The sequence below is a fragment of the Siniperca chuatsi genome, linkage group LG5 (genome assembly GCF_020085105.1).
Source record: "Siniperca chuatsi isolate FFG_IHB_CAS linkage group LG5, ASM2008510v1, whole genome shotgun sequence".
NCBI lineage: Eukaryota > Metazoa > Chordata > Actinopteri > Centrarchiformes > Sinipercidae > Siniperca > Siniperca chuatsi.
Genome location: NC_058046.1, coordinates 13,034,352 through 13,168,674, shown reverse-complemented (window position 1 = coordinate 13,168,674; position 134,323 = coordinate 13,034,352). Strand labels below are relative to the sequence as shown.

General features: G+C 40.5%; 10 protein-coding genes across 16 annotated transcripts; 4 read left to right on the top strand and 6 right to left on the bottom strand.

The window, feature by feature from the left end:
* The first annotated feature begins 33,507 nt into the window (after window positions 1-33,507).
* Window positions 33,508-57,179, top strand: rorb (RAR-related orphan receptor B). The gene is made up of 10 exons (XM_044197195.1): window positions 33,508-33,909; window positions 49,162-49,247; window positions 49,381-49,522; window positions 49,810-50,241; window positions 50,770-50,891; window positions 51,220-51,352; window positions 51,527-51,634; window positions 51,856-51,966; window positions 52,261-52,373; window positions 52,595-57,179. Exons 1-10 carry the CDS (start codon window positions 33,903-33,905, stop codon window positions 52,757-52,759), a joined length of 1,419 nt encoding a protein of 472 aa, XP_044053130.1. The 5' UTR covers window positions 33,508-33,902; the 3' UTR covers window positions 52,760-57,179.
* trpm6 (transient receptor potential cation channel, subfamily M, member 6) lies at window positions 55,585-76,870 on the bottom strand. Of its 7 annotated transcripts, none has more exons than XM_044197190.1 (41): window positions 76,520-76,870; window positions 74,897-74,976; window positions 74,619-74,657; window positions 73,852-74,041; window positions 73,313-73,526; window positions 72,810-72,934; window positions 72,512-72,683; window positions 72,191-72,365; window positions 71,912-72,035; window positions 71,755-71,827; window positions 71,326-71,426; window positions 71,057-71,191; window positions 70,414-70,461; window positions 70,075-70,209; window positions 69,779-69,904; window positions 69,194-69,465; window positions 68,631-68,859; window positions 68,123-68,275; window positions 67,834-67,989; window positions 67,556-67,684; window positions 67,104-67,355; window positions 66,831-67,005; window positions 65,224-65,338; window positions 64,925-65,121; window positions 64,670-64,802; window positions 63,251-63,662; window positions 62,315-62,999; window positions 61,970-62,067; window positions 61,487-61,577; window positions 61,144-61,190; window positions 60,967-61,031; window positions 60,837-60,862; window positions 60,675-60,725; window positions 60,422-60,487; window positions 59,987-60,285; window positions 59,708-59,790; window positions 59,418-59,623; window positions 59,278-59,329; window positions 59,049-59,161; window positions 57,860-57,920; window positions 55,585-57,783 (listed from the first exon to the last, which is right to left on the bottom strand). In XM_044197190.1, exons 1-41 carry the CDS (start codon window positions 76,520-76,522, stop codon window positions 57,534-57,536), a joined length of 6,156 nt encoding a protein of 2,051 aa, XP_044053125.1. In that variant the 5' UTR covers window positions 76,523-76,870; the 3' UTR covers window positions 55,585-57,533. The 7 variants fall into 7 exon arrangements, 6 of the variants coding, with proteins under 6 accessions (XP_044053125.1, XP_044053124.1, XP_044053126.1 ...); XM_044197189.1 differs by lacking the exon at window positions 76,520-76,870 and adding an exon at window positions 75,114-75,272; XM_044197191.1 differs by lacking the exons at window positions 57,860-57,920; window positions 76,520-76,870 and adding an exon at window positions 75,114-75,270.
* Window positions 76,871-77,457: 587 nt separating this feature from the next.
* wu:fa19b12 (uncharacterized protein LOC560551 homolog) lies at window positions 77,458-79,404 on the bottom strand. The gene is made up of 2 exons (XM_044197201.1): window positions 78,518-79,404; window positions 77,458-78,235 (listed from the first exon to the last, which is right to left on the bottom strand). The coding sequence occupies exons 1-2, from the start codon at window positions 78,899-78,901 to the stop codon at window positions 78,068-78,070; spliced, it is 552 nt and encodes a 183-aa protein (XP_044053136.1). The 5' UTR covers window positions 78,902-79,404; the 3' UTR covers window positions 77,458-78,067.
* Window positions 79,405-79,790: 386 nt separating this feature from the next.
* carnmt1 (carnosine N-methyltransferase 1) lies at window positions 79,791-83,973 on the bottom strand. The gene is made up of 8 exons (XM_044197198.1): window positions 83,805-83,973; window positions 83,133-83,328; window positions 82,803-82,969; window positions 82,444-82,584; window positions 81,980-82,158; window positions 81,276-81,389; window positions 80,762-80,865; window positions 79,791-80,662 (listed from the first exon to the last, which is right to left on the bottom strand). The coding sequence occupies exons 1-8, from the start codon at window positions 83,939-83,941 to the stop codon at window positions 80,468-80,470; spliced, it is 1,233 nt and encodes a 410-aa protein (XP_044053133.1). The 5' UTR covers window positions 83,942-83,973; the 3' UTR covers window positions 79,791-80,467.
* Window positions 83,974-85,200: 1,227 nt separating this feature from the next.
* On the bottom strand, window positions 85,201-88,225 carry LOC122876625 (serpin A3-5-like). Its single transcript, XM_044197197.1, has 6 exons — window positions 88,069-88,225; window positions 86,526-87,165; window positions 86,341-86,411; window positions 86,037-86,230; window positions 85,773-85,920; window positions 85,201-85,681 (listed from the first exon to the last, which is right to left on the bottom strand). Exons 2-6 carry the CDS (start codon window positions 87,157-87,159, stop codon window positions 85,487-85,489), a joined length of 1,242 nt encoding a protein of 413 aa, XP_044053132.1. The 5' UTR covers window positions 87,160-87,165; window positions 88,069-88,225; the 3' UTR covers window positions 85,201-85,486.
* Window positions 88,226-88,407: 182 nt separating this feature from the next.
* On the bottom strand, window positions 88,408-90,125 carry LOC122876628 (dual specificity protein phosphatase 26-like). Its single transcript, XM_044197200.1, has 3 exons — window positions 89,627-90,125; window positions 88,954-89,165; window positions 88,408-88,873 (listed from the first exon to the last, which is right to left on the bottom strand). The coding sequence occupies exons 1-3, from the start codon at window positions 89,803-89,805 to the stop codon at window positions 88,680-88,682; spliced, it is 585 nt and encodes a 194-aa protein (XP_044053135.1). The 5' UTR covers window positions 89,806-90,125; the 3' UTR covers window positions 88,408-88,679.
* Window positions 90,126-90,476: 351 nt separating this feature from the next.
* Window positions 90,477-94,741, bottom strand: bag4 (BCL2 associated athanogene 4). Its single transcript, XM_044197199.1, has 5 exons — window positions 94,431-94,741; window positions 93,741-93,860; window positions 93,332-93,562; window positions 92,891-93,160; window positions 90,477-92,393 (listed from the first exon to the last, which is right to left on the bottom strand). Exons 1-5 carry the CDS (start codon window positions 94,521-94,523, stop codon window positions 91,935-91,937), a joined length of 1,173 nt encoding a protein of 390 aa, XP_044053134.1. The 5' UTR covers window positions 94,524-94,741; the 3' UTR covers window positions 90,477-91,934.
* Window positions 94,742-95,204: 463 nt separating this feature from the next.
* On the top strand, window positions 95,205-98,118 carry lsm1 (LSM1, U6 small nuclear RNA associated). Its single transcript, XM_044197202.1, has 4 exons — window positions 95,205-95,389; window positions 95,543-95,611; window positions 95,806-95,921; window positions 97,511-98,118. The coding sequence occupies exons 1-4, from the start codon at window positions 95,344-95,346 to the stop codon at window positions 97,679-97,681; spliced, it is 402 nt and encodes a 133-aa protein (XP_044053137.1). The 5' UTR covers window positions 95,205-95,343; the 3' UTR covers window positions 97,682-98,118.
* Window positions 98,119-100,007: 1,889 nt separating this feature from the next.
* On the top strand, window positions 100,008-126,276 carry grk5l (G protein-coupled receptor kinase 5 like). Its single transcript, XM_044197188.1, has 16 exons — window positions 100,008-100,517; window positions 116,004-116,099; window positions 116,184-116,296; window positions 119,586-119,663; window positions 120,040-120,137; window positions 120,346-120,438; window positions 121,762-121,825; window positions 121,941-122,081; window positions 122,215-122,405; window positions 122,583-122,620; window positions 122,794-122,883; window positions 122,972-123,180; window positions 123,269-123,406; window positions 123,683-123,820; window positions 124,002-124,133; window positions 124,239-126,276. Exons 1-16 carry the CDS (start codon window positions 100,466-100,468, stop codon window positions 124,320-124,322), a joined length of 1,755 nt encoding a protein of 584 aa, XP_044053123.1. The 5' UTR covers window positions 100,008-100,465; the 3' UTR covers window positions 124,323-126,276.
* A 3,578-nt stretch (window positions 126,277-129,854) lies between these two features.
* On the top strand, window positions 129,855-133,083 carry star (steroidogenic acute regulatory protein). Its single transcript, XM_044197186.1, has 7 exons — window positions 129,855-130,077; window positions 130,332-130,439; window positions 130,661-130,791; window positions 131,504-131,662; window positions 131,823-132,007; window positions 132,179-132,272; window positions 132,432-133,083. The coding sequence occupies exons 1-7, from the start codon at window positions 130,014-130,016 to the stop codon at window positions 132,549-132,551; spliced, it is 861 nt and encodes a 286-aa protein (XP_044053121.1). The 5' UTR covers window positions 129,855-130,013; the 3' UTR covers window positions 132,552-133,083.
* The last annotated feature ends 1,240 nt before the right edge of the window (window positions 133,084-134,323 follow it).

Genomic DNA, 134,323 nt, shown 5'->3' with positions numbered 1-134,323 from the left:
TTTTAATATTGTAGCTGGTCTCACTACTGCATATACTGTTAGTTTAAACTCTAACAATGCATATTTTGTGATCTTTGTATCAATATCAGTATCAAAGTATGAATAGCTCAGAATTGTAAAATAAAAATAAATGATTCTTTTTTACTCTTCCTCATCTTTCTGTAACAAATCTAACCATATCTCCCCCTCCTCTGTCATTCTTTCCTTTGTCATTCCTCCCTCCCTCTCCATTCCACCTTCCCTTACTCCATTTCTTCCTCACCGTTCTCCTCCTCATCCTTCCCACATTTTGATTCTCTACATCCCACCCCTCCCTCCTTCCCTCCCTCCCTCTCTCTCTCCCATGCCCTCCCTCAGCTCAGTAGCCGTGGCGAAGACGAGGCGATGCGCTGCAATTACTCTAATTGATTGTGACTTCTTCATTTACATGACAAGTGCACGGCGGTCCTGGGAACCAACGGCCTGCTTTCTGCACCCTGCCGCAGCTCTGGTCAGCCCGGGACCATGGTCTTGTGGGTTTGAGGGGGGGACTATGAGGAGCGATGGAGGAAGACAAAGGGGGTCTGGCATTGGATGGTTCGGGGGTCCCCCATGGGTCTAGGGGTCTGGAGGTCCCAGACCCACGGGAGTGGGTGGCATTAAAGGGAAGTTTGCAGGGTAATTGGGAGGAGGAGTCTCAGGGTTTTGTCAGATGGAGCATTAAGAGAGTATCTGTAAAAAGGTGAGGAGAGTAGGAGTTCACTGTAGTGAAAGAAGAGACAAGACGCAGCTGAAAGTTGTTGGTTCTGGTTCAGATCGTGTCAAGAATTAATAAAAAATAAAACTACAATCTGAGCCACAGAAGTCCTAATGTCCCTGATTGAGGAGGTCTTGGGAGAATTTTACACTGGGAGTGACAACTTTCGGGGGTTAAGGATGGTGGGAGTGTTGGATGGACGCTGCAGAACAATATTGTCTGCTTCTCAACATTCCTCCTGCTCATCGTCACGGCGACGCTGCCACCGCAGCCGCCACCCCTAACAGGGCAGCAAACTCAAACAGCGAAACTTCTCATTAGCGTGGCTGGTGTGCATGTATATGTGTGTGTGCATGTGTGTGTGTGTTCTACACTGTTAGTTTAAGCATTATGAGTGTACTCAGCTGAGCTATTCTTATGGTAATTCAGGAGTTAGGTATTCATTCGGGTGGGCGGCTCTAATGTTTGCTTTGCAGATAAAAAGGGGTTTTTATTACCAGCTGAAGTTCACTTGTCAAGACTAATCTCATTTAAACAGCCATTCTGCAGGGCAGAGACGGTGAGGGGCAGCGGACACATACTCCACATTACTCAACAAGTTAGTTGTATGGAGCATGGGATTATTGGCTTTTACTGTATGAAGAGCCTATGACTATGAAGATGTGTGGGCATATATTTTAAAACATGAAGCTGCTGAAAAATAAAATGTTTATCCAATTTATTATTAATAATTAATTAAATATTATTATTATTTATTCTCTCTGTCACTGATTGATATATATGATACACCCAACCCATCGCATGAAAGCTTTTACATGTTGGGACGAGTTGGGACCACAGCCCGCAGGCAGGATGGATGGATGGATACTTTATTTATCCCCGTAGGGGAATTCTCATGTTACAATTGCAGTACATGAACAAACCACACAAGGATAGTGCAAAAAATAAAAACCCAAGTAATAAGAGTTAAAAGTAAGAGTAAAAAAATATAAAAGTAAGTATGCCCTTTAAACATGTGGATGTATCCAAATTGCTGTAAGGTGTGCAAAATGCAGTGTTGGGCAGTAGCGGGGCTAAAGTGGCTGCGTTACTAGTTTAACAACATTTCTCAGTAGCGTGGTGGTAGCATCGCTGTTTTCTGAATCAAATAGGTGTTCAGTAGCGTAGCTCTTTTATTGATCAAGTAGTGCTTTAGCGTCCACAAAAGCTAACGTCACATCTCCCCAAGCATTTTGAGTAAACTTGAACATTTCTGAAGCTCAAGCAGTGGAGCCTTCTGCTGCGGTCTGAAATAAAACTGCTAAGGATCATTAAGTGACGCCACCGTCGTACATGTATGTGTAGCCGACAGAAGCACTTCCGACGGTGACATCACGTACCAATCATTGGGCTGAGGCCTACGCATCTCTGCTGCAGCAGAATACAGACACGCGAGCTTGAGTTTACACATTCAGGTGATTCCCAAATAAGCTCACACAACCCTTGAATAAGCTAAGTCAACAACTAATCACTAACTAGCTACAATTTTTTTCACTTTTTGTTGGCAGGAAGTGAATAAAATTAAGCTTCATTTAATGTAACTTTATTTAATGTAGAGTAGCTTAGCTCACTACAAATTCATAGCTTGCCCAACACTGGCAAAATGGCTGTAATTATAAGTTAAAAAAAATGTATTGCACTTTGCCAGAAGTTACATAGAAGTCCAGTTAGAGTCCAGTGGGACCTCAGCTGCCTCCCAGTCCAATGATGTCCATACTGTGACACAGGCTGATAGAACGTCTGCAGCATCCTGTTGCAGATGTTGCAGCCTCTGAGCCTCCACAGGAAGTAGGGCCGGCTCTGGCCCTTCTTTTAGAGGGCCTCTGTGTTGCCAGAACACTCTAGCCTGTAATCCAGGTGCACTCTAAGGTATTTATAGGAGTGAACCACCTCAACATCCTCCCCCTGGATGGATAAAGGGGTCAGAGGAGGTTCGGTCCTGTGGAAGTCCACAATCAGCTCCCTCGTCTTGCTCAGCTGCAGGTGGTTCAGTCGGCACCACCCAACAAAGTCATCCACCAGGCCTCTGTATTCCTCCTCCTGTTGCCCACTGATACACCCCCCAATAACAGAGTCATCAGAGAATTTCTGCAGGTGGCATGACTCCATGTTGTAGCTGTAGTCATTTGTAAGTGAAAGTCACAACGACAATCTTACAAGGTCGGACCAAGTAACATTTCCGAAACACTTTCAACATGGCACAAGTCTGAATTGAATGCCGTCAAATGTACATAAAGGCTGCAGCAGCACAAGGTTAAATACTCAGAGAGAAATTAAAATGTATGTCTTGTTCCACTTTCAAAGACCACTGTAATAAACATATCATTCAATAAGTAAAATCGATTTAATGAACCAAGAAACCTTTTTGATATCAGATCATATAAAAAAAAAAGATGTATTTTTCCTCCTGTGCAGGGTAAAAGGGGATACTGTACGGACAGGTCAATAAAACCTTGGACTTTAACACAGGAGACCTCTGTTCGTTTCCTGTTTCCTACCGACAGTCGGTAGTTTGTTTTATCCGGTGGTTCGTTTTATACATTACCACGATTGTTCCCTAAGCTTAACAAAATAGTTATTATTATAACCATGATGACAAAGGTCCCATCAGATCAGAAAGTGCTTCTATGTGTCGTTCTAGAGGGCAATTACAAACGACATATGACATCTAATTTTGAGGATTTGTTGCAAAAGAAAAAACAAAACAATCCCTCATACAACCACAACAGTGATCAGAACAGCACGACCTGTTGGACTTTATAAAGTCAGCAGCAGAATGCTCTATCTAATAATGGTGAAACTGATTAAACAATATTATTAGGCAAGCGTTCCTCTTGCTCATGATGGTCAATAATAAAGGCTACAAAGGCAAATAAGTGAGAGAACAGAAAACACTCTAGATTTTTTAGATCACTTTGAGTGATCAAATACCAAATATTGCATGATCATCTTGGCTCTTTTTCTTGACAGTCCTGTCATGTCTGAATGAAGCCATAACGGACATTTACGTAAAAGACACTTCTGTCTGAATGACAAAAAGACATTACTTTAACAGATAGAAAAAGCCAGTAATGGTGCATATTCATGTCTAAAAGTCCTACATGACATGTGCACTCTGTAATACAGCAATCCAGTTAAGCTCGTGTAGTTCAAATACCTCAGCATGTGTGTAAAACCCCACTTGTGTTCTCCCCTCTGATGATCTCCACAGGGTCTGACCTGACCTAAGGTCAATGATGTCAGTCTTGACCTCTGTTGACCCCTGCGGTGACCCTTGACTGCTGAGAGTTCAAACAATGGAGCACCTCCCTCAGGGGTCAGAAAAGAGAAGTGACAGTGACGAGGAGTAAAACACATCTTAGAGTGGATTCCTTTTCTCTGTGATGGTTGTACACTTTTCAAACCACTGAGGTTTGAGTTGAACATGACAAAATGCTAAATGAATCCAGTGGTTTTTCAAACATCCCCACTCAGATGTCTGTTAAGGTTACTGAGATATAGAAGGAGGTGGGGAGATGTGAAACGAGGAAAGGGAGAAGAGAGAGGTACAGATAGGGTGATGAGTGTGAAAGAATGTCACCTGCATTAAAGAAAGTGCTCTTTAGCATGTGATCACATTGTACCTCCCCATGTGATGAATATCTAATTAGACTTTTTTCAATATACATTTTTGAAATCCAATTAGTCCACACAAAAAAGGAACATTACTCTCCCAAGGTGACAATAGATTAAAATAGATTGGCAATTTCAACTGATCCTTTAAAAGATGCTTCATCTTACTTTTTTCTCATTACTCTATCGCTGTCAAATCAAGAACACTAATCACAGGCAAGACAATCATTGTCACCACCAATACTAGTCCCACTTATCTACTTCCTACTTTGATAACCATTCCTGCTTTTTAGCTAAATTAAATCTAAAATTTGGAAATCTCAGAAAACTCCACAATGCACAAAATTGAACTCTGCCAAAAAATAACAAGCTCTTTGCAGAAATAGACATCTTTTAAATCACTTCAACATATCTGTTTAAAAAAAAAAGTTGTTATTGTTAGCACACCGTTCTATTTCCAACATGTAATATCGTTTTATTATTATTGTCATTGTTTTTATCTTATAAGACTGTTTTATTTTTGTATTATTTTAATTGTCTGATTTTTATTTACCTCACTGCAGTCTTGAAATGTTTTAATCCTGGTTCAACCATGTACAGTAAAGCACTTTGTAACTTTGTTTTGAAAAGTGCTGTATAAATAAAGTTTATTAATATTATTATTATTATTAATTGGATTTAATTTAGCATCTGCAATCAGTAGTGTTGCCAAGAACAACCATTCAAGCAATGCATTACCACATCATTTTGTAATAATCAGTCATTGTCACTTTTATTAGTGGCATTCTTCAACCACTCCAGTTTTTGACTTTGCAATTGAAAATCACAAATGCTTTCAATTTAACTGAGACTTAATCAGCTTGATACTTGATGTTTGGGTCTAAGCTTGTGGGTGACTTGGCAAAACAACTCACTCTTCTCATTTTATTATTTATAAGTAACTTTGGCGTGACGTCAATTCAGTGGCCTTTGGTGCAATCTGCAGATGTACATTGCTCCAAGAGAACCACCTAAGCTGCCGGTATGTGCCAACATAGGACCATCAGTAGAGCAGAGGATGGAGAAGGATAAATTCTTGGCTACAACATGCTGATATGTGAAGGAAGTTTGGTGTGAAAATCTTTGACACCATGGAAATCTTTGATTTTGTGAAGAATTATAAACAGTTCCATTGATAAAAGTTGTTTTCAGTTTTACATTAGCTGCTGGAAAATGGTCAAAATAGGGAAGTCATAACTTTGTCTCAACTGTCATACTTATTTTTATTATTTTGTAAAGTGAAATTGGGTGGAAAGGCTTCCATTTTCTACAAAATGCCTACGATATATGACATATTTCTTTGCTCTTTGTGTAAAACACAATGCGTTATTTTGTATGATAATATAAAAAATTGATCAATCAGTATCAATACATACCAAAATACCTGCTAATAAAATGTTTTAATTTTGGTTCACGTTGTACAAATTGAGCAAGAACATACAGTATGTCATTTCCTGTCATTTTGGAAGTCTTGTCGATTTAAAACTCTTTCTGCTCCAGATGGTCAGTCCACTCCTGTAGTACATGCACAGAAGCACCTTCAAACACTGTGATCAGGAGAGATTTCATGCCACAGATCACCTTTGTTAGTTGCTATCTCCTTGTGACTGTGACCTGCTTACAAGGAGTCTGGAGCAGAGTTGCTTCGAGGTTGCATCACGCAGACCTGCATCTATGTTTGCATGGCTTCCTCACTTCGAGCTAATGCAACCATCAAAGATGCCGCCGGAGAAACATGCTCGTTCTGCAGCTCGCCCGTGAGATCATGTGCGAATTCCATCAAACAATTGAGTGCGCCTTCAATCTTATCTGTCTCTCAGTGTACAGACACCAAACACATGATGGCTTTTACTAGAAAATCAGTTCTTTTTCCCCTTACTTCCTCCTCTCCACTTTGCCTCATGGAAGCTGCTCAGTGCTTTGGCAGCCATAAACGGCAGTATCACTGCAATATAAAAGAGTGATTGTTTTTTTATTCTCTGAGGCTTTGTGTCCTGCAGAGATACTGTGCTAGGTGTGTTCTCATAGAAAGCTGTGTGCCAATGTGTGTGTGTGTGTGTGTGTGTGTGTGTGTGTGTGTGTGAGTGTTTCTCAGTGATGCTTTTGTTGACTGTGTGAAATATACACTTTTTAAAAGTAGCCTTTTGAAGTTGTGGATCCTCAGAGAGAGAAAAGCAGTGAGAGAGAGAGAGCTTGGCAATAGTGACAAAGCAAAAGGTATGAGGTGTGTAGCAGGACAGGACACACAAACACACACACACAGACATGTGATCACTGATACACACACACACACGCACACACACACACACTTGGTCTCTCAGCAGGCTGCCAGATTCCCTGCTGAACAAGCCAAGGATGAAACCCAAAGCTAACGTGTGTGTTCTCTCTCTGACCACAGCTGCTCCGCTCTCACGCTCCCTGAGGTGTGTCCCTCGCTCACAAACACACACACACACACACACACACACACACACACACACACACACACACACACACACACACACACACACACACACACACACACATTCAAACACACACTACAGGGACAAGATAGTGACTGAAGATACAGAAACACACAGAATTTAATAAACACAGGGAGAGGATTTATTTTCCTCTGCCAGCCTCGACACCGCTCTCATCATCGTGTCATTCAGAGCCAGGTCACGACCAGAGAGGCATCAGAGATGAACTCCCGGTGAAGCCACAAAGGAAGAGAGAGAGAAAGAGAGGGAGAGGTCATGACCACAGTGGCACAGAAATGAACCCTTGACTGCCATCAGGAGACTGAGGAAGAAAGAGAGAGAGAGAGAGAGCGAGGTGTAGGATGTTATATTGCTAACAAATTAGTTTTGACTCGTCTTTAGAGATTGGCCATTTTGATTGGCTCCTCAGGTCTCTTTGGCACACAGCAATTAGGAACCACACAACCCCTGCTCTCCACAGAGACAAGAGCTGGAGACGCCACTCCTGCTCTGCCATGCCGACTGAACCCTGGCTGGCTTCTGGCGAGGGGAAATGTAGAGGAAGACAAATAAACACACTTTCTCATGGTTTGTTGCTAAAAACAAATGGGAAGAACGCAAACAGAATGGGAAGGAATATTTTGTATTACATTGGTCCTGTTGGCTAACTTGGATGATAAATGGTGGGAATTACGGCAACAAAATAATTGGTGTATCGACCGTGGTAGACTGTGTCCTCTGTCTTATTTTGCTCTCAATGTTACACACAGTTTTTCAGGTGTGGAAAGACACTGGCTTTAAAAATCACTTCTAACTGCTCCCTTTACCTGATTGTGTGATAATTATTACCTACTGTCCAAAAACCATAACTTTCGGATCCCTATAGTAATCACACAATTACCAAGTATCAAGCATACAGTACAGTAGAAAAGTCTTTTCTGTCCCAACATTATGAAATTTCACCAAAACAGTTTGAGTCCGTCTCAGTTGCAGTAAAAATGGCATTTTAAAAATAAAAAATGATACTTTTGCCAGACGGGTTGGGAAAGCAAGGCAATGACTCGCACATCTGCTGCAGCTGGTAAGCCAGTGTTATTGGATGAGGATAGTGAGTGAGGATTGTTGGTAACTAGCAGTCCTGAAGGATGTTCAGAATAAAACCTCGCATTGTGCTGCCTCGTTCGCATGGCACTCTTGTGTCACACATCTCCACCCACGTTTATGAACGCCACACTCGCCACAGAGGACACAAAATTACCCAATGAACAGGCAAAACTCAGAGAAACAGAGTACAATACTTCAGACTCATACTGCATGCTAAAATGCTAAAGTTTGCATTATGCTCTCACATGGAAAAAAAAGGGGCATAACTTCATATTCCAAAAGTAAATACCAGTACAATCACTTAAGCTTTCCAACACTTCCCCTTGTTTCAATGCTCGAAAGAGGCTTTGTTTTAATGTGGTGATGATGTGTAGATTTTATAAATACATAACGTCAGGTGTGGAATGTGGAGATTTGTAGGTTAGGTATGTGGACTTTATTTTGAAGAAATAATAAAAATTGTACATTTACCGCGGTGAGGATGACCACATTTCTGTGGCAGAAAGAAAAGGAAGCTTATTTGCAAACATGGACTGAAAGAGAAGAGAGAAAGAGGAAGTGTAAGGAGGAGTCCAGAAGGTCGAGAGGAGGGAAGAGTTACTGGCAGAAGCTGACGGGTAAATAAAACACACTTGAGATTTTAGCCACCGTATTTGAATAGCGGCTGGTGTGACCTTTTCTGACTGATATTTTCAGTGTGAAACATATGCTGCACTATGTTGAAGGTGACTATGGCCTACGCATGTGTGTGTGTGTGTGTGTGTGTGTGCGTGCCACAGCTCTTGCTCATTTCCAGTCAGAGCGCCCGGTGGGGCATCACTGTGTGGTCACTGTAGGGTGTCCTCCTGTCCTCTCCTCTCTTCAGCCACACCATCCTAACCCATTCTGACATATTCACTGTCCTGCTCTCATATGTGACTGTGTGTGTGTGTGTGTGTGTGTGTGTGTGTACTGTATGGGTGTGTTTGAGCTATATTTTATTTCTAAAAAATTTTAATCGAGATGCACTGTGGCTTAATCAAATGTAGGTCTGCAATGACTTGATTAAAGACAGCGAACTGTATGTCTCTTACAGAAGTTTGTCTTGTTTGATGGGTGTGAACAAGCTTCTGTAAACAGCTGAAACTTTGAGTTAACCTACAGAAAATTCATCTGCAATCTTTTGATAATCATTAAGTGATTAAGTCATGATCCAAGCGAAAATGTCAAACATTGTGCGGTTCCAGCTTCTCAAATGTGCAGATTTGCTGCTTTTCTTTGTCGTATGTGATAGCAAAATCAATATGTTTGGGTTTTGGTCGGACAAAACAAGTGTGGCCACAGCTGTGTATGTGATGAGATAGTGGCAAAGCTGAAAGTATCTGTTGAGGTAAAAGTTAGCAGCTGCAGTTTAATCAACTTCTGGTAACAGAGCACACAAGACGAACCAGCAGCATCTAAAGCTGAATGTGATTTGACCATCGTGCATCATCTTTTTAATTTTTGTTTATAGCTTTGCAAAGAGACAGAAAGAGATTGTTCTCTTAATATGGTTAATAAATGACCATCTCCACTGTCCTGTTAGGTTTCAAGGTTGCACACTCCTAACACACATGCATGTCCTTAACAATTTCAACTCAATACCATTTGAACATGTAGTTCAAGAGTTGGTTTCAAGGTAAATACAAATAAGCTGAGCACTCTGAATAAGAAAAAACATCTGAATTAACTTGTCAATCTGCCTGAAACGGATACTTTTTCATTATCATATTATTTCCATCTCTTTCCTCCTGATTCTCTTCTTTGCTTCCTCTTGCAGCTCTCTTCCTCTCCACACACAAGGAAAGTTACAGAGGAAGTTCGCACAACTCCTGTGGCTTGGGTGGCTTTTTAAGTGTTCTTTATTCATGTGTTATTTGTTTATGTGGATTAATTATTAAAAATTTGGTGCATTTTACAAAGGTTCAAGGCTGCAGATAATGATTCCTCTCCATTCTCTCCCAATGGGTTGTGTTTGTAATTTTCTTGAATATAAAAGTTGCATAATTCATGTGTATCGGCGGGCCACATCTATTAATTATGTCAGTCTTTTAGGTGCTTGCGTCTTTACCACGTCTTCCTTTCCTTTTATTCTCTCTCCCTCTCTTGCTCTCTTTCTCTCTCTCCATCTTCTTCACTGAATCACAACAGCAATAAAGACATCCTTTGCAGTATTTTCCCCTCTTTTCCTCTCTCTTATTACTCAGTTCATAAGGGTCAAATGGACTGTGTCCAAGTTTCAACTAGAAAAAGATGAAAGGAAACAGTGGAGAAAAGGGAAAAGTTTGCAGTGGTGCTGTGATGTAAATGCCCTTATTTAGTAATTTATAGAAGAGGGAATTGAGCGTAACTCTGTGGAGATTCATAAACTATTGATGTGTCTAATCTTTCAGATCCTGCCAACATGATGATCATGATCTGTGTTAGCGTGAGATGCTTCAGCCCCCTCCCCCCCAAACCCTTGTTTCTGTCACCCCCCACCCCCCACGCCCTCAACCCTCATTCTCTCTTTGCTTCCACTTTCACTCAAAATATTCAACACTTTTTTGCTCATCACGAAATGTCTTCATCAGGTCTGTAATGCCTTATTGCACTACATCACTCCTGCCAAAGCTGATAACATTGGGAATATTTGGCTAGAGTTAATATGAAACGGTCTTATGGTTGCATTTGTCAAAGCTGGCAATATAAACATATGTTTAGCTCTTTTTATTTTAAACCCATAAGATAAACCTCAGTCTGTCACTTTTTTATGATGCACATGCTGTGCTTCATATTTCATTTACCTTGTGTCCTAAGAACGAGGCAAGAAAAGTAAATAGAACTAATAATCTAATCATAAATTTCCTAATAAAAAACATTTTATCATGTGGTTTGTAGTCTTGTCCCTGGCCTCAGCTGACCTCTCCCCTCACAGATCTGTGAAAATGTGACCACTAAACAGTAGACCTCCCTTTTTCTTTGCACAAAATGAAGGGGAAAAAAAGATTAGCGATACTGTAGGTCAATTCTCTCTTTGAAGGAGCTCGCTGACCTCTGACAATCAGTTCCTGCGGCCTTATCTCACCTTCTATTCATCTTAAACCTATTCCACTAATTTACACAAACACAATGATTGCTCTAAGGAACAGATGAATATTTTTAAACATACAACATGACCCTGACACTCACCTGGCATGCAGCATATGTGCCTTGTTCAAGTGTGTGTCAACAAAGTCCAATGTATAATATAAATAAGACAATCCAAATATATAAATGCAATTCTTAAAATTACTTTTGTTTTCTACATGTCTGTGCATCTCAGTCAGCAAACTCTTTCTTCCCTCCGTTAGTTGAAATAATGTGTGGTATAATCAGACACACTTAACAAAAGCAACAGCAGGAATAAGAATAGAAATCTATGCACATCTAAATAATACAACCATCAGTATATGCCAAATCTCCCAGGCTACAATCTCCCCCCTAAGGGTGCATGCCTGGAGCTGATTTGTATACAAAACAAATCTAATGTATGCTTTCAACACATATTTAACATATGCCACTCACTGATAAATGATTCAAGAGAAGGGGCTTAAATTTTTAATTGTCAATGTTTTGGCTTTCCAATAAGTAATGAGGAAATGGGAGGACAATGGGTCCGAAGAGGGAAATGAAAATATTTTGTTGACGTTAATTGAATGTAATAGTGATGTTAACGTAATGTAATGTGCACAGAGCAGTGTATAGATAAAATTCACTGTAATTTTCTTCTGTCTCTATATCTAATGAATCTCGACAGCTTCACTTATTTCTCCACATTTTGACCCCTATTCCGTCTCCCTCACTCAAACGTTGCAGCAACTAATTTTACTCCACAAATGTACATACAGTACATACAATACTGTACTGTACATACAGTACACAGGCTATTGCAAAAGATCTCCCCCTGTATAAAAAACATGCACGTGGGGGTCTGTCCGAGTCAGTAACTCACATCCGCGTGTTGACTAACACATGAACTCACCCAGACGTTGAACCATGAAGGTTAGATGTGTTCAGGAGGTGATTAGTAACACACAGATGATTCATAATGCAGCCATCCAAATTGTTGTTCAACATAATAAGCATTCGGATGCATGGTAAAAAATAAACACAGGCGGGCAGACTTGGAACCAATAGGACACACAGACGCAAGCACCAATGCAAATTCCTATGCATATGTAAATACACAAAGGCAAACACACACACATATGGAAACACACCTGCCCCCTCGCAGGGAGTCACAACGAAAATGTTCTGTCAGTCCATCTTTCTTCCAGATGTTAACTGTGTGTTTTTCTTAAGGCCTTTGTCTTTGCCACAGGCATGTTTACTCACACACACACACACACACACACACACACACACACACACACACTCATGCAATGCAAAGTGCTCAGACACAAACGTGTGCAGAAATGTCGCAGGCGCACTCACGGACGCACACGTGCACTCCCTGTGTGTCTTTGCCCTCAGCATGTTTAAGGAGAAATGGTAAACATGCCTGACATGGTGTCTGTCACAAAAACAAGGAGGATCTCAGATAACAAATGGATTTATCCTGAATAATAAGTGAAATATTAGGTTTGTTTTGTAGAGTCACATGAAAAGATAAACACAGGCTGACATGTCTGAAATTGACGTCTTGACATTAAACTTGACACAAACATCAAATAACAACAAACATCAATAAATTAGTCTGTTTTTTCAAGTACAACTTTCTTGGAATAATTAGCAAAGGCAAAACAGAGTGACAATGTTATAGCACCGCGAAAAAACCTCTTAGGGAGTAGGTCAGGGTGGATTTCAATGGGTGGACATACAAACTGTCTAATTTTGACACCCATTTTCTTCCAATTGTCAATAAAGTGACGGACTTCGATGCTAGAGACTAGGGTTGGGTTTTGATAGCATTTTATCAAATCTAAATTCAGATTCAAATCAGCTTACTGAGTCAGGAGCCTTTAGAATTCATTATTGAATATAAGTAAGTAAGTAACTAAAGTTATACATAACAAAAACTTGAAGATCTGCAATTACACACAACTTATAGCCACAACCTGAAAATGAGCTGAAGAGCATTAGATACAAAATGTTGATTTAATATATCAGACAAAATAACAGGTGTATTCTACTTACTTGCATCTTAGTTTTTCACAATCTACTTTTTCCAAATACTGGAGAGCTGGATGCAGAACTATTCCATTAATCAGCTAATTCAAATATAATGGGTGACAGTTTAACTGGGAGATTCTCCTAAAATTGATGTGACACACTCAACGACATCATTGCTCAAGAGAAGAGTCGGCTTGTTGAGACTCTGTTGGTCTTGTTAACCTACAAAAACACACGGTCCACTCACAGTTGTAGAGTGTTAGAGCATTAAAGTTCATTCTTGACCATGAAAACAGGTGGTCTTATATGTAAGACCAGGGGATGCGGTTGAAAGCTCTGGAGAATGGTAATAAGTGGACTTGCCTAAACGTAACCAAACCTTAATCGTAGTGATTGCAGATCGGAAAAAAAACAAATACAAAGAGACGTGCGTGGAGAGAGGGACAATAAAAGAACTAATAATGACCCTTTTTCCACTCTAACCTTTCCTCCTGCTTTTGTTCCTATTCCCCTCAATCCCTCCATCCCCTCATTTTAATTCACTACTGCTTGTCAGGTCTCTCAGTCCTTCCCTTGCTTTTCTGTCCCTCTCTGTCACTCTGTCTGTCTCTCTCCCTCCTCTCTCTGGGTAAGAATAAGGAGCAGCAGTGCTATTCAGACCGGTAATTACATTTCTGTCCTTTGTTGGAGCCGAGTGTTATTTTCCATTAATGGTTGGACATATTATATAAGAGAGTCTTTATGGGAGTGATAATGGTTGGGGACAGAGGAGATGGTGAGCTGGCAAGTGTATCAGTGATGCTCTTTTTCACAGAAGGGGTACAGCAGAGCTTTCATTAATCCTTGAAGAGTACACACCTAACCCCTCTGACACTGGATACACACGTGTACAGCTGACACACTGACACACACACACACACACACACACACACGTATACAGGACACAGATACGCTCACATGCACACATATAGTTAACCCCCACACATACCTGGTTCACACACACATCAGCCCCACACACCATTCAGAAAACCACAGAAATAGGCCATGGTGATATGCTGATGCAGAGGTTATGCCCACTTTCATGGTATAATTTATTCATCTGTTTTTTGCAAAATCATGTATGAAATATAGATGGTCTGAGTTTGGCTTTAATGTTTCATACGACCATGACTGTGGGAGCAGGCAGGCTATAGGAAACATGGCCTCGGCCACACACTCAGTTAAATCGCACTGGAAGGATGGAAAGAGGAGGCAGAAGATGACAAACCTCCTTGTCATCACTCACATGTTTATTTTAGCATTGTGCACTTATCTGTATATGTTTACTAAATGTGTATCTAGTTGAATATATACACAGTGTTTGTGTAGGTGTGAACAGATGGTTAGCAAAGGGAATTATTAATTAATTTTGTAGAATGTACTATACTTATGGGGACAGGGGCTGGACAAAATAATGGGAACAATACATGAAGTTAAATAGTTATATAATAGGTTAGGATTTTGTCAAGACTGTCTAACATGTCTTGAAAGTTGAAAGAGATATTGGTCGCTGTAATCTTTCCTTCTCTCCATACTAGCCATGAAGCAATCCCCTGCGCCTAAGGGATGGTAGAGCGACTACACTTTAAGAAATGAGGGTCAAAATCCACAAGTTCAGCTAAAGCTTAAAAATGCTTCAGCTGTCGGGTTTAGCCAAACTGAGTGTGTATCTTGTAAAGTTATGGTCTTTTTAGTACAAAGTTTCCTCTTTTTGGTTCCTTGCTGAGTTTGTACTGTTTGGCTGCAAAATAACCTACATGCGACTGCAAAGACAAATATACCTGCTCGATTTGGCTAACTGAGACCTCATGGCAGCTTTAGCTGAACTTCTGAATGCATTTTTGTGTGTGCACTACAGTGTAGTCGCTCTACAAAGGCATCACTTTGTCATCAGAGGAATGATTACAGCAACCAATAACTCCTTCAATACACTCATTACATGTGAGCATTGTATTAAAATAGACTTAAGTTAACAAATTAGCAGTATGTGCCAAGAAATATAAGGTTTTATTAAGTACCATATTCAAACATTGTTTACTCATGATGTCATATTTCTTCACACATTAACACAAGTCATGAACACCAGCATATTAAAAACCACATCTAAATGTTATGAAACCTTTATGGGAAATTCTGGTGTCCATGGGTCAAAGTGAAAGGCCTTATGAAACAGTATGTTACCACCATAATATGATGTATTTCTTGTTGAAACAGGATATCACATAACACATAAAATGACATATAATGATGATAATAATGACATAACACTGTTAGGCATGATTACATCCTTTATTCCAGCAGGCTTACTTTAACCACAACTGAGCTGGTATATTTCAGTAATAGCCACAACCTTAACCTTCAACATTGTCAGTCTCTCTGTTGTCCTGTCCTGGACAGGTGGGATAAAAAACATAACAGGAAGTAAAAGGGAAGGTTTCATTTATACAGAACTTAAAATGAGTCAAATACTCCACTGCACACATTTTTGATGACAGCACTGAATGAAAAGTGAATTTGTATTTGAGTGCATGTTTGCATGTATGTAGTGTGTACTGGAAGGATGAATAGATGGTGGGGGACCAGAGACAGAGGTGAATTTAGCATTTTCAGTTTTCAGTTCAGTTTTCAGTTTCAATATAATGCACAAGTGTAGATGTATAGATGACTAGTTGGGTGGATGGATGAGAGAAAAGTTTGTTATGTTGTTTATGACTTATTTCAATGTTATTCACAGTATATCTACACCACTGTATGGATGAATAGCTGAGATGTACGGTTGGCTTGTAAATTGACCATCATTGATTGTCTGCAGCTGTGGTTTTCTCATGAGGCAGCCAGTACATGAGGGGATCAATGCGCTTTGGTAAATGGCAAAACATAACGCTTCCGCTGCATCCTGTAATGTGGATTACACGCAGATCAGTTCACATGTAACAGCAGTTTTCCTCCTACATGATGCAGATCACTGAAAAAAAACAAGTGGGGGTGGGGGGTTATGTATAGTAAAAATGATAATAATGCACTCTGCCAGAAACACCTTTTCACTTTCACTTCACATTAAAATGCAAAAAAGAATCATATTCATATATATTCACATCATATATTCATATGAACTATGATAATGAGTGATTCTGCAGTGTTGTCCAGGCAGGAAAAATATATATAGCAACGCACCACACAGTCATGTAGCGTCACTTTTACTGCTAAAGTAAAGCATGATGGGAAGTGACAGTGGTGACTGGGGCAACATGGGTGAAAGAGAGGAGACAGAGATAGAAAAGGGGATGGGAAGCAGAGAATGGGGTGAGCTGTACTGTTACATCAGTTTATATAGCGATGCACACACACATAAATCATCCTACAGCAGTAAATGAGGTTAGATGGATAGGGGATTGGCCCGCTGGATCTTCTCTTCTGATATGTTTTGAGTTAGAGATGATGACAGAGTGGTGATAAATATTTAGGAATACCATACAGGTGGTTTTGTAGGTTTTCAGGTCAAACAAACAAGATATAATGTGTTTAGGGAATTTTGTTACCTTCGGACAGAGCCAGGCTAGCTGTTTCCCCCCGTTTCTAGTGTTTGTGCTAAGCTAAGCTAACCAGTTACTGCTTCTAAGAACATATTTACCCAACAGACATAAAAGTACTGTATGAAAACCAACTTGGAGAGACTTGAAACTTGCCTGCGATAGGTAATCCTCCACAGGGAATATGTACTGAGCTATGCTGCACCGCCATGTTTCTATAGTAGCCCAGAACGGACAAACCAAAAACTGGCTCTGGATAACGCTGTTAACCATTTTTCGTGAGTTTCGCGCCACCGTAGTTTCTCCTACATGCTTGAAAGGGGAGGGTGAGGGGAGCGGTATTCAAATGGTTGCAAGCTGCAATTTCACTGCTAGATGCCACTAAATCCTACACACATTGCTCCTTTAAGTAAAAGCACTGCATGTAAAATTCTATTTGAGAAAAAGTAAATAAGTAAGTAAACAAAGATACAAATCTATATTTATGTTTGGACTTTTCTTTAATCTTTGATTTGCCTGTGAAATGCTGGATGTTTTGACCTCTTTGAGCCTCAAACAGTTAATTAAATGAAACCATCTGAGAAGTTTAGTTTTGGTGGAAGCACTGCTAACAAATCATAGATATCTGAAAGGTGACAAAAAACCCCAACTAGACACAGATTTTCATTTTAGGTCACAGGTCAAAATGGTTGGAAGCTGATTGAAGCCGTTTTTTATGTAAAATTTTAATCTGAAAAGTAATTAGTAACTTAATCTGTCACACAAATGTAGTGTGAAAAGTACAATATGTCCCACTGAAAGGTAGTAGAGTAGAAGTATAAAGTAGAATAAAATGGAAATACTCAAGTAATTATACTTAAGTACAGTACAGTATAGTTACTACTGCAACTAACAATTATATTTAATACTCCATTAATCTGTTAATTATTTTTCAATTAACTAATAAATCATGTAGATAATGTCAGATAGAGTGAAAAATGCCCATCACAAGTCTGAGAACCCGAAGTGACATTTTTAAATTGCCTGACTCGTTTGACCAACAAGCCAAAATCCAAAGATATTCAATTTATAATGATAAAAAAACAAAAAAAGCAGAAAATCCTCACATGTGAAAAACTAGAACCAGCAAATATTTCGCATGTATGCTTCATAAACGACTAAAACAATTTATTGATTATCAAAATTGACGACAATTTATTTTATATCAATTAATGTAAAATACTACTTTTTAGTGAGTAGACTTAAACAAACAAGGTCACAGTGAGGAGACAAAGCTGTACAAACAGCACACACAAGTCAGAAATCACCAACCTTACAGCCGTGTCTCTTAATACACACATATTAACACTCCAGCACAAACAACAACAAAAAACGTCCCATATTATCCTCTGAAAGTCAAGTTGTTTGTTCTTGTATCAAGAGGATGCATGTGAATTATTACATTGTGCTGAGAAGGATCTAACATGGTGTCCTTCAGCTCCATCATTATTACATGTGCCTGCAAAGGTTACATTGCCGAGTAATCATAACAACATCTCTGCCTCATAATGCCTTGTAATGAGATTTCCAGCTACACGTCCATTGATTTCAGCCTGTCTGCGCCCTTTCAAACTGAAAGAGGCTGAAATTGGCTCTGGCACCAAGAGGCACTGAAAAAGAGTCAGAGAAAGAGTGAAGAGAGAGAAAGCAAAGATGCTCGACTGTTCTAAAAACATTTTCTCTGATGTCTTTTAGCATCAAGGTGATGGAGGATCATTGTGGGATGATATAATGACGTCTGTGTGAGGTGTGCACTGAGAAAATGTTTGTGTTTGCAAAACCGTGTTTAACATTTGCATATGCATGGAGGGTAAATGCAAAGCCATCCATGCATGTGTGTATGCCTGCGCATGCATGCATGTGTTTACATTATGTGACATAATGTGTGTAAATCCATAGTTGAATGATTGCTGATTCTTTGAGAGGGTGTTAGTCTACGTGATCTAAAGATCTGTAAATAGCTAATACAATAAATCACTATCAAGATGACACTCATGATAGAAACCAGTTTGTTTGTGATCTTGTCGCACATGACCCGTTTTTAGTGTGTTTGTGTGTGTGTGCGTGTGTGTGTGTTTATACCTGTATTTGTCGTGTTAGGCGAGAGTTGAAGTTGCCAGCAGGTTTTCTCATTAGTGAAAATAGAAAGCTCTTTCATGCTTTTAACCCCCAAGACTAAAGATAAAGGGAGAAAGACAGGATGACAGACAAGGGCTGGGAGGGGGGTTATAGAGAAAGAGACTATGATTGATTTACTGAGTGACTTAATATGTTTTTAAATGAGAAAAAAAGAAGACTGGAGTGAAAGCAGAGGGTAAAAATAAGAAACACAACTGGTGAGGTCGAGGCAGAAGGAGGTAGACAGGGCAGACAGCAAGCAACATTATTTATGGGCTGGGAATAAGTTAACATGAAGCTACATCACAGATTGGATTTGTCTTCTAAAAGCCACATAAAGACTCACTTTTCTCCCTCTACATCTCGCACACACTCTGAAACACTCATACATGCTGACAACCCACACACATGCACAGTAGCACACTAACACACCTCTAATCCCATTCATCTATCAATATTTCAGCATGGCAATAGAGGGAACACCACTGTTATCAGGCAGACTAAGAAACAATGATTTACAAATCATAATCATCCTCAACAAATGACATTACATGAAAGATTAAAAAAAGGAGTCAAAAGCATTTTGGTGGTGATTCGTGCAGTCATGATAGATAAATAGATGGACAGATAGATAGCTAATAAATAGCTATATAGATAGATAGTTAAATTTATTATTATTACTTATTACTTAATTTACTTTTATGTCCTTAGGTCACTGTATGTGAGGTGGGGTTTTTGTTGTTTTTGTTTTGAGTGAGCTCGCCAAACCAATTTCCTATTGACTATGTTGATAGTATTCACCTTATTTTCAACAGAAATACGGACACAACCAGTTGAGTTTTTTTTGTGCGAGACATCCGGTCATTGGCTAGCTAAAACAAAAACTCTTTGGACCAGTATGGCTTCGAGGAAAACTGGAATGTTTTGTGCAGTTAAGGATTGCCATAATAACTGGTACAAATAAAAGGTTTACTTTGAGCAGGAGTGTTTTCAACCACCTGATACCAGGCTAGGCTAACTTACTGAAGCCCCAATGAAAACTCCAAGGTAACGTATTGTCAAGAGATTAGCAGCCACAGTTTGAATGGCTATGCTACCTAATGCTAACTCTTGTTAATACCGTAAAACTTAAATTAAAAGCCCCAATTATACACAGAGTCATTTTACTGGTCGTGTGGGCTACACATTTTGTCAAATAACGCAAGTCTCAATTAGACACTGGGTCTGGTTTTTATAGAAGTCCTTTGGATGTATAAAACCTCTTAAAGCCCACCGGGTCGTCTGCTTGAGCTAGTTCAATCACGCATACGAATATAAATATTTAAACTTTTGTCAATATGGACATGCTAACGTTACACATCGTTAGATCAGTTAGATTCTCCACAATTCAATTGTTCAGTTCATTTTACAGAAACGATGAACACCAAAGTTTAATTAATTCAGATTTACCGGCATGGTAAACAAGGGAGATGAAAAAAAGTGGTGACTCCCTAACGTTACCTTTGAAGCAGTCATAAAGTCAGATTATATTTCCATTCCTCAATTATTTATATTCCTTTAGTCTGTAAGCATTCACTGATCAAAATAATCAATTTTCATAAAAAATAATCTAAGTTGTGGATGTTGTCATGTGAAGTCCATTGCTCACTTGTCTGCTAACTTTGTTCATCAAACAAAGACCGCACTTTAACTGACAAACTATATTTTCTATTCTTCCTGTACCTGTTGGGTATGCTTGTTTTTGTTACTGTGCTGGCTACAAAAAAAGTGTCCGCAGCTTCTCTAATTGCAAATAAAGGTTGAAATAACTAAGGTAACCTTAGGCTTTCATCCTTTCTAATGTAGGCTATCGGTTTGATACGGGGTGCTCTCTGTTGCTCTCTCGCTCATATGTTATATGAGGCCATTTCTTCATGTCATCCTCCCTTTGATTTTTTGTTGATTTTTGAAAGTGCTCCCACGACATCGTTAAATAAGCTAGTGAAGCCAACGTTAGTTAGCTCAGGGAAACAATCAAAGGGAAGACCAGAAAGTTCGACCAACTGTTTACTTCTGCATTCAAAAATAAGGTGAATTGAATCTTGAATGTTGATAGATGGTTAGTTAGTAAATAGATAGATAGATAGATAGATAGATAGATAGATAGATAGATAGATAGATAGATAGATAGATAGATAGATAGATAGATAGATAGATAGATAGATAGATAGATAGATAGATAGATAGATAGATAGATAGATAGATAGTGTTGGGGTAACATGGTTTCATGTCTTACACAGAAAACTTTGAGCACTCTGTGAAACACCATGTACACTAAGGTCATTGCTAGTACTGCACTATTTAGAGTCTTGTGATTATTAGAGGCTCTGTGTGCCACATCTAACTAATTTGCACCCACTACATCTTTCCTTCCTGCACTCATCACCTCATTGGTCTGGCTGCAGAGACAGAGGGCTGGCAGGCTGGGTGGAGGGACTGAATCAGTATCCAGGGAGAAAGAAGGGGGATCACATCTGGACCACAGACTGAGTGAGAAGAAGAGCAGGAGGAGGAGGAGGATGAGAGGGGAGGGGTGGAACATAGACGCAGTTGAATGAATCATTGCCCTAATACACACACACACACTGTCACCCCATCTACCCTTCCCCACAGCATGTTGCACCCTGCAGCACCCACTGCCATACAGCTGCCGACCCCCCTTTTAAAACACTCCAACACAGACGTAGTTACAGTGCATTCAACTCACATAGAAGCTCAGACAGCCACACGCATGCTGAATCCAATTTAATTTCCATTTCATTTTTTTGGGTTATAACATCCATCCAACTCAACAAAAGAAACTTTATAGAATGCCACATTAACACCCCTTTCATCAGTACTGAATTTGCATTTATGCACACTTGAAAATTTCAGATCAATTTAAAGGAGGGCCCTGTGGTCATGTTTGCCCTGTTGTAAATATCAACTCCCAACTAATGGCATTTACACTGACATTTCTACTGCTCTGTTTTTCTTCACAGATGGCGTTAATGTTTTTGGTAATGCCTAGCATGCTGCGAAGGCTCCTTATAAGAACTTTGCCCTTCAGCTTTTTGCCTCTTTGTGTGTGTTTGCGTGTGTTTTCCACAGACACGGAGACACACATAGACACAGTCAGGCAGTCAATGGAGCTCCAGTGTGGTGTGGTGATTGTGCTGGTCAATGTGCTCCGCTGTGTGACTGCATGCCCCCAAGACTGAGGCAGAGTCTAGACACGAGTCAGCCAAGCCGCCCTGCTGACCTATATCCTACAGTTACACTAAGTGAGAGACATAGAGAAACAGAGAGAGAGCGGGGGAGAGCAAGGGAATAGAGAGCGGAATGGGGGGAGACACGAGGAGAGGATGCAGAAAGTGAAAGGCTGCCATGAAGTAAGAGAGCAAATTGAGAGAAGGGGGAAGCGACGGGAACAAGAGACAGAGAGCGAGCGCAAATGCAGACAGGAAAGAGGGGGATGGAGAGGGGAAAGTGAGGGAGCGATGCAGCTATGGATAATTCAGAATGAGTTAAAAGGGGGAAGGGATAGGAGGAGAGGAGATATTGGAAGCGGCAGCCACTAAAGCAAAGAGAGAGCGATGGCTAAGTACAGTATGTAAAGCAAAAGAAACAGAGGAGAGACCACAGAAAAAATCCCAGGAGGACGACAGACACATAAGATTATCACTTTAATATCATAGAATAGCACTGAGAAGATGTATCAAAGCTTGCATCAGGATATTATCATCCTAACCTCTTTAATATGATCTATCTATGATATATCTTTTTTTTATGTAAATAACAATTTCGTTTGTAATTTGTAATTACATTTTCAGTTGATTCAGTCGCTAGCAAGAAGGGCAGTCATCAATTAACAAATTTTGAACTTTTAAACTCAGCAGTGTGAGTGTATAACCTATTATTCTATTGTTTGGCAGTCATTAAATTGTGAATAAGTCATCTTAATAATAATTTGTTGTTGATTAGCATTTGGTAAGCTGCAGAACCAGTCATGCCCTGTAACAGGTTGTCTTCGAATCAGACACTATCTGTGTCTAAAGCTGTGCTCCGGTGTTGATATATGACGCATTTAGAGTGATTTTCCTGCCTTGGATTTTGTGAGGAAAACAAAACTGTAACATTAAAGTAAATAAAATATTACAACAACATTGGACATAAAATAAGAAATCTATTACAGTATCTTCATATCATGTATGGTAATGTGACTGTACATTTGCTCAATTTTTGCCTGTTGACATTTTATGCTGTCATTCTTTTCTGCAGTGTGTTATTATGCAAAAAAAACATATGCATTAGTGCTGAAATCAGTGAGGTTTCTGACCACATTTTTTAAGTTTTAGTGGCTCCAGTAACCACCATATTATTATGGATACATTATCAGTGATATTTATACAGTACACAATCGCAATTGGCACAACAGCCATCCTGTTGCTAAGGTTTGCACACATCCAGGCTCTGAAGTAACTTTACCATCTCAACCATAAACCTCAATGGACAAATCATCATCTATGTCTTTCCAATTTTTTCTTTCTCTTTTCCCCATTACTCTTCCTCCCATGTATGGGAGAATGAATAGGCCCAGACAGAAGAGGACAAAGACTTAACATGTTTTTCTCTCTTTTCTTCTGTGTATTGAGAGGATGAGCTGGACTGTACTAATAGTCTTTGTGTGTGTGAATGGGACAGAGGGCTTTTTGTGTGTGTGTTCCAGACAGCGGCGCATAAGGCAGGACTTAAGTAGATGTTCACCAAAGCGTACGTAATGCCAGGGAAATATCAACTAATCCCTACACTCTTCTACCCTATACCCCTCCCTCAACATCCATTCTTCTCCTCCTCCTACTCATCATCACCATCATCATCATTTTACCATGTTGTTACATTAAACCCTTAAAGTAATATTTCTCACTAGATTTCAAAATCTGACATCATTTTAAGGAAAATCAAAATTCAGGCATGCAATCACACATACTGTACTGCATGCTCTCTCTATCTCTCTCTCTCTCTCACACACACACACACACACACACACTCCATGGGGGATTGTTGTTGTTTTTTAATCCTGGTGGATTAACAGACTAACAGACTCATTTTACCTCAGCCCAAACAAAGAGAGATGTCAAATCATCCGCCCAACGCTAAAGGTGATGATCGTATTAACATGATGAAGCTATATGTGTTTGTGTGCAAGTGTGTTTGTAGGGGGTAGGATGTGTTGGTGGGGAGTTATCTGGCACCCACTGCATGAAGAAAAAAAAAGAAAGGAAAACACTGAAATTCACAACACCTGTTGGAAAAGACATGCACAATATCGCTCACACATACACACTCTCTCTTCCACACTTAAATACTCAGCAGAATGTGTTCTTATATTCATATACAGTATATACATCAGACCACAGCATTAAAGCATGCGCCAGCACTCTGATTGCATAGGATGTCATTAGCCAATGTGCTAACTCCAATATTCTCACAGAGCTATGATTGTAACCTGCTTAAAGACGTAATCTTATATGCTCTGCAGTAAACGCAGCGTTCTGTCAAACAGTGGTGCTGCAGTGTCCACTAATCCACATGCTAGACTCCAGATTAACAAGAGGGGTTGGGGATGTGGGCAAGGGAGGGGTTAAAAACATGCCGCCCTAACCCACCCCCACCCCCCACACCATCATCATCATACATACACATTCACACATGATCACTCCCCCTCCCTTCAGATTATGGTGCTTAGTGCTGCCCCTGCGCGACAGACAGTAAGAGGATCTCTGGGTGGCGTCCTCCAGGGCTCCGTCATTGGTCTTCTAGAAAGCCCCCCCCCCCGGACTGGAAACCTACAAATAGGGTGGGGGTCAGAGGTCAAGGGTTGGGGTGTATGAGATGAGATGGTTATAAAATATACATCTGTTTGTTTTGATGAGAGGGATTACTGCAAATCAAGCCATTGATGCCTCAAGAGAATAAGAAAGAATAAAGCTTAAAATTCACTAAAGCGTGACGCTTTAGGAAAATGGAGAGAAAATGTCCATACATTACACTAAACCATGTGCAGTCCAGGGTGTGAGATAAAATGATTTCAAATTATTCTTGAAAGGCTAAGAATCAGACACAGTTTTAGTGGTCTTCTTCAATAAAGACTAATGTCAGGAAGTGTCTCTCTTCAGGCTGACCCTACTTTCACGAACTATCAGTGAATATTAAATGAAGACACTGATTTGCAAAGCTGTTGCCATATCCTCCGTTGGTTTATAACATTACAAACCACTTCAGAAAATCAACATGACTATCAAGTACCCCTGAACATGAAAGCCTCACACAGTCCCAGTTTGCAATTTCCTCCCCATTTCAACGCCAACATTTATTAAGCTCTCCCAAAGAAATCAACGACGACTAAATTATTTTCAGAGAGAGCCTCACTACAGAGGCATATTCGATATGCCTACAAAAAAATCATATATATATATATATATATATATATATATATATATATATATATATATATATATATATATATATTAAGAAGAACAAGGAGAGAGGAGAGAAGGGGAAAATGACTGACTCAAAGTAAAACTAGATTTAATATCTTAATGGCTTTGTGTGAGGAAAAAAACAGATAATAGAGAAATCCAATTAAAATCTGATGATTGGCACTGTGAGGTAGAGACATGAAACTGTTTGTCTGAACCACTGGCTCTATATAAAGCTTTGATTAGATGATGCTAGTAATAGTACCAGCCAGACTAATAGGTTGTATATTTTTAACTCTAATACTGATATACCACAGGCTCTAAGCACTTAACACAGATGTTAACACTGTAGCATCAAAAAGGGCTCTGACAAAGTGGCTGAATACAAATAATGGAGTAACTCATTACAGGAAGACATGAGGATACAATTTTTGATTTGCATGAACACATCAAATTGTACTGAGCCATATTCAGAGGGTGTGTGTGTGTGGTGGGTAAGCGTTTCCCCTAATGCCTCTCAAGGTGACTTGGCCTTCCTCCTTCAGGGCTTTCCTTTCAATTCTTTTTGGGATTGAAATTATGATGAAGTAATTTTTCTACAGAAATTGCCTGTGTCACTTGTGGTATCTCTCGGCAAATTTCTCAAGTGTATTTTCAATCTCTCCCTCTCTCTCTGTCCTCTTCTCTCCATCTCTCATCTCTCCCTCTTTGGCTTTCTTTCTCTTTCTCTGAGCTCTCACTTGACATGTCAATGTGTCAATGTCACATTACACAGAGGCAATATACGTGAAACAATTTGGCGTATGATAGAAAAAGCACCAGCAAAACAGCATGTCTTTGAGGTATACGGTCATGCTCACACACACACACACACACACACACACACATATATACAGTACATCAGAAAAAATACATAAAAAGACACGTGCACAGACACACAAATACACTCACAAAGTCAGACTCACACACATAGAGTTTCACAGTGAAAAATCACCTGCTTGTTTCAGGGGAAAATAAGAGGCAGTGTGGAACATGTCGTCAGATTGGAGAGGGAGATTCCTCAGAGACCTGTGGCCTAATTTCTTATTTTCAAGAGGAAACTTATCTAATTATATATAAGTTAACTTCCTAGTGGTCGATTCAAGGGCAGCACTGACTGGTATGAATGAACAGCCTTAAAAGAAACAAGGCTATCACATCCTGCTCTCTTCAGGCTAGTTGTTGTCTTTCTCTTATCTTTCAACACACAATCAACTCTCTCCACTGGTGTTCACACATAATAGTAGCTTGTCCATAATGTTGTTTTGTTGCTGAGATACTGTGGATGTGTGTGAGGATGCACTGTATTTGAGTTGCACTCACGTTGTGTTTACATTGCATTACATACAAACTCAAACTCAAAGATGAACAAATCCAAATTCTCTTACTTTGCCTGCATGCATCCACTGAAACTCAATCCACATAGATCATGTTTAATTTTAAGAAATAGCAAAAATACTTCTGTCCTGACATTTTTCCTTTTATGATGCAGATTAATTCAGCAAGGCGCTTTAAACTCTAATCAGATCGTCTACTCTATAGGGGGTAAAACACATTTTTGCAACATACTTTCTGGCAACATTAAACATATCGATGAATATGGTTTCCTGTCTGCTCCTCCTCCAAAACAACTCTGTGTAGCAGATAGAGCATTAAAATGATACACTAATGACAGTGAGACATTATGTTTAATGACATTGACAAATATGTTTATTTCTTTCAGTTCTTGTTGAGGTCATAGCCACATGTGATGCCTCCACCATGCCTGCTACACACAGCATAAACTGTAAATACCAGTCTTGGCTACTTGACTTTAGACAGCTGATTTTACATTGTCCGTCTTCAACAAAAACATTTAAAGACTGTCATCTATATTTTTAAGTGTTGCACCCTTGTTTCATTTTCTCCTACAGATGGGACATAATAGTATTGTAAACATGAGAAACTGAGCCACCCTTTATATTTAGTGTTATATTATTATTACACTAATTTATTTTCCTCCCATAATCACAGTGTGAAGCATTGAGAAGAGAGATGCAGAGACCTTGGGAACCAACCTCAGCATGCTGGATGTCCGTGTCTGTTGGTTCGGCTGGGGTGGGCTGCGGTCTTTTCCCTGTCCCTGCGAGGAAGAGCAGCACCGGATTTCCTCATCATCCACTGTGACGGCAACTACATGGGGGAGGTCAGCAGTGTCAAGCTGGTCAACACGATTAGGGAGGACCTGCAGTAGCTTCACCTCACCTCCAGCACCCCTGGCATGAAGATCATGTTTTTGACCCAAAAGGTGCCGGTGGAAGGCTGGTGCCAATCCGGTGAAGCTCGACAAGGCCAGGGAATTTGTCAACAGTGTTACAACTACATTTGTTAGTAGCTTAAATGGTATTATGATTGAGCACCCTCACATTAGACTTGACAGTCCTGGGCTATTTTTAAAAGATGGGAGTTCATTTCACTCCTAGAGGAAATGATATGTTTTTAAGTACAGTAGCTAACTGCCTTAAAGACCAACTCCAAACACAGTGAACTGCTTACAGTTGGCAGTGTCACTGCTTTTGAATTTGGCCTTTAGGACCCAATTTGTTACACCTAAATATATCCCTGACCGTCATGGCTAATGTTGAGTTTATTTTTTATGTTCTTTATAGTTGTTAAAAAAATAACGTATGAAGCCATAACACTGTTACCACCTCTGGTCTTCCTCATTCCTACAATCCCACCCTTTATCCCCATTTCCCCCTTCCACCCCATGGACTCTGCAGCTCTCTGGGCATAGCTGTTACCTCTTGCACAGGCCTAGTCTGTTGATTTTATTTGAATAAATGTGTTTAGTTTTATATTTATAGTTTTAAATAGTGTTCACCTTTTTTGTGTGTTTTGCCCTTTTATTTATAAACAAACATGGTTCACATTTGAATAAATCCCATTTATATTTGCACTCCTTTTGTGTTTATTACTGACTGAAAATGTTAGATTTTAATCTGATTTACCTGCACACTGAGTAGTTATTAATCCCCCTAGGAGGTATCATTTATTTCCTCTTCCTCAGGCAAATACACAGGTATTGTGAGGCTTATATAGTGAGACAAAAAGAAACATAATCAAACATATCATCATCTTATCAAATAGGTGCATTCGACCGTTTTTTCCCCCTTTTGCCTCACTGTACAGTATTGGCCTCACAATACCTGTGCAATACCCACAAGACCTTCTCAGAGATTGCAAATGAATGACACCTCCTAGGGGGCTTTAAAAATGTCAGTGTGCGGACAATTGTTTTCACAAGAATATAGTTTCTCAGTGAATGTTCCACATTTGTCTTAAAGAAATGTCCAAACAAAACCAGCACATAACATTATCTTTTCATTTTTTACTTTCTGCTAAGATCTATGCAAAATGTCAACCTATAAAGAAATAATCTTAATTATTTCTTTAATTAATTATTATTTTGTTAAAAGTTTAGATCACCACTATATGTCCAATCAACATAAGAAACTGATGAATGGCAGCTTTTAAGAATGTGCTTTTACTCTAAAGCATATTTAGTCTGATCCACATTATATAACAAAAACTTACCACTATGCAAGCAACAGTTTAATTACAATAATATCTTGCATTCATGAAAAGATCAATATTAAAGTCTGTGTAAAGCAATAATAAATGTGTGTTCTGAGTTTGTCACACCACAGAAAAATGCATTATTAAAGTACTACATAGTTAACAGTCATTGTAACATGTTTTAAGTAATACATTTCTAACATTTATAATGTATTTAGAAACAAATTTCTGAATTTGCTTTACACAGACTTTAAAGGTTGCAGATTTACAAAATTTGTTTTGTATGACTTAAGTACACTTGAAAAAAGCGAAAAGATGTGTAACAGTAATAATAATAGAACCTATGGATGCCTTCAACCTCTTTACCGTGGAGTACACATCACATTGGCCTAGGCGTTGTAACTTAACTCAAGCATCAAAATGCCAATAAATCCAAGTTATTTATTGTAATAAAGAAAATAAACTGAACTGTAACTTTGGATATGAAGTGTATTAGTCAGTGAAATCAGTAGTGTTCATGTGGATGTGTGTGGAAAGTGTAGGATAAGGTGTTGTGGAGTAAAAGTAAAACAAAATGCTAAGCAAAGCAACAGGGTGCAGGCGCTGACAGGAAAGAGGAAGAGCCACGCCGGAAGTTGGGACTTTTATATCCTGTAGAGCACTGGGCCCAGGTGCTCCAGATCTAGTTGGATACTGCAATCAGCTCTCTGGCACCTCAAAAGACAACATGGGCAGACACAGTTACAAAGCACATACACAAGTATACTAAGCACGGGTTCGCCACATGTCCTAATACTACTAATCTAACCATACCAAACTCAGGAACCTTGCCCTACAGCCCAGCTACCTGTTTGCACCGCCGGCAGCCCTAACCGGCATGCAAACGGCACCCGCCCCAAGCTCCCCTCCCTGACCACAGTAACAGTACCAAACCAAGTCTAGCGTTAACTAAAATGATGTTAACGTTACATTTCCTGTATGGTAAGTTTAACACTAACATTGCATAACGTTATCTAACTAACGAGGTGGACCTTTATTTTCCAACCTCACACAGATGCCATTTGTTCAAAAGAAATATCACCCTAAATTCTAACCCTTCTCGATTACGTTTTGACTAAGGTCAAACTAAGGTTTAATAACTGTGGCTAATATACGCTCCCATTCAGTTAGCATCATTAGCACAGCTGGGCGTCTTGCTTGAAGGCTAATACTACGCTAATTCATTAGCTGGCTAATTAATATTGAAAGTTGGTCAAGAGACATATGGTAGGTGAAGGTTTGGTAAATATAAGTATCAGAACGGACTCGGTATCTGCAAATGCCCAATATTAAAGGACTCAGACTCTTTCACTTCACAGCCTGTGTAGACACTGTGAGTCTACTGCCATGCTAATGGCTCTGTGAGGTTGTACTTTGGCACAGTTGTGGTTTGAGCTAAATTCTACCATCAGCATGTTCATTATGACAGTGCTAACATACTGATGGTTAGCAGGTATAATGTTTACCATGTTCACCATGCTAACATGCTAACATTTGCTAATTTATACTAAACAAAGTATAGCTGAGAATGATGGGAATGTCATTAGTTTTTCAGGTATTCTCTCATAAACCAAAGTATTGGAAAAATTTAAAATTTACCATGAATGTCTGTGCCAAATTTCATGCCAATCCATCCTATAGCTGTTGATATATTTCAGACTGGACCAACTGACAGATCGACATTGCCGTCCCTAGAGGCACTCTGCTAGCATGGATAACACAGGGAGGGAAGAAGGGAAGGAAAGGGAGAGACAAACTGAAATAAACAGAAAAAAACACACAATGGACACACAACAGATTCACAGACAATCAGTTAGTATAAACTTGACAACCTTCAAGGCAGGAGGACTGTCAGTCAGACAGACAGAGATGTAGCAGGCGATCAGGCAGCCAATAGAAACAGACAGTGAAACATAAAGGCAGAAGGACCTAAGATCCCATCTCAGCGCAGAGTGCTGCTTTCTCCTTCTCCAAGTTCAGCCCTTAGGCATGGCCCGGTCTGTTTCTCCTGCTCCCTTCCTCCCTCTTACCACCATATGGACAGAGCAGATCACACTCCAGTATATCTCATCAAACACAACCTCTATGTTCCTTTTTCCACCCATCCTCGCTCAACAGACGATGTACATATTTAAAAGTAATTTCTCTGCTATCTGTGGCTTTGGGAGAACAGTGAATAGTTGGCAATGAGTGTTAATCCTTCTTAATGGAGTCCCCAGCTCTCAGATGGATAGAGGTCCACACAGCACACAGATCACATAAGGACACATTTTATTGCTTTGACAAAAAGGGATGAAACCTTCATTGTATTTTGAAGAGCTAACTCCCCCCCTACCCCCTTTCATTCCAACCCCCTCCCTGTCTGTCTTTCACTGTCTCTTCTTTATCTCTTTCTTCTGTCTGCCTGTCTTCAAGAGCGTTTCATCCTGACCAGTCTGGGATTTTATCACGCTTGCTTTGGTCATTACATCACAATTATGGAGCTGTTGGTACAGGAGAAATAAGCGATAGAGAAAAAAAAAGGAAGAGTGGAAAAAAGCGACAGATGAAATGTAGGTCAGTGGAGATGTGCTCGGGGCAGTTTCTCTCTCTGTTTCTCTCTATTTCTCTCTCTCCCTGGGCCACAACTAAAGAGGCTAAAAGAGACCGGGGGTGAAAGTGCCTCTCACCCACACCTGCCTCTCTGCTACCTCGCACAAGACGGACAGAAGCTCCGGCAGTGTTATCTCTTAGAAAACCACTCTAATGACAGACGCTGAATGCTGGGCGTGACACTAACTGCGTGTGACAGGAGTGGCTCTTTTCAGCACTGAGTGGACAGACACTCACTTCTGCACATTCATGACATGATCAGTTTTTACATTTTGTTAATATTTCACCGAGCATGGCACCAAAGGTCGCCAGGAGTCGGTCCTGGGTCAAAGAAGACCTGACGGAGTTTCCTTTTGGCTCAGTCAGTCAGGGTCTACCCCTATGATGACCAGAATATGCTGTGGTTATAAATCTGCTGGTACACTGTAGTGATAAGACAAGAAAACTGTAAAATAGTCTAAAGGCTCAGTTGTCTCTGTTTAACCTTGAAAAAGTCCATGCTGATGTCTAGCAAGTAATTAAAAATGTTATCTCATATTTTGGTGTACATATTACACCATTTTCTACTGTAACTACCCATCAGAAGGTGAAGCAATGTATTGCACAATGACTGTACAAGTATGTAAAGTGTGTTAAATGTTATGCAGTGAATATACATTGAATGATTTCCATTGGATTGTTAGTGAACACACCGAACCAGTTCATGCGCTGTGCGCCAAACTATACCATACCAAACTAGGAACACTGCCAAGTTTTGAGTTATAATGTACTGAAAAGAAGCCTGTAAAATACATGAAAGAGACAATCATCCATCCTCATAGTATTAATAAGTATAGCAGGGTAGACGTTTGGATCAAGCATACTGCACATACATTTGAATACCCTGCAGCCTACACTGGGTCAGTCATTGTACAGAACAGTGGTCATGATGAACCTACTCTTTCATTTTTCAGGTCAGTATTTCAGTGATTCTCAGAGGAAGGAGATGACCCAACAATGAAAGCCATCCTAGGAACACCTAAGACCTCTATACCTCTATAGGACAAATGTGACATTTTTTGTTATTGTTTAAAATACATATATACTTTTATATAATAATCATAGTGTAGTGCCATTTACAGTATAACTAATTCAAGTTGAACATCAGCATGAGATAATCAGTTGTTGTGGTGATAAAGTATCCTGCTTTGTGCACTAATCCATGCACAGTAAGTATTAAAGCTTCATCAATTAAATAAACAAAAATCTATTTGGTTTATATTCAACAAAAGCTAAAATGCGTGTGTGGTTCCAAGTACAGAGTTTATAGAGAACCAAATGAATGAATCAATTTTTTTTAACTTTACTATTATAGAGAATGTTTCCATATCATTGTTTGTCTGTATCAATCTAAAGTCTATGAGTCTTTCATCAGCATTTTTCACTTATCAGCAGATTTGTCTTAAATCACACTAATAATAGCAATCACCCTTTGCACACAAAACAACTATCTGACTGTTCATTGTAAATTAATTTTAAAACAGTGTTGAGTCAACTGATCGTTTGACCTTTTTTTTAAAACATACTGCCACATGCTTTTATTAAAATATTCAAAAAACAAAACTGGAATGGGACCAAGAGGAGTAGGCTAAATAATCTCTTCCCACGAGGCAGAATGTAGATTTCAGCAGCCTCCTGGATATAAGACCAGGATTAAAGATGGACTTTTTTTTCTGTGCATGCATGAAAATAGCCTAAATTGCATGGAGCTGACTAAATGTGGAAGGTGACATTAAAACTTTGCTGTGTCTGTGTACTGTAGCGACGAGTGCGCTCATGCTGTGTGTGTGTGTGTGTGTGTGTAGGCTCCGGGCTGGAGGCTGAGTAGGAGAGAGTGGGAGGAGCGGAAAGTGCTCCAGTCCAATCCGGGCCGCCGGGTAAAGCCTCTCCTATGCGCTCTTCCCTCCCTCAGCCCGCAGAAAACAGTGAAACCCTCCCATAGAGGTGAGAGCGCAGATGTCATGAGAAAAGCGACCACACGACCAGAGCGCAACGACCGACGCACCGACCGACCTCAGCCCGCCTCCATGCGCCCCAGTCTGGGATGCTTTTAGCGCAGAGACGCCTCCACTCAGGGCAGCCAGTGGACGTCGACGCAGATCATCAACACTCTTTTCGTTGTTGTTGTTATTATTAACCGAGGATCTTTCCCCACGCATCCCCCACCCCCACCCCCACCCCCCATTTTAAAGTGTTTATGTTTGTTTCTTCATGACTGCTGCTTTGGGAAGCGAGCCTCAGCACCAGCTCCAGCAACACCAACACCATGCGAGGTAAGACCATCCCGCTGCTCCAAACACCGCCGCACTTTCCCAGAGCTTCAACCCGCTAAACACACATACACACAAAGCACGGCAGGCTTTATCCCACATTTGGCCTTGAAAGTGTTTTCTGGGTGTTTTTAGCTGCAAAGCTGTTTTTTGTCACTTTTTCACAGCCGGACGGAGGGCGAGTGGTTGGATTTCTCAGCACCTTACACTTTAAATGCATCAAAGTTTATGTGGATCTCTCTGCGTGTGTGTGATTTGAGTGTGTGGAATAGGCCTACAGTTTTGCAAAATCATGCGCAAATCCATTGGAGTAAATTAAAAGTGGCGCATGATGTTTGATTAAAGCTTTAATCATTTCAGCTCCACTCCACACCAACGGAAATTGCGGATAGGCTGGCACCGGATCAGATCAGATGATGCGCGGAAAAATAACTTTATTTCGTTATGTTCGTGGTGATAAACTTTAGTGAATGTTTCAGGGATACTTTTCACGCGCTCCACTAACCCATTTCCGTAACGACTCTGCACCGCGTTGAAATTCAACGTCAATGTCGTCCAGTCGTGTGCGCACACACATACACTCTCTCTCTCTTTCTCTCTCTCACACACACACACACACACGCATACACATTCACACACAGGTTAACACACTCTCACTAAGCCATTCCTCGCATTTGTGTTTAAACTCCCTTTAAATCAGAAAATTCGTTCCTCCTTAATCAGTATTTGCAGTTTATCGATCGATATAAGTCGAACACGAATGCTTTAATATTTAACCTGATTGTTAGCTTAGTGTTTTTGGATTTGTTTTGATTTAGGCCTGCTGTTCGTAATGTTGTTCAATTATCGCTGGCGCAAAGTTGCAACACTCGTTCACCTGGATGATCTTGAACTCTAATTTATAAGACAGTCTGTCTTGAACTGCCTGAAACGCGTCATGTTGCTATTTGACGTTTGGAACAATTAAACTAATTCACAAGGATGTCTGAATGTTCCGACATCAAGTTGGAGAAGGAAATGAGAGACATTGTTAGAGAATTTCGACCCACACTCAGAAAGTCTAAACTTCTCAGTAAAGTTCGGCACTATAATGTGGGGGAAAATAATATGTTGTCAAATTAAAATACAGCTTGCATCTGCTTAAAAAAACACACTTAATGACGTCTCACAGAGGACTATGTCCATATTGAATGTCATCAGATGTAGGCCTATAGTTATTGTTAGTTATAGATAATATCAGAAGATGAATGATTGGCCAGTAAAATTATTTAACAGTTTATTGTCAACATGGTTATTAATTATAATGATAAAAAAGAATAATTTTAACCAACATGTAATGGGTTATGGTAACGTTTTTAAAATCATTTTAATCCAGTTTTTACTTGAAATAAATGTTCAAACATGTAGCATCTATCTGATTCTATCTGTCTATATCCATCTATCTGTTTCATGTTATGTTTTTTGTGTTTGAATGTCATATAAAGCTTTCTGCCCCTTCAGCTTCAGGCCATCAAACCTCTGGCAAGAAAAAACATGAGAAGGCCAAACACCCCCACCTCTCTCTCTCTCTCATCCCATGGCAAACTCCTCTGTCATGCACCTTGTATTTTATCCACATTTTAATGGGCCTCGCGACCACTCTCGTGCATGGGAGGCTTTGGGGGATATACCGAAAGCTCCTGCTTTCACTTTATAGCCGTGGTTGGCAGAAGAGGCCCCTGAAGCGTCTCTCTCACCCCTCTTTCTCCATGTCTCTCTCTCTCTTTCTCCCTCTCTCTCCATCTTCCTCTCTCCCTCTGCACGCCCCAAAGGGTTTTGTCAGATAGAATTAAATCAGTGTGGGCTGTGCGGCCCCCACTCTCAACCTGTGTGTGTGTGTGTGTGTGTGTGCGCGTGTGTGTGCACGCGGAGTCTCGGCTGCCTTTACACAGAAATGTGCTCACAACCACAAGGTTATAAAAAATAGAGGCCCCTCACGAGCTGTGGTAATTATCATTTAACAATAGCCACAACTCCTGAAGCCCTGACCGAAGATGATGTCACCAGAGAAATAACAGACAGAATAATATCATCAGGGCCTTTTCTGTATCTCAGAAAATGGAGCATTGTGGGGGGTTTTCCCCCCCAATATGGCTCAGTGTAGGATGTTGTAAACAGGATAATTATTTTTGTATTTTCAACAGCATGATGATGATGCTGTGCTGAGAATAGTGTTCCTCTAAAACCCAACAAAGAAGCTTTGTAATAAAATGACATCAGTAACAATGGCACTTTTGGTGATAGCAAACATTTATTTTCAAGAAATAGCCCTATATAATAAACAACCCTAAATAACAAAAAACAAAAATTATTTCGTTGGTGTAATCTATTTGATTTGAATTGATAATAATTTTAATCGTTGCATTTAAATGTTAGATAAGTCTAAAAAACGTAATATTTTCAGACAGAAATAAGTTTGGGTTGCAAATCAGAGATGATCATTAACATCCTCCAACCAAATGTTTTATTTAGTTTAATCTATTAGCACAGTCCCTCTACTGAGATTTCTGCTAAAGATGCATATACACACTTATATTGTAGACATGTATTCTGCATTTGCTATTGTGACAGAGATCCTTATATTAGTCCCCATTAGCCTGTGTCTGTGTACGCTTTGTGTTGCTGGCATAAGCCTAAGAGCTTTTACACCACATACTGTAGATGCTCCCAGGTCAGACAGGTCAAAGAGTTCAGCGATGGAGGGAGCAACAGGGGAGGAGGGGTTCATTTGATCTCCTCTGTTAGCGATTCGTGTCAATCACCATCTCCCATGCTCCTTCACCATGGGAAAAGATAAGATGACAGAAAGCAGGAGAGCGTCATTTATATCACCTTGCAAGATGGCATGTGCTCACATACAAACGCAGAAAGCAGTGAAAACACACACACACACACACACACACACACACACAGCTGCAATACTACGCATGACGGCCTCATGCCAATAGAATTAGTCTCATCCTGCTTTGCTTTGGAGGCTTGTGTGAGCATTGATTTGTCCGATTCTAAAGCATCCCGGGATCAATTTTTAGTCAAAGCCAACGGAAGCAGTCTGTTTAGATAAATCTATGGCACATAACTTGGATGGCTTTACTTTACCTTTGATGTTAAAAGTCTGTACCATTTAGAATTAGATCCATAAGAAGGCAGCATTTATTAGTTCATTTATTTTCAGAATGATTTTCTGTTGTAATGTTTGTTCCTATTATTTGTTGTATTAAATTGGTCAATGTATTTATATTGGTTACACTTTACTTTATCCCCCTTATTTAGCATTTATGAGCAAACATTGAATAAATGGTTTATAACACGCTACAATGTAGTTGTAAGAAGATAGAAGTGTTTATTAATGTGTTTGTCAACAACTATAACTCCTCCTGTGGGCACCCATAAGTGGAGGCTGGTTTATAAACAGATAATGAATGACATAGTAAAATACAGTTGTAATAATATGAAATATGTCTTCATAGGAGAAGTTATAATTATTGACAAATACTGTACATTAATAATCACTTACAAATGTCCCTATATCTGCTTACAACGACATTATAGTGTGTTATAAAACATTTATGTAATAATGTTTATATCGTGCTTATAAATGCTAAATAGAGGGACTTAAAGTAAAGTGTTACCAAGATATCAATGAGAAAAACATATAAAGTGTAACAGTGTAAAAGATGATTAAAATTATTAACAGGGAGTCTAAAGCGCATGTATTACCAAAAGTTGGCTAATGGCATCAATAATGAACAATTACACCAAAATATGAACTGACATACTGATTGATGAGGGAGCCTATTTAGAAAACAGTAGCACCATCCTCAGTCAGAAACAGCAGGTTAGTGCACAGGTTTTGTCCCCAAATCACTGTTTCCTATTGTTGGCATGAAATCACTTATTGCGCACAATAGTGGCACCTGTCCTGAGTGCATCTCTGGTCTGCAGTGTTATCAGGCTCTGTGTGGTCTGTTGTCGAGCTCGGTGTTGTTGATTGTGTTGCTTATTGTGTGTTTGTGCTGACTAATGGCCCAGTGTTATGTAAGAAGAGAGGAGAGATTACCCCAAGCCCATGCAGGCCACACTGTTAATCCCTCAACACAGCCCTACTGACTGACTGAGGTACCGCCAGAGTGCTGTTGCAACACACACACACACACAAGCTTACATTCAGGACTCACTTCCCACTGTCTGTGCACCTGTCTTCAGATACCCACAGTCTACTCCTCACCTAGGGTGTCTGCCTGACCTTTTTTTCAGGCCGTCTACTAAAAACATCCCACCAGGCTGTGTGTGTGTGTGTGTGTGTGTGTGGTCTGAATGGCACTTCTGTGGTCCCACTGAGCCACTATCATAGCCTGTGTTTGTTTAGCATGTGCTCAGCGTGCACTCCATGTTGGTTTTATCCCTCTGCGGCTGTCTGGGGGAGTCTAGGCGAACAGTTTTTCTCCTCAGTCAGTTCTCTCTCTCTCTTTTTCTAATCTTCATACACACAAAGCGTGGGCTACACGGCACGCTTCGGTTTGTGTCTCCACTTTATCGTAGCCAGGAGGGATTACAGCCTGAACCACTCCTTAACTCACTAAATCTGCCTTGAAGTCATAGAGTCCTCTGACAGCTCTTTCGGTTTTGTTAGTTTTACTCATCCATGAAGCCAGCATGTCTCAATGGAGGCACAATGACATTCAATATTCACATCTTCCGTCGATTTACACTGAAGTAAAAACTGGGGAAAGAGGGTGACTGTGCTTGTTAAACGCAGACTCCGAGTAATGTATGAAGTCTCGTTTTGTGGAGGGATATAGAGTACAATGTTTGATAGTCCAAAGTCAGAGAGCATGTTCACCTGCACTTCTAAACTCTGCTTTCAAGAGACATGGTCATGTAGAAGATCTACTATTTAATTAATGCAGGAGAAAATAGCATTTCGGCCAGATAATCAGATTGTAGTTTGTAAAAAATAAATAAATAAATAAATAAATCACATTAGAAGCAGGCAAATTGTAATAGGACAAGGCTTTTGTATCTATGAATATTGTTTTCTCTTCCATTTCAGTCACCTATCATTTCTTTTTTGGGACTTTTGTGCATTTACTTTGAAAAGATTGTGAATTATTTGAATAAATGACAAATTTAAGTTAAAGAAGAGTATTAAAATGCAGGAAGTAAAAAGAAAGGAGAGAGGGGAGAATGAGTGAGATAAGAAAAGAGAGAGCAAGTAAGAGAGAGACTAAAGAGTTATATAATAGTGCAATTGTGTGTGTGTGTGTGTGTGCTTGAGCAGGAGTGTGTGTGCCTATGTGCAAAAGTAAGTAAGAACAGAATAGAGGGTGGATAAAACAGTAGATTGAGTTTACTTGCATGCACGTAGGTACACACACACACACACACACAAAGATACAAACTATCCTGTCCTCACATTACACACTGTAGCTGCCCTTAGCAATGAATAACGCCGGCACCCATAATAGTAATGTCCAAAGTCCACACTTGCACACCACCTATTAGAGTTTAGCTAACACTCAAAGCAGATTAGTCTATATACTGAAGGTTTGTGTCAGTTTAACATTCCAACCTCTACTTTATACATGTGCATATAGATTAAATGCTCCATCATGGGTTAAGAAAACCTCTCTTAGGCCAAAGAAACCCCCCCTAAAAACTCTTTGATTTATCTAAAAAAATATTGCATTGTCATGAAGCTTACATTTAAAAAAATACATGGTTTTCATTAAGAAAAAGAGTAGGACCAAAACTGATTACTTTAAAGTACTGTATTGTTACTGTGACTGCTTTTGCATTAAAAAGCAGCATTTGTCTTGCCATATTGAAACAGAAACTGCATATCCACATTAGCTATTTGAAATCTAATCCATGTTGCTAAATACCCATACTCTGTGAAGGTGTTCATTGTTGGCAGGTGCATAGCACACACTAGCAACAATAAGCCTATAATATGACTTAGCCGACTGCAGCATCGTTTCTTAATGACAAAGATTAGCCTGTTTTAGTGCTCGTAATCTCATTGAAGAGACTCTTATTAGGTCTATCTTTATTTCTTTCTCCACATCTATCTCTCTCTTTCTCTCTCACTGTGTCCAAATCCTGAGTTACCTGTTTTAACCCATGTGTGTGTTCATGTGTGTGCATCCTCAGCAGTGACTGTTGACATGAGGTCTCCTGTCATTCACAAAGAGCATGCAATTATGAAACCAAGACTCCTACTGCTTTTGCTCTCTCGACTCATATTTAATGTTCATTACGCATTCTGTTAAATCATCCCACTAGAGCAAGAGAGAGAGAGAGAGAGGGAGAGAGAGAGGGAGAGAGAGAGAGAGAGAGAGAGGGAGAGAGAGCAGGTGAAGAGCAGAGCAGAGCAAGCTGGGCTGAGCCGAGCTGAGCTGTGTGATAGTCTTTGTGATCAATTTGCCTCTGTGAGAGATGCCCCTGGGGCCACTTTGGGGAGAACCTTGTTAGGCTGAGTTAAATTGTTGCCCGAGGCGAGCTATTAGCGGCCATCCCTGGGAGAGGACACACACATGCGTGAACACACACTCGCTTAAACTGACACGCTGAAACACACACATACATTCAAACCTCTCACATAAACTCAAACGGGAACACATTCATATGCTCGCGTTCAAACACACAGCCTGTTTCACTCAAAGGGATACACAGACCCACAACCAGTGGGGCGAGAATCCTTACTTAAGTAGTGGTAATACCACAGTGTAAAAGTACTGCATTAAAAGTTAGAGTCGAGTGTGTCACCATAAGATTTGACAAAGCACTACAAATGCTAAAATACGGTTGTATGCTTTGGGAGATGGCTAGCAGGAACGTAAGGTGTAAGTAGTCATTTGGCTGAAACAAACAAAATTTACCGGTATGGTCCTATAAGTACAGAAGTATAACAAAAAAATGTAAAAGTATCAAAAGTACTCATAATGCAGAATGGCCCTTTCAGAGATATATTATATTGTATATATAATTGGACAATCATTATTGACACATTATGTGTAAACAGTATTTTCATGTTGTAGTTGGTCAAGGCGTAGCAAATCTGCTGCTTTATGTACTGTTAAGTAGTTTAATCTACAACAATACATCATATTTTATTTGTTGATCATATGTTTTGCTGGTTAAATGTTTATCTGCTAAGTAATTAGTGACTACTAGTAACTGTAGCTTTCAGGTAAATGTAGTGGGGTCAAAAGTACAACCTTTCCCTCTAAAATGTAGCAGAGTAGAAGAATAAAGTTGCACAACATGAAAATACTCAAGAAAAGTACTTCTACATTGTACTTAAATACAGTACTTGAGTACTATTCCACCACTGCCCTCAACTGCATTTTTCTTGCATGCGCACACAAGTGTATACATGTATATTCTGTATGTATACAGAATACATACAGATTATATGTGTGTATAGCAATCAAACATCCAATCAGATTTGGAAGGAAACAGTTTTTATAGACTCTGTAAACAAACATTCCCACAGACACGGTTTCCATCCTTCTCTGAGTGATTTCATTCTGCCAGCTATTCACACTAAGTGCTGCTCTCTTAATTAATGCTTTAAAGCCCATTCAACCTCACTCATGTTGATGTTCCTGTTTTAGCTGACTGACCACTGACTATCACTATAAAGGATGCAACAAAACTGCAGGCAAATTTCTCTACACCTTATGTAAGAACTGAAAGCAATTTTCTGTCTGTCTCTCCATGGGTGTCCCTCTCTTCCTATTTCTCTCTCTCTACACTGGGATAGCCACCTTTCCTCTCCCTTCCCCCCTCAAAGAAACACACACACACACACACACACACACACTGTCATCTACAATTAGGCTCAAGAGAAACACCATAGGAGGAGAAGCGTGAGGTTAAGGGAGGAAGAGGACATGGTCTAAGCCAACAAAACGTTATTTTCTCACCTCTCAAGAATGAAACAGGATTTGAGTTAGTGTGAGTAAACATATTCTTCTCTGCTTTGATTCCCCTCATCTGAACAAAACATAAACACCAAAACCCCACACTGTGTTTTAACAGCTCAGTGTGCACACACGCATGTCTGCTGATGTGAGGATGAAGGCGTGAGAGAGGAAATACAATATAGTGTAGAAGGGAGAGCTTAAAGCACTGTGTGTGTGTGTGTGTGTGTGTGTGTGTGTGTGTGTGTGTGTGCATGTTTGCTTCAGCAAGTGCGCCTCAGTGTGTGTGCATTCTCATGGCTGGTTTCAGGATTGTAATGACCAGATGCAGACCTCTCACACTTCCTTCCACTCTGATGCACTCGCTCAGTCCTTAAGGAAAGGTCAAAGGCCATCAGGGTCCTACAGGTCACCCAGGGGGCTGGAGTGTGAGCGTGTGTGTGTGTGTTGTGTGTGTGTGTGTGACTGTGTACAGTGACCATGAGAGGCAGATCTGAGAAGGCAGATGGGCAGACTGTGTGTGTGTGTGTGTGTACATATATATGTTCAGGCAGGGGTTGGGTACCCTGTGGATTTTTTCCCACGCCTCCATCTCCTCTTATCCATCTGAGGACACATGCTGCACTGGGTGGGAGACTGTGTGTGTGTGTGTGTGTGTGTGTGTGTGTATGGGAGAGAGGGGGCAAGCATAGAAATCATACTGTAAAGTCTGCTTTTTCAAAGGCAGTTTGCAGTAATGTATGCATTCAAGCATGTCTGAATGTGCCTCTGTCTGTCTGAACGTGTCTATGTGTGTGTGTGTGTGTGTGTGTGTGTGTGTGTGCCCGTGCATTTGAATCAATGCACTGGATGACAGCCAGTGGCCCCCTTCTGTTCCCTCTCTGTGGCATCCAATCATGCCGCGGCACTATATTCTATGAGCAAACCGCAGCTGATCCCAGACCTGCTATCTGAGCAATTACCCAGAGTGCTTTGAGGCCGCATGGCAAGCTGGACAAGCTCATGCCCTCTGACATACAGCATGGGGGGAGGGCGAGAGAGACTGTTTTTCTGACTGTTTGTATGTGTGTGCGTGTGTGTGCGTTGGCAAAGTGTGGGAGGTGGGTCGATGACGATAGACTGATGGGAAAAACAGAGGTTGGGGGTAGTAACATGTATGCTCACGCAGCGACAGTGTGACTGTCTATATTACAGAGTGGACAAAGACATGCTTAGTGGCGAGGGTTGGACATGGGAGAGGGGAGATGAGCCCGCTGCATGGCAGTATGATTATTACTATAAGACACAGAACAGCAGACTGTACAAACAAAGACAGAACGGGTACAGGACTGTGTCATCTTGTATTAACAAGGATGGGTCATGTTAGTTTGTCAGTGTTATGTTTAACAATCAGATCAGGCCTCAATCTTTAAGTCAGGGATGATAATCGCTGGCATGGAGTTCACTGCTACTAGTTAGAGCTGCAACTCATTTTCATTTTTGATTAATCTACCAATTATTTTCTCAATTAATTAAACGTTTGCTCTATAAAATGTCAGAAAATGTTGTCCAACCAAGAGTCCAAATCTTGGAAAATTAATTTGGAACCAGAGTACATTGAATGAAATTAATTGATCAGGCAACAGTGATGCTATCAACCAAACTGCATGTTTATCATAAGCATTCAACACTGTTAAAATGAGAGAAAATGTTTATTGCATTTATCCTTGAGAAAGTGTTGAGCAGGAAATTCAGAGTAAAGAACATATGGCTGGGTATTGAACCTCAGTATGTTTGGTACCAACCAAAATTTGCCTGCAGCATTGAGTATTGAAATTTGTAAATTACCAAAAGATCGCATCAAATGCCTGGTCAGATTTGTAGTCTTTCAGATATTTACTGATTTAAATCATATTTTAGACTGTATTTAATTTGGCAAAGTTCTGCTATGCCTGCTAATGTTTAGTTGACATTCAAAATTTGAGAAGTTTGGCTTCTTTTGTTGGTAAAAATGGAAAAAAGGGTTTGTGGGAGAAAATATTTATATTCCTCAAGTTAAAGTATCGAAAAAAAGTATTGTTTTGGTTTCAGTACTGAAACGAGGGGGGAGAGAGATGAAGAATGACGTGCAACAAAGATCCCTTGCCGGACTCAAAGAGGGAAGTTTGCGATTACATGGTCAGAGCCTTAAAGCATGAAGGCCACCAGAGCTCCCAAACAATGGTGTTGATGGTTAATACTGTACGCTGAGTCACAAAGAGAAGTAAAGAGGACAGTACAGTATGGAAGACAGACAAAAGTGAATAAAATGCACTTTATTTTATTTATTTTTTTAAGGAGAGCAGATAGTCCACCACCACTTCAATATATATATATAGATTTTTTATTTTTTTTTAGATGTTTCAGACAGTAAAACCAGACAGGAAAGAGAGAAAAGTATGACAGTACATAACACAAGTCCGTTTGAAACCATATGCAGTGGCAGTGTTTCATTGATTTTAATGGGACAGTATGATGTGAAAACATGACAGGAGACACAGGGGAGATAACCCAAGCAGCACTGCTATATGCTATTCCCAGCTGTGTGTGTTAATCCACTCAGCAATCACGCCACCAAAAGTTTTCTCAGTGTTTTTCATCATTGGCGGAGGGAGAAAAAAACACGCTTGTTCCTCTCTAAGCTCTATGAGACAAGGAAGACAGAGTTACGCTGAGAGATGGAAATAGATCATGAAATACAGAAACTGAAATGATTTCCCAGTCACACAGCCACTTACAGCGAGGAGGAACACTCAAATGAAAAAGTCAAACAGACTGAAGTGGAATGGATGGCGAACAATGATAGCATAATTCACAGTATATAGACATCTAAGGCCAGCGCCGGAGTTGTTCAGATTTAACAAGGAGTGGTGGGGGGTAAAGTGCTGATCTCCTTCATTTTCCCAGAAGATATCTAGTTAACTGGCAAGAAGCTATGCATATTTTTAATGAAGTGAAGATACCACCCACATTCATCCCCAACAAATCAACCCCTGGGACTACAGTACGAGTTGTGTTTGCATTTCTGAAGTGCCTTACATTGGCAAAGGTTATGGCAGAAAGTGATTTCAACTGTTCCATAAGCTGTGATACTACAGCACCAACCTCTAGTGTATAACACTGTGTTATGTTACTGCATGATATTGTGTGTGTGTGTGTGTTGCTCTGGGTATGTTTCTGTTGTAGACCCACCCTGCAGGCTGAATGAATGAAACATGCATGTCCAGTCTGCCCTTCTTGAAACACACACACACACACACACACACACACACACAGCAACTAAACATATACAGCAACACCTAGTGGCCTTAATTTGCAGTTACATTGTCAGTATAGATGAGGAGAGTTGCCCTTTAAAATGGTCATGTGTGTGTGTGCAAGTGTGTGTGAGCTTCTTATGTGTTTTAGATTGTTTTAGATTTTAGAAAGTATTGTTAAGATATTGGTGCTAGGCTGCTGCCTTTTTTTTCTGCAGTGCAATGAAGATAATTAGGACTCTATTTAGAGAGAGGGCCAGCCCAGGAAATACACAGGAGATCCTCACCTCATTAAAAATCAATTATCATAACTCACGTGCCAGCGGCATACAGCCCTCATGGCCACAATCAGCAACACACACATGCACGTGTGGCAATTTTCACTGTAGTGTAGTGTAGACTACAATCTACAATCACTATCTTTGCCTTGTTCGTTGTGAAATTCATCTCTAGTTAGTTCTCTCAGTCTTTTTCTCTCTCAAGAGATTGCATGGGCCTGATCCTCCTCTTAGCTGAGGAATCGCCAGCGCTGCAGTTCTGCTCTTACATAATAACCTCAGGATAACACTCACGCTGCCGCTGGCCGAGGACACTGTCAGTCACTCAGCTCGTAGTGGGTCAACTCAGGTTGGAAAGAAAGCCCTCCCACTCCGGTGAAAGACATATAGCTAAGAGCAAAATAATCTCAGAAAAACAGAAATGAGTGGCTTTTTTCCACTAAGGCTTTGTCTGGAAATAGCTACATTAGACTCCTTTCTCTGAAGTTCTACTCTGTTTTACAAATTCACTTTCACTACAGCTTTGAAGCTATACGTTTGCTTCTGTAATGTAAAACCATGAAATCAAATACCCAAGATGCATTATCATACATCCTAACTTTGAAAACAATAAGAACACAGCCTCCTCTAAACACCCAACAGACAGCACGTCTTAACTCTGCTGTAATCCACCATTTCAGCTAAAGTGTAACAAGGCAGCAAACATGTATTGTTGACTGGATGTGGAAGTGGGAGTCCTTCGGTAAACAATTCACAAAGCCTCCGCTGCAGAGAGAGGGCGACAGGAGGAACAGTGTGTTGGCCCCACACACCGATGACATCACTTCCTTTAAGAGTGTGACAGCTTAGCACATCATCGCTGTGACAGCCAGACGAGTGCAGCGAGTGGGTGGTCACCCTGGCAACAGCAATGCTGTCATGACTGTCTCCCTATATCCTACCTGACAGTCCCCGCTGGCAATGAGCACAACACACACTCAACAATGCACACACCCACACACACACACACATTCACAAACACTTTGTCAAACACACGTAGACATGTACACATACTTTATCTTTCTGTTTCTTTTCTATAATTGAAACGCTCACTCAAACCCTCTCTGAAACAAACACTAAAACAATACACATGCCCACACGCTCATGCTCCTTTGGGCATAATTATGTGATACAAAGAGGAATACAATCTCCCATGGGGTAAAAAGAAATACAGTGGAGATATAATGTAATCACTGGAGAGAGACTGTAAACACACACTCCTCTAAGGTGGAAAAATGTAAAGAGCTTATTCTAAAAATCTGAACACATAAGCTGAACACATTCAGCTTATCTAAACCCAGAGAGATTCACTTGTTTCATGATTAACAATTTAATCAAAGAGTTTGACTAAAAGTATGTGATAAACAGTAGCAGCTGCAAAGAGTAAGGATTGTGAGAAGCAAAGAATGAAGGTTATAAGGAGCATGGCTGATGCACTGTTGTCCTGTCTTCTGTTTACTGCTCATATGTGGTCGGTTGACAACAGCCATGTCCAGGGCGCAACTGACCTGTTTTACAGACTATAAATAGTGTGTTACAGGCCACTTTCATTGACAACTCTGTGTATGTGTAGTCTGTGTGCTGTCCCAGTCCAGTGCTCCGTTCTGACCCACTTTGGAGCCAGTTGGCCAGGAATTGGTGGAAATGGGTCACGTCTTGAGCTACACCAGAACTCACAGCACGAGCCATGCTACCTTAAGTACACGGTCAAACAGCATGTTGTTCCATCCATAGGTCATTCATTTACCAACAATCTACTGCGAAGGGACACAATGATCTATTGTTGGGTTTGAGGTACTATATGTAAATTAGAGGCCCATTCACATCTTGAATGACAAACTATAAAGATAATTATAACAGTGCATAATGCAATAGGCGTGAATGAGGGTGCATAGTTCAGGGTCATGGCAGACGGGAGGTCAGTTTTTAGTTTGTACACATTTTTTTGCCTCCTAATGGCCACTAGGGGGCAGATAGGTAAGTGAATGAATGAACGAATGAGAGGAAAACAAATGAATGACCACAAGTTACTTTGTGGACTGTTCCATCATTCCATCTCCATATTCGCACTTCTTTTAACCTGTGTTGTCCAACAGCGTCTCTGCAAAGGGTGTTCAGGTTCATGTAAAGAGAATACAGTACAAAGTAGGGAATCCGCTGGCACTGACGGACCATTTAATGATACTTTTGATTGTGAAGCAGTCAAACACTGAGGTGCAGGTAGAGTGTATAGACAGCAGAGTCTGTCTGTTCCTGCTCAGCCGCTCAGTCAGACAGAACTGCCTCCATTGATCCTCATATGGGATTATCCAATTATATATACTGCACACTCATTCCTCCACAGACATTTAGCATACACACAAGATATACCTGTACAGTATATATACTTTACACACACACAAACAATTCATACTGTCAAACCAGACCATATGCACTTGCTCAAATGCACAAAAATAACTCCTACAAATGCACTTCAGTGTGCACACACATACACTGAAGACACACTCAAACATGCATACAGGGCCACACACACAAACACACCATACTTGTTCTCTGCAAATACACAGCTTTAAAGCACTGACTCCAGTTAGACAGTCCACGTTTTGTATTGTTCTTAAGGGGAATCAATTAGGCAATTCATGCAAACATGGAATATAAAACTGGAAACCTTGTATTTTCTGTTGTTGACTTTTTGTATTTCTGAAAGTTCATAAAACTTGCAGAATGGTGGTGGGACTATGCAAGGGCATTACATGTGAATGGCTATTTCAGCTGTGGCTAAGCCAGTGCTCAGCAGAGGAGGGAACCAGCTCGTCGGGAAATAATATAGGATTAGATAGGCTGTCTAATCTCTTTATAGAGGGTGTGCCATCTCAGCAGACATACCTGCCTACCTCTACATCCATCTTATATCTCTTAACAGGAGCTGCTGCTTTCTCTTTCCATCTATTATGTAGAATAAGTTCAAAGATATCAGTGACAGGTGCCTTTGTGCATTACATTGAAATACTTTCTGTGCCTTTGGTTGTGACTGTACATGGATCTGCCTATACACAGTGAGTAAAATTTTGACACAAATTAAAAGTAGTTCAATTAGTAAATTTGTAGATAAATATTTTAAAAATTACTAAAAAGGTTGTAGAACTCAACGTGTGTGTGTGTGAGAAAGAGAGAGAGAGCAAAAAAGAATTGAAGAGCAGAGAGTGTGGTTCTTCAGTGATGTGACCTGTTTTTTTTATTATGGCAGCCTTTCTAACCTGCAGGGGTCTTTCCTTCAAGCCTAACACAAAGAACACACACACACACACACACACACACACACAGTTAGTGCTATCCTGTCATTTATGGGTGTGTGAGAATGAGTGTGAATGTGTGCACAAATACAGTCCTCGTCATGTCCCATTCATTAGAAAACTCCTACAGGGACATACAGATGTCACTATGCCCTTGTGAAGTTGAAGTCACACACATACTGTACGCAGACACATTCACACATTGTAACCTCAATCAGGTCCTACAGCCAGCAGGGTTATGTTCTGTTTTTTAACCTCTAAATTAGACCACTAACTGAGGTCTAAAAATCTATGAGGTGACTGAATCAGGTGTTGTTCTCAAAACTGGGAGACAAAATTCTTTGTCTTCGCCAAAATGTGATTTGTAACACACGTCTTTTCTGTCCTCTCTCTTTGCTTGCAGCCCAAATCGAAGTTATACCTTGCAAAATCTGCGGAGACAAATCATCAGGTATCCACTATGGAGTCATTACGTGTGAGGGATGTAAGGTGAGACTTAATACATTGCATCAAAGCCTGTTTTGTTTATTTGAGCTCAAATGTTGTGCACTCAATCATGGACATTCTGTGTATACAGGTACCTGTAAGTCTGTATTCATGCTCTTTGTTGACATGTAAACAGGGTTTCTTCAGACGGAGTCAGCAGAACAATGCATCCTACTCCTGCCCCCGCCAGAGAAACTGCCTCATCGACAGAACAAACCGTAACCGCTGCCAACACTGCCGCCTGCAGAAATGTCTCGCCCTAGGAATGTCCAGAGATGGTGAGGCCAAGTATATCAGTATCTATATTGATGTATGTATAGAAATGATCATCACTGAATTATTATATGTGTGGTGCATGACTGTACACACAAATATATGCATATCCTAGAGCTCTTAGGATCACATGTACCGTTTCTCCTGCATGTTTTTATTAAGCTTTTACATCGTTTGTTTCTTACTGATTTATACTTCTTAATGAAGCTGAAAGGTTGTGACAGTTATTTTGTTTGTTTATGTTTTTGTTGTTAATTTCATGTCCCTCCCGTTGTTTTGTCTTCCCGTACAGCGGTAAAGTTTGGCCGCATGTCCAAGAAGCAACGTGACAGCCTGTATGCAGAGGTCCAGAAGCACCAGGCGCGACTGCAGGAGCAGCGGCAGCAGCAGACAGGCGAGGCGGAAGCTCTGGCACGTGTTTACTCGTCCAGCCTAACCAACGGACTGTCCACCCTTAACCATGAGATTGGGGGCACCTATGCCAACGGTCACGTGATTGAGCTGCCCAAGGGTGGCCATGGTAACGGAGGCGGAGTCCCAGGGGGATACTATGGGATGGATTCCACCCAGCCGTCTCCAGACCAGTCAGGCTTGGACATGTCGGGCATGAAGCACATAAAGCAGGAGCCGGTGTATGACCTGACGCCAGTGCCCAACCTGTTCAGCTACGGAGGCTACCAGGACAGTCAGCTGGGACCCAATAACGTCAGCATGGGAGAGCTGGGTAAAGACTGCATGCTATTTTGTTGTGTTTGTTAGACACAGTAGAATTGTTCATTTAAATCTTGTAATCTACATGAATTATCCACGTGGGAAAAAGTAATGGTTACCCACAAAGTAGTCCTGGTAGAGACCGTGAGTCAGAGTGCTAATCTGAGAGCAGAACAGACAGGCTTACACAGCTAGCTGACAAGGTGTCATATTACTGTATGTGCAGCTCAGGCTGTTAGCACAAGTAAAGATTAAGTTAAAATTAAGGATTTAACATAAATCCAAGGGCATGTTAAATGAAGCAGTAAATGGGTAGCAATGAGAAAATACCTTCCTCTAAATTTTCAACATATAAGGATCACACTACCTACAGTATAATGTGTATACATGTACATATTTATTTAGTACATTGCAGCCCTGCTTGCCCTACCCATACACATACCATATACCACTGTATCAAATGTAGAAATTAATGAAATAAGTGAATGACTATACTGTACAGAAAGGAATAAATGAATAAACAAACAATCCTCTCTGCCAGACCGTATTGCTCAGAATATCATCAAGTCCCACTTGGAGACATGTCAGTACACAACAGAGGAGCTGCAGCAGCTAGCCTGGCAGACACACTCTTATGAAGAGGTCAAGATGTACCAGAGCAAGGTGAGGATTATTATAGTTACTTCAATTTTCAGCTACTACTGCCATACTAGAAGAATAAGGTACTTTATTGTTCCTTATACCTCTGTGTTCAATAGATTAATGGCAATTCATGTACAATGCTTTGAAATTATTTTTAATCAGAACTTGTAGAATGACAAATGATGGATGAGACAAAGTGAAACACACCTCAGCAATGTCAAACATAGCTATAATAAATGTGAAATGAGTGTGTGAGAGAAGGACAGCAAGATTGTTATCTACCCACATGAATATAACTATGTAAGTACAGAAGAACATATAACCCTAAACTGAGTGTGTTTGGCTCTAGCCCCGGGATGTGCTGTGGCAGCAGTGTGCCATCCAGATCACCCATGCAATCCAGTATGTGGTGGAGTTCGCCAAGCGCATCTCAGGATTCATGGAATTGTGCCAGAACGACCAGATCCTCCTGCTCAAGTCGGGTGAGTTGACTGGACTGACAATGACAGGTCAGGGATATCTGTTTGTCTCATTAAAGCTCAGACAGTGTAGCTCAGGGAAGAAAAAGTCCTGGGCCTCCTTATTCTTTTTGTTCTTTAGTCTGTATCGCTACTGAGCTTCAAAATCATCACAATCTGTCTGCATGGTTCTTCCAGGTTGTTTGGAGGTAGTCTTGGTGCGGATGTGCAGAGCGTTTAACCCTCTCAACAACACGGTGCTCTTTGAAGGGAAGTACGGCGGCATGCAGATGTTCAAAGCTCTAGGTGAGACATTACTACCTATGCATTTCGTCCTGGTATAAATGAGGGAAAAGGCCTTTCAAAATTGAAAGAAAAAGGGGAAAACGCAAACAAATGAAATGAAAAAAATCCTGTACCCTGTGAGGTGTTTTTGCTCATCAGTGCATACATGACCAGAATAAGTGTAATGAAAATCTTTTTTTTGTCTGCCCTTCTCTGTCCTCTTCTCTGTGTTTCCCTCCAAGGTTGTGATGACTTAGTGAGTGCGGTGTTTGACTTTGCCAAGAGTTTGTGTTCACTGCAGCTGACAGAGGAGGAGATCGCTCTGTTCTCAGCAGCTGTACTAATTTCCACAGGTCAGTGCACATTCCCTAATATTATTAGAATACAGGAAGCAACCTGCATGAACGTCAGTAGCTGCACTGAATCAAGGCACTTAGTAACAAGCAAAACAACTGCTCACTCTGCTTACATTTGTCAGTATCAAGCAGCATAATCACAGTCGAAGTGATTAAGTCCATGTAGTTCTACCGTTTTGTACAGCGGCCTCTGAGCCGTATCAACTTTATGAACAGTTCCCCAATCAACATGTGTCAACTCAAAACTATTAGCATTCTAATAGTGGCACTTCTTTCCTTTTTTCTACTAAGATCGGCCGTGGCTGATGGAGCCTCGGAAAGTGCAGAAGCTCCAGGAGAAGATCTACTTTGCTCTGCAGCACATTATGCAGAAGAACCACATGGACGAAGACGCATTGGCTAAGGTAGGCCAAGCCTTTGTAGTGAGATAAGTCTTATCAAGGTAGCCCCTGAGGCACTGTCCTAAGGCTAAAGGGACAGACGAGTCAAACGCAGCTCCTCTGGCCTCAAGGCACAAAACACAAGAAGCTCGACTCTTGTACAAAAAACACTTCTATCCTTGTCCCTGTTTGTGGTTCATTAGTCTAAATTCCCATTGTCCCTGTCTCTCTCACTTGTCTGGCAGCTGATCAGCCGAATCCCAACGTTGTCAGCCCTGTGCACGCTCCATACCGAGGAGCTCCAGACGTTCCAGCAGCTCCACCCAGAAACAGTCAACGTCCTCTTCCCTCCGCTCTACAAAGAACTCTTCAACCCCGACCCCAACTCTGCCATGGCCATGCCCAAGTGACTGCTTGTGGTCCCAACGCGTCAAACGGCGTCAGCGAAGGACCAAGAAAATAAGAAAATAGCCACGTCGGATGAGATAACAGCAGCTGTGTCAATTATGTCATCATCGTGGCAACCACATATTCCTGAGCCCCAGCCTGAAATGAGGCTGGGGGGTGAGGAGTCAACTGCCAGAAACGTACAGTTACCGCCAACAATACTAGGAATGTCCAGCACTTATTCCATCCTGTTCACCGATACAGTCTGAAGAATGTATATATAAATGAAACGCGCCCCAAACCACAACCTAAGTGGGGCTTCCTCCTGTCTCCTGAACTGAACTGACTGACCAGAAATGTACAGACTTTAAAACATCTAGGAACAATTTTAAGCTGTCAATCTTTAAAAAAAATGGGTAAGTTAATTTGTTTTAACTTGAATAACTGAAAAGAATCTCTTTTGTTTGTTTGATTTTTTTTCACATGAAGAAATTGTGAAGTTGAAGAAGCTGGATGGGGAAGGGAACTGGATTTAGAGAAGCTATTGTAGATATTCTTCTAGTGCAGAGCGGATTCCAGTATTACTTCTTGTTCTGTTAAAATAAGTTAGTCCTAATTTAAATATACAGTACAGCAGTCCACTGTGGCTGACTATACCTTGTCTATGTGTTTTTATTTTATTTGATAGTTTCTTGTGTACAGAATTTGTAAAGTTGAGACTTGTAAAAGAATATTGGGTAAAACCGGGAGTCGATTCGGGTTTTGTTGATATATAGAAGCCTTGTCTGGATTTTGTTCATATGTAAAGAAGGTACTGCATTCTTCTGATGAGAACTTATAGAAAATGTAAAGAGAGCATATGAAGGATTTAAAAAGAAATTAATGGCTACTAATTTTCAAGGTGAAGATATATACATAAATATTCTATTTTGCAAGTAAAAGAATCTGGCAGATTTGCCGTCCTATCAATAATTTTTTTCTCGCTGCAATAATTACGTCCAAGAAAAGGTGGACTGCTTTCGAACAATCAATCAGAAACAACCAATCAGAAACTAGGACCTCACAATAAACCCCACCTCTTCCCAAATTCCCCTCCCCCTGCCCATTATTTCTTATGTATTAGGGCCTTGACATGACATTTCAGCAGACAGAAGTGGACAGAAATCACAATGAAGAAGTGAATTAAAATTCCACCTAAAAAAAAAAAAAATCAAGACAAACTTGAATTTAACTCACAACTTGCCAATCTTCAAAACCCTTTGTGAGTGCTGTATGCCCTCATCCCTCCCATCACTATTTGCACAATCCAGTCGATGGATGTCAATCACTCCAGGCTGTGAATATGAAGGACCCTTTTCTCTAAAGAGCAATAACTTTCACACTGCCTGTCTGATCTTACTCCTCTCGTTTTTTCCTCCTCTTCCTATTTTCAGCTGTTCAAAACAGGGTAGCAGTTTTAACTAGAATGCACTACTGTATATTTGACTCTTGATCATTAATTATGTGTAACAATCATCTCTATGGATGGTACTCATTCCACCACAGACTCTGCAGTGTTTTTAATGTGACAATATGATCTGGGGTTAGGACATAACACAGAGCACTGACTGAACATATTTTAAAGCTACAATATCACATTGACAAATCACACAGAAAGCTGATAGACAATCACTTTTTTGTTAGCCATTTCATAATGGTGAAGAAACTATTTGAAAAATCATTGAGGATACACGTTTTAGGTTATTTTTGATGTTCTGCATTCAGTCACTTGATGTAATGTGTGCATTACTTTTGTAAAGACATATATGATGACAAATCTCCAACTAAAGAGCTTCCTTTATAATTAGTTATTTACCAGAATAAGCGACCCACTACACAACAATGGCACAAAATTAATCAGCTGATGGTACTTGTACATTTTATTACCTAAACACTTGTTTGACAAAATTACAATTGTTCTGAGTGGAACTTTTTGATCTAAGACAGCACTTTTATGCACTAAAAGTGGAGGTCTGTTCATTGCACAGTGGCCAAATCTTCAACTTGCTAAAAGCGCGGACACAGTCAGACTAGTTCATTCTAGTGCATTCATTACAACAATAAAAACCCTTGAACCATTAGCATTTTCACCCATACATATTTTCTCCACATGGTGAACAAAACAATGTCGATAGCATGGGGAACGAGCATCAATGTTAAACATTAGTGATCTGCTCACATCCATCTGTTCCACACTGTGTCTCAGTGATCCAGTCACAGGATCCTTCCTCCGACCCCTGACCCGACCCCAGATCAGAGGCCAGTGACTCTGAAGACAATCACTTGCTCATTAAGGCTCAATGCACTACACAGCATCTCTCAGGGAGCAGCTCTTTTTCTGACTTTGCATTAAAAGAGGGTTTAATATTTTTGCAAATTTACAAAAATGTAATTATAAAAGAATAACTTTTTAGGATAAAAATGACATACGCAGCCAGCGTATGCTGGCAATGGAATCTGCCCAGACAAGGCTTTGATAAGTGTGTGTCTGTGTGTATAGAGCATGAATTCACTGTCCAAATCTCTTTATAGCCCAGACTATATGACAAGCATTGTTACATAGCACATGAAGAAAAACAAAAAATAATATCCTCTATGTCAGTGTGCTCTTGTCACCACTGTACACTCATGTTTACTGCTTATTTTGCTGCTTTCGGGACAGTGAAGGAAGTCCACTAGTAAACTGTGAATCAAGCGCCATCACAACACCCCTGGGACAGTGAATTACAACTCTGACTATGAAGTTTTTGTGTGTGATGTTTTTATTTTCCCTTGTTAGACTGTGAATCAGATGGGTAGGATGGGGTTATGAGAGGGGATGTGCTGGCAAGAACGAATGGCAACGCAACACTGTAAGTAAGAAACTGTAGCAATAAGAACTGGAGGCATTTAATACTGTCATGTTTGCATTGTAAGATTATTTTTTATTTTATTACTATTTACTATTATTATTGTTCTTATTATGACTACTATTCTTCTATTACTATTAGCCTATTGTTGTTCTGTTCTATTTGCATGACGTTTCATTGCAATGAAACATTTGGGGCTTATTTGTGTTTTCTCTTCTCATGATATTGTGAGTTTCGTGGGAGGGGTTATTGGCAAGGTAGGAGGGTTGGGTTTAGGGCAAATTCCACGTCAATTCAGTAAGTTCAAAGCAACTTTTTTTTTTCACAAGCTGAAAGAATTTTTAAATAAAATGCTCTTATTTATACACCACCAATTTAAAATTTGTTGCTCGATTTGAAATGATTTTTTCTCAACCTTTGAATGTGTGAGTTGGTATAACCAGTCAGTGAACGGCCCTTTCTGAACTGGCCTTATTGAACCAGATCAGAGACCCTTAACCTGCAGCGGGAGGGAATGATGTGGGGAGGGTAATCTATTCTGAATGTTATGGAGTAGCCTGTTCAGTGTGAGGGGCTGAATGCATCATGCGCCTTTACCACTCCATCAACACAGGCCGACATCGCAGAGCGCACAATAATACTAGTCGTCGTTCTATATGACGGCTCGGACAAATTGCGCATACATTTTTAATTAACTTGGTTTGAAATGCATTTCCTACACTTAGTCAAATACACTCCATCTCCTCCTCCCTTTCCTGAGAAAACCTGTGTGTGTGTGTGTGCGTGAGACAGAGAAACAGAAAGAATGAGATGATGATTGCGCTACCAATGCTTTGTAAACTTTCTTGATGGTTGGAGTAGTGTTGAAATTTGTTAATTTATTGTTTAGAATGTCTTTGCATCCCAGCAAGAGCAAATAAAACAAAATGTAGCAATCTGTAACCGAAACCTAAAAAGGTGCTTGGGCTACAGAACCACTTTTACACAGGAAACAAAACAAAAAAATACAATAAAATGATTTGTTTGTTTTCAAAGTGCCATAGCTAGTTAGGAGAGAAAGGACTGGCAGAGTGGGGCGTAGATGCTTTACTGTGTGAGTTTACTTGAGAAACCAATCAAAAAAGGGGAGCTCCAAGGAAAATGTGTATTTGATTACACTGACAAACCGTTTTTACATTTTATGCTTTTCTCATTTGGTGAGAGGGGACTCTGCTGGACTCTGAACTCTGACTCTGCTATAAATCCATGAGCTCTGCTGTAGATTTTTTATTTTCACAAGAATGAAAGCGTGTGTGTGTGTGTGTGTGTGTGTGTGTGTGTGTGTGTGTGTGTGCGCATGCATTAATTTGCATTAAAGAGAAGCCACAAACACCCACATTTGATGGATCAGAATGGGTTGAAGTTCAGAGCTATGCAGGGCCCTTACTGAGTCCTCCTTTGACATGTATATACAATGTGAAGGTCTGAAGTGATTTTTGTTAAATTCTATATTTTATCGCTTTTGTAGACATTTTGTTGTGGGAAGAAAAAAAATAAAAGAAATTTTATGGGTGCATTTCTGCCTCGTTTTTCTGTCTCACACATACACATTGTTACATTTTTTTTATTTTAGCCAAACATGAAACTATTTTATCCATGGTACATTAATCCATAATGTATATGTGTATGTTAATTAACAGTAATTGTCATTGTCTCAATATCAAAACATTTATAGACAAAGTACAAAAATTTTTTAGACTTTTGTGAAGTCTTGAAAAAGCAGTATGTTATTACTGTATTTCCTATTATGATTCATGAAATACATATTTACTTAATGTATTGAAAGAATATATTAGCATCCTCTGTACAAATTACAGTAATTAAATCTCTAGTGTCCAGTCACAGCTCATGATAAGAAATCACTCTTCTATCACCCTGTTTCCACTGCAAAGGAATCAGGGCTGACGCGACACCAAGACAGTATTTTGTGAGAACATATGTGTGAGTGTTCAGGCAGACATGTCTCGGTACATGTGATGGTAAAATTACGCGTGTCTTTTTTCTCCCTACTTCCTGGGTCAAAGGTTACATCCCGGTTTAATCGTCCTCCTGTTCTTCTTTCACCGACGTCGGTTCTTCCTCGCTGCTGTTCTCGCAGCTGTCCGGATACCTCCTTAAATCTGAACAACAGAAACATCAGTTAGCGACATGTCGCTCCAATAACACAGTCATTACCACAAGAAAGAGAATACTGACAGGCCTGGGAGGAAGTCCACGCATCCAGCATGAATAATTTGGTTTGATTTGTTGAAGAAATCTTGGAGAGGACACAAGAAGAGAAAGAGGAAACACAACGCACCTTTGAAATATCAAAACAACTGTGTCTGAATGTTTGTGTTTGTGTGTTTGTTTGCCGGGCTTGTTTGTTTTTGAGCACAGTTTCTTTCCGAGCAATTATCCTCTAGATGCCGGTATCGTGTCTACCCAGAGACGTTAATTAATAGCTAATCAAAGCTAATGTCTCAGCAGCACATCGCCAGCACAAAGACATGATTAATATGTAATCAAAGGCCGTGGAGCACAACGCACAAAGCAGGGCCCACCCCCATGCCTCAAACACTACTGTTGTTATAGAAATAAACGAACACTCGTGGCTTAATTAGCTGGCTGTTGGTGTGTGTTGTCTTCATTTGAAGTTGTTGGGGATTTATCTCAGAGCCAATGTTGGCCTCCTGAGTGACGACACAGAGGTGACATACGAATACATCATTCCATATACACATGTGTACCAGAAAAAAACATAATAATGACTGAATGAAAAAATCCTATGTATACGCTAAGGAATGTAAATCACAAAAAACTGTATCCTTCAAGTATTTTAACAATGTAAACATGCACACATTCTCTCTCACCCCTTCTCTTTCGCTCACACATACACAGGAATACTGAGCATTTCTCTGACTCTGCTATAAATCCATGAGCTCTGCTGTAGATTTTTTATTTTCACATGAGAATGGAAGAGTGTGTGTGTGTGTGTGTGTGCATTCATTTGCATTAAAGAAAGCCACAAACACCCACATTTGATGGATCAGAATGGGTTGAAGTTCAGAGCTATGCAGGGCCCTTACTGAGGCCTCCTTTGACATGTATATACAATGTGAAGGTCTGAAGTGATTTTTGTTAAATTCTATATTTTATCGCTTTTGTAGACATTTTGTTGTAGGAAGAAAAAAAATAAAAGAGATTTTATAGGTGCATTTCTGCCTCGTTTTTCTGTCTCACACATTTTTTTATTTTAGCCAAACATGAAACAATTTTATCCATGGTACATTAATCCAGAATGTATAAGTGTATGTTAATTAACAGTAATTGTCATTGTCTCAATATCAAAACATTTTTAGACAAAGTACAAAAAAAAGGAATTTAGACTTAGAATGAGACTGACCTGCTAGGCCCAGTCTTCTACAGCAGGCACCGCAAGAGTGTTTCTGAAGGAAACCGTTGATGGCAGCATCTCCAAGGTTATCAGGACCAAAAAGCATCTCACCCCTGCTACCACTACGACAGAGTCAGAATAAGGTTTTACATGTTTTAACAATATATATTTGAGACCATTTGAAGATTTCTGAAACCAGATGTCATTAATAACCTTAATGTGTAGCCAGTTACTGTACCTCTGATCGTCTGCCATAATGACTGTTGGGTCAGTCAGTGCCTCTCCTACTCCTGTCAAGAAAAGAACACATAAATAAAGAAAGAAAGACACATAGGTAGATACAAACTCAACAACTCACATGTGTGTAAAGGAATTTACCTTGTATATCGAGCACCAGAAGCTCTCTGCCTGAGTACTCATATGTCCAGTGGGAGAACGCTAGCAACATTTCTTCCAGTGAACAGCAGGGGGTGATCTCTTCTCCTGTGTTGTTGTTGTACTTCCTGAAGTCGCCAGACATGTTCCTCTCGATAGTCAGCCACTGGCCATTCGAATGCCAGAGAACCAGCAATACATCTAGAAACCTGGTGGAGAGAAAAGACAATTAGTACATACACAGACACATACAAGAGAAAAACACACACACACACACACACACACACACACACCTTGGTGAGTGGTGCATATCATCAGGTTTGACCTGATTGAACACTTGCATCATCTTCTGGGCTGCTCTCTGCTGCTGGATCTCCTTCAGGGATGTCAAACACAGGTTGATCATAAAGTTAAAACTATAGGAAGCTAAAAAAAGAACATTTGAAATTGTAAATATGTAACTAAATAGGTGCAATTTAGCTTTCTGGCCATGCCCTTCGGCTCCTAGAAATGTCATCAGCAACTATTCAGTGTTTATCTGCCTATGTGCACTTTATAGTTGGTACACTTACCCTTAAACAAAGCTGCAGTGCCGTGCTACCATGGAAGTACCTCTGCCAGGCACGAACCACCTCCGGCCTAAAGGCTTTGACCACGTATACCAGACCAGGTCTGAGCATGTCCCGTTCTGCCCAGGTACACAGCACCCTGCAGCCCCGCCGGAGACCCCCATCCAGAGACCCCTCTTCACTGGAGAGGGGCTGCAGCATGGCAGAAAAGCCTCGTGACGACCAGGAGGAGACTGTGCTGGATTCAGGGTCAGCATCAGAGGGCACTTCCTCCAGAGAGTAGATGCTCACCTCTTCACCTCCTGCAGAGAATGAGGAAATCAGTAAATGAAATGCATTGAAAGAGATGGAGAGAAATTCAAGAGATATATTTTGCTAAGCAAAACTACAGTATTAAACATGAAATAAGGTAACTGTGACCCCAAACAAAAAAGTTACCCAGAATGGAAACAGGAGTGAAGGGAATGGTGTGCGCCAGTCTCATCAAATTGTTTCTCTCCATGGCTGTTAACACACAAACACAACACAGTCAAAACTACACAAGGGCTAAAGTATAATAACTCAAGGAATCCCAGAAAATCAGATGCACAGTGGATGATTACTGGTAGAAAAAGCTTTTGGGATCAAGTGCACCAAAAATGTTGATAGCCCCAATTAATCAAACTTAATTTTCTGCATACAGTCTTAATACCTGAATAGTGCGGATACAAATTTTCAGTGGACTGGAATGAGGAGCTCTTCGCTGCAGCAAGCAAAACAAAGGGAAATTAAATACAAAAACTAAATCTCACAATATCGATCTGTATAAACACATTTTAAAGGAAATGTTTCCAAACGATATGTTCAGAAATACCTTCTGGGGCAATCCCACTCTGTAAACTGCAACAGAGACATAGAGAAAAAAATCTGATGTAATTATTACAATCCTCAAGAGTTTTGAAATTCACAGATATTATGAGAGACCAAAAGAAAGGCAGACTTACGAAGATCTACGGCTCATGGATCTGGCCCAGCTGTTCCATGCTGAATGAGTAGGACTCCACACATCCTGATGGTCAATGCAAAGATAATCAGACCCATCTCACAAACATATTAAACACTCAATATATCTCATATTTTCTCAATATTTCCAATTACTACAGTATATTACTACAATTTACCTGATGGGAAAACACTTGCTTCTGCAACAAATCCATTGGTTCAAAATCTGAAACAATATTGATATTTTCAATACTCAGATCTTAACAAAACTTACATTTTAAGTAACTTATACATTGCACATTTTGTTAGGTCTTTCTTGTTTCTTTTTTTATACGCTAGGTTGACTACATAATACATTCAGAAAGGCCAAACAGGCTCTTTATCATCCTCTCATTCTCCACCTTGTCATGCTCCATCTTATGCCACTGTGCATTCAGGTTCAATGGTGTGGCGTATGCTTACAGTATTAATAATTACTAATATGTGCTAAATCTTAATTTAAATCGGACTGTAGGTCCTTACTGAGCTGACTGAGGCTGGTTGAAGCCGACCAACATGTAGGTTCTCCTCTCAATCTCCGGCACCTTCTCCAGCAGGCATCAGACAAATGGGACTGCATGGTTAGGCAAGAGTCACAGAAAATAAAACAAAACAATTAGCTGGGTTTCAGTGATATGATCCATGCAATATTCAGTGCATTACTGAACCATCATGGAGAAAGTTCAATTGTCATGAATAAAGTAAATCTCAACAGTATGCTCTGAAAAAAGACGGTGTAGTCCCTCATTCGTCCAGGAGTGTTCTATCGTAGAAAAGGTTTCAGTCGTAGTCATCTGGACACTGTTTTCAGAATCAAGACATTTCGGCTCCCATCCGAAGTCAATTGAGAATGACTTCCGGATGGGAGCCGAAATGTCTTGATTCTGAAAACAGTGTCCAGATGACTACGACTGAAACCTTTTCTACGATAGTATGCTCTGAAGAACACATTTTGTGCCACATTACAGTATCTGGACTGCTCTCTTGTATCTTCACAGTCTTCCTGTTCTGGATTTTGCCTCTCTTGTCTAAGATTTGAGTGAAGTCAGAGGACTTGGACCACTCTGCAGAAACAAAAACACACATCATCTGTTAGAAAGTGTGGCTGCATGCATAAACAAAAGTAAATTCAGTACATGCAGGACATGGAGAAAAGGAATGCTGCACATCTGAATAATCCATGTCTTAGATTGGCATACACTGTATGTTTAGCATGAAGATTTATGAGCTAATCCATATTCTTTTCTTTTAAACCATCAACTTGTAATGAATAATTATGTTTTCTAACCCCTGCATTACAAACCACAATACCTCTGCTCCTGCTGTATCGTAGCAATGTGTCGTCCCTGAAATTTCTCCCATCAGACAAACTCTCTTTGGTCATTGGTTCGTTCAGAGAAGGAAATGATCCCCTCATTGGACTGAGGGGTGCCCCAAAAAAAGTCATATTCTCCACGCTGGATGACAGAGACCTGCAGTGGCCGTAGGGACGGTCTCTGGACAGACATGCCCACCTGGGGGATTTCACAGGTCTTCCCCATTGGCTGGAAGGTCTGGACCGAGACCTTGGTTGGCTATAATCCTGAGAAAAGGCAGGATTTACCAAACCCTCAGAGATGTCTCTGGGGTCAGACAGAAGGACAGCATTGCTAGAGGCTCTGGATACTTCTATATTAGACAGCTGTTCCTGTGCCCTATCCTCCTCTTGCTCTTCTTCTTCATCTTCTTCTTCCTCCTCTTCCATGGATGTTTCCTCCTGACTGGGATACAGGTATGGGTCACCTGTCCAGAGTTTATGATGTGGTGACTCCAAGCATCTGGGAGAAAGAGGAGACCCACAGCGGGACGGTCCACAGGACTGACAGGGTGTCTGATCCCTGAAACCACCGAGATTAACTCCACCTCCATAAAAGTGTGAAAGGGAAGCATGGGACGCAGGTCTAGAAACTCCCAGCCAATTCTCACTGGGATGGTCAACAGTAGCAGACTGTGAATCCTGGGGGGGAAAAATTAGTGTTAAACTAAATATTTTATTTTACTGTAGAAGTAATTAGTTATTATGTGGTAGTTATTTTGTTAAAAAGCTGAGAAGACAGTGCTAGGTATTAAAATGATGATGAGTGACTGTAAGAAAATTCTCCTTTTGCTTGGCTCCCCTCAAAGGTTGAGGTCAGGTTTGTGACATCCTCATTCTTCATTTTCAGCTATCATTATGAAACGATAGCATTTAAAGAAAACAGTACATACCTCCTTTGCTCCTTCGACTCCCTCCTCAGTATGTCCTTGTCTTCCTCCCCTGCCCCCCCTGACTCCAACATGGCACTCCTGTGATGCCAGTCTACATGAAGGTGGAGTACTTTTACACGACTTGGCCATCACTCGCCGCATATTAAGTACATCACAGTCTGCTCCACTTCTGTGCGGGAGGGTCCAGCTGTGAGGGAGGATGTGCCGGGACGCTGTGATGGGTCGACATTGAGCCAGGCGTGCTTCCTCCTGGTGTAGGCTGTCAGAAGCAGAGAGCAGAGTGAGGGTGTCCACGGCCAGCGCCGAAAAGTCCTGGAGTTGACCTAGCTGACAGTCCAACTCTGACAGGCTGTCCTGAATAAAGTTGACCTTCTCTGAGACCTCCCCTACCATCATGCACATCTCCTCTGCTCTAGTGGAACAAAAAAAAAACATTTGACAAAAATAGTCAGCGCAGTCAACTATAAGCTCATACCAATGTCACAATGTGACTGACTTTTTAAAGCCACTGACAGGAGACTTTACACAGCGATGACATTTTGTATAATTATGTATGTCACATGTAAAATAAGCGATTGTGTCGTCAAGCAAACATACACAGAGGAGTGAAGCCAGTGTTAGTAGGACAGGAATACATACTCGCTAGATTGTGGGACAATGTAAATCACATTTATGTCTACTCTTCTTACCAAAGAATCTGAGAAAAGACAATTGCAAAGTAAGATATTTTTTCTTAAAAAAACTCTTAACATGAATGATATTACTATTCACATGCATTTCACTTATCTATGATTTATCTGAGTCAGAAAAAAGGGCCCTTTTTGAACAGCCATATGAGTTCACTGAGAATCAGCTGTCATCTGAGGACTGACATCAACTTAAATACCTCATTATCTATTACCCGCATTATCAAAATACCATGATAATGACGGGAAAATATGAAGAAAGAGGGAGCCATTTTGGGTGTTATAGTAGGAAGAATGTATTGCTTTTGGCACTGGACACAGATGTTTGACCTCCCTCTTACTCTAGAAACTAGAACCACTTTAGTACACTACACCAAAACCAACTTGTGCAGGGCAACAGAGCACATATATCTTTAGTTTTTAAGACATCATTCTCCGCTACATCATATAGAGCCCTCAGTACTTCATGTGTCTATCCAAACTCACTATTTATGTAAGCATTGACTCTGAAATGTCTACACTGACATCATCCTGTGCAAGGACCCAAGTGAAACAAATCCAAAAGGCCAGTATGATTTTGCAGGAGAGGAAATAGGCCACGGTGCAGTAGGAACACACAAGAGCTGGAGGGGCATCCTCTCGGATAACACAAATTGAGAAGGGTCCCTTTCATTCCTTTCGTTTAAATCTTACACAATTGGTTTATAGAAATAAATTAGAATATCAATCCAACCTCTCAGCTGTGGCTCTGATCCTGTTAATTTGACTGCTGTGGAGACCTTCACTCTTCTCATGGAAGTAGGCCTGCACACATTTCTCCTCAAACTCATGGAGCCTCTTACGATCCTCATGGCCCAGGTAGAGCTCTGGTAAAGACAGGATAAGTGACTTTATTACAAGACACATGCTGTGAACTGACTTGTAAGATGCATACAGATAACTGCTAAACTAGTTTTCCATCCACACACATACACACTGCGGTACTCACTAAGTCCAGAGCCTCTCTCCTCCCGCTCAGCATCCCCACTACATCTCTTGTAGATGGCTCTCAAACCTAGGGCCATGTGACTGAGGAGGATAAGGGGCGGAGGCAGCCACGGCCTCTCCTGATAGGTCATTATGTAGCGATAACGGTTGTACTTCCACAGCTTATTGGATGTTGATGCCATGTCAAAGTAGATGTTGCTGTTATTGAGAAGACAACATTAATTTAAATAAAAGTAGTCTTTATTGGGGGTCCTGCACTGTAAAAATGTAATTTACAAATTATTTTATAAATATGCTTACTTAAAAAATGCAATGAGTATGTTGACCATGATGATATACTGGAAGAACATATAGACAGCCTGGAGGAATCCCGTAAGAAAGGAAGCAGGAGGACATGGATGACCGTCATCACATGCTGTTAACACACACAAACACACACACAGACCTTACACTAGTGGAAATCAATACCTTCATTAACAGTGGGAAAACACTGTAAAATGTCAAGGGTCTTTTACATCTTGTAAATATGAGTTATATGAACTCATTTACCAATGTCACAAATACTTTAGGGCCGGAATGCAGACATGTTTCTTTAAAGGTTCTGTATACGAGATTTTGAACATTAATATAGCAGCAAACAACTATTTGCTATGTAAAGATATAGTGCAGTAATGGCTGAGCAGAGAATGACGTCACACTCCTTCCTACTGTGTTGTCATCCAAGCTTCTCTGTTCTTTGTTTTGGTAGCCGTTCCGTCCGCACGTTAGTTAGTGCAAGTGAGTGCATGTGAGTCCCTCCCTGTGCAACTGTTGAAAAAAGGATTTATTTTGACCAAACCATTTATCAATGGAGTCTGGTGGTGAGCAAGAGCAATATAACGGCTGTTTCTGGTTAAATGAAAAGGATCTTACTCTTTAACAAAAAGGTCTAGCTCTGTAGCGATCCTTTCCATAATGTTGTCAGACACTTAAAAGTGTGGCAAAAACAAGCACTTTCAGTGGATGTACTTTGATGGGCACATTTGTCCCTAAGGATTATGTTGCAACCATTGCTGCTCGTTTTGCACCTGCCTTTTCACATCTGACTCAGTGAATTAAAGGTTTATTTCCAGAGTTGGTGATAGCTGGAACAGTGGAAAGACTAACAAAGATGGTTTTGGTGAGTTTTATTTTGTTTCTGTCCAGTTTGAATGAAGTGTGTTTTACGATGATTTGTGAGGTAAAATTACAGTTTTTTTCAATGGAGTCTGGTGGGCTGTAGCACCCATTTGTTTTGGTCTGAGATGCTGGTGCTCTAGTGAGACATGTGGCAGTTACTGTCGCATACAGCATCTTTAATATATCATTCTAAATTTTGATCAAGGGCATGATTTGGCACCTAATGTGCAGGATGGCATAAAGACAGAGCCTCAACTAAATACAGAAAAACAATTTACTTGGAATTGCTTTAGTCGTTTATACCAAAACTTTACAGTCCCTTGACATCTACAGTATATGTTGTACACATGCAGCATCAACTGCCGCATTAGTTAAAGTTAGTGAGTCCTGAAACAATGAGGATAATCACCCCATTCACCTTTAGCCTACAATTAATAACACACATTGTAATACAAAGGTGAGTCAAGCGAACATTATTTGCAATGAGGTGAGACTGACTGACTGACTGAATTAACTAAACCTGGATTTTCCTCCAGTCCCATGATTCACTTTGCTTTTAACGTTTTACATCACCTGATCTGAATGTGTGTCTTCTCATGTGGCAAAGGACAAGTGGCAAGTTGACCTTGTGGCAGTCGTTAAGCACAACCACTAAGAAACTCAAGGCAACACCAAAGTCATCAAGGTTACATTCTACTGCTTCAAATCAACACATTGGTTAATGAGTATCTTTCTATTGAACCACTAACGATCTATCTCCGTTGCGTAGACCTCTCCATAGATCATCCAGTAGGGCTGGAAGACTACGTCTCGAGCTAGGCTCCAGGACGGCTCCTCATCTGGCGACAGGATGGCCTTCCTGGACACCCCGAAGCTCAGCAGCACTATTGCCATCATCACCACTATGAAGAACATGTTACTGGTCTGAGCAGACACAGAGAGAGGAGAGAGGGGTGACTTAAAAAAATGCTTCTATACTTTCTTCCTCTCCAACAAGTAGTGTACACTCTATCTCTACCTACCATCTTAGTGATCATGGTGAGGTAAGGGCCAGCGTGCTGATTGACAGCCAGCAGATCCATCACCCTGACGAACCAGAAGATGATGTCCAGACAGTAACTGATGCGTCCTGCCATCCGGTAGGGATTAGCATGCCAACGCATTGCCAGTCCAGCCAGGAAGAGGAGGATGGCTATGAAATCTGATACGTTCCAGTACTCTGAGAACCAAATCTTCAGCTTCTGGCTCAGATTCCTCGGCTCGGACATTAGTACCTAATTAAGAGGTATATATTTTGATATTTTTTTGTAATGTAGCATAAAGCTGTATCTTCAATATGACACTTTTTTAGTAATGGTTTCTGTAGAAAATGTTTCACAAATGAATACACCAATGCACATAAATAGTCAAATAATAATACAAAGGAGAGAAGAGAAATAAATAAGAGAACATGTCTCTCTACTGGCTCTCTCACCTCTCTGGTTTTTTCCACTGCGGTGGACAAGATGTACGCTATGACCAACCACTCCTGAACACTGGGTTGATCCCCCATCTTCACCAGGACGACGTAGGAGAATAACATCAGAAAAACCAAGTAGGACATCTAAAGTGAAAACAGAAACAGGAAAAAAGAGGTATGGAGAGATTAGAAAAACGTAATTAAATACCACACATGCTGCATCAAAGACAAGGAGGTACTCTCAGCCCATCCATGTAATGTGTTTTCAGTATAACAACATGCACAACACCTACTGTGTGAAACCAGAACTTGACAACAGGAGCTGTGTAGAATTCATAGATTCTTGTGATCCAGGACAGACAATGCATGGTCATAGAGGATACAGTTTCTGACACAGGACCCAGACATTTGTCATGGAAAGAAAGGCCTCGCTCTGCATCCTGACTGGCCTATGAGAGGAGAGTAGAGTAGGGCAGGAGAAGAGAATGGAAGACAAGACAAGATAAGTATGATATTAAGGCTATTAGTATTTCGGTTCCAGTTTGAAAACAGTGCTGGATAAGTGCATTACTGGCACTTTACCGTGTGATCAGTTCCCTCATGGGATGGTACTGACTTCACAGAGTCCAGTCCAAACAGCATTGCCTCATGGGACTGTGGTACATGGCACATTTCAGCTTTGCTTTTAAACTCCAGTAGCAAGATGGCAGGGGGCAGAAGAAGGCTCAAAATTATCTGAAAGAAAGAGACAAGTCTATCATGTAAGCTTGTACAACTATCCAGAAAGATCAGGAAACCATACCGTCAAACATAAGCTTAATTAAGCAATATTTTTTTAATTAGCATTGAATCAAATGACTCATAGTACTGAGAAAGGGACGCTAGGAATGCTGAACCCACTGAGAATTTTGTTCATTATGTTCATATATTAATTTGTCTTTTTATAGCGCTACAAATACATCATATACTAAAGACAAGAAAATCTGTTATGACAGTTACAATCAGAGACTTTACAGGCGTAATAAATTCAAACATCATATGAATATTATCTGGTTTATCTGACAACTCTCACAGTGTTTACAATGTTTACCTTCAAAAAAGAGTTTTTTCTCATGTTGAGAGGACCAGTCCAGAGATCTGTGAGGAGGGTCTGAGTGCAGGAGTGTGAGACGAATGGTCTATGACACGAGGAGACAGCCATCTGCAGACAGGTGAAGTGGCTCCATGCCTCCATCTCTGAAGTCAACAACTTCATGGCCATCTGCTCGTTCTGACGAAATGCACAGTCTAACACATCCACTGCCAGCTGACCAAACTCACTAAGAGACAGGAGAGACATGCAATCATATGCAGGTTTTCATAGAAACAATTGCATAAAGTCCATGATATTTATATAATTGTACAAAAACATACAAAACAAAAACTCACCAGTACCACCAAACAATTCAAAACACAAGACCAAACCTGCTGTTACTCCCAAATTGATTAATACACAGACTCACACTACAGAGACTAGACTAGACTAGACTGCAATTTAAAACTGATTGAGTCTTTAATCGTGCTGTTATGGCTACTACAAACCTTTCTTAGTTTGCAATTGTCCCCATATGCTGACTACTGACAACACAAACACAGTAACACATGTACACTCACAGTGAATATGTCTTGAATCGCTCTGCAATGTTGTCGTCCATACTGCTCTGCCGTGCCTCAGAGGCCATGGAGCGGTACAGCTTACAGGCCACTGTGGAACGTGCCAGCGCTTCCTCGCCGTGCTGCCACAGGAACAGTGCCATCGGCTGACGCTGATGAAGAACGGCCCACACGAACAGGTCGTTGAAGTTGAAGGGAACCAGCAGTGGAGCATCATCAAGGCCAGGGCTCAATGTGATCTCTCGACTGCACCCGGGTGACACATCTTGCTCCTAGATGGAAAAGTTAAAGGTGTGGACAAAAGAATCGACAACGGAATGGAAATAAAGAAGGAGAGATGCCACAAGGGAAAAAAAGAAAGTGAAAAGGGAAAGAAAAAAGAGAACAGATAGGCGAGATAACACACCACAGTTTATAATGCAAAAATAAAATGTTTGTACAAGACTATTTTAAAGATGTTAGGGCTTCGTTAGAGATCCAAAATGTGCCTACTGGAACAATAACATGGCTATACAATGGTTGAGCTAGGACTAGAGTATTTGTTTTTCAGTATGTAACCCATACTGAAAAAAATCCCCCACCAACCTTGGGTTTGTAGGGCTGAGCAGTTCTAAAAAAATGCAGGTCCTGGAGACTCCTGCCCCTCTTAGAGTTTGGTATTAATCCCCGTCTCTGTTTAGATAAGGAGGTGGAACTGTCCCGTCTACCGTCCTGTACACACCGAACAACAATGAGGAGAATGCATTATTTGTAAAAACGGTCAAGCATAATTACAATTTAAAAACACAAGAAAATAATAATAATAAAGTTTTTTCTAGGTGATTTATCAAAACATAGTGGACAAAAAAAAAAAAAAAAGAGTTCTAACTATCAATGCTCACTTTGTCCTGCAGGCGGCTATAGGCAGCTCTGAAGTGTTTTCGTGTGTAGGTGCTGCGGTACGCTCCTCCTATGAGGTACTCTATCACCAGGCCCATGTCAATGAGAGAAAGACGGTAACCTATAGGAAGAGAAGTCTACTCACACATACACACACACACACACACACACACACACACAGATACAGTAAAAACACATATACTAGATAGATGTAGATATGGCTGCTACAGTAAATTCTTTTTAAAACTATCAGTAAAAGCCAATACTGTCTGAGTAAACAGTGTTGTCTGTAGTGTAACTTAATATTTATATGATTATAGGTTCTCATCCTCACTACTCACCTGTTTCACATCTTCAACGAGGTGGTGAAGGAAACGGCCTGTCTGCCCCTGTGGTTGTGGAGAGAAATTTGTATTATCATTCAGAGAGAATAGACAAGTAAACAGAAAATACCAACAACCAAATCAGATCAAAAACAAAATCTACTGGTTAGTTTTTAACACAGTTGTATATTGCATATACAGTAGCAGCTTTGGGATCATTAACTCGTTTCTTAGGGGGACGTATTATCCCAGAGTTATGAATAAGTAAACTGGCTTTAATACACAAAAGATAAAGGCAATGTGGAGAAAGCCAAGTGTGGGTGTACTTATGACAAAGAGTCTTGTGATCACAAAAGCATCCTAAAACAACTGGGGAAATACCCAGAATGCAATTGACCACAGAGTTTATTGGTGCAAAACACTTACAGTGCATTATTGTGATTTTAATCAAAGCCACAGTTTTGGAATTTGCGCTTCAAGAGTCACAAATAAAATAATTGAATTTCTTCTGTTTGTGTAGCAAAGTCTTTTTTAAAATATATTTCAGCATTGTATTTTTATTCTTGACATGACACAAGTAAGAAATAAGAAATTGTGAAGGACATGGAGTGTCACAAACATCAGAATTAGATACTATACATTAGATACTAGAAATATATACCGTGTTATAGAGCTCCTCGAGGCGATCCACAGTGAGGAAGCGGCTCATAGTCATGCCATTGTCAATCAGCAGTTTGACAAAACTGACCCGGTCCATCACCAGAGCATCCAGCATAGCCTGCTCCAAGGAACCTACCTACATAAAGCACACAATTATTATAATTAGACAACAACTATGAAGATTTTGAGAATGTACAGTATTCCTTATGTGTATTAATGGCATATCATTACACCACAGCTTGCAGTACTGATTCAATCAGTCAGCCTCACCTGCCAATGCTGTCCGTACACCAGGACATCTTTCTGTGCAATGTCAGCCCTGTCCCAGGCTAGAGCCATACTCAGCTGCTCTGCAGGACTGGCCTTGGTGCCTGTTCATAATATAGAACAAAAAAACATACAACAGAACTTATATTGTGCGTTCCTAGACTATAACACACCTTTCTCACGGCTGACATTTTGACTTGCCATAGCAGGAAAAGCCCAGGTCTAACATTAATGATTGTTGTTCCAAGTGCACTAGTAAGTCTTGCCGGTGAGTCGGCCTGCACAATAACAAGCCTGGAACTGATAAACCTACAAAGAATGCAGCAATTGTTAATGTTATCAATTACACCTGTGGTTTTCCTGCTATGACATGTCAAAATGTCTGCAGTGAAAATTGTCTATTGTCACAACCAAGAGGAGAAAAATAAGTACCCTTGAGAGTAGTTGTCAAAATTGCCGCATCAGGTGCCATTTGGTCCTCTGACTCTGAGTCAAAGATGGTTATCTGTTGTTCAGACATATTGAAGTAGTGTGAGTATGCCATGTGTTGAATCACAACACACACATTCCTAAATGGTGTTTTACTTACAGACTGTCTGTGATCCATACACTGCAGGAGGAGATTGTAGAGCTGAGAGGCTTCTGCTCTCTCTACTCCAAACACATCTCCAATCCGAACAAGGAAGTCCTCCTTAATGTCAGCATCCAACTGCCTAACAAATGTAGTGAACATGTAAGTTTTTTGTGTGACATGTCTACTCATTAAACAGTTGCTACATAAGATACAACAACACTGTCAAACTGTAGTTTCATTTTACACAATTAGGTAGATCTACTACTGTAGATCCACTAAGGAAAGCATGTATACCTGTCAATAGCAGTCTGCTTGTGTAAGAAAGCGAGCAGGTCAGCAGCCCTGCCCGATCCTTCGAACACAAACACTGGCACAGGGGGCACATTGCTAACATAGTCCAACACTGTGGACACAATGGCAGGGCCGCCCTCCACCACCACACATACCATAGGCACTCCTTGGTTCAGTCCTTCAGTCAAGAAGTGGGGAGAGGGGGACATAACATCAGTCACATCAAACCCCTCTGCTTTTCTAACTTCCTGTATGTATTGAAACAGACCCCACACACACACACACACACACACACACACACACACACACACACACACAACTCACGAGGGTGTATCTTCTGTAGTTGGATGTGTTTCTCCAGCTTCCTCCTGAGGCCTTGCTGGCAGCCATGTTTTCCCAGCGTTCCATCATCCACCAACAGAAAGTGGGAGTGGAAACCATTAAGACAGGCCCTCTTGCTCAAAGGGTTCCCCAGTGGCTGGTAGGGTCTGAACACCTGACCCATGTTGAGTGAAAGTCACATCAAGAGCCAACCAGGAGTCAATCATAGCAAACAATGCACTGGGATATGTTAGAAACTGATGTAATCTCATTAAACATTACATAAGATTTTAGTACTCACGTCTCTGCCTATAAGGTCTGTGTTGTTGTCAATGACTCCCCATGGTGTGATGCCGACTGTGTTTCTCTTCCTCAGGTCGTGGCCCCCAAAGGTTTTCACCGCCTCGCCCACATATTTAGACACACCTAGATAGTATGTAAAGAGCAGCTGAATGCACAGCAAATATACAATTCAGCAGTATAAATAAACAGACCTACTTGAATTCACACAGCCCAAGAAAATGAACAGGGGATACTTTTACAACAGCATTCTTTTACAACAGAAATTTACATGATATTCAAAATTGAACCCTCTGGTAACTGAACATCATACGTGCCGGCACATGGGGTTCTTTAGCTGTTTCCTACCAGGACCAACACCGATTAAACTGAGTCTCATCGCGCCATGTTGGTGATGTGAGTGCACATCAAGATCCAGTGTCATACAACAGTAATAAGACACACACACACACACACACACACACACACACACACACAGATCTTAAAACAATTTGTAACACCTACCTGTATTAATCCCATCAGTGAGTATCCATGCCCCTGTGCTGAGGGCAGCAGTGATCAGCCCTTTGCTGAAGGCCTGCTTGACTTTAGGGGGTAGGGTGAAGTTTTCCGAGCCTCCCTGAACGGTCAGTAGTAGCTTGGGTCTCTCCATCTGCCACTCCCTCAGCATCAGTTGGAGCAGCACCTCTGGCTTTGAGTCCACAGCCACACGAACATACTGGACAGGAAACACATGGAACTGTTAGGGGCTAAGAGGCTATTTGTGCTTTTCTCAGGTACTGCTAGTGTGACTGTTTTTGTTGCTACTGTTTGAAGTAGATGCTATCTTACATCATAGCAAACCAAAGCTTGTTTATATAACCATCGAAAGCCAAATCCCTGTCTTGTTCACTCCCTGACAAATATGTACCATCATTTTTGAAGTAATCCCTTGTAGAAAATGGGAGTTGAATTATCAAAATTAGGTATGATAATTGAACAAACAACCACTTTCTTCTTTGGCCTAGAAACACATATGCTGTACAGCTAGCAGACTCACAGACCTTAGCCCGGCAGACACGTGTGGCAGTGTCCTGAAAGTCTATGGTCCCATAGGCATCGGTGGGACTGGCTTTGGTGTGGAGCTCTATGGACCAGTCCTCTTCCATGTCCTGTCCAGGACCAGGATAGAGGGATATGGGGGGGAGGGACCCTTGCCAAGAATGCTCCCCCATCAGGCGGCCACAACAACATCTGGCCAATGGAAAAATTATTTAATTGAGCATAGCAGGTGGAGGGAGGAAATTCAGAGTAACTTCTAGTGCCACCTCCACCTGGCCTATTTAAGCCAGGCTTCTACAATTCCTCCCCTTTCCCTGTCTCCCTCCCTTCCTCTTCACATCTCTATGTTTGTTTGTGTATCATTTTACAGCCCACAAATTCACATACATCTCTCATTCATTCATTCATCTCCTACACTGTTGATTCCACTAACCTCCACACCCTATGTTTATTTCTTTTCTATATAGGATAGCAACAAAATAAAAGCCCTTGGCATTATTACTTTCCTTGAGCCAGTTTGTGAGACATTAAACAATTAGTTCATTTCTAAATATATAATGGCATTAAAAGCAACAATATATGTGAGAAACAAGAAGAGAGCAAAAAGGAGAAATGGTGAAATAAAGGGTGTGGGAAAAGTGACACAAAAATCACCACAATAATAAAAGAAGAGCTTCATTGGAATAGGGGGTGGGGCATAAGAAGGGGAATGTATTGGGTTTGAGGATGGTATAAAGACAAACATAAACACACAATTTCTAAATTATACCTGATCAAGTTTTGGCATACTTGACATACTGGAATACATCTGTAAGAAACAGGAAATAACACATTATCAAAGAATCCACATGGTCTCTATTCCTGGAAGGAAGGGCCGAGTGCCAAATAGTTTTGCTCTCAGAAAAATGTTGTTTTCCAACCACTGCTGTTAATGTTATACTATATACTAATGAAGCAAACCATCCTGTATTTCTTCTGAGAATCGTAAAAACTTTTACTTTAAACATTTGTTTGGAAGCTCATCAACGCAATCAGATTCCAGTTTACCTGTGTAGGTCCCGAGAGGAAGGGATAAACTTCACACACTCTCTCTTGAAGAAGGTTTCCTCAATCCAAGATTTTCGTGACTGGAATAAGAAGAGAAAATATTTACTTACAGTAAACAGATCCTGGAGCAGCTAAGCACTATATTCTCAACTGCATTGTCAAACTCATCCTTCAGCAAGAAAACACACTATTCCTGAAAAGAAATGTAATCAGTGACCTTCTCAGTAAAGCTCATTGCAGTGCTGGCAGCAGCCTGCATGCTGGACCCGCATGGGAACAAACTGTAGGTCCCTCCCTGTCATAGAAACCTGAACTACACTCTTAAAAACACTGACGGGATGTGAGATAAAACAGTCAATCCCTCATGCAACTTCACAGCAGTCTTTTCTTCATGCTCCGATTCCCAGACAAATTTAACAATGGCTAAACACTGAGTAGAGCATTGTTGGTAGGAAACATACACACATCCCCTTCCTGAGATTAGTACACATGGCTGGGAGCTAGTGTGCTCCCACCCTGGGTCAGACTGTGTAAACACTAAATAACTGTATCTGATGTAGCTCACAGTGTTTATACAATAAATATATTTATTTATAGACATAAATCCTCACTTGTTTACCATGTGCTGCAGTGGCAATTTTAGAATTGACTAACAATGACACATAAATCAATTAAAGCACTACTTATTACTTATTACACTACTTAGTACTAATATCCTGTGCTCTATATGGGGATGTATACTAATAGAGCTAGTTATGGCAATCTAAAAAAAGTGGGTGTTAATATTATTCCACAATTAAGGAGGTGGGCAAACATGTGAGGCAGTTCTGCATGAGACATCCCTTATTAGCATCCTTGACATCATACTATACCTCAATTTCTATCACGATTTTCACAAGAAACATAATGTAACCTCTCATGGCTTACTTGTCAGCTTCACAGCTGTAACATTGTTTCTGATGACTAACCTAGATGCCATGCACTATATTTAATGAGATTATCATGCAAAATCTTTATCTGGTAGTTATCTGCCATCAAATGAAGTGTTGAATATCTCAAACATACAATATTTTCCGCTGAAATGCTGTGCAGATGAAGTTATATAAGTTTTACAAAATGTAGGTTGAATACAGATTCAAAGTACCAGTATCCTGGCTAAACTTTTAGTCAGCTAGCAACATTATGTTAACTAAGTAATTAAGTCATGTTAGTTAGGCAACACTAAAATAAGGTCACCACAAAGTCAGTAACTTTGCGTTATTGAGTATCTCCAATTAAGGCCCCTATACTTCATAAATGTAAACAGTACGCTGTAGAAATAATATATTATTTATCTAGTGTATGCTGGAGACGATATTTAAATACAAAGCCGAGTAAACTGGTTTTACTAACCTACATGACATTTAGCTAGGTGACATGTTTACGTTAGCTAAAGTGGAAATCACATCGAAACTTTGCTAACATTAGCTATTTGCTAACCACAGCTGATAAGTAACGTTAGTGATAAACAAATAGCGTCATAAGCTATAATAGTCAGAAACAGATGCGCTATTTGTATGACGTTACACCCGCTGGAAACAAGCTGGCCTCTTCATTAGATATAAGTATTAGTACATAACTTACCATGGCGGTACACTTCTGTTATAAACGTATAACATGTATGAGTCTTGAGTCAAATCCAACCACTTCATCATCATTCTCCTGACAAGGACTGACTGCCCTTTTATCAGCCGTCGGTCCAAAGGGCAGCGAGAGCCTTTCCAAGAAGCCTCGAGGAGTTCATGACCTCCTCCTTGAAACACATTCAGGACTGCTTCACCTCGTGAGCTGTCGACAAACGGTGGAGGTACTATTGTGTCCCCCATCCTGGTCCCAGTCCACAGGGAGAGAGATGGGGGAATGATGATGAAAGTAGGCAAGAACGATGATAACAATTGACATTCAATTGATTTGTCTTTTTCTCACGCACAAAGCCAATTGTACGGTCACAGCGCCTGCAAATACAGTATATATATAGTACCTGTATATGTAGCAGGGCTGGTAAGGCATTGAGCACTCCTGATCAACAGCTGGGCCACATCTAAGTGTACATGCTCAGGACAGAGGAGGAATCATTTTCCTTTATACAAAACAACCAGTTTTACAGCAAACAAACAGGATTGTTAATTAATATTTCTTGCCTTATATGGCCTGCAGCAAGATGCTACCTGCTGTTACATGGTTTTACTTGTGTGTGCTCTGTTAAATATGCACTTTCTGTATATTGTCATGTGCGTGCTATTTGTACCATATTTCTTTAGATTTTGTAGCTTCTTGTAACAGAATATATTTAAACATCTGACCATCTGGTTTGTTCAGTTTCTCTGTTGATCAAATGGCACTTCCCCTGACAAATACATTGAAAAAATATTACATTTTAAAGTAAACAAAAATAAAATCACACAGGCATTTAGGAAAACCGTTCTATTGACAATGAAAACAAGTGGCTGTGGCAATCAGTTCTGATTGGCAGAGGTGAATCAGTATCATGTAATAACAGTGATAATACAGCATACACTAAAGCCTTTACATGTTTTTTTTAATGTATATTTCCCACATCTACAACGCTGTCACACAATCTGTAAACAACAACTTTGGGTTGAGTTAAACCAAACAACACACTCCAAAATATATTATAGTGATTATAATATGAACTGTTATGTGTAGACCCAGTTTTTCATACCTAATTTCTTTAACATTATTGTTGTACACCAGGCTGTCTGAAATCATTTTAACACAAAGCTGTTTTCTGTGTTAAATACAGATATTCATATTAAAAGAAAACTATCTACAATTTGAGGATGGATGGGCAACCCATCAAAGAGGTTTACTAAATTTCACCACATTTTTGGTCCCCACTGTAAGAACAGTGTTGTTGCAGTGCAGACCGTTACTTCACCTGTAAGTCACTGAAATCTTACACCAGCATGAGGCTCACTTACTACAGCCTACGTCACTCTGACAGGGCTACCTTGGCAGTCTGTGACATCAGGTCGTTGCATCTCACCTGGATGCATTTCAAGCATCAAGTCTATCCGCTGAGAAGCATTCAGCATTCACACATATTTCCATCATGGTGTTTGCCTGCTGATGTCAGGACAGAGTAGAACAGCATCCCTGCACCTGTCACATTCAGGTTTCCATGGCATCCGAAGAAGTGTCTGTGAGTTTTGACTTGTCTTTTGTTTGGGAATGGTCATTGGCATCTTCTAGCAGTGAAAGGTCAAGTTCAGGTAAGGGGACCCTCCAATACTGGAAGGAGTTGTAAGTGCAGTCTTCAGTGTTGATGTCTTCATCAGCCTGAGAGTGACGAGAAAGAGAGAAGGACTGAGGTTAGGAGAAATGTCCAAAGCGGCAAACAGTGACATTTTAAACCGGGTGAGATCAACCAAATCTGGGCTAAATCAGAGCCATAACGTTATTTCACCCACTGAGAGAGACTTTGACAGGTAGCTGGGAATACAGAGAGCTGTACAGTGGGTAAAGAGTGACATCTAGTGGACCTTTACTGCCATTACACCGAGTCACTTTCTCTGAGCAGTGTGAAAACTGTCCGCTTCTGCTATATTGTCAGTAACTTACTTTATCATTAGCTTTAGGAATAACAGTCTCTGAACCCGCGCAGTCCTCTCGAGGTCGCTTCTTGGTGCTCGTGAGTGTGCTGGAGCTGCGACGGTCCTGGAAACTTCCAGATGTCTGCACCGTCAAAACACTTGCTGCATGCTTCCTAGTGTCGCAGTTTGTGGCCTTGCGATAAAGAGCCGCTTCTTCTTGTTTCTCTGGGTCCTCGAAGTAGTACGGCCTCTTTCTGTTGCGGCCGCCCAGTAAAGCCAGCAGTGACGGCGGGCTCACACCCCCGGTCGGAGCCATGCTTCCCAGCTGCATGTCAACACTGCAAAGTGAGCGGTAGCATCTTTTGGAGGGAGAGTCTTGCAGCAGCGTGTCCTCGGCACGTCTCTTCGCCATGATGGATGTGAGCTTCGTCAGTGCACTGGTATACAGCAGTAAACCAACAAATAAGTGGTACTTTGACAGAGACTCTAGCTGCTTTTCACTGCCTGTGTTACGCTTGGATATATTGACGGTCAGTAACAAAACATTCAGCACCGGTAGTAAAATTATTGGGAGGCAGTCCGGATAACCAATCAGAGAAGATTACAGCTCTCTATCCCCGCCCAGAGCCTCCCCGCTTCCTGTGGCGGGTACATTCATGCTGATCCGTGCTTTTACATCGTCCACACCAGATTACTGTAATCAGGGGCCTTAGCCAGGATTTTAGAAATACTGAGGTCATGAGTCCAATTCCCAGTGACCCCACCCTTCAGAAAGTGGTGACCAGCCCCCAACAAATAAAGTGATGAAATGTTAATGAGGTCCTGATTAGGATTTTTTCATGTAACTGTTCATCTATCTAAATGTTGTTTCTAAACCTTCTCCACACTGCCAGGAATACAATTCTGGTGAGGAAATATTGAGTCCTTTATTTATTAATTTTGTCAGTTTAACAGCACTCAATTCTAAAAATACTTGAATTAGCCCACAAAATACCCACCTATGTACTTGTTTAATTTCAGGATGTAACTATTCTCCCCAGGCTGCTTTACCTGCCATAATAACCACAAAAACACCAAGGACATGACCTCAGTCTCCTCAATGGTATACAGTTCTGCTTGCTACGTGACGTGCTAGTATGAAAAAACTATTCATTGGCTTGTTAGTCTAACATGAATCGGAATCGGTGTTGCAAAAATGCTGAAATAAATAAAAACACTTAAATTTGGCCTTGAGCTGCGTTTTAGTGCCATTATGTTTAAATTATATCGAACTTAAAATAGCAAAACTCTGGAAATTCATATTTCTTTAAATGTTTGGCTTTATTCCAAAGTGTGATTAGAAACCAGAAAAGTCAATGAAAGTCATCTCCATCTTTAAAACAACGTATTCCTGAAAAGCTGAAACATGTTTTGATTCAATTTTCAGTGTTGACTGATGATGAATGCAAATGAGTAGACATAGTTATTGGCACCATATTTGAAAAAAATAAATAGATTTCAAAAGCAAATGTTCACATCACACTGTCCTATCTCACACTCTCTCTCTCTCTCTCTCTCTCTCTCTCTCTGGCAGTTAAAGTCAATGGAGACGAGAATTAGTAAGACCGCGGTTAAAAGAAATCTACCCTTCAAGGCTTGTAGCTGACACACAAGCCACTAAAACAAAATAGCAACCAAGGGTAACTGACTTGTCAATCCCTAGGTATCAAGAGATGTATAGTATTTAGATGTTTTTCAGGTTATATGCATAACATAGTACTGCAATATTTCGTATTTCATTCTACAATGTGAGCCATATTCAGGTGTTTAGTCCATCCCACAAAAATCTCCATGAGATGCATCATAAAAAAATATGTACGACAAAAAAGAAAATTTATGTCCACTGATTTTTTTCTTCGGTGTCCATTTTCTTTTTGTTTTGTCAGTCCAATCTTTACTCAGTCCTCTAAGTTCACTGTTTTTGTCAAAGGATTTCCTGTCACGTCAGGCTGTCTGTATCTTCTCGCCGTGGTGACTTAGCGGCTGGTGGAGAACTCTGTTGTTGGTCGTCTTCTTGACCGTTAAAGTACAGGTCAGCGGGTTTTCGTGCCACAAAGAAGACACAGTCGTAAACATATCTCAACATAGAGCGGTCGTTCTCTGTGTAGGTGGTCTGAACTGACTCTTTCTCCACCTGCAGGAGAAATATAAATACTGTTTTACTACTGGAACAAGATTTCTAAAGACAAACATGATGTTAAGCTACGAATATAAATCAAAGTCTTTGGCTCACCTCTATGTGGAAGCCAAAGTTAACAATCGCTGTCCTAATGTCTTCGTAGCTAAGTTCAACTGAGAGCTCATTGGCCATGTTCTCGAAGTGGTACAGCAGTGGACCTGAAGAAACATTGAAGATTTAAACTTTGAGATAAGTATATCTGTCTTCAGGCTCAACACATCTGGGTCACTTAAAGAATCACTAATTGAAGTGTTAACTAAGTAAGTCGAGTAAAAGTGGGAACACCAGGGGAGAAATGACTAGTTGATAGCAAAATAATTATAAAATTGCAAGTAACAGTGTTAAGAGTATGTTAGGGTGTAAGTTTTATTTTAATGTATTTTATTTACTGCTGTGACAAAGAGCATATTTTGCTATATTTCTCTAGTACCTACAGGTTTATGGTGGTGTATTTGTCTTTTTTTAACTTCACCAGCATCTTATCTACTCACGGAAAGTATTTTGTTTACCAGTAGTTTAAATATAAATAAATGGGTTTTTGTATTTTTTTTTACAAAAGCTGACTCACCCAGGTTGATCCATACTCCACCAGGCTTAAGAATCTTCCAGATAGTCTCCACATACTCAATGACATTATGAGCTGTGTCAATAAAGAAGCAGGTAGCCACACAGTCCCAGGAATCTGACCGAAACAGACACTATATTATCACACGATCACTTTTAATTAATATTACTAAGGTGCACAATTCACCAATGATCAATTATTAATAATATACAGTACATTCACATCAACATGATTAATTTTATTTTGGGTAATTTAAATATGTACTTTTTAGAGAAAATGTGATGACATACACTTTTCACCAGATGGAGATCAGCTGTATTTGAATACACAGTATCTGTAACCCATCCTTGAACTACATTTGGGGGCTTTTCTAAAAAAAAAAATTGCATTGCATTTTTGTGTGTGTATGTCATTTTGTGACATGGCAATGTTTAAAATCGGCAAGGCTGCTGGAACAAGTACATTTGTTTTGTGGAGCTTGCTGAGGACAACATACATACAGCCTGAAAGGACATTTTAAAATGGGGGGGAAATAATATTAATTCTTAAACTGCAAGCTTGCAAATTCTTGGAAGGACTGATGTTGACACAAGGTTGCCTGAAGTCCTTCTCACTGGCACATTTCTCTTCCAGGTGTTATACAATTTCACTGCGTAATAATTCAGGGACACTAACAAAGGTAAAAGATCCACACAGCTTTTACTGACCTGAGTCACTGTAGACTTCCACGAAGTCCCCTGCTACCATGGAGAAGTCTGAACTTAGTGGTAAGCTCTGAGGGTTGACATCAGGGAATGCGATTGGTCGTGTTTGGTCGGAGGATTTCTTGTTGTTGCTAAACTGGTGGATCCAGGGGTACAGGGTCAGAGAGTTCACCTTTTCACACCTGAATGGAGCAGTCCAAATTTATGAGGACAGGTGGATGGATGGAAGTGGTATTCTGCAGAGTATGAGGCCAGAATTGTACTGCCAAACAACTGAATACGAATTATGTGTTCTGATTTTATTTGTGATCACTGACACATACTTATAGAATTAAGACTGATAGACAGTTCCCCCTCAAGCAAGCCGATATAACCTGCATGCAGGTATGCATAGGAAGATGAAAGTCTCTAGGTGTTGTGTAAGGCAGCTATAATCACAGGAGTGTTAGTGTCAGTATGTGCTGTACCTATTGAGAACAAAGTTTGAAGAGAAGAGCATGAAGAAGCTCCATTCGTTGCCCTGGCAAATATAACCCAGCCGAGCGATCTCCCAGGCTAGACGGCCAAGCCCAGCACCCGGAACCAGCACGCTCACCTTAGACACATCACTGACATAATAAAATGTACAAAATGCACATATCACATGGAAAACATGAAGTAAGACACATTATCAGAATTATTGCAAGGTGTTCTGATACCATAGCACATGGAAAAGGTGTTTGCTTGTATCATTCAGTATCCACATTATGTCTGAGTGTCATTGTTTTCTTGGCATGCATGAAGGTGTTTGTGTGGTAGTTTGTGTGAGTGAGCATATGTTTCCTACTATTGGTCACTTGGGAAGAGTCTTTGGATCTCTTGGATGATGGGTTGGTAGCAGGTGTCCCTCTCAGCCCGGCCCACCTCGCTCCAGTCTCTGACAAACTGTTTTATGGTGGACTTAAGCTTGTCCATGTCAAACGTAGTGGATGGCCGCGCCTTCCGCGGATCCTCCTGGAAGTGGAATGAAGACATAACATTTCCTTAAAGAAATTTTGGTAAAGATAACAACAAAAAAACTACAATACAACACTACAAAATGTATCTGTAAGCAGTCCTGGATCTATGTGTATACTGTTTATGTACAGTAGACTACCTGGTGTAAGTCAAGCCTTACCCTCTCGCCATACTCAATGTTCTCAAACATGTGGAGGCTGTTGTGAATGATCGCCTGTAGCAAATCCTGGTTGTGGTCTGCACACTGCCTGATCTGGGCCAGGTTGGACAAAACATCTGGCAGCAAATTCTGGTGGTGCTGTGGTAGGCTCCGAAACTGACGCTCGGCACGCTTGACCTGCTCCTCGACATGGACCCTGTGACGAGAAGAGAGCAAGAGTTCACAACCTTTTTTATGTCAGGTGGGATAACACAAGATACTCATCTGTGGAGCAATTTGTGGGTCTAACACTCTGGTCCAAAGGGTTCTTATATTATTTAGTTTATTGTCTTCAAGTGAGATTGCTACATCACATCATTCCTCTCTTAATTAACTTGTGAGCAGTGTTTGAGGGAGAAAGGGTGGATCATGGAGTAGAAATGGTGCCGTGACATGAGTGGAGCTAAAGAAAGAAAATTAGCAAATAAATGCCAAAGGAAGCTGGTTAAATACAAGCTGACTTAACTGTGGGAAGCAGTAACCTATGCTTGAATAAAGATGAACTATCTCAGTTAGCAGTTTTCCCTCCAAACTGTGTTATTTATCCTTTGCTAATGTTACTTGATAGCAACATCGTCTGTTGACACAAACTGTCGTTGCCTGACTCGTACTTTATTTTAAGCATTGATATACCTGTAAAATCTAAAAGCATCGATTATTCTCCAGAAATGCTGTCTTTCCAGCCTGGCCTCCTCTTCGGGGCTGTATTTTATTCTCTCTTTGTTAGAATATGCTCCTCCTTGCGCTCCCTCTCCTGCTGTTTCGGCCATGTCTGAAACAAATTTACAGTGGCCCAATCAAAACACGACAAACGTCTTCTTCATGGGATTTATTAATTCCAGCAGACCAGACTCCACGAGGCGTATTGCTGCCACCCACAGTCGGATGCTTAGACTGCAGTTAGTTCCTCTGATAGCAAACAAATAAATAAATGAACAAAATAATACAACCCTACTCACAGCAGATTATACTAATTATTAGGACAAACATTTTGAGGAAATAATCAGACACACTTGAACCTTAATTATACTGTACCGTTTAGAATAGTTTCACAAACCAGCTACACAGATATCAAGCTTTAAGTCTTCTTGAGTTGGTTTTCATCCTGTACTGAAAACATGGATACCTGATGCCACCGGAGAGATTTGAAATCAGTCTACAAACTTCTGGCATGCCTTCCTAAAAGGAATGTAATGTATACACTGTAGTAATACTGTATATAATATACAGCATTTGTAGTTAATGGGCTAAAACATGCAAAACTGTCATGCCTTCAGTCCCTGAAACTGCAGTCCTTCCCCCACTTCTGATTGGTTCAGAAAAATTATAGATCATTACTCCAATGTATCCATTTTGGTGTCCCATGTGCTTTGTTGTCCAGCAGAAGTCAAGTTCCATCTTTTTTTCAAAGGATATTAAGGGCTGTTACACTGTGTAATTAATTTTTTTTAAAGATTATAATTTGGATTATAATTTGGACAATTCTGCCTTTATTTGACAGCCAGTGGAGAGAGACAGGAACATGGGAAGAGAGAGGGGTATGAGATGCAACAAAGTCCCCCAGCTGGGATTCGAACCGTTGTTATGTGGTATGCTCCACCATTAGGCTACCAGGGCGCCCCTATTATGGGGTTTTTATTGAGTGGGACAAACCTCAAACTTCTTATTCAAAAAGGTTTGATTAATTTGGGCTGCTTTATTTTTAAAACTAACTAATCACTAATGCTATTTCTAATATGGTGAAAGACCATCCAGTGGCTGCACCTGTTTATATATAGCCAATGCTTACCTGTTAAGTTGATAACTAACCTAGGCATCTAATAATTTTAGAAAAAAACAGCAAAAGACTCACATATGTTACACAACATCTCAGAAAAAAAGGGTTTCTATACAAAACGGTTGTGTCATGTCTAATGAGAGAAATATATCAATGTTGTTCAGGCTGTGATATATTTATTTACCATATTAGGGATTGTAGAAATGCCCCAGTGCTCAGTAAAATACTGAAGAAGAGACAGGAGAGGATACATTTTAAAATGCTCCATAGTCCCTGAATTTATTGTATCTGTTATAAAATATTATCTCTGTTATACCAAATACCAAATGCTAAAGAAAAATCCTGTTGGTAATCTTTTGTCCCTGTATTATTTTACCTTCAAAAACTAATATAAGAACAAAACATTACCTCGTAGACATTAAAACTGTTTGCTACACACTCAATCGTAAAGCAAGAGACCACAGGACAAAGCTTTTTTCTAAGTATTTTATATGTAATGCAACAGCTGTGCTTCAGTAAACACAAAGTGTTTATTCCATCAGATGTTTGGGTTGATAATCTTGCCCATGAAGAGGACGTTTTCTGTGCTGCGTTCAGTGATGATGACCATAAATGGACGATTGAACTTCAACACAGGGATGTGGCGTAAGGACATGAGTGTGATGCCGATGCCTGTAGCAGCTGCAGCCGTGGCTCCGGCCTCATCGATATCCAGGGTAGCTTGATGCACAACCTATGGTGCAATGGAGGCAGAGTGTGATGAAAGGTGGGTGGAATACAGGGAAGGAAATATGTGTGCAGTAACATATGCTCTCTGTCCTCACCTCTGAGACTGTCAGTTTTTGCCCCTCTGAAATGCCCCTCAAATCTGCACGATCACCAAATATGTCTGTGATTCCCATTTCAGTCAACACATTATTCAGCGAGAAGGAAGCCTTGATGGAGAACTTTGGAATATATACTTTATGTGTCCTAAAAAAAATTGGGAAATAGACAAACATGCAGTGATTGATCTGACTGTGTTAACTGATCTGACAGGACAAAGCTGTCAAACCAAGAATTTAAAGATGATTTTAAATTCTCCCAACCTGGACTTCATCCACTTCAGCCATTTTGTGACATGGCTTGGGGAAATGACATTCTCCAGTGTTGCCATATTGTCAGGCAACAACAGCAGCATGGAGTAGGAGCTGTTGAAGGGGAGGTGGAGGACTGACGTGTTGATCCCCTGGTCGTAATAGGTATTCAAATTCTTCTCTATATTCATCATCTGGACTGGAACCTTGAAAATGACAATTTAAACAATTGGAAAAGACACAGTATGAAGGAGACACAATGATGCATAATTATCGTAACTCAAATCCATTCTGAATAAAAGAAGCAACTTTGAACCTTGGTGTTCTCATCCACCATGAACATGTCTTCCTTGGTGAGCTCAGGGTCAAATGGAGTCGCCCACTTTCCTGTTGATGAGCAGAAATAAAACACAATTATGGTTGATACATAAAACTTAAAGGTGCGACCTCAAAATGAGCCAACAGACAACAAACCAGATCTCATCTCATGGAACCTTTTACCTTTGTAGTAGATGTAGCTGATGAGATACATGACAGTACTTGGATCCAGGTTCTCAACCAGCTTGTCTATCTTCCCGTTGGTCTTCTCCTCCACATACTTATTGATGGTATTGGCGCTGTCTGTGGTTTCGGTGAAGTCAACATTGAACGCATCTGCAAAGTAGGACTGCTTCAAGGCCTCCAGGAACTCAGGCTGTGGCTTGAAGCGGTGGTCCACGAATACAGCGGTCCCTTCCCTGGTGTCTTCATTAGATGTCTTGTTTGCCCTTTGGAGGAGCATCTGAAAGGCCTGATCCACAGCTGTCTGCGTCAGTAGGGAGCTGTTGAAACCCAGACTGCTGAAAAGCTGCCTGTGGGTCTCCCCCCGCGCTCCTACGGACAAGGCAGCCAAGGCAATAGACACACTAAATGGGGAGTAGAAGATATTCTTGCCTTCTGAGGCAACATGAGCTACTAACTTCCTGTACAGACGGTAGGCAAAGTCCTTGTTTGCTGAAGTCACCAGTGAGACACTGTTGGCGCTGCTGTCGAGTACAGTGTCTTGGCCTGTCGTATCATGACCTATTTGGTGATGGCCTCTACCCACGCAGATAACTGCTGAGAGGATCCAGATAGCCAGTGCTGCACGCATCATTGTGAACTAAGACAAAAGTTCAAAAGTGCAACAATGTTCATTTGGGTTACACAATGTTTGCTATTGCAAATACCCATGCAGTGATGTTCTTAGAAGTTACAATAAATATGTTACTATAAATATATAATATATATATATATATATATATAATATATAAATATGACTACACCGTCTTATTTTGAATAAATATGTTGTTTTAAAGGCCCTGAAAACCTATTTTCTCAATCAGGTTCTTACTATGAGTGATGGGCTCCTACGTGAATACACTATTGTTTGCCAATGCTGGAACATTTTTGATTCTTTTACATACAGATATCTGTACTCCTTTTTTTCTCTGTGCTCTTCTCACTGGTTTAAAATGGGCGGGGATCATTTAGAGAAGGTGATGTCACGTACGTCCATGCACCAATCAGGGTTTAGCAACATTTGGATCAGAATCTGACAGCTGGTGGGCTATTTGGTTACTGTCAGTCAAATCTGATCAAATCACAACCACGCAGTCCTAATGAAGCAGATTTGCAGAATTTTTAAGCATTAAATTCTAAATAAATAATACTTAAAAGATTCTGTTTGATGGTTGCATTTTCAGTCATTAATATTTAATATTATAGAGAAAAAAGTTTTCAGGGGCTTTGATTTTAATTTTCCTGAAATTACAACAAAACATCCATTGAACCTCCAATGAGGATAAAAAAAAGAGTCAATCTAGTCATTTCAAGAATTTACATTTACAGTTCTGACACTCCACAAATGCTAAAGATTTGCCAAAATCCAGTGTGCATGGTCACATCTCAAACTCAAGATGCCAAACATGGTTTTTAACTGTTGGCAGAGTAGTTTAACTTGTATATGAAACACATATTGCCAAAACAATTCATCTGAGCTCTCTAAATCTTTTTAACCACTTACCTGCTTGCAGTATGTCTCATCAACCACAGACAGCAAGGACAGGCTGAACAGAGGGAGATGTCCCCGTTATAAGACCGACCCGAGCAACTGAACTTTGGCTTTGTTTATTCTCTAAAGCTATTATTTGCTCAACCACCATATTTGTTCTGTGTAATGATTACTGTCTAACCATGGCATCAAACTAAATGCAAAAGCCAAGTTTACAATGTTGCATGTACAAAAACACACTAGTTATGATTACTCTCTCTAGCCCATACTCTGTCATACTGTACCAAATTCATGTTTTTGTATGTAAGTAGCACTGATGTGTAAATTGACTGACAGACATTCACCAAAAGCTGCACCAGATTCATATTCTTTAATGTAAAACTTCTTCATGGCAATTAAAACATGATCCAGGACAGGATCAGGTGCTGTAAGTAAGTCCCTTTTCAAAAATAATGTCAGTAGTACTAAAAGTAAAAAAGATATATGCAACTGTATAATGAAATCACTGCATCTCATTTGTTTTAACATTATGGAGTATACTTGTTGTGTGAGTTATCTTTATCATATTTTTCCTTATGTTCCGGACTCCTGAAAGCTGATCGGTAATGCTATCAGGCATGGGATCAGTGTGGGCCAAAGAGCTGGCCATCCAGTTTGATGAGCTGTCGGAGGAAACCCCGATTAGGGATAACACCCCGGTTGTCTTTCACAACACAAATAGCCTCCACGAGGGTCAGGTTCTGCTTCAGCATCAGGTAAGCCAGGACCAGGGTGGCGGAACGACTCACTCCTACCTGGCAATGCACCAACACTTTGCCTGAGAATCAGAGAAACATTACATTGCAACATTAGTTTCCACCAAATCCTAATTGCCTTTAAATGAATTAGTCCCCTTGCCTCCTCTGCTGAGAGCCCTGTGGATAAAGTCTGCTGCTGCCTGGAAGTTGACGCTCATGTCAAAGCCACAGGAGTCACGAGCCTCTATGCCCATGTAGGTGATCTTCATGCCCTCGTAGATGTCTGGCTGTCCTCTGCGTTTACTGTGAGCTGCGTTCAGTATGTGAGTGACTCGATGCATGGATAGGTCAGCCCGGTTCTCTGCACTGTGTCTGAAAAACACAAACACTCTGTCGTCACTGAGAGTGTCTGAAAATAGGTAGAATATATTATACATTCCTGATGAACCATTGATCAACGTATTTCAAAGTGATGGATTGATACTTAGAAGACAATTTCAGACGTGAGTTAGAACTTATCAAGAAACCTGGGACATGTTTTCATGGCTAGGCATCAGTGGAAACTCACACATAGCATAGCTAGTTCCCAATGTGGAATGCAACTTGCGGGATGCATTCTGCATTTAAATCTTATTCATGTTCAGTTCCTCTTTCATATATGTGGACTAAATCCAGGTTTAGAATTGGGAAATATTTATTAAAAGAGCTCAGCCCACTCTCTCTGTCACAACACAAGAGTATTTGGCAAGTAACATACACAGCAAAAAGTTACAAGGCCATGCTTCACGCTTGCCAGCCAGTCTGTGGGTTTTTAAAGAAAAAAAGTTACTTACTGGTCACCAATGTAAAGCCTTGGCCACACTTCATCTGCATGGCTGATGATGGCTTTGCCAGTAAACAAGAGTCTTTCCAACTCAAACACTGCTAAACCAGGTGAGCTCAGGTCAATTTCCACTTTCCGAGGAGGGGGTTTATCATTCCAGGACGCAGGGAGTTTGGATGTATAGGACATTGCGTTTTCTGTACAGGGTTCAGGCCTCTGTGGTGACACGGCAGCTTTCTTAACTTTATGAGGCAACTTCTAGTCCATTCAAAGTAGACAGTACAAAAAGTCAAAAACAAAAAAGGTAGCTGCCGTTTGTACCCATTTAGGTTACCAAAAAAATGTTAAGTCTTCCAGAAGAAAGCCGTAAAAAAACAAATTTTCCTAGCAAGCTGTCTAGAACCACTGCATCAAACTGGGCAGAATGAATGACAGTCTCAGGCTTCTTCGCCTCAGATTTACCCACCACAGGGCATCATAAGTGTTGTCCAGCCATCTGACCCTCAAATTAAATCCAGCCGTGTGCCTCAAGCCTTCAGGGGCCTGTGTTATGCTTTTGCATCAAAATAGCTGTCTATTTAAAGATCTGAATGCTAGCTGGCAGCTATGGTGAGTGTGGACTTGTGCAGTAGTTTGCACTTGACAAAAAAAAAAAAACAAGTAATTTCTCATTCTTTAATTTTTATAACAGAAGGTGTTTCTACTTCTTTTTAAGAATGAAATATCCATATTTATCTGTAGCCACTATCCATATGGAGCTTCATATTTCATCTTATCTAAACTTAATCTGTTAACTGTATTAGTATTTGAATACAATATAAAAACAGTGAGAGAAAAAATAAAATTCATTTGATCACAGGTTGAAAAATATACTGACATTTAATTATTTCTCTGCTATTTTCTCACTTGTAATAATTTCAATATTTATCAGGCAAAGATTCCCACCTCGTGTTGGAAACATGCATTACATCTGAAACTGTACAGTTGTGCTCCATCTAAACAGAAACTTACCAGCACAGGAAAATGAACACATATGACAGATGTTTGTTTGTTTTTTCCATGCAAAGCTTGTGATCTTATTTTTATTCATTTTTCTAATCATTTTAAACCATCTCCTGAAATATGGCACTCTTTTTTTCCCTAAGACTTGCTCTAGACAAGAAAATGGATTGTGGTGCAAATCTGGATTTGATGTACCAAGGATTTTAGTGCTAGAGAAAACAGAAAAAAAGGTCTAAATTAAACTCCAGGTGCTGTGACCATCCCCCTTAAGCACAAAACATTACTGAAAATGTATATATATATATATATATATATATATTTTTTTTTTTTTTAATTTATATTTATTTATTTATCTTCCTAAGTGTTCAAAAAGGGATAGATCGAACATAATTTAACACCTTTTCAAGTAATTCTTAAACTTGTCCTCATGTATCTATAATAACAGCAGTTCCTAGAGTGAAATACATGGCATTCATAATTAGGTCTGATTCTAGGTCCGCACTTAGGAAGCAATTTCATCCAAAAGATGTAATAATGGTGACAGCAATCTTTAGGGGGTTTTCACTAATCTGCTACTTTCTAAGCCCAATTATGAGCTTGGAGATGTCGTGACTGTATGGAGTGCTTGTCTGACATTACAGTGCATGCGGGGCTGGGAGCACAATTGAAAAGGAAAGCATTGCACCTATTCCTGCAGAGACACGGAAGTGACTATCGGCAACTAAGTGTATGGTCTCTATCGGGGTGATGATTATGATCATGCAAAATGGACTGTGAAATGTAATAGACAGCTAACGAAGTGCATGTGTTGTTAGATGTAGGACCCACAATTCTCAGGGACTGCATGACGATAATTTGAATCTGTATCACAGGTTAGAGACAACTAACAGTTCTTATGTGGCACTAAATCAATTCATCTTCCAGTGACGCTGCCCTGCATTATGCTGGCAAAGGCATGACATAAAAGATAAGCTGAGCAACAGTGTCAGGTTGTGTAGCCAGCACAGTCAGTCACTCACTGAGGCTAAAAGTCACTTATGATATGTACAACCATCAGTCTGCACTTCGAATATCATCATATCACTTATACCAGCATAATTAGGCTTTAGAGGTTGATTCCATGTACCAGTAATTGCTCTATCTTGTTCTTGGGTCGGTGCAGCTTAGTTTAGACATTTTATATCATTGGGATGGAAACAGCCTACAGATAACACAGCTCCTAGGAACAAGACTAGACCCCTCATTGTGTCCATGGAAGATCTGGAAGAAGAAAACAGCAAGACCTAGTGACCCACAAACCAATAAATAAGTCCAGTTCAGAAGGCTTTCTTCTCCAGCTGGTCCAGAATGGCCTGGATCCTCTGTACAGCCTCCTTCCGAGCTTGCCGGACGTTCTCTTGTCCCTGAGTCTCCACAGAGTCCAGCTCCAGCAGCTCTTTGGTCAGCAGTTCCTCCAGACACCGATAACTCTTGTCCGTCTTTCTGCCAACAAACTCATCAACATCTTCCTGAAGTAGTAGCACTCTGGCCATGACCTGTTGGACTTTAGCTAGGCCGGGGTTATGGCTCAGGGGCTGAGGTCCAGCCTGGCCTGGAGCTGGAGCCGGGGCCAAGGGCGGGGGCTCACCTTGCAAAGGATTAGGCTCACCTCTCCCAGTTTTGTTGTACATTTGGGGAGGTGAACTTATTTCGGCAGGCTTTCCACTGGGGGGATTCAGGGATGGCGTTGGCCTAGGTTTAGGTCCCACTTGTGGGGCACGTTGGTGCTGTTGGTCCTTCAGTAACACAAAACAAAAGATTGTGTTTGCTAATGCTCAATACCATAGAAGCACACCATTTATAAATTGTATTGATTGACTCAAATATTCTATGCCTATACTGTAGTGAAACCTGGTATTTTGGTGTTTGAGATCTAATTCTCCAAATCTGATAAAACCACATTACTGTATGACCATACTTAAAATGAGAAGAGCTCTTGTGCGTTTCATGTCTTTTGTGTGTTTTGCTATCATTACTGCTTATATACAAACCAGACATGTCACCTGATATTTTTAGATTAAATTCAAATCAAAACAAGAGTGATTGTACCTTATCTAAACGTATCAATGACATTTTCTTTGTTTTAAACTGCACCGTCTCCTGTGATTGTAATACTTTGTGCATTTAATTCTGTCTTATATCAACTTCTCTTTCCATTTTCCTCACTTAATTAACAATACCAAAGAATCTTTTGGAAAATGAAAACCACATTGAAATAGCTGCAGATTCATACCTTGGGTTGGTAAGGTGGTGGAGCGCCAGTTCCAGTCCCTGGCCATGCTGGAGGATGCGGAGGACGGGCAGGATTTCCGTAGTGGTTTTGTGGAGGTTGCTGGCCTGGCTGCCATTGCTGCTGTGAGGGGGCATATGCACCCGAGTGCGCCCACGCATCGGCCTGAGAGCTTGGGTGGAGAGGCTGGCCAGTGGGGTATGGGGGGTTTGGAGGCAATGCATGACCACCTTCACTGTAGTGAGGGTACGGTCCAGGAGGATATCCAGGACCCTGAGAGCAGAGGCAGGACAGGTACATGTAGTATTTCCAAAAATATTCACTTTCTTTTGGGTGGTTAAATTATCTTCATGACTAATATCACTGCGTGGTATTTCACAGTCAGAGAATCAACTGTAATGTTAAATTTGGCAACTACAATTTCCGACATTTGACTAAACTCACCCCTTGACAGTGTGGACCTGGATAGTGATGATGTTGGTGTTGAGAGTGTGGCTGCCCAGAAGGCCCACTGCTCTGATCTGCTGGACAGCCCTGGTTAGGATAAGGACCTGGAGCAGGTCTCTGAGGGTCAGCACAATAAAAAGGGTTGGATGGGTGGAAACCACTTGTTGAATATTGACTCTGCGCTGGGCTGTAGACACCATGGCCATTTGGATAACCTCCAGGCATTACCTACATGGAAAGCACAAGAGGGGAGATTAATTATGAGAAATGCCATTGTCTGAGTTGAAAAGTATATTACCATCTCAACACAGTAGCTGACTGTTACAAAATGTGAGTGAAAGGTGAAAGCATTTAGAGACCTAAGATAATGAGTAGATTTACTCGTAATGTATACCCTCGGATTTACCTGTGGATTGTACTGTGGCTGAACATCTGACCCCGAAGGATAGGTATTTGCATAGTGTCCTGTGGAATGAGACTGGGGATACCAGTAGTGTGAAGGGTAGCCTGGATACTGAGGAGCGTCCTGTGAACACAGAATAACACACAGGACAGTTTATTTAAGTTCCAGGAGTGGTTCTATTTATAATCTGAACTGTCCTTAGTACAAGCTAACATAGGAAACTGTAAACCACATGCTTCCAACACCACCGCCTATACCAGAAAATACAGTAACTGAGTAACGTTAAACAGTGCCACTGACTCACTTATTGCTTAATGAGCCAGTTTTGCCCAAAGCAGATAAATGTTGTATAGTTAACCGAATACGAACCACGCTTAATATTTGAGGGAAGATGCGTAAACATGTAAATTATGTTTTAGCCACAACTGCAGTACTATTAGCAGTGTTGTCACGCCAAGATAACCGCGACAAACTCGAGCAACAGCTGAACTAGCAGTGCAGCGTTAACTATTACATAATGCCAGCTAGCTCCGTTAGCCATCCAGCTAGCTTGAACAGAGATCTAACATTACGCAGGCTAGCTGGGTAACAATGTTTTTCTGCACAAACTCAGGTCGTTTTTTGAAAATTAAACACACTCAAAGACAGCGGGCAAGCCCTGAGGATTTGTCTACGCTGTATCCACTCACTAACCATTGTGTTATTCCAGTTTCCGTGATTATTTTCCGAGTTGCAAGTCGAGGGCCAGCCAGATTTCAGATTCGACTGCATTTGATGAGGATGCATCAGCTAAGCGCGTTCCCCGGAAGCCGTCCTGTCATCTGCCATTGCAAAAAAAACAAGCCTTTAACAAGCCTAACGTTACTTATCTGAGCCGTCAGTTGGACCAAACTGCTAACAACAATGTTGCCGTTTTTCTACCGAAGTAGCGACCGCCTGATTGAAATCAGGAAATGATTGAATGACGCCGAGCTCGGGCAATCCAGTCCTGTCTCTTTAATGACGGGCATGAGTGAAACTACAGAGCTCTCACTCTGCCGCTATTTTCTGGCAACACGAACGTCATTACGGGGTGAGGGACGCTTGGATCTGCTGTCATTTTATTTACTGTATGCTCATACTGCATAAAGATGTGAGATTATGCGGAAGGTCTACTGTTTTGGTGAAGTTTGCATGAAAAATGTAATTTAATTTGGATAACGTTATGGCTACACAAGCGTTGAATTATTCCGAATCTGTAGTGTCGCTTGTACATGTACGATCTTTGGTGTCGCATGTGCGTCAGGAGACGCATTTAGCCAATAGGAAAAACGTCATAAAAATATCATATATTTTTTCAATATTAACTTATATTTTAATCTTCAAAAACGTTCCGTCTTTGGTGTTACATTTATTTAGAGATGTGTTTTTAAGGCCCCGGTCCTAAAAGGTTAATGAACAGAAATGTAATTGGGTTGTAGCGCTCAAAGGGTTAAAGGTCTACAGGAAGTGTAACCCGGGCGTGTATAAGACGCTTCCTGTGCTCTTCTTAAAAGAAACATATTTTGAAACATTCATGGCTTGACGTTACATAAAGATACAAGAAGCAAATAAACAGCAGCCCAAGATGAACTACGTACCAGGGACGGCAAGCCTCATTGACGACATCGACAGTAAGTTGGAGAGGAGGGTCCACTCCCTCGCAGATAGAGATGGTTTCGTGGAAAATCGTTTTCAAGATGTGGCATCGTGTTTTACACAAACTGGATGATTTGTAACCGTTTAATATTAGAATTAAACATGCTTGTGTTGGTTGTATCCTGCAGAGAAGCACCTGGTGCTGCTCCGAGATGGCAGAACACTGATCGGTTACCTCAGAAGCATTGATCAGTTTGGTATAACTCATTTAATTATCTCCCACTTATTTTTACTCTTATAGTGTGCAAAACACAAGCCAAAGCATTTCCAGCTAATTCCTCAATTCAAATCTTCATAGATTCCCACCATCTGATGTTTTCATCTTTTGTCTGAAGTGTGATTCTATATAACACTGCACTGTATTCTCTTACCTGTTTCTCTTGTCCCCCAGCCAATTTAGTTTTTCATCAGACAGTTGAGCGCATCCATGTGGGGAAGAAATTTGGTGACATCCCCAGAGGAATATTCATTGTGAGAGGAGAGAATGTGGTGCTGCTTGGAGAGATAGTAAGTGGGAATGTCCTTCTTTTATTTTTGTGTGTGTGTTGGAATTATATAAGTAGCTGAAATGACACACAACAGTAGCTAGTGAGCAATTACTAATAATAATAATATTAATTTGACCTCAGTCAAAATTATGTCATTCACACATTACATTAAATTTTATAGTAATGAGTTGGCGTGGAGGTTCACATAACACATTTGGCCAAGGGTGCATACAAATTTAAAAGATGAGATTATTGTTTATTCAAATTTTTTATTGCCTATTCTAGATATTGTTTTAATGCTGCCAGGTTGCTGGGAAACAACAGGTGGACATAATGCTTATGAACGCAGCCTATTTATCTGAGCTAACCTATAGTTTTATTTTTTAAAGCTGTAAGTCACAAGGTTACACACAAGTAGGCCTAAATGAGAACGCATCAGGTCTGCTGCTTTCTAATAAATCATTTTTTTATTTGACGGCAAATAAGACTCTTTATTATAACATCACTTGTTTTGTAAACAAGGATGCAGACTCAGCCATGTTGGTACATGGAAGATGGGATGGTGAGATGTGTTTTATGCAGCCTCCTTCATTGCTGGTGAAAACTGGCTGGAGCTCACACAAGCTGTAACGTATAAATCCATCTGCCATCTTGATGGACTGTAAAATGCTGTAAACTAGACAAAATAAAAACGCAGTCTGAGATATCTCAAACCTACAGAAAAATTAAATTTTTGCTTAGCCACTTAAACAGGCTCTTATTAACAACATTAAAGAAGAGTTCTAGTAACGGAAACATGCGTAATATTAGATTTTTGTCATCATCATGCATCTTTAATGTGTGTGAGATCATGCAAAGAACATTATAGGCCTGCACGCAGCGCAAACTTGACCCATGAACCCAGACTCCATATCTCACTCTATTATAAATATGCATCTTGCATTCAGTCACAATTCTGCATTTTGACAGCAGTACAGCCTCTACAGCTGCAGAGGATGTACAGTATGCTGCATATAGCACTTCATGTAATCAAAGAAGAATAGATGCATAGAAGCTATGGGTGTCATGTGTCTGTTTCACAACAGACACAAGGCATCAATACACTGTTGTCAAGCTCAGTGCTCCTGAAGATGTTAACATCTTTTGTGGTAGGAGAGGTTTGCATTAGCCTGATAATTGCCATTTCAGTTTAATTTCATTATCCATTTATTACTCATCATTAATTTTATTTCTGTTTTTAATTGCTGATGTGGGTGGAGATTCAGTGGCTTGTGGTTGAGTAGGATCTGGTGCCTTTTTCAGACATATCCAGTGAGATATTGGATGATCACATTTGGCCAACATTGGCAAGTCAGTATCAACAGGACAATATTTGCATACTGTATGTTTAAAAAGGTTCTTGTGCTAAAACTTAAGCTGAAGTTGTCATGGGAGGTTAGGAGTGAACAGTTTGCTGTTTAAACATGCTAGAAGCTTGAGTCGCTGCTAATGCAATACAGTGGGTGCACCACACACATTCAGGTTTGTTTGAGGTGTGTATACATAATATTTTATGTGTTTATCTGTTACAAGCCGGTGACTGATGAAATGTTGTCCCTGTCTCTGTAGGATGTGGATAAGCCCTGCGACACACTCCTGCAGCAGGTCTCCATTGAAGAGATTCTGGAGGAACAGCGGTTGCAGCAGCAAGCCAAACAGGAGACAGAGAAAGTCAAAATGCAGGTCCTGAAGGACCGAGGCCTTTCCGTCCCCAAAGCTGATAACTTAGACGAATACTAATGCCGCCTTGATTCCAAGAGCCTCTTTCTTAGTTTATATTGGACTGAGATGTTTTATGTTGAGTTTGAGAGAGCATGAGAGTGTGGGGTTTTGTTTTTTTTTTTTTTTTTTTTTTGTTGTTGTTTTTTGACATGGGTGTACAAGGCTGCATCATGCTGGGCCTATATACTGTAGTGTACTGTATGAATTTAATTTGAATTATTTGGAGGGAGAAAAAAATGTGATAGCTGCTCTCAGTTTTGCAGATCATGACAGCAAAATGGAAAACTCATGTGTTTGTCTAAGATAATTTTGTTGGCAATTTAGCATTTATTTTACAGCAGCACTTTGTATTCTGTCACTGATATGGTGAGTCTTTTTATTTGGAGATATGTGGGCCTGCTATTGACAAAAAACTACTTGCTATGCTCCATTAAAGAGTTTAGTTTTTCATTACAGAAGGCTTGCTATGTGTCTTCACTGATCTTATCTGACCATGTTGCCCATTCTGTTTTACTCGCGCTGCTGTGTTTAATGCATTAAAAAGGCATTAAAGGCTGAAATATTTGGGTCAATTTTGGGCCCATAGCAGCCACTGCTAGGACCTTCTGGTTCTGTGTGATGGCGCCACAGTCCCAACATGCAGACCACGTCGCACACTGCAATGTGACACCAAACGTGAGACTCGTGCATTTGTTATGCCATCTGTGAGGAAAGGAAACCTGATAATTCAATTTAGGCAGGCATTATATATCCGTGCATCGGACTACCTCGTATCCCATTTATAAAGATAAGAGCGCGTCTGGAGAAATCGATCTTGTCTGCTTTCATCAGTCAATAACAAGCTTGTTAATCGTTTGGACGGATACAGTGAGTTAATATATAACAGACCGCCTCAGTTCGCCCTTTTCACTGGCTGCAACAGGAGGCAGGGTGGCGGTATGAACTGCTGAACGAGTTATCATGGTACCACGTGAATTAGCCTTCCGCCGCGATTCAATGTATGAGTTGTTTTTTTTTTCTGTGAACACTGTACAGCAGTCTGCATGCAGGAAAAAAAAACGTTTCTAGAAAGATGTCAAGCTGTAAGTAACTACGAATTCTGGGCAAACTTCAAAATAAAACTCCTTAACGCCACAAAATTCATTAAAGTGGGAGTTGCATGGACCTAAAATGAATCAGGAGGGCAAAAGTTGAGCAGGGGTTCTACATGCTTGGGATTGTAGGGGCCACACAAAGGGAGTCTTTATTTTCTAGCTATGCCACTGTAGTCATTAGGGTTTGAAATGGGGAATAAGATTTGTCTCAACAGTATCGAGCAAACTGCCCTCAAGGTTCATTCCCATACAAGTGTGCCAAAGCTATATGAACATTTCTGGGGGATGTTTTATTCGTTACATAAACATTTTCATGGAGTTATAACCCACAGTATACATCATGTACACACTGCTTTTAGGTCACCCGGAAGGGATGGAAGATATGAGCCTCCAACTCAAATCGACAATGATCATGTTACAGGATGCATGTATGCACTCGCTGGGATCTCAGGGTTTGGATCCTAACTTCTCTGGTGCCACCAACATGGAAGAGGTGAACTTGACCCTGATCCCTGGGTGGAAACGCACTGAATTCCTCCAAAGGTAGGAAAGGAAAGGAAACGCAGCTTTACTCATCTGAATATGGCCCAGACAGAAGTGTTGTAGAATAAATACTTACAGCCATACGGACCTATTTAGTTTTGCAATCATGGCTCATGGCATCATCTGTAAACCTCAGCAGTGTGTCAACATGTCTTCTGTGAAAAGGGCCAACACAGTGGAGTAAATCATGTAAGAAATTCTACCACCAGAGGGCGACTTTGCCTTTTTCCCCCCACTCCATATCCACTACTACAGTAAGTGGCAAATTTTACCCTATTTTGTGTCAATGCAATATACAATGTGAAGTTTAAACCAAGAGAAAGAAGAGGACAAACATTTGCGTGGCTTTACAACAAGACGTGCATTATATCGGTTGGATCTATGCTGGGAGTTTGCTGACATCACCATATCATAAAGATGAGTTGTTGAGAGTCGGGGGACATGACAAAGACATGTTTAAGAAGGACCATAACAGCTTCAGTGAAAGGACACAGAAAAAGTGGATTTTAATATCGACGCTTGTGTGTCAGCATTTTTTTTTCATCTACCAACTTCTGTTTCTACCTATAATGCAGCACGGGGCCCTGCCAGAATAAGTAGTACTGGTAATATGATTTTATTTTGCTGACAAATTAGCTTAACTTCTGGTGGAGTTGTTTCTGTCGCTGGCTTGACGCAGCTGTGTCAGAGAGGCCCAGCCCATTTTGATTACGCACCGACTGAGGAGGGGGGCGCGCTGGTGTCCTCTCTGGTGCGCTCAACCAACCCCTGCTGTTGTAATGTAAAGCTGGTAGTGTCCTGGTGTACCGCTGTAAAGAATCCGCTGAAAGGACCCGGTTTGTATACATCGGTGCCTCAAACTTGAACAGTTTATGCATCGGAGAGATTCCGCAGCCAAATTACGCATGGAATGGTTTTGGGGCGATTGGAGTAGAAATGCAGCGCCGCACTTCCAGCCCACAACAAGAATCATGCCCAGCTTACATTGCAAGCAAATCTATGACATCCTGTCTTATCCCCGATGACTTTGATATGAGGGAAATGTGCTCGGACACCGACGAGGAGTGAAGAAGATATACACAGAATAGAAGCTGAAGGACGTTGTTTTCGCTGCAGACGCTTGTGTACCGAAAACCTCTGAATTTAGGATTTCTTTTTTTTTTTGATGGAGCTGGAGAACATAGTAGCCAACACTGTACTGCTAAAAGCGAGAGAGGGTAAGTTGACACATAAAGGAGATAAGTGCAAATAGTAAATAGGCTTGGTTGTGTCACATTTAGCGCTCAATATGCAGAAAAGGTGGGAATAATCGTAATGATGACGGCGCTAGGTAGCCTGTGGACTGTACGGGTCAGTAGCAGGTAAATCCCACAGATGTAACAGAGAAGTCTTGTGCAATATTACAGACAACACGAACACATCTCATTCAGAACAATTCATCTGGTGATCAGTTTTAACCTAAAATCAATCTCATGGATCATTTTATCCTCACCGATTTTGACAGATGATATGCGTTTTCCCACATATGTGAGGGGGGTGGGGATCTGCCTCCCACATCCGCTTTCGCTATCTGTGCAAATGAATCCGCTCTTTCGCAACATTATGCGTGCTGAGGCAGGGAATAACTCTTTTCACAGAGGGAATAAATGAGTGTAGGCTGGCTGGCTGACATTTGAACGGTGATCTGATGACGTGACTGGTGTTGAAATCTATGTATGGGGCCTGCACAGAAAGAGACTGGTTATCAGTGCAATGTCAGGGAAGGCCAGATGCAGTTTGACTACAAAGGTACATAGTGTCATTAAAGGCTCTTTTTTTAGGGAAGATAGGGTCGTGCTGAGGGCAGGAGGAAGGCCTGCAGGTAAACATCATGCAGTCTGACGCCATGAAAACACCAGCACCATACTTCCTTGGAACTCTGTACTTCTATCTTTTCCTGAATAAATTATGTAATCTTCTTTCACCAGCACTCTACATTCTAAGTAACTCAGTTTGGTGGTCTGTAAAACATGCACACACTCTCACAAGTGCATACACAACTCTGGTTGCACGTGGTTTCATGTGGCAACAGTCTCTGTGGAGTTGCGGGGTGACGCAGAAGAAGACTGTGTTCCTCTGGCAGCTCCTTCCATTTATCTCACAATGATGACATACTTGGCGGGGGTGGGGGGGCAGAGAGAGTTTCATGGGAATTAATGGAATAATAAGGTGAAACAGGGAGCTGACATGCTGTCAAAACCCTTACGAAGGATGCTAAGGCCTGCTGGTCAATCTGGACGCTTGTTTTATGGGAGCAGAGCACGGCTGGGCTGGGTGAATTAAGCTTCATGAATTAATAAGGGCCGTTAATGACCCATGACGTTCTTGCTTGTCCCAGCTGCTCCATTGGTGCTCATCCAGTCCCTGCCCTGTTTGTGTGTGGGAGAGAAAAGGCCTTTCACAAGTTCACATTACGGGATGAGATGGTTCTTTTGAGTTAATAGCTGAAGCACGACTTTCACAGCAGCTCGATCAATGGCCCTACAAATGCAGCCATGTGGGAGTAGATCAGCAGTTGAGTTACAATTTGTTGCACTGCACACATTGAAACATGTCACAGGTTGTTGTGAGTGTCCTTTAACTGCCTGAATCATTACAGGTTTTATCTTACAGGGCCCGACGCCAAAGACTGTGCAGATCCCTGTGTGCTGGTGCTAACTCTCCTGCTTCTAACTCATATGTATGGCAGAGTACAGTATACACAGAGGCTCATTTGAGGGCATGTACCAGCAACAGTGAGAGAATGTGAATGGAGCTAATAAAGAGTGTTTATTCCTGTTTGTTTATGCGAGTGCGTCTCAAGCAAGGGCTGAAGCAAAGAGGCACGCATCCTCTGTCCAAATGCTCCCAGGGACGCACAACAGGAAGGCCCAGTTTATACTTGCAATATTTGGTGTGTTTTATGCCAGCATCCTCACACCTCCCAAATCAGTTAAACAAGAGCGAGTGGCAGCGAATTGTAGAAATAAAATTTATATCTCCAGGCCAGGAGTGGCAAAACAGGCCCTGTGCTAACCTCGCATTGCTCTTTGGCTCCTCTGTGTCAGCGATGACTGATCTGACAGTACTGGTTGTGACGGAGAAGGTGTTGGTTACGTTAGCCCAAGCTTAAGACCGCCTATTTAATAAAGAATCCCTAAGTGTAGTTGCTTAAATGAATTTGCAATCACCACAGATAGTCCAGTAAGACCTGGAGGTGCCCAAGGATTATTTAAAGGCTTTAATGCTGACCTTTTGAACACTGGTCTGGGTTTTACCATCAAGAGCCTTGTGAAAACTAGTCATTGATTACGAGAACCTAGATATGGGCGGTTAGTAGGTTAGATTAGATGGGTTAAAGCTTTTGGATCAAAAAGGATTGCCAATCAATATGCTGTTTCGTGTTAATCATAGAGTGGAAAATATAACTCAGTTTTATTTGCAAAAATAAAAGAAGCAGCTCCTTAAGTGACCGTTATCTTATATCAAGCCAAATGGTATTATACACTATCAGTCAGATCCAGCTCATAAGCTATTTAATCAAATTGATCGTTACATAACAAACTGAGTGGGCTACTGCCATCCGAGCTCCATCTTCCTGTGGAGCTGCTCTCCGGTCTCTGCGGAAGATACTTTATGGATGATGAGTATGCTGTGAAATGAAACACCCCGATCTCCAGCGCGGTCATCTGAGTATGATCTGACAGCTACAGTACTGTTAGCCATGTCAGAGCAGCAGGAAACGCTGGTGTGTTGATCTTAAGAGCTCTGCTGCCTGTATGATCTTTGTCAGCTGAGGATGTTGGGGGGTCACACCAGATCAAAAAGTAGTTCTGCAAAGTTATTCAAGCCTGTCATGGCGGTTTGTTTCAGTGAGATCTGTTTGGATTTGTCTTTTTAATGTTAGCTGACGTATAGGTAGACTGAGTGAGCAGGTTTAATACAAGGGTATACTGTAGATTTATGTGTGTGTTAGCAGATGAGGGGTGTGGGGGTGCATTCCTTTGTTTAAATGTAACCTGAACCCAGCCACTCTGACGAGAGCAGCATCAGTGCAGTAGACCCTAAGCTTATTGTGTGTGTGTGTGTGTGTGTGTGTGTTCGCGTGCCTCTGCCTGCCTCCCCATTCACAACTCTTGCTGGCAGTAGTTGCAGATTCCAAGCCAGGCGAGCGAACGTCATCGGCTGTCGAAGTGAATGAGAGTAAGGGGAAAAAACTGCATTGCTGCATCCAGATGCCTTTCTTGAATTGCGGTAACAGAGCCCGGGTATTTAGTTTGGGCTTCTCGACTGAATTCCTCTCACTTCGATGCCTGCTGGCTCTCCCATTTGGCCTGTTGTGTTTTTGTAGGTTGGAGTTGCGCAAGTAAAAATCAAGTTAAAATCACTTCTGTAACATTTTATGTAAAATTCAGTACAGGGAAGTGCTTCATACAGCACAACCAGAACATTCAAATGATATAAACATGTCATACATCCACGGTAAAATGACCTGAGCAGTGAAGGATAGTTTATTTCCAGGTAACTAAGGTGAATCATGATGATGGGAGCATAGCAGCTGTTCTCTCCCTTTGTTTTGCCTTTTACTTCTCCCTCATCATTTTCACAAACAAAAGATTAACATGATTAGATTGAGAACCAGAATGTGATCGACAGTGGTTCATTCATAATCATTTAGAGCTGCAACAATTAGTCATTCATTTAGTCAATTAGATCAAAAGAGAAGTGATCTGCCACGATTCTGATCATTGTTTAATTGTTTCTGTCATTTTTCAAGCAAAAATGACAAAAGGTTGCAGTTTCTCCAATGTGGGGAATTTCTGATTTTCGATGTTTCGATTTTGTAAACTGAATATATTTGGGTTTTGGTGTGTTGTTCGGACATAAGCAAGACGCAAGTATAATTACATTTCTCAAGTAATAGTCATTTAATGGGCGTATTGGTTGTCAAAATCACAATCTGTTAACACCATGCAGTTATCTGACATTGGTCCAGGATGATATGGCTTTTAATAAATGTTGGACTCATTTGTGTGCTAAATTACAAATGGGAGAATCCAGAGAGAAAAGCTTTACATGATTAGTACCTAAATATGGCGGTATCCAGTCATTTGGGATCCTCCAAAGTGCAATAGGATTGTCAGAGGCCCAGATTCAGATTGCAACAAGCCCTTATTGGATTCTGTTGTTTGAAACCCATATCATATCATATCATGTTTTTATTTGCCCCATTGCACTTTCAAGAGGATGTTTTGATTAGTACAAACACTACTGGCCAACCACAATAAGCTAAGCATGATTAGGGTTTGGAACTGAAAACCAAACGTCCAAAATGCCAAGAACCGGGTACCCGTTAAAAAATTAGAATTTCGGTTCTGCTTATTGGTTCCTAAACGTGATAAACCTTTATTATTGCAGACAAAGGCTACATATCTGCAAGGATGTGGCTATCTGCCAGAACCTGTCTATGTCATGCATCAACGCAACAGCGTGTCAATTTGTTTAGATACGAGCATGCATGGCTAAACAGTAGTGAAAGATGGACCACAGTAAATGCTCAAAAGTGTGGCTTTACCTTATTAAAGAAAACGACAAGGCCAAGTGCAGTGCATGTGTAAAGCTAATTAGATGTAAGTCAGGTTGCACATCAAATTTCACCAAACATTTAAGGCAACACGGCGTCAATCTGAAAGAATGTTCAGTGTTTGATGTCTTGCAGTCTCCTTGCCCGAGTGTGTCAACAGCCAGCGCTAGCACCTCCAGTAGAGCCAGGGATACCAAGCCCCGACACACCTCTCTCTTTGGCAATAAAAGAAATGATTACCAAAGAGAAAACTGAGTGTCAAATACCACAGCATCCACCAGGAAATGTATGTACTGACTGTTGATCATATGCTTACTTTGTGAATGTTCAGTTAAAAAGACTTTAAAACAATAAAAGTCAAAGTAAACGTTTAAAAGAATAAAGACATTTGTGTTATCTAAACATTTGACCTCTTTTTTTTACCATATTGAAATTGAAACTGGAAATCAATAAGAACCGCAATCGATAAGCAGAATCGGAATCGGAACTGACAATTCAATTCGATGCAATTCAATTCGATACCCAACCCTATGCATGATCCAAGATAACAGGCATGAGGTATTTGTCTGTATAAGCGATTTGTGTGGGCTCTGATCATGCACCATGCAAGAGTGTCTTTGAGCTCCTGCTGCAGTGGGGTGGGGGGTGGGGTGGTTGCGAGGGGGTGACTGTATTGCTTCATCATGTGATGCCACAGCAAGTCTCAGCAAGCCGGGGGAGCTGCTGTCGTTAGGACTAAGAATTTTGTTGAAATGTACTGGGTAACCTGTTCGAATCTGCAAACACAACTGTCAAACACGGGTGTTGTCCCGTCTGATCCTCCACCTGTCAGCTAACGGTAATGTCAGTATGAATAATATACAGTAGACTCACACACACAAACTTTCTCTCCCACTTCCACACAAACAAAACCACTTGCTCCTCCCTCAGGACCCCTCTGAAAGGATGGGGCCATGACATAATGCCTTCGACTTTTATTGGGTAGAGAGCCTTAATGGATTGGAGAGTAAAATTACAGAGAGGGAAAACAGCCTGTCGTTTCCTCACTGGGTTCTTCTGACGCAAGGGACAGGAAAAGAAAACTTGTGAAGAAAGTCTATTGCAAATAGCTGCAGGGCTGTTCATGACCCATTCTTACACATCTCATATTTATCACTTCTCTCAGAGGTGATTCACTTTGATTATTAAAGCGATAATTGTGGTTTTTGTTCATGTTTTCACTTCCCAGCATGCATGCTTCAGGAGCACTCCAGCAACATTAGATGCTGTGTTTACTGGCAGTCAGGTTAATGGTAATACTTTTAAGATTAAGTCAGGGACCCAAAAATACAATTTTTAGCCATTTTTGGCCCATACTGAAATATTTCAACTACTGGATGGATTGCCTTGAAATGTGGTAGCCTACAGACATTCATGGTCCTCATAGGATGAATCCTACTGACTTTGGCTATCCTCTAGCACAACCAGCAGGTTCACATTTGTGGTTTTTAATGAAATGTCTCGACAACTATTGGATGGATTGCCATGAAATTTGATTCAGACATTTGTGTTTCCCAAAGGATGAACTGTAATCATTTTGGTGATCATGAATTTTCATCTAGGACCATAATTCCCATCAACCTCAGCTGCATATAGGGCTAATTAACAACTGTTATAGCATGCTAACACGCTAAACTAAGATGGTGAGCATAAACCTCAGCATTCTAGCTATGTAACTGTTACATTAGCATTTATTCAAAGCACTACCATGCCTAAGTACAGCCACATAGACTGAGTCTTGTTGAAGAATTTTTTAGTATTATAAAGCCATCTTGGCTGCACCTCCTTTCCAACTTCATACATAAATACAGGCATCCATACAACTCCTCTGTCAAAACATGATTTGGTACACGAGTTTCTGATTTTTCAGTCAGCGGACATTGTTCTTTATTTAATTTTTAAGTTCATCAACTTTTATTGAAAGTAGTGTTTAGAGTAAACTAACAAATGTTAGCATGCTAACAAATTAAACTAAGATGCTAAACACCAGCATGTTAGCATTGTCACTGTGGGTATGTTGATAGATATATACACGTAGATACTGCATCTGGCTCGTGAAATGCATGTCTGCCACTGCCATATTTCAGAGGGGTTCTGGCCAGTTCAAATAGTAGAAAACAATAATGTCTGACTCAAAATATAAATGAGCTAAATATTAATATTTAACAATAAATGTAATTAAAAACACAATAAATGTAATTAAAAGCCTGCCAGAAATAATTTACTTCTTCTTTTAACTTTAGTGTTTGTTGTAATTGTGTCTTTTTTATTAATTATGTCTTTATTTATTTCCAATATTATAAACAAACACATGGCAGCCATTTTCCAATGCAGTAAGAAAAGATAATATACTTAGAAACTATTTATGTGGGGTAAGTCAATGATTAAATAATATAGTAATACTACTGTTACTGTCTACAAAAGATAAATGTTTTGGTATGAAAACACGCATTTTTATTTTAACCAACTATTCAGTATCACAAATACATGTCTGACATTTGTAACAAACCAAACTGCTTGAAAATGGGTTGATTATTCTGCGAGTTATGATGATTGCCTTGCCTTGATAAACTTACATGCATTAGTAGGGGCGGCTTCCCCGTACCAAAATGGCGGGCTGCACTGACAATTCGATATCTACGTATATATACTGTACCTATGGGTATCTCAGCATGCTGATGTTAGCAAGTACAGCCTCACAGAGCTGCTAGTGTGGCTGTAGACTCTTCGTCTTGTTAAGACACATTTGGGACTGATATTTATTGTATATAAATATATTACAAGCTGTGTACAGTGTTCAAGAGTGAAATTGTTATGGACTGTACATTTTATTTTGATGGTTTACCATTTGGATGCTTCTACATGCAAATATTCCACCAAATTAAACTATGGCAATGGAAAGAATCCCCCATTTTCAACATCAGCACTGTGAAATGTTTAGAGAAGTATCTTATATTTTTTTTTACCAGTTTTGTTTGTTTCTTATTCATGCAGGTAGCAGTTTAAAGTAGTTTCATGCTGAGATATTTTCAGTTGAAACTGAAAGAAACTTTACCGCATCAACAGTTTCAACAAGTCAACAAGTCATGTTATTTTGTGTGAATTCTTCAGAATTAAAGCATGAGGGCTTTTTTCTTGGTTCCCCATCTTCTACCAGCAGTCATACATGGAGAAATAAACTAAAGAAGAAACAGAGATACCCATGTCTCCATCGACAACACGCCACAAGGCTTGCTGTGTTTTGAGTAGGAGTGTGACTCATTTTTTCTTGAGTGGAAAAATTCAGCTCTCTGGCTCTTACTATCTCTATTGTTATTGCTGCCTCTACCCACACATACAGTATACATAACTCAGCTGGATGCAACAAGTTCTCCGGGGGTTGTCGAGTGGAATTCTGGGAAATATAGGAGATAATTATCTAAAGTAGAAGTAGACAAGGTGGGATGAGGGAAAGTGGATGCATTAAAAAAAATGTGAATTTTAACAGCTCGTCACTAAAGTACTCCAGGAATGCACTGAGCAGCCAAAGTGATGATATTTTTTTCCCCCATGTCAGACATACAGGTGACTACTTAAACAGCATTTTATTGTGTTTCGATGCACTATATGGCCTGAGATGTGCTTCCTGTGCTATGCATTTCTGCCATATCTCTTTAATAGAACATCCAATGAATATTTGATGTGCATTAATCGGGGAATAATCAATAGTGTATCTTATGAAGCTTCCTCCCTAATGTCTCCTGCTAAATGCTAGACTTTTTCAACATATCCATGCAAACTCGTGTACACACACAAAACATGGTCAGGCATTATCAGAGCTTGACATTACATGAGGCCATATAATTTAAGTTAATAAAATGCCAGTTAAACAAAAACTAAGAGATCGTTTCACCTTGTGTATGTTTTTTGGATGAGGAAATAGCCATGTGTGAATGAGGCTATAGTCCCACATGGGCCACAGTAGGTTATGTATGGGAACCTGTGGCCTGGGCATTCTTTGAAGTGCATTCTGAGAGAAAAATAGAGGACTTTATGACATCTAATATTGTAAAAACTAATAAGTCTCAAACAGTGTCTAGTCTTTCTTGAGGCTTGCTGACAGTTTTCAGTGATAGGGAAAAAGACAAACAAAATTGCCCCAGAGCAATGCCAAAATACCCCAGAAAAACAGATAAAAGGGGTAAAAGCTGAAACATCAGCTTTCTCTCAGCAGTTCAGCTCAGTTAAGGTCACAATACATTCTCCAGTACCTTTTTTCTTTTTATTTCGAGGGATGTTGCCATAACAGGGACAAAAGAACACGGAATGTCAACATAAGAGCAAGACGTAGAACAAACATCTTCATGAAGAGAGAGAGAGTGTGTGTGTGTGTGTGTGTGTGTGTGTGTGTGTGTTTGAGGACAAAAAGGAAATGGAGAACAGCTAGGGAGAATAGAGACAACTTGAGAAGGGCAATGTAATCACTTAAAACCTATTTCTGGGATGGGTTTGAACAGGGGTGTGTGTGTGCATACACACACACACACCCATGTTCACCCAATAATATCTATCTGCATACAGTGCACCATGTGCTCCATCAGTTTGATACGTTGGAGCTCTTGTTTTCATTGGAAGCACTTTCCTCTATGTTTGCGCACTTGTGATGTAACAGCAGAGTTTCACTCCAAGCGAGAAGAAATAAAATCATCCCTCACAGAGATTTAGGATTACATTGCCATAATGTTTTCCCTATCAAAACATTTATAGAGGTGAACAAACACACAAACACTGTGTCACAGCGTAGGAGTGTCCTATTATGGCTAGCTTCATATGGACTATGCTCTGTCCTCCGTAATCTTTATGGATGAGCAAACAGCATGTATTACCCAGCGTGCCCTGTGCTGTGTGTGTGTGTGGTGCTTTGATCGGACAGCCTGGTGGGTTATATAATTTCAGTCTATTGAATTTTTTTCCCCCCTCACAGTCCATATTTTATATATTTATAGAACAGGAAACTTGTGGCACATGACTCTTCCTAGACAGGAAATGTACACTGCCTTCTGCTGCTTTTGTGAGGTTTCTGCCCTCACATGCACGTTTTCACACTGAGTATCTTCATGCACATGGTTGTTCACTAATGAACGCACATACGTACACACTGACAGACAGTTACTTTAGCGACAACTGTCACAGCTCACCAGCTCTGAGGTCATGGACCGGTTTGACCATCTCGGTTTGTATTAACACATTGCTCCTGCCCTTGGGCTGCTTGCTATTTATAGTAGTAATCTTTACAAGGACATAAAGACTAGTTACACTTGTGTATTTTTTCAAAGCTTTGTGCAAATGTAGCTGTGAGCAATGTGTTACACACTGAATTAATGTCTAAATCAATCTTAACTACTTGGACATGTTTAGCTTTCATGCTAAATGCAGCTGCATTGTTAAGGTCAAGTTAGATTCAGGTGTTGACGCAGCACGGTTGGTGTGTTGGGACACAGCTGTACGCTGGTATCGGCATTGCTGATAAGATCTCTCTTTTATTGTCTATGGCTGATTTTGAGTTTATGACCCCTCATTAAGTGGTTTACCATGTGACCCCCCCGCCCCCCAGCAGCCAAAAGAATAGTCGAGTGTTGCCAGGTAAAAGGTGTACGTCACAGATGTTTGCTTTGAGCGCGTTAGCAGATGTTACAGCCGGATCATCCCGTTATTATTGCGAAAATGAGGAATACGTGGACAGAGAGGCTCATTCAGGATGGTAATAAGGCTGCTGGACAGAGTGACCGACATGGAACAGGGCAACAAAGAGCTTCTTCCTGCTATAGTCCTCCCCTTCTGCTCAGGTCTGGGCAGCGTTTCCCTCAGCTTCCTGTGGCACACAGACCACACACACAAACACACACTTGCTGCAGTTAAACTAAACCTGAGGGCTAACCCTAAAATGTCCTCCTTTCAATAACAAGTTTTTTAACAAGTTTTATCGCAAGATTTATCGCAGTGCTGTTGGCTGGACTGTATTAGCTTGTACAGGTATATCTAATAAGGCTGTAAACTATAATATATGTTGGTGTTTAGTTAATTATCTTCCATCGTTTTTTACCTCTACATCCCTGCTGATGATGTATACAAAGTAACATGCAAACATTTGCACCTTTTGCACATTTGCTGCACAACCCACAAAAAGCAAAAAAGTGTGATTTATTTACAAGCAACTCCATCTCTGTCTTTGTTTTGCAAGAGATGGATATCTCATACTTTGTCGTCTAGATGTTTCTTCGGATAAATGCATACAACCGTATGGCATTAAGAATTGCTCTGAAGAGAAGCAGGAAGAGGATGTTTTAGAGAGAGTGCCAATGCAAACCTCTTTGCTTGACAATATGCTTATTGTATATTTACCCCTCATATTTTGCATACTCTAGAACACCGGCCCCCTACCTGCAGCTCTAATGCAAATACATTCCCAGTATTGAACAGTTGGACATTGTGGGAGAGAAGGAAGACGGAGACTTTGAGAGAACAAAGGCGTTGGTATCATCGTCTGGTGCTGGTTGGCTTCACTGTGTTGGTACCTCGCTGACCACCACAGTATGACTCAATTGTGAGGCCGACATTTAACAGATCAGACAAAGGAGGTGATGTGAGAATGAGTGAGAGTTGGATAATCAGAAAGGGATAATCAGTTGTTTGTGAACAAAAATGTAATTTTAGGTCGGTGCAGGGAGGAGATGCGTGCACATAAGAGTCACAGAAATCTATCAAAATCTTAGTTTTTGCAGTGTAGGTGTAGAGAATAGCACATTCTCACATCACATTCTGCTGCAGATGTTGTTGTTACATATATGCCAGATGCACAGCACGAGTTTCAGGATGTGGTTTTGGCTGGTTGTCCACAGCAGATCTGACTGCACGTCTGGAGTGACAGTGTAAGTGGAGGTGTTTGAAACCTCAGAGACTGTGTGTGTGTGTATGTGAAATAGAGAGCTATAAACTGGTTAATGACTTTGATTCTTTTGTGTGTCAACACTTTATGCATACAACCTCACAGCTAAGCAGGAATGTTTTTGAATGTGTGGATGGATGGGGCCTGCAGAACTACCCGAGTAGGTTAAATTGAGCATGAGGACATTACTAGAGAGAGGTCACAGTAGAAACACACACACACACACAGATGTTTGGGATGCCGGTAACCCCCTGGTGCCGTGCCAGATGAATGTCGTTCCCTCTCTGACCTTTGCTTCACTTGACATGTCTTGATGATGTCAGACCTGCTAAGCAGAAACATAAATACAGGGAGGCAACCACACTGCCCTCATGGAACAAATTAGACTGACAAGTTCCTGTGTGCAGCGTACTCACTGCGCAGTGCATATTTCTACTTGTGTAAGTGACAGACCATGAGAGAGTGAGAACTGTTTAATAGAGAAATAAGAGAAATAATGGGGGATTGAAGACAAGAGGGTTTATGAACGACATTTACGAGCATATTCATACTTTTAATAGCCCAGTTTTGTTAAACAGGAAGCCAGAGTTGATCTGGACATAAAACAAAACAAGTGCAAGTGGAGGTTTTTTTCCTGCAGCTTCATAGCATGATTTTAAAATCTCTGTGCTTCCCATTATGTTGATATTTACAATCCTTTTGTAAGCTTCCCCCCAGACCTAGTTTGTTACATCCCGCCAGAACATTTCCTCTTCAGCAAGCAGATATACAGCAGCTGACGGCCACCAACAATAAAACACAGAATTTGAACTCATTTGAACTGATTAAGGGTTTTGTTTGTGTTAGACCACAGACATCAGAGATGTCAAAAGACAGTGACGCCAGACAGGAAATTACTTGTTACATGCAGATGGACGAGTCTCTTGTATAAAGATGAATAATTTATGCATAATATTTGCATGTTTGTGGGAGCGGTTGGGTGTGTTCGAGTATGGTCGTTCAGCTCTTTGCAATCAAAAAGGCCTCTGCTGTTACTCATTTTCCTTCCTGGAATAAATCCTAAAGTAGTTACAGCTGAACAAATTAAATATGCTGACAGGGGTACTGGTAAGAGATTGCCAAGCAGTTTGGATCTTTTCATCAATAACTTTCCCACACCCTAACTCTCTTTTTTTCCACACACAGTGAAGAATGACATTTAAGGTTTTATTTGCCATGATAGCTATGCTATATTTGGCAAAATGAGGCCCCTTAATTGAACACCATGTTCACTGACTGGTTGCAAGAGAAATCAGAGGTGTCGTGAGATGAATAAGAGGAGGCCATAAGGAGACATCACTTTGTTTCAGTGGTCAAAAAGCTAAAAGGGAAGGAAACCACAGATCTATAGAAATGTTCTGTTTATATGCCCATAAAGCTGGAAACTCGCGACCTTATCCAACCCTGAAACAAAGGGGATTGATGGGCCTGAAGCAGAAAATGAGGTCAGTCATTGTGTGGCAGCAACTTAGTCGCAATGATGTAGAGGTGATGGTGACAGAAAATCCTCAACAGAGACTGAAAAGAAAAAAGACGCTGGATTACAGGAAACAGAGAAAGAGCAGAAGGGGATGGCAGAAAAGACGAGTTACAAAAAGCAGGAAGGGGGAGATGAGGAGGGGGAGAAAATGACAAATAAATAGATTTGGAGAAAAGTGAGGAGGAAAGAAAACAGGGCACAGAAAGAAAAAGGAGGAAATATTATTTGTGGTTGTTTCAGCATTGTGAAGAAGTTGAATGCCTGGGTGGAGCGCTGATGTTCGGTACAATTATTTGACATGGCGTTGACCCTTCACAGCCATTTGGTGGACGCTTTTATCCACAAACGTATTACAGTAGCATTCATTTTTAGTATGGTGGCCCCTGTGGGGAATGACCTCTGCTCACTGTACTGTGCTTTTTGGCGGACGTCATGTTTTTATTAAAAGAGATTAAAATATTGGACCACACACAGCAACACAACAGAGTGTGCTGACGTTTTGTTGTGGATCATAACTTTACATATTAACTGTTTTCAGAGAACAACTGGTGCTTAAATAAGGAATTGTGCCTGTTTATAGCTTGTTTGGTCTACAGTAATGTTGATGAGTAGCAGGTGCTGGGAGTTAATGATTCTCTTAGGGGATATTTTGACTTGAGTTATTAATACATTCATGCTTCGTGTTTGTCCGTGGTGATATGGCTACCATTCTGTGTGTGTCTCTGTGGTGACTTAGGGTCCTTTATCTGAAAACATACCCTACCTGAAATTATAATAAGGGTTCCTACAAGCCTTGACAACCCTTCTTTGTGGATCAAAAATGTAAGGGATGAATTAAAAAGTCTCTGCTCTAATGTAAACTGCAATTGTTAGCATGCCTGGATGACTAGCTTACTGCCTACAGTAGTAACCTAGCATTACTTCCAAAGCCACGGAGCACATAATTATCTCGTTAACCACAATATTGTGTAAGTTGACTTCAGTTATGTTAGAAAAAGCCCCATTCAGGACTGGCACACCCACTGTGTGGGAGCAGAGCAGGTCCTGGATGATACTGTATCAGTTTATGCTAACATTAGTGGCTCTGTCCTTTCTTCAGCTTAGTTACTTACTTTCTTTACCTGACTCCACCAAACTCGTTTGCTGAGAGACTAGGTTAGGTTTGTTAAGATCATTGGTTAGTACTCGTCTCTTGTAAAAGTGAATGTTTGAAAATACAGACAATAAAGCAAACTTCTAACCTCTGTTGCTTGTCCAAGTGCGTTTTTCTAGTTAGCATCCAAACAGGGTTTTGTTAGAGCAAAATAACATTTTAATTCCATTTTTATTTATAATGCTGTACTATACCCCAGACCAGAAGGATGTTACTCTTTACAGAGGACATTTAGAACATTTATATATCCTCTACATGGATCACTGGTGAGGATGACTTTATTGCTCATTATTATATTATCTCAAACCATAACTGTTTGAGATAATATAATAATGAGTAATAAATGCGATCTGTATGAAGACTAATATCACACCAAAACATGCCGATTTGAGTTTTCTTCACATTGTTGAGTGTAAATTTCTTGAATTTAAGTCTAAGTGGATGTGTCATATAATATTACAAAGTCTACAGTGTATTTGAGATTAACAGATAATTTTCAAACAGCAGAGGAGGGAAGGATGAGGCAGTAATGCCGGAGGATTGATGGGAAACCTGTTAAAGCTTTCACTCAGAGGCTCCAGCATGACGTAGTGCCTCTCACATTCCTGGGTTATTACTTAAAGATGTCTGCTTGTCATTGCTTCTCATGCTCTCATGCTCTCAGTGTTGCCTCTGACATCGGACGAGCCGCTCGCAGCTAATTTCCACTGCAAAGAGTGGTTAAAGGAAATCGCTGTCAGTTCATTAGAGCAGTCTTTGCGTATTAAGAAAAAAATAAAACTGAGACGAACATGACGTAAGGCACAGCAAGCTGGAATGGATGGAAAACAGTGAAATAAGCTCTCACAGTTGTGTTTTATCCCACCCGGTAGACAGTATAAGAGAGGAAAAGGCAGAGAGGGGGAAATGTGGAGGCAGTCATATGTGAAAGGCAAGTTTAAGGCAAGATAAATTGGATTAATGAATGACTTCACAGTACGTTTCCTTCAACAATCTAAGGAGATGATGTGGATGTAAGTGATTTTTGTTCATGATGGTGTTACGTTGCTGCAGGAAGCTGAGGCATGATTATTCAGAGCAGTGGAATCCAGTCTGGCAAAGTCCCGGGTTCTGATGGGAACTGAGCCGGTCAGAATAGGCTTTCTGTCTGTATGGACACAAACACACACACACACACACACACACACACACACTCCACTTTTAGAAAAGGTACTGAGTGAGGAAGAAAGTCAGTAGAGAGAGGAGAGATTTACGGAGGAAGTGAGACGTAATCTATGAATTATATATACACACTGAGACTATGATTTCATTCAGGGGAGAGCCCACACACAACCCCCCTCTTTCTCCCACTGCTTTTAGCCATTAGGCCTTCATTTGCTCCTCACTGATGAAAATAAACTTTGACAACTTTATGAAGTTCTTTCATTATAACATTTTGACCTCTTGTTTTTCTCTGTTTCCACAGGTGGAGGAGGAAAGCGGAAAGGCAGGAGCAAAAAATGGAAGGAGATCCTTCGTTTCCCCCATATAAGCCAGTGCACTGAGCTCGGAAACAGCATTGGTACGTGTTTGTGTGCTCACCTGTTTGTCTATTGGTGTTTCAAAAGGCTGTGTTTTAAAGTGTGTGTGCTTTTTGTTTCTGCAGAGAGGGACTATGTCAGCATCTGTGAGAAACAGCCTATCGGACGGCTTCTCTTCCGTCTTTACTGTGAGACCAGAATTAAACTGCAACGATGCATCCAGCTACTGGACGCAATGGTACACACACATACACACACGTCACATTGAGTTGGCGTCTTTTAAACAGAATTTTGTCATTAGGAATCCCCAGGAAAATGAACAATCAACTCTCTTTTTCCCCATTAATAATTACTGTCAAAGTGTCTGTGAACAAATAATTTAAGCCCTAATTGACCGTAACACTTATTAACTGTAACTAGGGATGGCAGGCCTGTTCAGCTTTGGATTTCCCCAGTTGCTGAACAGTGTTAATGGGACTCTAATAAGAGAGGCTTGGTATCTCAAGGAGGGTGGTGTGTGGGGGCTTTTTTTTAACCTTTTCAGTCAGTCTTAAGTCATTTTTTTAGCATTATAATGTATGTAGTGACTATGTGCATATTTACGACCCTTTTACAAGACTACAAAACGAATCAGCTGGAAACATTAAAAAGCCAGCTTGAGACGGCGTTTTCAGCCAACTCACAGAGTTTTAGCGTTACCATCAGCTTATGCTAGCTAGCTACAGCTGATAAAGTCTACTACCAACAGTTGCGATTTCAGCCAACAATATCCACGCTCGTCAGCTAGAAAGAGAAACCTGTCTGTGTGAAATCGAAGACCCATTGTTTAAAAAAAAATGCTGTGAATTTCCAGTAGTAAATCTGTCCCCAATATTGTAAACTGCATATGTACCATTCTGTAAAGGAAAGCCTGACAGGCGTAGCAACTGGTGAGGGGCTTAGTGAACGGTCAAGTCCTCAAATGTGTGACTATGTTAAGAGTTGCAAGCAAGAAAAGCAGCACTCTTTCCTGGATGAATGCAGGTCTAGAAAATACACACCCATCCACTTTTTTAGTGCACTCACTTTCATTACAGCGTGGCCTGAAAGTACACCAGTGCTGGGTCATGCAGCCAGAAGAGACAATTAAACTGAGTAGTGATTATTCAACCAGCCAGACCCCCCCTCCACCCGGCTTGTTGTCCCCCCTCTCCAATCTCTCTCTCTGCCTCTAGACAGAGTACCTCCCACATGACACATTTAAGTCTTTATCTATGCCCAGAATATCTTTGCGGGAATGTGACAGGACAGAAAGGACAGCATTGTTTCCCACACCACCCCTTTCAATCCCAACAACCCCATTCCCCCCTTCTCTGTCCCCTTCCACCACCCAGCCCTAAAAGTGAGTGACCGTCACCCTCTACGAGGGGGAAACCGCTTACATGCACTCATCCCAAACACATGTTGGCGCAAATTCTGCATGTGATGGACTCTGAGGTCACGCTCAGTGTTGAGCATTATACTCGCCACTTTACTCACAATAGACCAGGCCTGAGGGTGATTACAACCAGACAGGTGCTTGTATTTCAAATGATTAAATAACATGTGAGTCCTGTGCAGTTATGAGGTTTGCTAGAAACTGTTTTATTATGTTATCTAGACATCATACTTTCCAAAAAAGTACCCAGAAAGTATGTAAACTACAAAAAAGTGTATTAGTTTGTTGGTCAAATCAGGGAAGTTAGTGAGACAGGAAAATTAATTATGTGTGTGTGTGTGTCAAAACACTGAGAAGTGTGTAAACCATGAGAAAGCATGAACACGACCGAGGAAGAGGGAGTCTGTGTGTTTGTGTTTCGGTGTGTGCAACAGAGGAAGGAATGTGCTTGGGGGTTCCAGCGGTTCCTCTTACCTCATGAGAAGGTGTGTGTGTGTGCGTACAATTATATGTGTGTGTTTCTGTGTGTGTGTGTGTGTGTTGGATCCCTTCTGCTTCCAAAAGGCTAAAGGGCCGTCTTCTTTTCTCTTTGGCTGACCCCCCACCGGCAAAGGGTGGGATTCAGATAGCTCATTTACTCTGTGTGTGTGTGTGTCTGTGTGTGTGTGTGTGTGTGTTTATTTTCTCTGGAGCCTCTGATAACAAAGCCTCAGTTAATCAACAGTTGACTCCTATATATTTACATATGTATTTATAGTATGTATCTATTGCTGGACTTCTTTTGGCTTTGTTCTGAAGTGTCAGTGATGCTGTGGCTTTTTAAAGCCTGTTTTTCCTTAAGCTCCAGGCTTATGTGTGTACGTACTGTATAGATACATGAGTAAGTGTGTGTGTTTTGTAGTGGAAAGCTGGTGACGCTAGTGTGACACACTGTGACACTCCAGGACCTCAAGGAATCCCGCCGTGTTTACTGTGTGGTTGCCAGGCAACATAGGACCGTGTTGGAAAAAAGCCACTGATAGAAAGAGTAGGGCCAGCGTGCAGCACAGGCTTCATGTTGCTTCCCCCCTTTTTTGAGAAGTTAAAAGTGCTGGCTACGAAAATGCGTCAGAGCGCTTTTCACGTCGTTGCCTCTGCGAGATGTCCAATATGTCCAGCGTGTAACAGCCAAACCTGTTTGTGTCAACGGCTTTGTATGTTCAAACACGGAGCCAAGAGCTCCAAGAGCGGCATATGTTTATGTGAGAGTGACAGCGACACACAGAGATACAGAGTGAGAGGTGTGTGTCCTCGTCACCACTAAACAGCAGCTACTCCATCATACAGATTAAACGACAAATTAAGCATTTTGTTTCTCATTAAAGGCACATAGAGAATTTGACAGAAGTTTGGCTTTTTTCTTGTTTTCACAGTTGGGGGTGGGGGGGTGGGTATTTGTGTTATTTTTCTAATAAATGCTGTTATACCACTGCAAAAGTAAATTTGGTGTCCTTTAAGTCCATCTGTCATTTGTATGTATATGACACAAATAGGTATGTTCTAATAAGTCACCTTTTATGAAAGGTTTATGAGTTGTAACTAATGGGTATATGAATGTTTAATAAAACATTTACTAATGCTTTATAAATCAGTTACCATCAATAAAAAACTTTTAGGTCGCCAGGTTCTGAAAAATCCCTTTTGCTGATTTTAATTTTGGTCCAGATGCACTGCAGCTCTTTTCCAGAAGTTTAGAGGTCAAAAGGTCAATTGGCTGGGTCTTCCTAATGAATAAAAGACCTAAAAAGAGTCATGGTAAGGGAGTATAAACAGCAGCCTGAGAGATATTTCACAACCTGGCAACCCAAAAGTTGTTGATATTAATGTCTTATATCTGATCTATAAAGCATTAGTAAATTATTTATTAACCATTAATAATGCCATGACTTACAACTTAGAAAATCTTTATAAAAAGAAGTGACACCCACAAATGAATAACTACAGCTACTTCTATGATACATGTGGGTCTTTACTCACATGAGATGTAGTAAATTCAGTTCTTTTAATTTCATCTGTTGATATTGATATAATACTCAATATTGCTAATGATATGATTAATTTTGTTATTTAGGAAGACTATGAGGTGACACCTGATGAAAAAAGAAAAAGCAGAGGGGATCAGATCATCAAGACCTTTCTCTCAAAACAAGTAAGTTTCTTCATCTGATACATTTATCAACCTTTTTTCACATTATGTTGTAAAAGTGAATTTAATGTCCTTTTACAGTGATTGATGTATAAAACCTGTGGAAAAAATCTGAACAGACAATAATGTTGAGCTGAGTGAAAGCCTCCCTCACACTCACAAGGGTGCTTACAAGAGTGTAGTAAATCAGTATACTCATTAAATGTTAAAAATAACAACGTCATGTTTGTTCAGGGTTTATGTACATAATGCACTGCTATGCTCTACAAGAAGTTATGTATGTTTCTCCTTAGTCTGATGCAGTGTGTGTAATAAAAAGTAATGTATTTGTGTATGTGTGCGCGTATGTCACTGTGTGTGTTTACATGTGTTGCTGTAGTCACCTCAGCATGTAGACATAGCAGAGGTTTTTGCAGACCAGTGCAGAGAGAACCTCGAGCTCAGTCCATGTAAGGAGATCTTCAGCAACTGCCGCAAGTGAGTCGCCAATCGCTCTTTGCTCCCTCTCACCTGTCTGCTGGACTCTCACTTGTTTTCTCTCTGCCTTGTCTCTCTTTTTTTTTTTTTTTACCTCATGTTATGTATGGACCAAACAGCACAGATATTGCTAACTGAATTTCAGCTTGCATCATATTCTCAGTTGTAACTGTGCTCACTGAGCCCGCTGTGTTGTGTGTTGGACCAGGGCCGTCCATGACTACCTGAGCGGAGCTCCGTTCTCAGACTACCAGAACAGCATGTACTTTGACCGATTCCTGCAGTGGAAGGTGCTGGAGAGGTACGCAAATACGTTGTTTTCAGTGGAGAGGTATATTAGTCAAGTCATTTAGTCAATTAATAAGTTAACATTGGGTTTTCCCATTATAATTGAATTCATGGTATCTATTCTGTAGTGTGAAGTTTTCAGCCTAATAAAGTATTTTAGATCCCCTCTCCTTTTCAGCCTACAAATACAGTATAATACAAATGAAGATGGTTATAATATGCACTTTACTAGGTACACCTGTACAATCTAATGCAATTCAATACAACAGCTCTGCCATAAATTCTACCTGTACAAAGGTTATAATTGTCGGAAATGTATAAATTCAATTATATGTTTAATAGAAAACCTAAAGACATAATAACATAACATCTTGCAACCTGTTATACACTTTAAAGGTCAGTAACATTTTAACCAGTGATGGAAAAAGTATTCAGATACTTCACTTAAGTCAAAGTAGCAGTACAACAGTGTAAACAAGTAAAAGTTCTGCATTCAAAATTACTTAAATAAAATTATAGAAATATTATCATCAGAATTTACTTAAAGTATTCGCTGAACGACCCCTGTGACTGATACACTATTATATATCATATTATTAGATAATTGTTACTAATGCCTTAATGTGGGAGCAGCATTTTACTGTTGTTGGTCAAGGTGGAGCTAATTAACTACTTACTACTTACTTATACATTGTTGGGTAGTTTAATCTATAATAGTGTATCAAATCTTATAATGTAATCATTTGTATGTAAAATCTAAATCACCAAAGTAAATAGTAACTAAAGCTGTCAAATAAATGTAGTAGAGTAAAAAGTATATATTATATAATATTTTTCTCTGAAATGTAGTGAAGTAGAAATATAAAGTAGCATAAAATGAAAATATGCAAGTAAAGTACAAATTTATAAAAATTAAATTTTTTAGTAAGTGTACTTAGTTATATTCCACCTCTGATTTAAACACACGTAATAACTCAGATGTAATTTCCCACAATATTATACCAGTTTGAACAACAAAACAATTGGCAGGTGAAAAAACTGGACTTGGATAGAATCACACTTCACTTCAGAGACACTTTGGAGGAGTATGACACTCTAGACAGGAAAATATTTTATGCAGAGTGCATATCAAAGGCTGTTATAAGTAAACAGCAGGCTTTCAGAGCAGCCTTGATTGTATCCGTGTCTGGAAAGTGAAATTGTGTTCTAGAGGCCCCACCCTCTGTACAGGAAACAGACTCAGGATGGTATTGAGTTCCCGCAGATAATATCTCTGTCCTGATCAATACTATATGAGCATCTATTAATGGATTTTCCTGTGTCTGTGTTCTGTCAGGCAACCAATCACGAAAGACACATTCAGGCAGTACAGAGTGCTGGGGAAAGGGGGATTCGGAGAGGTAAGAGATACAGTTTATGATGATAGTGATAAATGTTGATGATGATGATGATGCTTAAATGATTGGGATATGAATAACAGTAATATGTGAGATACCTTTTTGTTTTTCTTCTCAGGTGTGTGCCTGCCAGGTTAGAGCTACAGGGAAGATGTACGCCTGCAAGAAGCTGGAGAAGAAGAGGATAAAGAAAAGGAAAGGAGAGTCTATGGCTCTCAACGAGAAGCAGATTTTAGAGAAAGTCAACAGTAGATTTGTTGTGAGTAAACGTAAAAGAAGAGTATTTGTAGCACAGCGTGCTTGATGTTATCTTGCAGTCTCTTTTGCATGCATGTCTGTTCCTTTTGTCTAAGCATTTTTACACCATTTAACATGTTCTTCTCTTCTTCTAGGTGAGCTTAGCGTATGCATATGAGACCAAAGACGCTCTCTGTCTGGTGTTGACCATCATGAACGGTGGAGACCTGAAGTTTCACATCTACAACATGGGCACGCCGGGCTTCGAGAAGGACAGGGTGCAGTTTTACTCTGCTCAAATCTGCTGTGGACTTGAGCATTTGCACAGGGAATCCATCGTATACAGGTAACACTCTTAAATGCGTTTTGAGATGTAGATCAGCTTAATCAAATTCTCAAATCAGATTATGCTTTCTTGAATCAGGTTTTTAAATTCTATAAATGATCAAGTCCGAATCAATACATTTGTCCTTTAACACATTGTTGAATGTTGTTTTTTAAACGACATACTTGTTATTTGTAGGGATTTGAAACCGGAGAATATCCTATTAGATGACAATGGTGAGTTTTGAAACTTCATCAGCTTAGATTTCTGGTTATTGCATTGCACAGCGTTTTTGTTTTGCTGCTGATACACAATTTCAAACTACATTAACGTTTCATAATCCACTGAATTTTGAATGAATTAAATGTATCATGCTCATGCTGTCATGCTCAACACTGTTATGCTGCAGGACACATCCGTATTTCTGACCTGGGGCTGGCCATCAAAGTGCCTGAAGGAGAACTCATCAGAGGCAGGGTGGGGACTGTGGGCTACATGGGTAAGAAACACGCTAATCAACATTTCCATGAGTAAATGAGTAATTACCAACTTTTAACCATAACAACCTGTTTTTCCGTTCTCTCTAGCTCCGGAGGTGATAAACAATGAAAAGTACGCCATGAGTCCTGATTGGTGGGGACTGGGCTGCCTCATTTACGAGATGACCGCCGGGCGATCACCCTTCCGCGCCCGCAAAGAACGAGTGAAACGGGAGGAGGTGGAGAGGAGAGTGCAGGAGGAAGAAGAGGAGTACAACGACAAGTTTACAGAGGACACCAAGGCCATCTGTAGAATGGTGAGCACTTATGGGAAAAATGTTTGTATGGAGAGATGGATGAATTGATGAATAATCTGATGATTCATCTCTGCTGCTGCTCGCCCAGCTGCTGACCAAAGACCCTAAGCAGAGGCTGGGGTGCCTGGCGGACGGAGAAGCGGGCGTCGAGGCCCACTCGTTCTTCAAAAACATCAACTTCAAGAGGCTGGAGGCTGGAATTGTGGAGCCTCCCTTTGTGCCTGATGTGAGTAATTTATACTGCTGTGCACACTGCATGCTTAAATCATTTCTACTGCCAAAACATATTCTGAAATATACCTTTTCTGTACTTGGTAAAGACCGTTTGTTTTAATCCTCACATTAACCAAAATAGTCCAAAACGGTCACTAAAGGGAAAATGTGTCTTTTCAAGAATAGCAAGTAAAAATCCATGACTATATATTATCTGTTAAGATAAACTTGTCTCCTGTTTTTTCCTCTCTGAACTTCATCTTTTTTCGTGGTCATTGCCCTCTTCCAGCCTCGGGCAGTGTACTGTAAGGATGTTTTGGACATAGAGCAGTTCTCTACAGTCAAGGGAGTAAATTTGGACCAAACTGACAATGACTTCTACTCCAAATTTGCTACAGGCAGTGTTTCCATCCCATGGCAGAATGAGGTAAGTGTGTGCACTTAATATGACATTTTTAAATGCTCAGTGCAATTTGTATAACTCCTGGAAGAACTCACCAAAGTTCACCAAATCTTCTCTCTCCTCTCCTCTCCTCTCCTCTCCTCTCCTCTCCTCTCCTCTCCTCTCCTCTCCTCTCCTCTCTTCTTATTTCTTTCCTCTCATTCAGATGATAGAAACTGAGTGTTTCAGAGATTTGAATGTGTTTGGGCCTCAAGGGACGAGACCTCCAGATCTGGACTGGAATCAGCCGCCAGAGCCGCCCAGACGGAGCCTGCTGGACAGGATCTTCAGGAGACATGTAAGTGAACACACAAAAACACTCATAAACTCACACACACACACACAGATAAATGCATACAAACTAACTCACACACAAATCTATTTCTCTCTTTCTCTGCTGCAGCACCCAGAGGTGTCTATTTCCCACAGCCGTGTGCAGTCTTCCAGTGTAAACTCTGTGGACTCCATGTCCAACTCTGCCCCCTAGTGGCACAGTGACAGTGTGGGAGCCACACACACACAAAGGGAAGGAGCTCCGAGGGGCTTCCCTGCTGCTGATTGGTCCACAGCTGGGGCCTGAGCAGCAGCCGGAGACAGCCTGTTTAAAAGCCTAAATGGTCAGCCCATGGGAGGGGGGGTCTGATACCCCGGGAATTTGTAGTGGGGTGGTCAATGTTGCAGAGACGTTTGGAAATATCCGGACAAACCTTACTTACCCTCAGGACTGTTGGACTATAGAACAGAGCCACTGATGTTGATGAAAACAGAAAAGGATAGAAAACAAGCTAATATTCAGGGGATCCACTGTATAATAAAGACCATCACAGGGAATAGAAGTTGGGGTCTTGGTGAGTTTTTTCTTTTTCCAGAAAAGGAATTTCTTTTTCACTCATTTTCAGTTTTTCTGGCCTGTATCTTGTACAAGTATATCTCAACCTCCGAGTGTCACCGTCTGTACAACTCTACTGTAACTTATTCTTTCTCTGTATTTCCACCTCCCATACCTCAGATCACTCCTAAACATTCAGAACACATCACCTCAACAACCTCAACACATAATGTACATTGCCTTGCGTACACTCAGGCCAAAGATTACAGTTTAGTTTTGTGATACTGTCATGTTGATTTATTGGTTTTGAAGGTTTTCAGCCGTCGTTTAGAACCACAGGAGGATCCGAGTGTGTGATCCGTTTTATACACTTTCTCTAAATATGAGCCTGCAGACATATCATATCGCTTAAAGCACACATACATACAATACATACACAATCAGATAGACATACACAGACAGAATTGTGAGAATCGTGTTGTGTTTTCATTGCATGGACAAGTGTAAGTATGGAAAGCTGTATCCCTTTTGCTTCTGCATACCTCATTCCACTGATGTCAGCATCGTATACCGTGCAACACACAGATGTCTCCCTTGGTTTACAGTGTCACTTTATATTTGACATTATGTGGAGTTTGAAAAACAAATGAATATGCTGTACAGAAACAGAAATATCTTTTAAAATATCTTTTGTTTCTTGCTCAATTTTCTGCACAGTCCCCATGGAGTAGAGAGGAACTCATGCACTCAGCCTGACTTACAAATTGTACAATTTGAAATAGTCATGCTGTTTCTTCTCCAAATGCAAATGTTTTTACCTCTGATCATTAAGGCACATTATTGTATTGATATTGTCACATGCCGCTTGTTTTCTACATCCCAAACTAAAGTGTTCAGGTTTTTGTATTTTGCCCCTTTACACTTCTTAACATGCCTCACAAATCTAAAGGGTCTTCCTCTTGTTTTGTGTCCAACCGTAATCGAAGACACAGGGTATCAACGGCTACGTGAAAGGTTTATCTTTATTTTAATCGGTCCAGTTCATTCATGTCAGAGCAGAAGAGGAGAGGAAGACACCAGAGGATCCCGCAAACACCACACAAAGAAGTGGCCTTCTCGCAGCAGCACAGCCAATTAAAAGGGAGAAAGAGCTCAATCTCTTCTGCTTGTATTTAAGACTGTGGTATTTTCCCTGTTTGAGGTAGAGAAAACTGGTCCCTGCAGTAATTTTAATCGACCGTACCAATCTCACGCAAGCCTGTTTTTTTCTTTTCTCTGCGTACTTGATATAAAAGGAAAAAAAAATCTGAATCAGACTGAAGTGCCTCCTTGTTAGCATGATCTCCCAGACAATGCCCACACAGACATCAGCACTTTGTTTATTCTCTGACTGTCATGTTCTTTTGTTTGTTTCGCTGGGGAACGCGTCAACATACAAATACACACAGACTAGCGCAGTTCGTTGGAAGAAAGGAGTAAAGGATGGAGAGGAGCGAGTCGATGAGGGAATTCTCCTTCTTAATGTGATGTACAGCAAAGTGCTGAGTGCATGTGAAAGCCAAACCCACTGTGTCCTTCAAGTCCCAATAAACTCTGTGCTATAGTTTGAGAACTCCACAGTATGCCAGTCTGTTTATTTCCCTGTCTCCTCTGACCATGTGACCACAGAACATTTCCTTGTTCACATTCAAATACATTTAAATGATTAGAGACATTATTTTCCTACTCACCATTTTGTTATAGTTTGCTGTCTACGTAGAACAGTAGACAGCAAAGTGCTTATCTTTACAGTGATACTGCTATACTAGTTTTGTAGTATTAATATATTGCAATACTGTAATAACAGAACAAATTAACATTTGTATTATTTAATGTCTCTTTATAAAGTGCTGTTGTGCGGTTGCATCATAAGGTCAGAGTATTTCAAAATATAAGTACCTACTGGGGATGCCTGAGGGAAAACGACTTGGCCATAGAGTCTGGTAAATAATTTTTATACTATTATTATTAGTGGCAGTATTTCAACAGGAAAAAAATATATGTGTTCACATTTTTCAAGTCTATCCTAAAACAACTCTTTCATGCCCATTTCTATATTGAAACAGTTTTTGGTTGCTGTAATCATTCCTCCACATACTGGCCATGAAGAGATCCCAAGGTAACGTAAGAGATGTAGGACAAAATCCACAGTGTAAAATATGTAAAAATGTATTATGAGGCTTCAGCAGCAACACTGTCTGTGGAAGCACAAAGAGGGAATTTCATTCTAAAAAGACTATAACTTTGGAATATGCTCACTTGATTTGACTAACTCAGACTACTGAAGCCTCATATTAGTTTCAGCTGAACTTCACAGTGTATTTTTGCACACAGCAAGGATTGTGGATTTTGCCCCCCATCACTTACACAGAAATTTCTTATTTCTTTTTGGCCAGTGTGGACAGGAGGAACAATTACAAAAGGGCATGTTTTGTTTTAAGACAGACCTTTTCTTTAAGAGCACCTATTATGGGAGTCACTGTCTCCAGGTAAATTGATTATTTCATGCGCCTGGATCAAGTTTTAAATAAATAGTTTTCCTCACAATCAACATTATGAATCATATTGAAAATTAATGCCATCAATGCCTGACTCAGGTGGTATTGTGGGATAAAACAAAGAGGCCTACTTCAAGGAATCTGAATAAATGAGACTTGAAACCAGAGGTGACAGAATGATATTTACAGGAGCTAACAACACACACATCTTTTCCTGAAGCCCTTTCAGTGCTGAACAAACCTTTATTGCACCTTTAATGCAATGCATGTGACATGTTAGTAAAAGGCACTTACTTTTTAAACACTTTTTATAGGAGAGACTATAACCTTCTTCAGGTTCTTACACCCTTGCCAGTTAGAGAATTGCAGTTTGCCCCAGGACCAAGGCTCATTAAAACATAATGCTGCTCTTGTCAAATAGGGAGCCATTAGAAATAGGCATATGACCCACTTTGACTCTTTGTCAAAGAGCTTTACAGCACAGGATTACATGGGTGTCTGGTCTGACACTGTGGCTGAGTAATGGGTCAGATAGTACTAGGTCTGTGTTTTCCCATGTTAAATGAGAGAACTCACCCTGCAGAAGGCCGGAGGGACTGATGGATAATTCCTGCCATCCAGCCAGAGGGACACGAGGTTGCAGGTTAAGGTGACTTCCGTCTTTCTTTGATGTTTATTAATCTGTTCCTGTTTTCTATGTGCACATTCCTGTTCACTCATCAGATGGCCTGCTACCCATTTCACAGGTTTCCATTCCTCTAGTCATGTGCATTGTTGACTGAGTGCACGTTTGACGTGCAGCTCGCTGAGGCAATATTGCTGTTAGATAGTTTGGATTTTGCTTGGACGGAGTAAGCAAGGTTGTCAAAACACGTGAGCAGCTTGATAAAACATGTTATTAACAGATCATGGCGTGCCATTTGATGATTAAGTAAGCCTGTTGGAAAAACTTCCAGAGTGTGATTGAATCTCACTGAAAAAGCCAAAGCAGAGTCATGAAGCTGATATTTGGATGTCTGTGTTATGAAATGTGATGTGTTTGACAAGTCCAACCGCCATGGAAAAACTGACAGGGCTGCTTTCGAACAATATTAAACCCTCACTGAGTAGTTTTGTTTAACCTTTGCTTTTAACAGGGTAGGTTGACTGCGCATGTTGTACATGATTGTTTACTGCAATTTCCTGTTTTCTCTATTATCTGTGTCTGTTATCTTTTTGCAAATAAGAAAACGTAGCAGTTATCCAAATATGTAAAAATAAATAAATAAATAAATAAAAGTGTTTAAGTAGAGGCTTCTTACTTTAGAAAATGGTCATGTTTCTAGTGAAAATGTCCTTGAACATAACATGTTACCCCCACCTGCTCCTTCACAATAAACTGCCCGAAATATGGACTTTAAGAAAATTCCCACACTGTTATTTCTGTAACCTCATGGTTATTTTTCGTTCCTAACTGCTGTTTCTGGATTTTGTTTTCTTCTGACCTTCTTAAAACATAGTATGAAGAATACTGACCTCCCTTTGACACAAACTGGAGTCACACATTTGCTGAAGTTGATAAATTACGGAAATAACATGGTTAATACACCAAATAAGAAAATATTTCATGCTTTATATATCATATGGACTATGCAGGAGCAAATATATATTCCTTTTGTTTGCCAAAAAAGCATTCACTGACGAAGATGTATGTAACTCCAAGAACAGAAATCAAAATAGACTGTCAGCACCAATCTTTGTACTTATTCAAAAGTAATGCATCCATTTTTGACTTCTTAAACATGTCATAATTTGAAAGTATCAAAGTGATAAAACAATGTTAAGTTTTTTTTTTTTTGAGCTGTTAAAGAAGGTCTAGAGTCTCCAGGACCCCAAACAGAACATTAGGGTTAATGGCTGGTCATTTCCACTCAGTGATAATGACACTAGAGATATGCTTCTAGTGCATACCAAGATATCAATCATAACAGGGAAGAAACAAGCCAAACTGAAATATTTTGCCCTCAAATTCCAGTGAGTGTTTAGACTGTACTGGACCATGAAGGGATGGATGAGTCATTCAGGGTCTCTACCACTGACCTCTCTTTTGTGCACTCTCATCATTGAAGAGAGGCTGCTCTCTCCTGTGTCACCCACTGGTATGGGAATGTTTGTGAATGTGTGTGTGTGTTTGTGAGTGAGTATTACTCATGTTGTGGGGACATAAATCTGTTTACACAGTCACATTGTGGGGACTCGCCTTCCTTTTGGGGTCAAAATGTAAGTCCCTATAACGTAAATCATCAAATTTCAGGGTGAACACTTGGTTTAAGGTTAGGGTAAGGTTAGCTTCAGGATAAGGTTGGGGTTAGGGTAAGTCTCCAGGAAATGTAAGTCAATGTAATGTCCTCAGAAGTGATGGAAACACAACTGTGTGTGTGTGTATGTGTGGATGTGTGTGTGTATGTGTGTCTGAGCAATACAGTGGGCCTGGGCACTGGACGTTATCTAACACAGTGTTTGTGAGAGTCTGAGACATGCTCGTCGTGTCCGCCAGGCAACCTTGGTGACATGGCCATTGGAAGATGAGGTGATGTGTGTGTGTTTATCTATGTGGTGATAGCACGGCGGCCTTGTGGGCAGTGCTCTTATATATACAGCACTTTTAAGCGTCCACAGACAGAAATCCAAATCCTCTCTACAGCCCTCTCAGCCGTTCATCCACTTATTTCAAGAACATTTACAGTTCAGCCAGATATTGAATCTTTGTGATCCACTTGCTTTTCCAGTTTTCTAGTTCTCTTAAAGCTGCAAGAAACTCCTGTAACAGAAAATGCTGCCTGCAACCTTCAAACTGTGTGCTGGCATCTCCTACCGGCATATGAGGAACATGACAGGTGAGTGAGAGAATCCTGTTTAGACATTCAGCACTCTTGGCTTGGCCTAGTCTTCTGCCTGTTTTACTTTATGCTCAAAAACACACATGTTCTTAGTAGAGTTCTGTATGGAGCCCAGAGTCAGAGTGTCTGAATGAATGAATAAAGAAAGAATAAAGCTAATTTTTGTGATTTCCTTTCTTTTGATATGCTGTATGTGTAATCAATGAATTTAGAATTGCAGTAACTGTGTGCTTTTTGACCCTGTATCCCAGGTTTGAGGAAGAATGCCATTGCGGCCATTCACCATGAGCTGAACAGACTGGCAGGACCGGGCCCCAGTAACTGGATCAGCCAAGTCCGCCGACGAAGTTCCCTCCTCAGTGAGTTGTTACATGTGATCATTTGAGTCAGTGTAATGCCACACAGATAGAAATAATGGAGTAAGTCTTGATATATAGCTGAAACGGTATGTTATAAGAGCTTTTGGCCAGTAAGTAAATAGACATATCAGTGTTTTGCTTGTGAATTATTTATCTTAAAAATACAGAAACATAATTGCTGTTGAATGACATGTTTTACTTTCTGTGCTCTTTGTTTCTAGGTTCTCGGATTGAAGAGGAGGAGGGGTACAGTGAGGAGGAGAAGTCTTATGTGAAGCAAGGCGAGGATGCACTGCAGAAGGCCATCAGCATCCTCGGCGAACAGGATGGCTGGACCATTGAAATTGTGGCTGTGAGTATCGAGGCAGGACACTGAATAGAATAATATTTCACTGAAGTATTCAAGATACAATCTACAATTCCGTCTGCGCTTGATTATGGTGGTATATATGCACTCCTCCTTAACAAACAGAAGGGAGCGGCATTGTATGCTGTTTATTTATTTAAGGCATAAGGCTCTACTGCAAAAACTGTCTAGTTACCTTTGCTCTCTGGTTCCATTTAAATACAGCACTTATAATGTCAGGTCACGGGACATATTAACATTAGCTGTAACTCTTGTTCACACTGAACTTGGAAAAAGTGGGTTCAAATACAATGCTGCATACAAATGGCATGAGCTCCAAAGAAATATGAAGTTACATTCTCTTATTTCACGTGGACATTTTAAAAGGTTGTACTTATGTATTTGCAATCATATTTATAAATGCTTTTCTTAACTGTGAAAATGTATAATATGTATCTGTGAATTATCTGTGCTTCTGTCTATGCTTAAACTGTATATGTTTATTTTTTTGTACACAGTCTCAATGAGACTACCTTAATAATAATTAACTCAAAAGTTGCGGCTGCTGCCACCTTAGATGGGTGATTAAAGGTGTGGGTCTCAGGATTTACAGTTCTGATGAGAATAGATAATGTGACATTATCCACTGTATAATTTATCACACGTGAAAGAGAACGTGAATACTTACAGTACTTATTTAACATAACAACCTCTTCAGGCAAATGGAGACAAAGTCCTGAGTAAGGTGTTGCCTGACATTGGGAAGGTGTTCAAGCTGGAAGTGATGTTGGAGCAACGTCCTGACAATCTTTACAAAGAGCTGGTGGGAAATATGGAGCAAATGGGGGAGTGGAACCCTAACGTCAAACAGGTCAAGGTAAGAGAGAGGCAGCACCCAGGGCTGCAATATGAACAGGGATCCATGTAGCTTCTGCAACTTAAAATTCACTGTCATATGTTTCAGAAAGAGACATATACAAATACAAATATATATATATCCAAGAACACTGATAGAATTTCTCAATGGGACCCCACAGATCCTTCAAAAGATCGGCCAGGACACAATGGTTACCCATGAGGTATCCGCAGAGACACCCGGCAATGTGGTGGGACCAAGGGACTTTGTCAGCGTCCGCTGTGCCAAGCGCCGGGGCTCCGCCTGCTTCCTGGCTGGGATGTCCACTCAGCACCCGAAAATGCCTGAGCAGAGGGGTGTGGTCAGGTGAGTCACCAGAGGGGAGGGAATAATTAACTAGTTGTGATATGTGCATGCATTTATGTAAGGAGTTATTAGAGGGATAAAGAGCAATCCGACTATTTGTGTGCAATGGATGGATGGATATACCTAAGGCAATTTAAACTGATGTTGTACATTGATCATTATATTTTTCAGAGCGGAGAATGGACCTACCTGTATAGTTATGAAGCCCTGTGCTGAAGACCCAAACAAGACCAAGTTCACCTGGTTACTAAATATAGATCTAAAGGTATATGATTGCCATGTCTGTGTTTCCTTTTCCCCGAGTAACCACACTGATATGCATTGAAATTTATTCAAGAACTAAAAGTAAAAACAGTGTATAAAAAACAGCATCTAAACATCATGTTACCCAAGCTAACATTGTCTTTATCTTTGCCGTCTGCAGGGTTGGATCCCAAAGACAATCATAAACAAAGTGCTCTCTCAGACGCAGGTGGACTTTGCCAACCACCTGAGGCAAAGGATGGCTAATAATGTTTCTATGGAGATGGCTCACACCTGCTGACATCTGCAAGATGCCTCTTGAGCTGAGCTTTGGCAGAGTGCGCTCAGCAATGGCAGACTAGCAACCCCTGCTCATTAAAAAATCATATCAATCTGCTTATAACTGCTGAAGAAATCTGAAAATCCAGAGAGTGTTAGGGAGATCAGATGAAGATGATGCTTGTCTGAGATCTTAGGAAAATCTGAGCACAGACTTTGGTTTCAATTGGCAAATGTGTGTTTTTCTTGCCCCTCTTAATAGAAAATCATGAGATTTTGCATCACTGATACCAATCTTACACACTCTGTGCCTTGATTGTTTCTGACAAATTCATTCACATCACTCCACTCCACCTTGGCAGGCACACTGAGTCAGTGTGAGCAGTAAAACGTGTAACAAACTGCACATTGTTTCCTTCTGATAACACCCCAGTTAATGTCCCTCCCTCTGCTATGAAATTGCACTTTTATTTCAATGTTTAACTTATTGGTATTGTGGTGATGCATTACATTTCAGTGACTGCCAAGTGAATAAACAATTGCAATGTCATTGATATTTGTGTCTTTATGCTTTTATCGTGCTGTTGGAGAAGAAGAAAAGCAGTTTGGAGAATGATTACTCTGTCCTTTCCTGATGCATGAAAACCTAAATAAAAGCTCATAAAACATTTCATGGGTCATGCTTAACTTTAAAGACAAAACACATGGACTTAAAAAAAATACACAAGCAAAACATAAAACTGAACATAAAACATAAAACTCATCTTGGAAACTACACCACAATTGCACAATTATTCCACTTCGACAGGGAGGAGACATGAATTTGAAGGTTCATTTTTAAACCATGAAAAATGTAGTTCATAAAAAGTGTCTTCCTGCTCCTTGATGGGTTTGTTCTGACAGTTTGCCAGAATGAGCAGGTGTTGGGACATTCAGATGTGTGAGGAGCCCAGCAGCAAGCAGTTCAGTGCGAGCCAGCAGCACATTCCCCAAGATCAAGTAATGGTGGATTTCATCCCAAACAGGAAATCTGTCCTCCATTATTGCCAGTTGTGTAACCTTTTTTCCTGTTGTGTGTAGTTTTAATCGATCCAAAATGTTTTGTAACAGCTCATTTTATTGGATGTAGCACAGACTACAGGGGCCAGGATTCTCACTGTCTGTCTCACATGATTAAGTTGGCAGCAAAATATTCACCAGCACTACTGTTATACCACTAAGGCCTGATGGAAGTTTCTGAGGTAAAATAGGAAGTGGGCCAACTGTAACCTGTGAACTGTGGTTTTTCACTTTTTCCCATCAACTTTTTGAAAATTTAGGCCTAAGACAAATCCTGACTCCAGTGTACTCTAAATAAAACAAACTTCAGCGGAATAGTTCCAAGGGCTGGCTTGTGTAATACAAAACAAACATTTCTGTCCTTGAAAGAATGTTCCAGAGGATAATAATTGGCATCTGCTTGAAATCCCTCAAAATCTGAACATAAGCAGATGTGGGGAGGGTTGTAGCCACTTAGAGATCCTGTTCCATTATTTGTTTAAAGAGAGGAGTGGAGAAATTCTGGGGTAGGAAAGGGAGAATTATCCAGTGTTATCCAGATTAGTTGTGTAATAAGACCAGGAAGACAAAACAAGCAATCTGGCAGTCATATCGAGTGGCACTGATGACAGCCTTGATTAAATCTTTTTTTTTTTCATCCAATATCTGTCCTTGACTGAAATTCAACTCCAAACATCAGCTTTTTTCCTGTCGGGAAGAAATGTAGGAAAATCCTTGCACTTTATAGGGAACACC

What these genes read in the sequence shown, in the direction of transcription:
- LOC122876625 (XM_044197197.1), bottom strand. Translation starts at nt 87,159, where the DNA reads ATGATGCGTGCAGCACTGGCTATCTGGATCCTCTCAGCAGTTATCTGC. An exon ending in TGGTGGATGAGAACACCAAG is followed by an intron (nt 86,231 to 86,340) that starts GTTCAAAGTTGC and finishes GTCATTTTCAAG; the next exon opens with GTTCCAGTCCAGATGATGAA. An exon ending in AAAAACTGACAGTCTCAGAG is followed by an intron (nt 85,682 to 85,772) that starts GTGAGGACAGAG and finishes ATTGCACCATAG; the next exon opens with GTTGTGCATCAAGCTACCCT.
- grk5l (XM_044197188.1), top strand. Translation starts at nt 100,466, where the DNA reads ATGGAGCTGGAGAACATAGTAGCCAACACTGTACTGCTAAAAGCGAGA. An exon ending in ACTGCTAAAAGCGAGAGAGG is followed by an intron (nt 100,518 to 116,003) that starts GTAAGTTGACAC and finishes CTGTTTCCACAG; the next exon opens with GTGGAGGAGGAAAGCGGAAA. An exon ending in TATCCTATTAGATGACAATG is followed by an intron (nt 122,621 to 122,793) that starts GTGAGTTTTGAA and finishes GTTATGCTGCAG; the next exon opens with GACACATCCGTATTTCTGAC.
- LOC122876628 (XM_044197200.1), bottom strand. Translation starts at nt 89,805, where the DNA reads ATGTCCTATACATCCAAACTCCCTGCGTCCTGGAATGATAAACCCCCT. An exon ending in AGGCTTTACATTGGTGACCA is followed by an intron (nt 89,166 to 89,626) that starts GTAAGTAACTTT and finishes TGTGTTTTTCAG; the next exon opens with ACACAGTGCAGAGAACCGGG. An exon ending in CAGGGCTCTCAGCAGAGGAG is followed by an intron (nt 88,874 to 88,953) that starts GCAAGGGGACTA and finishes TCTGATTCTCAG; the next exon opens with GCAAAGTGTTGGTGCATTGC.
- star (XM_044197186.1), top strand. Translation starts at nt 130,014, where the DNA reads ATGCTGCCTGCAACCTTCAAACTGTGTGCTGGCATCTCCTACCGGCAT. An exon ending in CTAACGTCAAACAGGTCAAG is followed by an intron (nt 131,663 to 131,822) that starts GTAAGAGAGAGG and finishes GGGACCCCACAG; the next exon opens with ATCCTTCAAAAGATCGGCCA. An exon ending in GAGCAGAGGGGTGTGGTCAG is followed by an intron (nt 132,008 to 132,178) that starts GTGAGTCACCAG and finishes TATATTTTTCAG; the next exon opens with AGCGGAGAATGGACCTACCT.
- wu:fa19b12 (XM_044197201.1), bottom strand. Translation starts at nt 78,901, where the DNA reads ATGGCGAAGAGACGTGCCGAGGACACGCTGCTGCAAGACTCTCCCTCC. An exon ending in TTCCTAAAGCTAATGATAAA is followed by an intron (nt 78,236 to 78,517) that starts GTAAGTTACTGA and finishes CGTCACTCTCAG; the next exon opens with GCTGATGAAGACATCAACAC.
- lsm1 (XM_044197202.1), top strand. Translation starts at nt 95,344, where the DNA reads ATGAACTACGTACCAGGGACGGCAAGCCTCATTGACGACATCGACA. An exon ending in CAGAAGCATTGATCAGTTTG is followed by an intron (nt 95,612 to 95,805) that starts GTATAACTCATT and finishes CTTGTCCCCCAG; the next exon opens with CCAATTTAGTTTTTCATCAG. An exon ending in TGGTGCTGCTTGGAGAGATA is followed by an intron (nt 95,922 to 97,510) that starts GTAAGTGGGAAT and finishes CTGTCTCTGTAG; the next exon opens with GATGTGGATAAGCCCTGCGA.
- carnmt1 (XM_044197198.1), bottom strand. Translation starts at nt 83,941, where the DNA reads ATGGCCGAAACAGCAGGAGAGGGAGCGCAAGGAGGAGCATATTCTAAC. An exon ending in GATGCTTTTAGATTTTACAG is followed by an intron (nt 83,329 to 83,804) that starts GTATATCAATGC and finishes TTCTCGTCACAG; the next exon opens with GGTCCATGTCGAGGAGCAGG. An exon ending in ACTTTGGCTTCCACATAGAG is followed by an intron (nt 80,663 to 80,761) that starts GTGAGCCAAAGA and finishes TTTCTCCTGCAG; the next exon opens with GTGGAGAAAGAGTCAGTTCA.
- trpm6 (XM_044197189.1), bottom strand. Translation starts at nt 75,155, where the DNA reads ATGCAGGCTGCTGCCAGCACTGCAATGAGCTTTACTGAGAAG. An exon ending in ATGAGGGAACTGATCACACG is followed by an intron (nt 67,990 to 68,122) that starts GTAAAGTGCCAG and finishes CTCCTCTCATAG; the next exon opens with GCCAGTCAGGATGCAGAGCG. An exon ending in CAGTGGAAAAAACCAGAGAG is followed by an intron (nt 67,356 to 67,555) that starts GTGAGAGAGCCA and finishes CCTCTTAATTAG; the next exon opens with GTACTAATGTCCGAGCCGAG.
- rorb (XM_044197195.1), top strand. An exon ending in CCTAGGAATGTCCAGAGATG is followed by an intron (nt 49,523 to 49,809) that starts GTGAGGCCAAGT and finishes CTTCCCGTACAG; the next exon opens with CGGTAAAGTTTGGCCGCATG. An exon ending in GATCCTCCTGCTCAAGTCGG is followed by an intron (nt 51,353 to 51,526) that starts GTGAGTTGACTG and finishes TGGTTCTTCCAG; the next exon opens with GTTGTTTGGAGGTAGTCTTG.
- bag4 (XM_044197199.1), bottom strand. Translation starts at nt 94,523, where the DNA reads ATGCATCCTCATCAAATGCAGTCGAATCTGAAATCTGGCTGGCCCTCG. An exon ending in AGCCACAGTACAATCCACAG is followed by an intron (nt 93,563 to 93,740) that starts GTAAATCCGAGG and finishes CTTTCCATGTAG; the next exon opens with GTAATGCCTGGAGGTTATCC. An exon ending in CACCACCTTACCAACCCAAG is followed by an intron (nt 92,394 to 92,890) that starts GTATGAATCTGC and finishes GTGTTACTGAAG; the next exon opens with GACCAACAGCACCAACGTGC.